Raw genomic sequence first — 119164 nt, 5'->3', positions numbered from 1 at the left:
ATTTCTTGTGGATACACTGCAGGGTGGAAAGCAGAAAGCAAGATGGCATAGTTATGCTTGCGCCTGGCCTATAACAGGGTTGGGGGAAGGGGACCAAACTTATCTTTTTGTAAGGATCCCACTCCTGCATTAATTAGTGATAACTAACCACATCTGTGACAACAGCTTTAATCCATCTGAGGCTGGGCCCTCATGGTATAACTGCCTCTCAACACCATTGCATTAAAGATGAACTTTCCAACACATGAACTTTGGGGGATGCTTTCAAACTACAGCACATGTAATGTCTGTTTTCAATATTAACATCATGGTAGTTATGGAGACATTACTAAATATCAGTTTTTATACAGGTCTGTCTCTTTACCAGGAGTTGTTTCCTAAAGCAGTAATTTTCTCAGTGTTTTAAAACATCACTCTAATTTTGAAGAGAAAGATAATGGTGATTACTTTTTCAAATATACCACTTAGATAGCAAAATACTGACAATCTTATGTGCTCAAATTTAAAACACTTTCTGCAGAATAAAACAAAACTTGCCATGAGATAAACTCTAAAAACTAAGTGGGACTAAATATTTTTGTCATCATTCTCTGCTATGGTCTGGCTGTTTGTCCCCTTCTAAACACATGTTGAAACTAAATCCCCTAAATCTTATATTAATGGTATGTGGAGATGGGAACTTTGGGAGATAATTAGGATTAGATGAGATCAAGAGAATGGGACCCCCATCATTAGTGGCTTTCTTGGAAGAGGAAGAGCAACCCAAGCCAACTCATTGGCTAAGTCTCAGCCTGTGGTATCTTCTGCCATGTTATGGTGCACCAAGAAGCCCCTCACCAGATGACATTTCCATTCTGTTGGATTTCCCAGGTTTCTGAATCATGATTTAATCTTTATATATTTCCAGTCTCAGGTATTCAATTATAGCAACAGAAAATAGAACAACATGCTCTTTATCCCATACAAAATATTGCAAACTTTCTAGTGTGTTATTTTTTAATTAAATTAACAACTTGGATGTACTGTGACATATGTATAGGGTAAGTTCACCTCAGCTAGTTTGGATTGATCATAGCCTGAAGTACCACAGTGACTCTAAGCCAACACTATAGAATCCATTAACTAAAGACAAAATGTGCTGTCCTGTAACTATGGGACTCAACTCTTTGGAGTTTTTTAGAGGGATATCTCACTTAAGATTGATGAATGGATCTAGAGTTTCTACCACCTGGTTTTGCTGGTGGCAGGGATGAAGAGGAAGAGAGGGATTAATAGTCAAGGCTAGCACATAGCTAGGATGTGCCTGTGTGACCAGCTTTCTATAAGAGATGTCCAACAGATTTTGACTTCCTGGTACCGTTACACATACATAGTGGTTGAAGAGCTAGAGACTAAGTTGTCTGTGTCCCAGAAATTGGAGGACAAAGAGGTCATTGAGAAATCACTGATAATGAATATAAAGAAACATTAAGAAGATCATCTTTCTCATGTTTCTGATAAGCATATAAACAAAATTAGAACTATTTAATTTGTTCTTCCTGTAACTTCACAGATTAATTTTCATACCCAGGAAAACTGTGGATAATACACTGGAGCATACTGGATATAAAATTGAATATTCAGGAAATATCTGGAGTAAAGGTAGAGATTTGCATGTAATTGGCATATAAGGAAAATAGCAGTAAAGGATATGGCCAAGGAAAGTGTGTAGTTTGAAACAGTAGTGTCCAGGAGGAAATATAAGGAACACTGATATTCAGGAGCAGATAGAGGAAGTGAAGCTCATGAAGGAAATGAGAAGGAATGACCAAAAAGAAAAAAAAAAATCATTAGGCTGAAGATATAACTCAGTTGGTAGAGTGCTTGCCTTGCAAGCACAAAGCCCTGGGTTCAACCCCCAGAACCCAGAACCTCAAAAAAAAAAAAAAAATCAGAAGAACCAAGGAAGATGATGTCATAGAAATCAAAGAATGAGGTGATGTTTGTTAAGGCAGCAATAGTCAATAATTATCCAGTGCTACAGAGTGGCCAAGTGAAACAAGGTGTGAACATGTAAAATGTGGTTTATGTGAACTTAGCAGCAAAGATGTCATTGTTGATGTCATCAGTGTTTTCAGTGGTGTGGTCCTGGAAAGTCTCTTGAGGAGAGAATGTAGAGACAGGAAGTGGAGATGTAGAGAATCAACAGCTCTCCCTTGAAACTTAAGGGAGAAGAACTGTAGAAAAGGACATATGGTTGCCACAGGGATGTGGGTAATGGAGAGTTGGTCTATCTTTTTCTTTAACAAGGGTGGAAGAAGTTTGACTATGCTGCATTTGACCAATGATTTAACAATCAGGAGAACAAGGTTAAAGAAATAGGAGATGGGAGGGTGGGTAGAGGGGAGGGCATGGGAAGAGGGGATGGCCTCGGAGGTGAGGAGGAGTGCTTATAAACAGTGCCAGATAAAAATGGTATCTCCAATCATTTCAAACTTCAATGGAAATAAATCTACACATTTCTTCTCTATTTAGAACCCTGACCTTTCAAGTTCCTTTGTATTTTATAATGTTTATATATGACATATCTTCATATATTTTACATCATATATGATATAATGATATATACACACATATATATATATATTTATCAGAGTTGACTTCACTAGTTTTATATTTATATCATTTCAATAGGAACACAATGTCATTAGTAGAAAGAGATCATCTGGCCTTGATTCAAGTAAGAGTTCAGATTTCTACATTTTTTTCTTCTTTAGTGTATAGGAGAAAATCTTAGAAAATTGGTCTACTTACTTTTTCATTCATTTACTTATCACTAAATATTTATCAGTTCACAAGGCATTATTCTAGAATTTGAAGACATAGAAAGAAATATCATTTAGCTTCCATGATATCTCTCTCTTTCTCTTTCTCTCTCTCTCTCTCCATAGCTTTTGCAATAGATAAATAGGAGTAATTAATTACTTCTTTGACCCCCTACAAGGTTTGGAGGTTAGAGTAGAAGGTGATAAGATAGAACTCAGCCTGATGCATAGACTAAGGAAGTTGGAGACAAAGGAAGTGCCAGGAGAAAGGGACTTGAAGCATCTAGAATGTGCTCAAAGAAACACTAGGGGGGAAAAACAGTATGTGCAATGTCATGGAAGGATAGAGGAGCCTGACATGTAGGGGACCCTAGGACCCATGAGAACGATGATGTGAAGGACCTCCGTGAGGTCATGTCAGTCTGGAAAGGCAAGCTAGGGCTGCAGCCCAGGGGCCACCTACATGTGATAATGAACTTGGACTTTATATGGAAATATTTGAAGTTTCTCAAAGTTTGAAGTGGATGATTTATGACAGATGGATGACATAAAAAGGTTTCGATTCTAGAAAAGTCAGTGACATCAATGTGGCAATTGAAATAAATGTGACTGGGCAAGTGGAACAATAGGAAAAGAGATAGGGGTACACTGTAGCAATCCAAAAGCGCTGGGCCAAAAGAGTAACCGGAGGCAGAGGCTATAGAAAAGGAGAAAAAGAGACAGACTTGTGAGACATTTAGGGGTTTATATCAGCAGGACTTGAGGAAATGACTGTTTGTAGGTATGAACAAGCAGGAAAAAAATATACAGAAAACCCCTAAGTTTTAGGTTTCAGAGAATTAAATGATTTTCACATTGACAAAGACTCTCATTGAATAAAACCTTAATCAGTTTTCTCCAACTCTTCTGCTCAGTTAACACTTACTTGGGGCTTCCTTCTCTGTCTTTGTAGAATCCAATATGATCAAGATCCAGCTAAGTCACTTCAATCAAAATCTCCAATTTTTGTTTGTTTGTTTGTTTTGTACTGGGACTGAACTTGGGAGCCCTCAACCACTAAGTTACATCGCCAACCCTATTTTGTATTTTATTTAGAGACAGGGTATCACTGAGTTGCTTAGGGCCTCACTGTTGCTGAGGCTGACTTTGAACTCTCCATCCTCCTGCCTTGGCCTCCACAGCCACTGGGATTACAGGTATGCACCACCACACCCAACTAAAATTTTCCATTCTCGTTGTCTGACCATGCTTGATGTCTTATCGTCCTGGACAACCTTCAGCAAGAACTCTGTTACATCAGTATAGCAGAAATCCCCCTTGCCCTTGACATTTCCTCATAGCGATTTTCCAATGCCTGCCAGCCCAAATCTGCCTGGGCTAAAAATTCCCACTCGTTCTTGCTGGAGTTGGACCCAATCTCTCTCCCTGCAACTATAGCAATAGTTCCCCTTGAGTAGTCTTCTTTATCATCTTTAACAAGTGTCATTGAATAACTGTTTTCATTAATGTCATGAATAAGACATGTAAAAGGAGGATCCAGATCTGGAGGGAAGATCATGAGTTCAATAGTTTTAGGATGGCAAAACAGAAGGAGAAAAGTTATCACTGTGATTGACAGTTAAATCTGGATTATTATAACACACAGTATGACTCCCAGGCGAACAAATAAAATGGAAAAAAATCCTTTTCCATTATGAGGTTTGAATTGACATTTATCTATATGATCAGTAATCTGTGAATAAAGTTTATTCAAGGATTTTTCTAGTTAATCTGCCCCTGACACATTCTCAATGAATAGTTATGCTGTTGTGACCTCGGGAAAGTTTCCTAACCTTCCAGAACTCTAAAGTGTTTGCTGGAGATTATAAGAAAACTTGACGACCTATGCGAAGATTCACTGATTTACATTATGTAAAAGGCTTAGAGAAAGCTCCAGGTTATTTGCTATTTATTGTCACACATAGATATTATTTTTAAATAATTTTTATTTATGATCATGCAGATATATTATGTTAAATATTTTCATTAGTATTTCTGTGTGGAATATGTATTCTACCTAAACCTTGCAGAAGTATCTTTTCACAAAAATTTGTATCACTGTCAAATAAGAACAGAATAGAAGTGGGGAAGAAAGAATTCTGGGGAGACAGGTGTAGGCATGGGGAAGGGACAAGAATTGCACAGTTAAAATTTTTTCAAATGATGGATGCAGATATCGACTTATACTGATGATTCATTGATTGATTACTAAGCGAGCAAAACAGAATATGATTACAGCATCTGTATTTAGGTCATCTTAACATCATTATGTCATCTGAAACAAATTGCTCAGTCCACAGAATAAGAAAAGTCATGGATACTTATGGTATGCTGTTGTATATTTAAATTCTTATACTTCTGGCCAAGATATAGTAACAGGACTAGATTCACTCTCCTACCTGAAACAATTAAAAAAAAAAAAAAGACAAAATACAAGTGACAATAGTTTTCAAGATATTGAGTGAACATCAAGTGAAGGAGGACAGTGATAACAAGAGAAAGTAACCAGATGGGACAAAAGCTGCCTTGTGAAAGTTTCCAATTTGCAAACTAAGGAAAGGAAATCCAGACAGAACCAGAAAGAACTGTTCCTGGAGAAGGTCAAGGTGAACATCTAGACAGCTAAAATTTGAAGAGCAGACTAACAAAGAACAGAATGGAGAGAGAAGAGCAGAGAACTACAGGCATTTACTCAGCCCCCAACCTCCTCCCTGCAATTCAAGAGTTTAGCTGAGTACTGATCAATCTGGGAAAAGAAGAATATGAGAGGATTAATAAGAATTGGCTGAGCATTCTAAAAGGTTTGCCAATAGTACATGTTCCCACTAGAGAGATTAAAGAACTTAATCAATAGGGTATTGGGTGTAGTGTTCAAGACAATTTTGACTGAATATTGAAGAATAAATATCCTCATGCTGGACACTGCATGCCATACCTAAGAAATCTTAAAGATAACACTTAAAATCATCAAAATACATTCCATGAGAACGCATAATAATATTTATAAAGATATAAAATACCCAATATACAGCCAGGTAAAATTTATGAATAGCATCCAATTAAAAATTGACAGTTATGTGAGAGAATAGGAAAGTATGACTCATTTAGAGAAAAAATATCAACCAATAAAAGTGGATACAGAAGTGACATAGACACAAGAATAACAAGGAAGGATATTTCTTATAGTTTGGATCTTAAATATCCCCTCAGGGTTCATGTGCTAAAAGCTTTACTTCTAAACCATGGTGTGATACCTAGGTATAGTCCTGAAAAAATTGAAAATAAGGACTCTATGTTAAAAACAACATTTTGCAAGTGATAGATTTATGCAGTTTTTATTTTTCAATTAAAGATAAATTTTTAAAAGACAGTGACTCAGATACTTGTACACAGATGCTCACTATAGCATTATTCATCAGAGTAAAAGATGGAAATAACCCAAGTGTTCATCAAGAGTTGATTGAATAAATGTGTGGTATGTTTATACAATGCAATATTCAGTCATGAGAAGGAATAAAGTTTTGATAAACCTCGAGAGCAGATACAAAAGGACAATGTTATGTGATTCCACTTATAGGAATTATCTAGAATAGATTTCATGGAGATAGAAAGTAAATTAAAGCATATCAGAGGCTATGGCTGGGGGGGAATTGGGAGTTACTGTTTAATGTTTGTAGTTTTAGACAGGGGTGTTGAAAAAATTTTTGAAATAGATAGTGGTGATGGTTAGACTACAATGTGAATGCAATAAATGCCACTGAGATGCATATGCAAAAATCATTAAAATGGTCAAGCACAGTGGTGCATGCCTGTGATCTCAGCAACTCGAGAGGCTGAGGCAAGAGTTCAAGGCCAGCCTCAGCAACTTAGCAAGGACACCAGCAATTTAATGAGACCCTGTCTCAAAATAAAAAAAATAAAAATGACTGGGAATGTAACTCAGTGGTACAGTGTCCTTGAGTTTAATCCCCAGTACCTCCCCCCACCAAAAAATCACTAAAATGGCACATTTTATGCTATACATGTATTTACTATGATTTAAACAAAGCAAAAGAAAACATATCAGTGACCTGAAGAACTTCAATGAGCCTAGTGTACATGTAATTCAAGTCTTCAAAAAAGGGTTAAAATTCAGAAAAATTTTTCTAAACATAATGAATTTTTTATTTCTACACATCCACACAGCTCCATGAACCCCAAACACAGAAGATGTGAAGAAAATAACACCAAGGCATACCTTGATCAAATTTCTCGACTCCAGAGACAAAGGTAAAATCTTCAGAGTAGCAAAAGAAAACAAGAAATATCATACACAGAGGATGAAGATAAGAATGTCAATAGATTTCTCATCCAAAATAACGTAAGTGTTGGCACAGCGCTTACCCAAAACACAAGTTCCAAGTTTCAATCCCCAGCACTCCAAAAACACACAACAGACAACAACAAAAACAAAAGGAAAGAAAAAAATATATAATAAATAATATAAGTGAGAGAAAATAATGTAGCAACACCTTCAAAGTACTAGATTAAAAGAAGTGTCAACCTAGAAATATTTTTATTTTCCTCCTCTTTTATTAACATAAATTTTATTTTGTGTATTTGCAGTTTAGAACATGCTCTGATACACAAGTAGATAGTAAAATAGTTAGTATAGTGGAGAATATTTTTCTATTATCTTGCATGGTTACTTATTCTTGGTGCAAGAGCAGCTAAAATCTACTTAGTTAACAAAAATCCCTAATGCAATGCAAGTTTTTAACTATAATTCTCATGTAACAACTTAAATAACAAATTTTTAGAGAATATCAGTATGCATGTTGGATCTCCTCATTTCCTTGCTAATTCTTTTTGTTTATTTTCATGTAATTATGTTTGTCTTTATTTTATCCTGATCTCCACATCTTGGATATGTTTTCAGAAATTTCATTGCTTCCTTTATGAAGTTTTCAATATGGTCTTGATCTCTGAAAAACAAAATTTGGGATGCTTAATCTTTGAGATGGGTCAGCTTATATTCCATTGCCATCTGTTTCTATGCTATGAATAACCATCAAGTTTTGACTTTCTTTATGTTCTTGTCTTAGAAGCAATTACTTCAGTCAAGAACTTTCTAAACATGAAGGTTTACCAATAGTTTTCTCTGGGTTTCTCTGCCCAGAAAAGTTGACCTGTTCAACTTCGTCTAGAAATCAAACAGAACACATCAATAGACTCACTTGCCTTCCGGCTTCTAATAAATTCTGCACAACACCGAAAGATTAGAGGAATGAATGAGGGTATGATTGTGGTGTTGATCTCACTGGTTTATATTCTGCAATTGCCTAGAATGGCTGTCCTTTTCAGTCACAGGTCATAGCATCTTTCAAAGCAGCCCTTTTCATATTACTACCTTTTCCCAACTTCTGGAACCTCTCTCTCTTTTGTCATTTTAGGTCTCCGGATAGTGGTAGTGCTGCAGTTGGTAGTCATGGAGTGTTTCACTGCTGTTTGTGCCTTCCCTCCATTGTCCCCATCCCTTTGCAACTAGTATCTTATCATTGCATTAGACTCATGTGTGTGGTCCATTCTTCTCCTAATGGGACCTTGACTGTAGAGAAGCTGGATTTGCTTGAACCAGTTGGTGCCCCCTTCCTAAGCCTAAAGCATTAAAGAATCCAGATAGAGTATTGATAAAAGTGGGTAAATAGTTCATCCTCCTTATAATTTCCTTCCTTATAATTTCTTACAATTGGACCATCTAAGAATGACCTTAAATGTACAGAATTTACTTAAAAGTTATGCTTGTTTTCAAATGACAAAGTAAATGTTTGAAAGGAAAAGAAAATTATCAGGGATCAGTAAATCAAAAGATTGTCCTTGATCTGAATAATGTCTGAGATCTATTCTTCTCTCCAGTTTGATAATATTCACTCTGAAATATCAATTTTTAACATCATTTATAGTGAAAGATACTCACTCAAGCCACCATCTGCCCAGGGTATGGTGCCATTGGCCATTCTCTGCTATATGCAGATTCCTTCCCAGGCAAAGGGTTCTTGAACAGACAACTGATACTTGAGGGCAGAATTCCAGATTTCACAATCTCAAACCCAAGTCAGTATTTGGTTTTATTTCTTGCTAGCTTAATGAATATCTTGATTTCTAAACAGAATTAAACATATAGATCAGGTAAGACCCATTCCTTATTCTCAAGTATCTTGTATCATTGGGATTGGGATGTATAAGAAGGAATTATGCACAGAAAAGTAAGTATAAGCCAGTTTGACAAGGGCAACAATAGAGGTTGCCTCTGTCTATAAATAAGTATGTCAGGTATCTGACAACAATGTCTGACATGTTTTCCTATACTTTCTTGATGGTCATTTTTTTTAAAAAATTTCTTTATTTACTAAGGTTTTAAAATTTTTTAAAAATCAAAGAGAAATACTGAAAGGATTCCATGCAAAGATGAAATGGAGCCACAGATAGTACATGGGCATGGGAATGGACGTCCTGACAGAAGAAGTTAAGTGAGCTAAGAAGCCTAAATATGCTGAAGAGCTGAAAAGTAGTAAATATTCAGGGACTAAAACAACTCATATTTTGCACCTCATCTCAACTGAACTGATAAATTTTCACCAAATACAGTGCCGGTTGTTCTCTGGGCTTGAGACCCTTGCTGAATGTGAACACCCCATTTGCACCACTTTTAGTAGTTGATACCCTGAATCTGGATTTTTAAGAATAGCTGCTAATATGCCAGCATTTAGTAATCTGGAGCTTGAATCTGGAGGGGTTAAAAAATAACAGGAGAAAAAGAAATTGGCAGTGAGAAAACCTTTGATAAAAATAAGAAACTAATGAAGGAAAATCTTCAAGAAAAAGTAATAAGATCCAAGTACAGGAGACTGGACAAAGTATTTCCAGCTTTGATGAAAAAGAAAAGCTATAGAACACATTCTTGCAAGATTCCAAACCAATATATATATATTTTTTCTTTTTGGGTAGTGTCATCACCAGTGCCATCATTGTTACCATCTCTCGTTCAATATTTATTCTGGTAATATCCAAATGTTCTGGCATACTGAGGTCATGCTTTTATACTCAAATTGTTTATTCTATAGACAGCTTCAGTGATTCTGTATCATCTCATATTTCCAAAAGGTCTCCAAAATTTAGAATTTTCTGGACACCTTGTGCTCTGAGCTCCAGTCAGCAGAATAACTGTTATGTTGTCCTATGACCCCTGTTATCTTTGCTCCTACTCTCCTCTATTGCATTCATTCACCCAAAGTACCGATAACCCAAGTGTTTTGTAATGTTGAGATGATTCCAAACACTTACATAATTTGCTCTGTGAGTGATGCATGTTTTGTTGTAAGCAGAACACGGAGTGTAATCCTTCTTCTTGCAAAAATATTAATCACATATTATCCAAACACATGTGTGAATTATTTTCCTCATATACTGAACTTCAAAGCACATAAGCTGAATACTGACAGACACATCGAGAACTCGGGCTGAAGCAGAGCTACTCTCTGTCAGCCTTTGACCTGTTCTCTGAAGCCCTGTGTCAACACAGGCACCACTGGGGAGGGTGGAGGGACCTTCTCTGTGTCTCTTGGGTCTCCTCTTGTTGGTCAAACTGACTCTCTCAGCAACCTCTTCTTCCGCACTTCAGTTAGTCTCCATGTCAACTGGGGCCTGCTTCTATCCAAATTATACAACTAGCCTTTGATCATTGCGCTCTAGAAGAAATGGGAACTCACTCACTAACTGGCTAATGTACTTTGTCTATCGTCTACTGTCTATCCAGTAAGTATTCCCTGTGAGATTTGCTCTCATTCTGCTCTACTTTGATCAAGATGGAGAAAAACACAAACTAATCTTTTTGTATGGCAATAAACCCTGTAATTCATGAAACAATAGTTTCATCAGTGTCTTATTTAAACCATACAAAACACCAAAAAATGCTATGCCAAAATTTTAATATTAACAAAGGGTAAAACACAACACAGCACATAACAGAAGACGGATCAAATAAAATGTCTGAGGACTTCAAATTTCAGGTTTCACAGATAAGGAGCTTAGAAGTTGCCACACTGTCCTAAAACGAAAGAAGCTAAACAAAACAAAATAACAATTGTTTTTAGATCTGTAAAAGAATTAAGGTCACAGGTTGTCATGAGCAGCGAGTAAGAGAGGAATCGAGTTTGGTTCCAACTCTTTTATTCATGCAATACACACTCAACCTAACATTCCTAATAATAGCAAGTCAACTTAATGTTTTCTAATAATAGCAAGTAACAAATACATTAAAGATTCACCCTCTTATTCACCTAGACTTCAATCCCCATGGACTTACTCAATGCAACTTCTCTTAACCAAGAAGTCAGTCAATAAGACAGAAGGAATTCTTTTCAGTCGTAGACTTTTTCAGCTCCTTTGATGTCCTTGGATGTCCTCAGATGTCCGATGAGTTGGAGGCTGGATGTTGGGGATGGCAGTCTTCATCGCTGGAGTGGTGGTTAGTCTCCAGGATTGGTGACAAGGGTTGATTTGCAATCAGAGATGATGTGAACAGCAGCCAGGGCAGTCAAGTGACAGAGCGATGTGGAGTCCTTTGGTTGCAGTGTTGCTGACACTCTGCTCTTGAGGTCCAGGGGTTTAAGTAGTGATTTTTAGTCTAGGCATGTTCTGGTCTCATAGATAAAGGTTCATATTGCCATTGGTCAGGCATATGTCTTGCCTATGTCTTATCAACCTGCCACACACTTGCCCTACTTGCTCCACACAGCAAGTATGTAACAAGCGGACAAGGTACCTGCTACTTTTGTGATTTTAATTTTACAAGTCCAGGCAAATACCAAATACAACTTATTATTACTACGTAACACACAAGTATAGCAATTCCTATTATTTTTCTTTTCTAGTTACATAGGTCAAACTACTGCCCACCAAATTAAAAATGCAGACAGGCAGATACAGAAAAATCACAACTTAACTCAAGCAGAAACTCAGAAACCACTGTAGGAAATCACAGGAAGCCAGTAGAAAATTCTGACCTGCCATTGACAAACATGGAGGTGTAGTGTAGACAAATTCAAGCATTTAGGAAGACCTTTGTGTTTCTGTGAGGTTTACCCGCGGAAGTTTGGTCAGTTCTCACTGTATATATCAGAGAAAAATCCCCTCGGGCTTCCCCCAAGGGAAGGAGAAAAGAAACCATTTTGAAATACATTAGAGGATTCTGTTCTTCTAAATAAAGTCAGTTCTCAGGAGAAACTATTTAACCAGAGCCTTGTCTTTGCTGGTCTCCTCTTGTTAATCAAGATGGTTTATGGAACTGAGTCTAACAGAACCATACTAACTTCAGGGAAGGGAAATAATTTCAACCCACTCAGGCTATAATAAGCTTCAGTAAGTTATCCTCATCCTGTCACATGTGGGGGGGTGGGAGATAAACTGAGAACCATGTGTGCAGTTCACAGTGAAAGGCACAGGCTCACTAATAGACTGACACCTAATTGTAGAACTAGAGCATGCTTCCCCTCCCCCACACATTACCACTGCATTACTAAAGGCCTATCTGTACTCCTTTCTGTTACCCACTGTATCATGTTCAACTATGGAGACAAAATTGCAAGACATGCTCAATGGTAAAATACACAGTTCGAAGACACAAAGCAAGCATTACAATCAGATACAGGTATGGCAAGGTTGGTGGAATGATCCGACCAGGATTTTAAACAATTGTGAATAGTACGCTACTTTCTAATGAAGAAAGTAAATAATGTGCAAGAACAGATGGCAGTATAAGCAGACACAGAGAAATCCTAAGGAAGATCCCAAAATGAAACAAACAATAACAAAATGCTAGAGATTAAAAACAAAAACAACAACAACAACAAACACAGGCCATGGTGGCACACACCTGTTTAATTCCAGCGACTGGGGAGGCTGAGGCAGGAGGATCGAAAGTTCAAAGCCAACCTCAGCAAATTAGCGAGGCCCTAAGCAACTCAGCAAGACCATGTCTTTAAGTAAGATACCAAAAAGGGCTAGGGATGTGGTTCAGTGGTTGAGTGCCCCTGAGTTCAATCCCCAATATGAAAAAAAGAAAAAAAAAAAAAAAAAGTAACAGAAATAAAAACTGCTTTTGATGGGTTTATTACCAGATTGGACTTGACGTAGCTGAGTAAACAATCTATGAGCCTGCAAATATTTCAATTGATTTTTATGGAACAAAGGACATCCACATGCAAAATAAGTAAATAAATAAATTAAATAAACTCAAATCTTACACCATTCACAAAATTTACCTTCAAATTTATCACAGAACTAAATGTAAAGCATAAAAATATAAACCTCCTAAAATGTGCACAAAAAAAATCCAGATGGCCTTGGGTTTGGTGATGACTATTCAAAGACAATAGGAAAGGAACATGATTCATAAAATAATCAATAAACTAGACTCTATTAAAATTAGGAATTTCTGCACTGAGAAACATACTATGAAGAGAATAAATAAACAAAGACTGAGAGAAAATATTTATAAAAGAGATATCTGATACAGGACCATTTTCCAAAATTTTCACAAAATATTTAAAACTCAACAATAAGAAAATATATAACCCAATTTAAGAACTGGGTCAAAGATGTTAACGGACACCTCACCAAAAAAGACATACAGGTGGCAAATAAGTTTGTGAAAAGATGTTCCACATCACATGTTATCAGAGAAACCAAAATTCAAAGTACAGGAAATATCACTACTGGGCTTGTAACAAGTGGCCAAATATTCAGAAGACTAACCACAGGACGTCCCATTCAGTGCCTGTAGAAATGTAATACAGGCACTTTGAAGACAGTATGACAATTTCTTACAAAATAATACATAGTTTTACCCTGTGATTCAGCAACACCACTATTGGTATTTACCCATATTAGTTGAACACTTATGTCCACAAATGCTACAAAAACCTGTAGAGTAGGTTTATTCAAAATTGCCAGAAATTGGAAGCAAGTTCTTCAGTGGGTGAACAGATGAACTCTGGTACTCGACAGTGGAATATATTCAATACTAAAAAGAAATAATATCAGGCCATGAAAATTTATGGAGGAAATTCAAATATATATTACTAAGGGAAAGAAGCCAATCTGACAAGGCTTCCTACTGCATGATTTTAACTATGTAATATTCTGGAAAAGGCAAAACTATGGGGACTATAAAAAGATTAGTAGTTGTGATAATGGAGAGAAGATGGTACCTGTGTTCTTAGCTTTGTGTTTTCACATGAGATGATTTCAAGTGAGACATGAAACTTAGGAAAAATACAGCAAAGTTATTAAAAGGGGAAGAAGATGAGGGGGAGGCAGTCTCAAGGGAGAGAGTGGGTCTTCTCAGAGAGGATGGTGACAATTCACTTCATATTTATTGCGGTAGGAGGGAAATTGCTAGAAGGTCCAACCCAAGTATCACCTCTTAGTTCTGGATTGATAGATTACATTAGCCTGACTGACAAGTCCTAATTGGAACTGGTTTTACAGAGTTTATGGTGGGTGAACTCCAGTCTCAATCCTGCTATTTGCCTAGGCCTGGGAGTCTCTGGTCTGTGTTGTCTGGCCAGAGTCTTGCTTAAGATTTCTTAGCGATGATGCCCTTTTGAGCAAACATAACTGAATTTATCTTCCCCCTCTTGTAAGAGGAATAGTTTACAGGGCTGAATCAGCCAAAAGGCGCCTGAAATAACTGTCTTGTCAGGTCTTGAGGTGCCACTGAGGCAGAGCTGTTCATTAACTGATTTGCTTAAACTCCAGACCCATTTGCTCACGTCTAGATGTATCTAAGCATGGAGAGAAGGTTCATGGAGAGAAGGATGGGAGGTGGAGCACAGAAGACTTTTGGAGCAGTGAAACTATTCTGTCTGAGGCCATAGTAGTGAATACCTGTCCCTATACATTTGTTAAAATGCATAGAACGTACAACACCAAGAGTGAATTCTAATGCAAACTATGGACTTTGGGGAATAATGATGTGCCAACATGGGTCCCTTGATGGTAAAATAAATGTATCACTGCTAGGGAGATTGATAGCAGGGGAGGCTGTGAAGGTACTAATTTTTCTGTGAACCTAAAACTGTTCTCAAAAACTGTCAGTAAATAAATAAATACAATATATGACATAAAATAAATATTTGACCTCCCATGAGTCATTGATCCTTTCTGTCTTATAGATGTCATTTCCCCCAGGTCTATCTTTAAAAATTTTTGCAGTTCCTCTTTCCCTATTAAACTCTACCAGCTCTTCTTCTCTCTGAGTCCCTGAATCCCATCTGAAATTACCAGAAACAATACCTAAGTTACTACAATTTCCAACTCCTCCATGTAGACCAACTGAGAAATTAAATCTGCTTTCTAAATCATAACATTTTATCAAGATACTTTCCTAAACCAAGAACAGTTTTATCCCTACGAGAAAAACCTTGAGAAAGAATATCATCATTGCTGGAATGGTGTCCTAGAACAGTGGGTTTCAGATCATGTGATCATTTCTCCTTATCATTTAAAAATTAGTGTACATTCCCATTAAATGTATGCTTATTCATAGTTTATATCCATGCACTTCTGATCATCTACTTATGTAATTCTGATGACAATCTAGTTTATTTTTATAAAACAGAAATAGAAATAAATTTCTTCTTCTACTCTTTATGCATCCCAATAAATTATTGTTTTTCACACCCTCATTCTCCATGCAACAGATGCATGATATTGATCATATGGTACAGTGTGCTTTAGGTCCTATATCTTTTCTCTTATTAGTTTTCCTTCCTTTCACATAATCTATGTGACAGTTTTTCCTAATAGGCTCAGTGGAGAATCATATGGAAGTGGAAGCTCTAAAGTCAGTTTCTGGACATGTGCTCATTTGTAATTATTGATGGATTTTCTCTGCCCTCCCCAAATCCAAAATGTATTGAAAGCATTTTTATAAGATTGCACTTTAATGGGACTTTATGTAAAAATAATTTTAAAGAGGAAAATCTTACCCATTACATAAACTAAGCTATGTAGAAATGCTAGTATTCAAAACAGAGAACTTTGGGGTTTGAGAAAGAGTTTAAGTAGAGTTAAGAAAGAGTTTAAGTAGTTGTTATCTTTTTGCAACAAAGTATTGGCAAAGAGAAACTTGCCACTGCTATTTGTTAGTATCTGAGATGGGAATAAGGAGGTGCTAGAATCAAAAACCTCCTACCAGATTCTTTGGTGCTCTGACATGATATTCTTTTGGGTGAAACTGAAGCCTTGCGGTCTTTCACCCAGGGGAATGGGAATGAGCTGGGGAGTCCTCTTTAAGTTCTGTACAAAAGCCTGTGTTTACCTTCATCTAGCACTAAATTGATATTATGGTAGACATCTCCCCGTCCCATTATTTCTTTGAATATATCAGTGTTCAAGAAAGCTTTGTGAAAAGGAGAAGAGGAAGCTTGAGTTAAGTAGGGTAAGCAAATGGAGAGGATGAGACTGGTTCTCTTCCCCTGCTTGTCTCAAGGAATGGGATTGAATGGATTTGAGCTCCTGTGAAGGACCAGTTAGTTTCTTTGCAGGAAATGGTGTTACCAACTGTTACTATTACTACTCAATGGGGGAGTGGGAGGAATAGGCTCTACTGCTCAGTGCTGCACAAGTATTCAGGGCAGATTGGTAGGGAAATAGGTGTTATTCAGCTCTGAAGGAAGACAGAAGAAAACTTTGTTTCAAAATTTCCAGTTTTGGAGACTCAGAGAGCTAGGAAAACTTAGGAGAAACAGCAAACTGGGACAAAAAGCAGGAAATATACATATACAGATTTAGTCAGCCTTTGCTAGACAGACCAGGAGAGGGCAATCTGCTTCCTTGGTGTCCTCCAGGCCAGGGTGGGCAGCCCTTCAGCCTTTATTCTCCACATGAGGAAGTTGTCCTCAATTTCAGAGGGGCTCTTAATTTCATTCTGTTTCAATAGAATCCCATCAGATGGACAAACTGAAGCCCAAAGTGTAACTCAGATGGATAAACTTAATGAAGATGCTCTTTCAGACGTGTGGACAGGGATGGGGAAGTCATCAAGGGACATGATGTATCCAGAGACTAACACATCAAGATCTGAAGAGATAGAGGGAAGAAACCATGTTGATGTTAATAGGACCTAGTGAGATCTGCCAGGTGTTGTCATTCGGAGGGATACGGGTCACACCTGAACTGTAACAACAAAGCAGGAGAAGAGAATATCACCTTGGTATTTCCTGAGAATAATTCCCAGTAACAAAATCAACAAGAAGCCAAGGGGCAAGAAAGTCCATCACAGTTGTTATGGTTTAGATGAGGTGTCTTCCCAAAGCTCATGTGTGAGGCAATGCAAGAAATTTATAAGTAAAATGACTGGGTTATGAGAGTTTAGCCCAATCAGCGCATTAATCCCCTGATGGGGATTGACTGGGAGGTGACTGTAGTCAGGTAGACTGTGGCTGGAGGAGGTGGGTCACTGCGGGTGTGCCTTTGGGGTTTGGGAGCTCCAGGGCATAGGAGCTCTCTCTCCTCTCTGTACTTCCTGGTGTGGTGTCCTGAGTTGTCTTCCTCTGCCATACTTTTCTGCCATGATGTTCTGCCTCACTTCTCACCCTAAAGAATAGAGTCGGTCACACATGAACTAAGACCTCTGAAAACTGTGAGCTCCCAAATAAATTTTTCCTCCTCTAAACTTTTTTTTTTGTCAGTCTTTTGGTCACAGCATTGAAAAAGCTGATTGAAACAACAGTACTACAGGCCAGTCTCCTGCTCAGAGCAGGGCAGAGCAAAGTGGAGAACAGATGTGGTGGGGCAAATGGAGCAACACAAATGGTTAGAAAGAGTGTAATCAGAAACATTCGAAACCATTTGTCAAGAGACTTGATGACATTCTACACACAGAATGGAGTCCAAAAGCTAATAGAACTCTGTGAGTCTCTTGGCCCAAGAAGAACTGCTTTGGGGCTTATCCAATGAAGTATTGCTTCAATTTGGAAAGGAGATCATTTATTCAGTCTCTTCTTGGAACCCTACTCTACTGTCACAAGGACCACAAACACTGGAAGGATAAGAGACATCTAGGGTATGGACATCAGAGATCTTGTGTCATTTTCTGGAACAAGAAATTACTAACTATGAGTTTGAGCCAAAGAGGCAGGACAGGGCAAATATACAGGACAGCTACAGCTGTCCACCTGGGGTGCAGACTCACAGAAGGAAGCATTTCTGGCCCTCAGATCTATGGGCCTGGAGCAATTATAAATTGGTTAATAAAAACATTCATGACAGTTTTTTTTAATCAAAGCCTCATAATATCTGAGATATTCATCTACAATATTTTTAAAGTGTTTGTTTTTATTTAACTGAGTAACATGTGTTGATGGCTGGGAATCAAATACACATGTAGGTAAGAGAGAATACATGATATGGAAGAAACACAGATTGGGTCAAAGGAAATTAAAGATAGGATTCCTCAGGGAGATGCAGTCTGAGCAATTTCTCCAAGGAAGGACCACCTTTTAGGTCAAGGCTTATTTGTAATACAGAAGTGGTCAACAACTGAGATCCAGGATGTTAGTAGGATGCAGAGTCAAGTAGGCAGGAAGTAGGAACAAAGCTTTGCTGGAAAGTCCAAACTAAACCATCCCAGGAACACTAAAGACACCTGATTATACAGTTTTCTATCTCAGTATCTCCAACAAAGACAGTAATAATGATAAAAATTCACTTCTAGAGTCTTTGATACACACTGGGACATTGTCATTTTGTACTTTATGTAACCAAATATAATTTTCATGTCAACATTCTAAGTAGGTTTTACTCCCATTGCACACTAGGGAAAACTGAACGTCAGAAAGATTACAAGGCCAGCCTCCTATAAGGAAAGGATCCTGAATCCTACCTCTAAATAAACTCTGGATGATCTGTACCCATATTGTCCATTATAGTGACACAAGCTACAGATGGCTATTGAAATACAGCTTCTGAGAATTGGAATGTGCTATAAGCATTAAATACACACTGGAATTTGAAAATCTTTGCATGAATAAAATAATGCAAAGTATCCCACCAATAAATTTTATATTGAGTATTCTTTAAATGCTAATAATTTTTTATAGAATGGATTAAATAAATTATGTTATTAAATTTAATTTTAACAGTTTCTAATTTTTTAATATGGCAACTAGAAAATTTTAAATTATATGTGTGGTAATTTGTTGGGAGAAATCCTAAGTCTTGACTAGCAACTGTGAATGTCTCAAGTGTGTAAAAGGAAAACCTTCACACATTCACGCCCATCAGGGATACCTATGGAGAGGAGCATTCTGCTCTGGCCACTCAGGAAAGTAAACAACTGCTCCCAAATTTACTTAGTGTTACCAAGGGAACCTGTATAGGGGCCTGGTGGTCTGATCCCCTATGGCACATTGTGATTGGGTTAAAAGTCTATAAAATGTATGGTTTTTCCTGCAATAAACGAGTTTGCAGTTTGCTTGCCACAAGCCTGCTTTTACCCAAGTCCCGGGGTCTGGGTTCTGACTCCGCAGCTCTTACTTGTGCCTGAGCTAGCCTGGCACCCCTTACAGTAATTATCAATTGCTACATAAAAATTATCCCTAGAACAAACCATTTCATTATATCTCATAATATTATGGGTCAGGAATTTAGGCAGGGTGAATTTAGGCAATTTTTCTGCACCATGCTATGTGGGCTGAGGTCACTTGGTGATGTTCTCATGGCAGCAAGTTTGGTCTGGAGGGTTCAAGACAGCTTCATTCATGTATCTGGTGCTTTGGCTGGAAGAACTGTTACCTGGCTCTTCCTTTCCTCTGCATGTAGTCTAGTCATCTCCAGGTATTGTCTCCAACAGACTACCTCTTTGGTAGTTCAGACTCCAAAAGCCAGTGTTCACAAGACAGAATATGAAAGTTGACAATCTCTTAAAGCCTGTACCTGGAAGTGACACAGATTTTTAGCCTGCATCAAAAATCACTGAAAGAACTTGTTAAAAAACATGTCATGGATCTCACACCTGAAATTTCTGAATCAGTGGGTCTCAGGTGGGACTTAAGAATTTGCATTTCAATAAGGTGCTATGGTATAAACATTTTCCCTCAAATTGATAGAGATTTATTTTCTAATGCAATAGTTGGAAGTTGAGGCCTAATAATAAATGATTAGATCATGAGGGTTCTATCCTGAAAATGGATTAATGCTATTATCATAAAAGTGGGTTATTTAGTTATCTTGAGGGTGGGCTTATTGTAAAAGCAAGTATGGCTCTCTCCTGCTCTTTCTCTTACATTCTCTGTTGCCCTTTTGCCTTCTGCCATCGGATGATGGAGCAAGAAGACCTCACCAGATGCTGATAACTTGATGTTGTATTTCCCAACATCCATAATTATGATAAACAAATTTCTTTTCTCTGTAAATTAGTCTGTGGTACTCCATTACAACAACACAAAACCTAGTAATACACAAGACCACAGGTGATGCTCATAGTCAGACACCACATTTGGAGATCCAATGGCCTATATTTCAGCAAAACTAACAATTCTATCTTACTCCCTGTCTCTGTTGCAATCTTTACCCTTATGTACCCCAAGGTATTCCCATGTACTCTCATGTATCATACTGCTCCTCATCAAGGATCAAAATAAAGATTCAAATACAATTGCAGACACAGTTCTTAGTGCATCAGAGAATAGGCAAGCATGTGTTCATTATTACCAGCAACAGAAGCAGAGAAAGACTAGCAAGTGGGTTGTAAATGTCAGGCACAGGCCTTTACATAGCAGCATTCTACAAACATAAATAATTGGTTTATCATATTAGTTTTCTATTTCTGCATAACATAGCACATTGTCCCAAAACATAAAGGCTCAAAACAAGAAAACAAGCATTCAGTATCTCATAGTTTCACGTCATCAGTCTAGAATCAACTTAGCCAAGTAGTGGGGTTCAGGATCTCTCATGAGGCAGTAAACAATATGCTAACCAGGGCTGCTGTCATCTGCAGGTCAACAAGAGAGGATTCATTTCTATGCCACTCCATGTCCACTCAGAAGATCCATTTCTAAGCTCATTCTCATGACTGCTAAAAGGCCTCAATTCTTTGCCCATGTGCATCTCCATAGGCCTGATTTATGGCATGGCTTCCTCCAGAATGAAGCAATTCAAGAGAGAAAGAGAAAGAGAAACAGAGTGTCCAAGATGGAAGCCACAGCCTTTTTATAACCTGACATTGGAAATGACATTCACTTCTCTGACCTATTCTATTCATAGGTCATTGAAGGGGAAGAAGAATATATAAGGATATGATCATTGAAAGTTGTTTAAGGGACTGCCTATGACATTAAAAACAAACTCATGGACTTCGGTATATTAGGAATTTGAGTACTGACTAAATCAATTACAGTTCATCTTGAGGAGATAAGTACTTAAGGTATACTATGTCCCTTAAAAACATTGATTAAATGTAATTCAAGTACACTGCTATTTATCTTGTTTTATGACAACAGAATTATGAAATAGCTCCATTATAGTATGTGCAGTATAATAATTACATTAATAGTAATGGCAAGTTCTTATAGGCAAGAATAGTAATAGGCATTCATTTAATTATTGATTTAATAATAAAGTATAAGATCAACATTGTCCAATAACATTTCAAGACTTCAAAATATATTGCTATATGGATCAACATTTTGTGGGATTTGGAGACCTATATTAAAATTTTCTTGCTAAAAAATGTCATGGAATTGGGAAAGAGAAGTAATATCATTCTGAGACCCACATGCCAGGCATTCTGCCAATATTTAAATGTATTGTTCCATTGTTCAGCTCCATCAGAACCCTATAACACAGAAAACAATACAGAGATTATAAATATCTCACCCAAAGGTCCATGGTTACTAAACACAGTTTCGTCCCATATCTCCAGATGACTATGAAATTCCTTTGTATAAACTATGCTGTTTTGTTACCCACTAGGATTTTGTTTAGCTATATAGTTCATTAAATATAGTCTCAAAGGTAGCATCATTAGTAGTGCATGTCAATTTCTATATCATAAAAGTTGGTTGTCTTGGTTGTTTTTATTGAGTTTCTCTGATACCAGTGTTAATTTTAATTATGTAATGCTACTTTGTTGTATAGGGTGCCTTGAAAAATCATACAAGACGACCCACTCTCTCAAAGATTTGAACTGGTCTGTGGGAATTCTTGGACTAAGTCCAGTTTCTTCTTACCTTTTCAGATTTCTTTCCCTTCTTAATGGATTCATGTTTGGGAAGGTAGATCTAGGAGTAGCCTCAACTTTCAGAGTTCCTACTATGTCTCCATCTGCATTGACCCACATCTATCCTAGTCATTCAGGAAGAGTTTCCTCTATATCTCTTGACTACTTTTTTTGAGCTAATGCTTTCTTTCAAATACCAAAGCCAGTAGCTTTGCTGGCAATCAGTAGTTCTCAAGAGGCAGCTTTCACAAGGTGAATAAATTAAGGCTTTTCTAAAGCCCAATTTAACTATTGAGTTCCTACCTTCAAGTTCTCTGGATCTTAAAGAACAGAAATGGAGGGAAAGAGCATTCTAGCAAAAGCAAATAAATATCTGGAGAGTACAGGGGAAAACCACTTCCTGTGCTTAGCTGAAGTAAGTATTACATTGGGGGAAAAAGGGATAATGTGATCAATTTGCGTAGTGCTAAAAGATTGAGCACACACTATGGTAAATGTGGGACTGGTAATTGTTCTTTTAAGAAAGGAGAATAATCAATCCTTATTATCTTTTTGTAGAAAACCAATGTTGATGAAGAGCAATCTAAATTTGATGCTTAAGAGCAAGGAGCTTGAAAAATCTTGAAACTACCAGTCAATTAAAACAATTTTGTCACACATATGGGGATACTGGTTCCAAAGCAGGTGACATAGAAAAGTTTAATGGATAACTCCACCTATAAAACACAGCATGTCCAGGCAACAGACAGTTGTTAAGGCAATACAAATTTCATTGTAAAGAACTAACTTAGAATTTTCTCTCCCTGAATAATTCTGAATAAAGTATACTCGGAATGTGTGGTGGGGTATGAAACAGATGACTATTACTAGGAGAAAGAAGAAACTCTTAATTTGGGCTCTATATTCTTGATGGGCCCACATGTCAGGCCAAAGAGACTTTATCAGCTGAAGTATGACAGCCATCTGTATCAAAAAGAGGATGACAACAATTGTCATCATAATGACAATCATAGAGTAGTTCATAATAATGATTTCCCTGCAGCTGAGATCTCTGTAGAACTCAAAGCATCTCTGTTTTTCTGAGTAACTTGGATCTGTGCCATATTGTAAAAAAAATATTGGCAAAAAAATAAGACTTCCCACCATCCAAATAACAATGCTTAAGACTACCGCATGGTACTTTTGTAATTGTTGTGTCTGGAGTTTCTTAAAATAGATGAGTAATCGGAGTATGACAATGGCTATATAGAAAACAAAGGAGAAGTACATATGCCAGTATATGATGCTGCTAACCACCCGGCAGGTAAAGGTTCCCAGCTCCCAGATGACTGACAGGTAATAACTGAGGCGGAATGGAAGGCTGACCAGGAGGACAGAGTGCAGCACCATAATATTAAAGACGATGGTGGCAATCACTGACTGACTACTCCTCTTGAACATCATGCATGACATTAAAACTGTTCCAATAGTGCCTCCCAGTAAAACCACGCTGTAGAGTGTTGTCAGAATCGTCCTGCAATACGCATCACAGTGGTCGAGGTCCATGTTTGAGACATTTGGCAAGGCAGTTGTATTGATTGTCTCCATGTTTTGACACGATGAACTCAGATCATAATTGCCTAGATCAAAGTTTAACAAAATTATGATGCTCATATGAAAATTGTTCAACAGCTGAGCATTAATAGTATTGAATTTTGCAATCTCAGACAACTATTTAAAAACCCAAAAATTCATACCAAAAAATATTGTCAGAGATTCTGCCTAATAATTCAAACATATTGAAGGAACATAATTGAGTGAAATAAAATAACAAAATTAAGTTTGTCGGAATGTGAACTTCAGAGCTGTGCATCTAGGTATTCTACAAACAGCTATGGGTATGCACACATATCAGGAAAGGAGGGTAGCATAAACTTCAGGTGCAAAATTTATGGAAGGGTCAAAGATTTCAGTAATCAAAATAAAATTACATGTGTGTGTGTGAATATTTTTTTGTACCAGCAATGAAACCCAGGGTCGGCGGTGCTTTATCACTGAGCCACATCTCCAGCCCTTTTTATTTTTATTTTTTTTATTTTGAGACAGAGTCTTGCTATGTTGCTTAGGGTTTTGCTAAGTTGCTGAGACTGGCTTTGAACTTGTGATCCTCCTGCCTCAGCCTCTGAAGCCACTGAGATTACAGGTATGCATCACTATGCCTAGCTCAAAATAAAAAATATTTTAAAAATTGAAACTAATACTAAAATTCATGGTGGACAAAATAACAAAATTTTAAAGCAAGGGAGTATCAGTGTACACCCAGTATACATTCAGGTCAGATTTATAAAGGTCACCCCTCCTGTTGTCAAACTAATTTGGTATGATGTGGAGACAAACTAATTTGGGATAAAGTAGGGGGGAAAAACACATAAATCATGTGTAATTATTGTAAGAAAATGTATCAGAGAACATATTAGAGTGTATCCTGTGAACAACTTTTGATCAGGGAGAAGCCTCTAATATATATTATATATTTCCTGCATCCCTTTCTTTTTCTGTTTTCTTTTTAAAAATTACTATCCATATTATGAAGCTCTCTTTTTTAATACCTTTATTTTAATTATTTATTTTTATGTGGTGCTGAGGATGGAACCCAGAGGCTCACGCTGCGAGGCAAGCGCTCCACCAATGAACCACAGCCCCCTTCCATAGGCTTAAAGCTGATTCTTTTCTTGAATGATGTTTTGGTGAAATGCTGGAGTTTGAAGATGGATCTTATTAATTTTTATTTAAGTTTTGCTGGTGTAAGGGATTAAGGAGCGATGATCTTGCAGTAAGCAGTACGGAGCACTGATAATGTGCCATCCTGCACATCAGGGCCAATTCTGCCATTAGGGGCTAAGGGACTGATCATGATGAGTCACTGTGGCTTCATGAAGCTGTGAAATGAGAAGGTTCTATGCCCTGCATTAAAGTGTTCTTCAGAAATCCAATGAGTTAGTGTGTTTGAATTGTGTTTGAATTTGTTTTTAAATTGAAAAAAATTGTTATGATTCTGAAGGTGAAATAAGATGAAGGCATTTTTTACCTCTTTCTCCTTTCTCCAAGTAGAGCCAGGTACAGTGAGGTTACATAAAATCATTACTGCATCCATAAGATATTTAATAAATATCTGACTATTTAAATTTTGTCTTTTCATGATATCCCAAAATTCTTGGAGATTCCATATATCTGACTTAAAAAAAAAAATAAAAAATAAAATAAAAATTTTCCAGACCTTTGTTCTGACAGTATGAGTTCCAGACATCCACAGCTCAAACTTTTCTCTCTGGAAGGTCCATGTCATTTCCTCATGTATCTTCAGCACCCCTGGCCAGAGGCAAAGTTTAATCATTTGTGTTTGAGTGAAAAGTTATTCCACAGAGCAAATCTAAACATAGTGAAACTTGAAGTGAATAATTAAATTTTTGTTTGTAAAAAAACATTAGACATTAGATCTAGTAAATGTCTTACCTACAAGGAGATTTTATTGTACTTTAAAACATAATGACAACTTACTTAACAATCTCAATTTCACATGTTGAAATATGCATTATAATGAAGTGCATACAGATAAAATGTGATGTTTATAGTATTTTTATGTAAAACAAGAGTTCTAAATGACTTTCAGAAAAACAAGTATACTGATTTACTTTATTAAATTTTGGTCATCTGAAAGTCTAAACAAACAAGATATAAGCCTGAAATTATTTTAAAACAATGAGAGCCGAGATTATTGATCAGTTCTATAGTTTAAATGGACACATCTGCTAAGGCAGTGTGCTATTTGAAAACAGGTAACACTGTCGCTTATCAACTGGCTCATAATGGGACAGATATTTAAAAGGAAGGCTGGCTCTTCAGCTATGAAAATGGAAATGACAGTACTTAGTTTGTAAGATTTTTATGAAAAGTTAGATTGCATCTGTAAAGAAACTAACAAACTTTCTGAAATATTACATGTTGTCAAAATGTCAATGTCATCTGTCCCTTTATAATATATACAGGGATATTTCATAAATGTAATGCAGAAGGAACATTATTTTTTTTGGTGTCTCTAAATGATCCTACAGATATTTAATTCATGGAGACAAGTTCACAGGAAAGGGAAAAGTTAGATGGTTACTTTTCCTTTCCTTCAAGATCTTACCCTTGTAATCACACTGACACTCTTAATCTTACCCTTCAAAAGTCTATAATTCTAGGGATTTTTCTTCTCACTAAACCCAAATATGGAAATTTCTAGATAGGCAATTTATCCAGAAATAAATGGCTACCCAAAGTACTTACTTGCTCTTTTCCTTTTATGGTTTGCTTTTGGTGGAAGGCTCAAGGCACTGTGGCATGTTCTGATGTACAGCAGGACTGTTAAGAGCAGTTTGCTAGAACGAAGTCACTGGTAACCACAGCAGTCCAGGGATGAATGATGAGGGAATAGCTCAAGCTTCAGACTGAGGATGCACAAAGTTGAACAGCCAAAATGGAAAGCCCAGATGAACCATCTGAGCCACAAACGGATGTTTATCTCTACAGCTAAGGGTGAAGCAGATTCAGAATTACTCCTATCAGTAAAGACTTTCATTTTCACTACCACAGAGATATTTGCAAAAATTTCCTTCATTAAAATGAACAACTTAAAGGGATTTTTTCCAATGCTGTTTCTCATCCTACTTTTATGTACTACCCCAAATGTTCATATTCAGAATAAGAACAATTTTGAGGAAGTACTTTCTGGGTGACTTTCATTTTCTTAGGGAAAGTTCAAAATATTTATACCTCTCACTTCCAATTTACAAAAGTTCCTTCTTCTCCTTATACGGGCTGTTTGGAGAAATGGTTCTTTTGAAGTTTGGTGCTCCGGTTCAACAAGATGGCTCATTTTTCTCAAATGTCTTTCATTTGCTTACATGAATCTTCTCACTTTCTGTCCTAACTTCATGGTCATTTTTAACAGTCCTAAGACATCAAAGCATAATTTTGAGGAAACACTGGTTTTAGTACAATGTAAAGATACAGGTACCAATATGCCTTCAACAGTTATAGCAAAACCCAGCCCTGAATAACATTATTGTTCATCCGAGGAAATTAAAAAGGACTGAAACTTGATCACCTATAATGCAAGTTCATTATGGCCTGCATTTAGGTACCAACTGATAAAATTCTCATTTACTTTGGAAAAGAGTAAGTATCCTCCCCACCTGTGCCATCTGCTACATGATCATCCAACAGTGCTTGTGGCCACAAAGACATAAAACAACAGAATCTAAATGTAATGGAGCCATATGCTTAATTATTTCAAGAAGAACTCTCAATGAAAGGTAGAATTTCAACTCTTATTATGAAAGGCAAATTTGTACCGATTCAACTCAGCTGGAAAAATTTCATATGGGACCAATTTTTCAACCAATTTTAAACATCTCTCCTTAAATCAAATTAATTCAAAAATATAAAATCTGAGTTATAGGCTTGGATTTGGACATATTATCTGACAGTCCTTATTTTTCAGATAAAATGTGTTCCTGGAATCTGCAGGATAAAGTACGTTCCCATAGAAACCATGCTATATTTAGGGGTTGCTTGTCTGATGAAGGACAAACTGAGAAATAAGTTAGATGTGACCAAAAATGGAGCAGAAAAATGAAATTCAACTACAATTCAGAACTATGAGCAGCACACAAATTAATTGTTCACATTGATGACACGAGGATTTCTGCTAAAATGTGTCTACGTTGCATTTACAACATAGCTAGGGAATGCATGAATTCCATACTTTTTCCAACTACAGTCAAAATTCAACTTCTTCCTAGGGTCAGACAAGGATTTTTAAAGATGGAAGCATTTTGCTTATTTATATGATAAAAGTTAAAAATGCCTGTCTTGGGCTGCAAGGGATGCTTGCCATGGGAATATATTGATTTTGAATGCTCCCGTCAAAAAGGGCCCAGTGGTGGCCTAGTTTGTGCTTCGACAGTTCAAAGAACTCAAATAAATACCATTAGCCATCAAAGATTCCAGAGTCTCCAACCTAAAGCACCGATCTCAGGCCGCCAAAGGAACCTCCCAATTCCTTCTGGCTCTGTAGGAAAATAATTACTTTGTCTTTTTTACACCAATGACTACAGAACTCTTGGCTTTTTTGCAGGATCTAGCTAGGATGAAGAGCAATTTTACTAATCAATTTTTACTCAAAATCTCACCAAACCCTTAAAAATAAGCCCTGTTTTTGAGGAGAGGCCAAGCCCTAAGGCAATTTTGCCTATCAAAATCTGACACCCTGTCCGAAGCTTGAAAAGCAGTTTTAATTAGGTGCACAGGCCAGCCAGCCTCCTTTTAATGGAAATAAAATTCTTTAAATTATATTGATTGCCTTATTAGCAGTAAATAAAAAAAGAACGCAAAAGCTTACAAAAAAAAAAAAAAAAGAAGAAGGAATAAAAGCTTACAGAGCTCAGTGATAAGTAAGGCTGATTATGTTTTACTGCTACTTCAGCACAAAGGCTCACTCAAGGAAAATGGCATGTGTCATATGCCAGGGTAGAATAGGGTTCGACTTCCCCAAGGACATGTGGTACATTGGTCACTCTCAGAATATTACCTTCTGGATTGCTCCAAATTGCTGCCCAACTCTTGCATAATTGTCCTGTGCAGTGGCAAAGGATAGCAGACAAGTTACTTTAATTGGATTCTTGAGACAAGTGGGACAACTGGAATTCCATCTGATGGGTAAATAGGGAAAGTTATGGAATCTTTGAACCCTTTTATTTTAAAAATGGACACCAGATAATTTTTTTCCTGTCCTGAGAAGATCCCGATATTCTTTCTCCTCTCTCTCTCTCTCTCTCTCTCTCTCTCTCTCTCTCTCTCTCTCTCTCCTTTTCTCTCCCTCTCTCTCGGAACAAAATGTGAACCTGACTGGTTCATCAAACACGTCTTGGTTTGCTAAGAAAGCTGTGTGTTCTAGCTTATGCTGCAAGCCTTTGCTAACTGTATGACCATAGTCTTCTTTTTAGATAGTCATAGACTGAGAGCCTTAGGACTACCTCATGGCTCAGTGGGGACTTGAGAATGGCACAGCTAGCTGAGTTGGGCTCACTTACAGGCGCTGGGGGGAGAGATTGAGACAGGAAGGACAGCACTGAGAAAAGATCTCCACCCAAGGGGCTTTCCCCAGAGGGACAGTTGGGCTGTTCGACGGAGGCTCAGAGAAAGTGACAGAATTAGGCAGGCTCCAGCTAGTGAGAAGGGCAAGGAGGCAGGAAGAAACTGGGATGGTGGGTGTAGCTAGGTCATGGCAGCTAGAGGCAATGGTCCTGTTAGTGCATTCACTCATGCACAAGCCCAGGGAAGAAGTAGTCAGAGGGTAAGGCAGAGCTTTCAGCTTTAACCCACATCAGTCACCTGTGTGGCTTACTGGCATGACACTTCCTAATGGTCTGTGGAGGAGACCAGGCATCCACTTCTTTTTTTAATTTTTTTTTATTTTACAGACTGCATTTTGATTCATTGTACACAAATGGGGTACATCTTTTCGTTTCTATGGTTGTTCACATTGTAGATTCATACCATTCGTGTAATCATACGTGTACATAGGGTAATACTGTCTGTCTCATTCCACCATCTTTCATACCTCTGCCCCCTCCTCCCTCTCATTTCCTCTATGTAATCTAAAGTTCCTCCATTCTTCTCTCACCCCCACCCCCATTATGTATCATCATTCACTTATCAGGGAAAGCATTCGGCCTTTGGTTTTTTGGGATTGGCTAATTTCACTTAGCATGATATTGTCCAATTCCATCCATTTATCTGCAAATGCCATAATATTATTCTTCTTTGTGGTTGAATAATATTCCATTGTGTATAAATGCCACAGTTTCTTTATCCATTAATCTGTTGAAGGGCATCTAGGTTGATTCCACAATCTACCTATTATGAATTGTGCTGCTATAAGCATTGATGTGGCTGTGTTATTGTAGTATGCTAATTTTAAGTCCTTTGGGTATAAACAGAGGAGTGGGATAACTGGGTCAAAAGACGGGTACCATTGAAAACTTGGAGTTTTCTGAAGAATCTCCATACTGCTTTCAGAGTGACTGCACCAATTTGCAACTCCACCAGCAATGTAAAAAGGCACCCACTTTTGGTTAGCTCCCAGGTCATTCTGATGTCGTTGGTCAGGTGATCACATTTAAAGAGGGTAAAACCAGGTCTCATCTTTCAGGCATCAGGGTAGCACATAAAAGGACTAGAGTTTACTGCAGAGATACCTAAAAGGGAAGCTGAAGTTCTCAAGAAGAAAAGGAAGCAGTCACAGTATGTTTGGTAAAAGTCATGAACTCAGAAGCTAGCCAGGTGTGTTCACTTCATGCAAGTCCTGCCACACTTCTTGCTTGATTGTGGTCTGAGAGCAATGGCCCTAGAAGCAGGACTTAAAGGCAGATCCAACCACTCAGAAGTCCAGGATATAGAGAAACAGCATATCTATAGAAGCCTCGGTAGGTGTTTATAGCCAAGAGATGACTCCAAGTAACAGAAAACCAATATAAATGTCTTGAATGAGATGACATATTTCTTGCCAAACTTAGAACAGGTTCAGGGTGAATGGCTCCTAGGACAGGTCATTCTGGAAAACTCAAGGGTGACAGAAGTCTGGCCAGGTTTCCCTGTGCTTCTTGTGACATTTCTCTCATGGCTACAAAATGGAGACTGTTAACCTCCCTTTCCAAGCCCTCACACAAGCTTTTGAAGAGGCAGAAAAAGGAACTGTATTTTCCATAGTGTTTACATTTCCCAGGGAGAAAACACTCCCTAAAGCCCTCTCTAGGCCTTCCTTTATATCTGGCCAGAACAGGAAGTTTACTGATTCCTCAATCCATGTGAGAACCATGGTGGTTCATCCACAGTGACTGGAGATGGGTCTCCCTTCCTTGGGTCCTCTGTCCAGTACAGAAAAGTATTGTGATGCAGTGAGCAAGAAGGAAATGGGCAGATCTCTTTCAAGGCAACTGACTGACTCTGTGCTTTCTCACCCCATGTAGGAATTGTATATGCTGGGAATTGATCCATGTTGAATTTGTTGCATAAAATCCCTTATGGTTGGCTCATTATCAAATGATGGCAAGGAAATTATGGTCAGGGAGTTAGGCTCTGAATATAATTTAGAGCACTGCCAGTCCTTCCTCCATTCATCCTCCTCCAAATCCCAGCACACATCCCTGTGCTGGCCCTGGGGGTCTTCTCTATGTCCTCTCTACCCTAGAGTTGAGAGACATTACTTTTTTTAACTTGGATGTTTTCTCATTTTTCTTTCTTGAGAGCAGATTCCTTCTTCCATCCTTTTCCACTTCATTTTTATCAAGGGTCATCTCAGATGCTGCACCTCTACTGTCTTCCCTTCTTCCAGGGAAAACATCTTAGAAATTGCTGTGCAAAAGTAGTCTTGTTTCTTTTTTTTTGAGATGACACGATGTCATGTTTTCCTATATGCCTACAAGAACATTTATGCTTAATGATTCTGCAAATCATGTACCTTACAACCATATGTATTTCTTCCTTGGTTCCATAATTTTATTGTCTAGCTACTAATTTTAAAGTTATTTCCAGAGAATAAATACTATCAGTAAGACTATTTCAGTGAACTTCTGTATTCTTTCTTTCCCTTTTCTTTGACGAATTAAAATATTAAACAATGAAATGTGATCTCCATATAGAAACAAGCTTAAATTTGAATACTCAACAGAGGTTCTTTCTTTTTTTAAACTAGAAAATGATTTTGCAAAACAGTTAACCACTGTATCTATAATTCATGAAGAAATCCTGGTAGCTGGATAATAAACAAAAAAATCCAGAAGTCTGAGTGTTGAGCAAAAACATAGAATCATAAACTTATCAGAATTGAAATGAAACCTGTTGGTAATCTAGTGAAGCCACTTTACTCCAAGGCATCTAAACCTGAAAGATGACAAACTTGGCCAGAGTCTCACCTGCAGGAGAGTGCAGAGATAACCCTGGACCCGCTGTAGCTTGTAACTTGGAACTGCTCAGCTCAATGCAGCAGCCACATGCTAATATGTCTCCTGTCAGTGACTTGGAGTTAAAAACATGGTCATACTCTTATCTTACACCATAATAAAAATCGATTCAAAATGTATGAAATACATGAACATAAGACCTGAAACCAAAACTCCTTTGCAGGAATACAGGGGAAAAGCTCTTGATATTGGCCTTGGTAATGATTGTTTTGGGTAGCATACCAGAAACTCAGGTGACAGAAACAAAATTAAACAGCTAGGACAACATCAAACTCAAAAGCTTTTGCACAGCAAGGGAAACAGACAATAAAATCAAAAGCCAACCATGGATTGGGGGAAAATATTTCCAAACCCTATATCTGATCAGGGATTAATATCTAAAATGCATAAGGAACTTATAATAAAGAAACTAATAATTCAAAAATAGGCAAAGGGTATGAATACATACACATTAAAAAAAAAGACACACAAATGGACAACAGGTGTCTGAAAAGTTGTTTAACATCACTAATCACCAGAAATGCAAATCAAAACACAGTGAGATTTCACCTCATGCCTCTTGAGATGATAATTACCAGAAAGATAAGTTATATTATAGCACGTGTTGGTGCAGGTGTGGAAGAAAAGTAAACCTGCGTCACTCTTGGTGGGAATTTAAAATAGTGCAGCCATTTCAGTATAGAGGGTTCTCAAAAAATTAAAAATAAATCTATCACTCCTCTACTGGGTATATATCCAAAGGGAATGATACTTCTCCACATTGTAGAGATGATTGCAGTATTATTCACAATAATCATAGGAACAACATAAGTACCCAGATGGATAAAGAAGTTATTGTATGTATCTATGTGATGGAATATTATTCAGCCTTTAAAAAGGAGATGCTGCCATTGCGGGTGGTGGTACCAGGGATTGAACTCAGGGGCACTCAACCACTGAGCCACATCCTTAGCCTTATTTTGTATTTTATTTAGAAACAGGGTCTCACTGAGTTGCTTAATGCCTTGCCCTTGCTAAGGCTGGCTCTGAACTTGAGATTCTCCTGTCTGAGCCTCCCGAGCCACTGGGACTACAGGTGTGCGCCACTGCACCTGGCTAATACTGCCATTTTTTACAACAGGGATGAACCTAGAGGACATCATGCCAAGTGAAATAAGTTAAAAACAGAAAGAAAAATACTGCCAAATCTCACTCACATGTGCAATCTTAAAAAAAATTATTGAACTTGGAGAAATAGGATTGGAGAGGTGTTTGAAATGGAAAAATGGGTCAAATGTTGGGGAAGTGGGTCAAAGGACACAAAGCCGTAGTTACATAGAAGTATAGATATCTAATGTACATTAAGAGGACTATAGGCACTACTACATTGTATACTAAACATTTTCTAAGAGAATAATTTTAGGTGCCCTCACTACAAAAGAAGACAGAGAAGGGGGAAGAGGAGAGATACCTTGATTTCTTGACTGATAATCATTTTCCTATGTTCATTTATATCAAAATATCATGCTGGATATTTCCAATATATAATGGAATATATTATTATTAATATATTATTTTCTAAAATAACAAAAGTAGGTAAGGGTCACATGATGAAGTTATGCATGACATAATGAAGAAGGTGGGATGAATTCTGCATGTCAGCGCTTCCTGAACCTCCTTTGGGTTGCTGACCACTTTGAAAACCCAAGGAAAACTATAAACTTTCTCTGAAAACACATGTGCACAAGGTATAAATAGTAATTTCCAATTTCAGGAGACTCATAGGCCTCTGAGGTAAAAGGCAGTGAAGCATTTTTGGCAGGAGAGTGACAAGGTTAGATTCCCCCCTGCGTGGCTGCTAGTAATTATGCTTGGCTGAGTTCTCCACAATCCCATGCACAAACGTTTCTCTTAGAAAAATTTTGTCACCCAAAAGAGAAGAGTAATCATATCATGTGTGCTCTAATGACACTTAATCCAGCAATAATTCATTTAGGACATGATTTTACTAAATAGAAATTCACATACACTCTGAGATATCTTTCTCTAACACTTAACAGACACATTAACTCTAACCCAGTGTTTTAATTCTACCATGTAGCTTCTGAAAAAAATGTCTTTAATTATTACCACCCTCTATAAATATCCATAGATCTAGCAAAGCAGGCTTCTAATCATGTAGATACAGGGAAAGAGGGGTTTGGTTTCTGCTTCTGAGAGAAGTAAAATCTTGGAGGGTCTACAGTGTTCCATATCTGAATACTTCATCCAATCTTAGCTTGTAATTATCTCAATTAGCTTGTACCTCTGCAATGTTCAGGTCGCACTAAGAAAGAGATTTGATTTATGTTTTATTTTCTTGTCATTTGTCTTTTGTCTTTTTTTTTTTTTTTTTTTTTTTTTTTTGTCTTCTACATGTCTTGCATAGAGACTGAACACTAACTTTCAACCACAGATACCAGGGTACAATCACATCTCTGTGATGTTCTAGCTGCATATCCTTAGGCCAGTCACTTAAACTCTCTGACTAGCAGTACCTGTAAATGAATAGCTATTAAGACCTTTGCTTCTTGGTATATTTGCTGTGAATTTGTATAAAAGCAGTACATAACTGCTCTTTAATAAAACTCCTGCCAGGCAAAGTGGCACACACCTGTAATCCCAGTGGCTCCGGAGGCTGAGGCAGGAGGATAGTGAGTTCAAAGCCAGACTCAGCAACTTAGCAAGACCCTGAGCAACTCAGCAAGACCCCATCTCTAAATAAAATACTTTAAAAGGGTATGGGATGTGACTCAGGGGTTAAGCGCCCCTGGGTTCAATCCTTGGTAACAAACAAACAAACAAACAAAAACCTTCCAATCATGGATGAGCTAGGAGACAACAAAAACAGTAACAGAAACAACAATCCACAAACATAAAGCTTGCAGAGACGACTAATGTCTATCAGTCACCCCAATCCCCACTTCCTGCGTTTGCAGCTTCCTCTGCAGTGAGGTACGGTCCTGTGACCGAGTTCTATATGCTAGAGTTGTGAGCACCAATTTTCAGCTTAGACCAGCTAGGGGTTTATATTTCTCATAATCAACTCATGTTTTCTTTCTTTTCTTCGCTTTCCTTTCTTTCTTTCATTTTACTGGGGATTGAACCCAGCAACACAAAAACACTGAGCTACAGCCCCAATTCTTTTTTTTTTTTTTTTGTATTTTAATTTTACTTTTGATACAGGGTCTTATTGAGTTGCAGAGAGTCTTGTTGAATTGTCCAGGCTGACCTTAAACTTGCAATCCTCCTGCCTCATCCTCCTGAGTCCCTGGGATTACAGGAAGCATCTGACTTAGATCATATTTTCTTGAAGTTTGCCAGTTGAATTCCAAGGAAGATGGAGCTTCAGGAAAAACTAACCTGATTCCTATTTTCATGTTCTGCAGGTTCACCTTTACCCCTCTTAGGGTAGCTGACTAGTGTGGTAGCAGTCATTGTCAAAAAAAATATAATGACAGAAATTATGACTTCAAGAACTTTGCTAAAATTCTGAAATGTGAGGGGTCAAATGCACCCAGAATATGGAATATTCCAGAAGGTCACAAAGTCAAAGTGACAAACCTAAACAGTCAAGCCAGCAAGAGTCCAGGCCTACTCCCTGACCAGGGGAATCAGAACTAAGACAGCCCTCTGTTCCAAACCAGTCCCACGTTTCTCTTTAGCAAACAGATGGCCCCATTTAAAGATAAGTAAGATATGAGAAAGCAGAATTAGGCTTTAGCATAAATATCAAACAAGCAGGGAGGAGGAAAGGCATTTAAGAAAGGCAAAGGAAGAACATCAGCACAAAAAGAAATTTCCAAAGACAAACGGAGGAAAGATTCAGATAAATAATTACTCATGAGTTTCAGAGAAACGTTAGACAAAAAAGAACTCTAAATTTAAAAGTTCTAAAATGCCGTTATAAAGTAGAAGGAGAAAAAATGAGTTGTCAGATCTTAGAAAAAGAGTGAAAGGCAAAAATTTTAAATAGGAGAAGAAAGGTATGTGTCAATTTTAAAAAATGGAATGAATAAATTAGTCAGGTATAAGATAAGCTTAAGGAGATTGAATTCAGTGGATTAGAAAAGAATAAGGATCTAATAAGATTAAGAGACTGTAAAGTTATGGAAAACAAAGATAATCCAATGGTGATATAATTAGTGTTCCTGAAGGTGTGAAATAAATGAAGAGAAAAATAATAATCAAGGCCTGGGGATTAGCTCAGTGGTAGAGTGCTTGTCAGGCACACATCAGGCCCTAGGTTCAATACCCAGCACCACAAAAAAAAAAAAAGAAAAAATTAAATACATAAGAAAGAAAACTCTGAAATAAAACATGAACCTGAAAACTGAAGATTATCTGTCTCAAAGAAAAAAAATGAAGTCCTGAGCTATAAACATTAAAAATTATCCCAGTAAACTTATTGAAATCCATGTTTTTAAAAATGAATATGGTGTCTCAGTAGACAACATCTCTTGCCCCCTTCCCTACATGGACACACACATAGCACATAGAAATTTTCAGGAAAGTTTAGATTGGTGTAACTCTTATCCACAGCACTATTCAAGGGGAATATTCAAAATTCAAGGGGAAAAATGGAACGTTACCTTCAAAACTCTAAGATGCAAAAGGAGAGTTATCCACAGATTTTATGTCCATTCATATCATTCTTCACGTATAAAAACAATCAGTGTACCTAAGGGGCATGAGAGGATGGCCCAGTAACATTTAAATAATCTATATAATTTCCCCTAAGCACCCCAAACTCAGGAAATAGTAGAAGAGTGAATCAGTGATCAGAATTTTATTTTAAGCCCCTTGGTCCCTTCTCCTAACAGATTGCTGACTCTAAATTTCTCACAGATCAAAATTCTCAAAGCCTCACCTTTAAATGCAAGAGTCAAATAGTCTCTCATATTGGAGGAAATCAAGGAATCATGATGAACAATGAAACTGCATAAACAAAAGTGTAATCAAAATGGGGAAACTGGGCAAATGAATAGTCATGTTGAATCCATTTATAAATCTAAAACTAAATAAATGTGTGGCATTATAAGAAACAATATAATATAGTGTCTCTGGAAATGCACTGCCTGAGTTTGAATGCTCAGATCTATTGGTTTCAAATTTCTGCTCCTAGCTCTGTGTCTAAGGGAAAGCTATTTAATCCCCAATTTCTTCATCTGTAAAAAGGGGGTCGTATTAGCCCCTGAACTGAAATGTCTTTGGAATAATCAAATTAGTTCCTTTCTGTAATGCTTAGTACATAGTGAGTACCTAGAAAGTGTCAGCTGTTTCTGGTTATCCATTAAATCACTGGGGAAGACCCCATTCCAAATTGCATGAGGAAGTTTCTGCATTGCATGATGAGAAGTGATACAAGAGAAATTGCCATTGCTTTGGAGTCAGATAAAGGCCAATATTTGAATGCCACTTCCTCCTTGTTCCTACACAACACCCCCCCCTTATTAATACACCTGTGTCCAATATGCAGCATAACATAGATGAAGGACCCACCCAAGTCTATAAATGTTAAGTGTCCAACTGAGATTCTGCAATTAGCCAATGGCAGAGATAATGTTTTGACCCCAGATATTTTTTATTATTTTTTAAAAATGTTTTAGAGACTGCATTTTGATTCATTGTACACAAATGGAGTACATCATTTCATTTCTATGGTTGTACATAATGTAGATTTATACCATTTGTGTAATCATACATGTACATAGGGTAATGGTGTCTGTCTCATTACACCATTTTTCATACCCCCTCCCTCTCATTTCCTTCTACATAATCTGAAGTTCCCCCATTCTTCTCTCACTCCCACATCCCCCCACCCGCATTATATATCATTCACCACTTATCAAGAAAAACATTCGGCCTTTGGGTTTTGGGGAGAATATCATGCTAAGTGAAATAAGCCGATCCCAGATTTTTGAAAACTAGAAAAACATTTTCCAATGAACAATAGTGGCATTTATAAGTCAACTTCTTAATTTTTCTGTGGCTTAATTTTCTTCTTCATCTTTAAGGCTGAGGATGTATCAATATTATGAACTCATTTGCATTCCCTCAATTTAATTGACTTCCCTCTAATATGAATTCCTTTTTCTGAAAACCACCAGTAAAAGGAGAAAATTTTAACTTAAGATGAATAAACACGCCACCCACATTCCTTAACTCTCTTTCCCACTCAAACTCAGAGAAACATTATAATCCTTCAAAACACAGCAGTCTGGGCAGACAATGTCCATCTGAATTAACAGGTCCTCCAGATGAAAATGTTTGATACCCTGAGTAGCTGATGTGATCACACAACCTCATAACACAGGGTGAGCATCAACTCATTTCCTAACAGGCAGGCCTAGCCAAGGATGAGCTCTCCTCTCTGCTTTATTAGATTTACTTTTCATTTACCTGGAGATATTATTAATTTTAAAATTTAATCAAATTCGCTGAGAGACTGTCTAATTAAAACGCCCTCAACAATTTTGTCAAAATTATTAAAGGTAGAACACAGTCTATTAAGGCCTGGAGCACATTTCAGATTTATGCTCTACTGGGCCAACTCAGAAAGTCAAAAAGAGTCATTATAAACCCATCAGAATTATAGGATTTCTCCAAGAAAACAACTTATCATCTCTGAAAGAATAATCTTAAAATTCTTCAGAAGAGACCAAAGAACATTTTATTAATGGAGAAAGTTTTCCAAAGAAATCTAAGCATAATGGTTTTATCTAAATCTATGCCAAGCTGTGTTATGGGGCGCAACTTAAGAACAGACCCAATCACCACTGAGAAGTCCAAATTTGAGAGTCTTTATTAAGCCAGTCAGTTGACTGTCTCACACAATGCTCCCAAAAATGGTTCTTGGGAGAACAGCCCTGACCACATGGTTGCAGGGGTTTTTATACCATAAATCAGTACATCAATCATAAGTGTCTGTTGCTATGATTCAACTAACATCATGGGATCTGAAATCACTAGCAGAGAGGGATGTGGGTCAAAATGACCTTACTTAGGTACAAACTAAAGAATGGTTACTAACATCTAAACAATCACTGTTGACATCACCGTTAACATGGTACATTGTTTAGGAAACTAGGAATCAAAATGAGAACAATTTTTCATTACACAAGAATTGTCATCTGTCATTTTGTACTGCCAAACAAGTCATGCTAAGCAACTGTTGATGGGTACAGAGTTGGGGTGTTCCCATGGGAGAAGCATTTCCTACATAACATGGAGTCTCAAGGTAAAATGGAGTCTGTTTAGTCATTGCCCACATAGTCTGGCCTATTACATTTCCATGGAGCCAAATATGTCAACCTGTCACAAATCGTCCATTCAAGGTGATTCACATCTATACCCATACTGATTCACGTGATTCCCATAGTGGCCAGCATGGTCTTTACACTTCATACATATCATCTCCCTTGAGATCTGCAACCAAAATAATCCTCAGTCCCTCAGCAGGCTTTCCTGCTCCTGTCCTAACCAAATCTAAGGCAAAATCTTATTCCTGCTTCTTTCTAACCAATGCTGAGAACAAGCAGAAATATCTCAGCAGCTTGCTCAACATTGAAATACTTGCTCTTGGAGTACAACTGATCCTTGGTATCTGTGGGATACCTTTGAGGACCTCCCTCCATTTTCCTAACCTGAGGATACTAAAGTCTTCTATTAAATGATACTATGTTTACATATAATCCATATACCTCCTCCCAGATACTTTAAATCATGTCTAGATTACTTATAATACTTAATACAATGCAAATACTATGTAAATGTCTTTATATTGTATGCCTTAGGGAACTATGACAAGATAAAAAATAGTGTGTATGTGTTCTGTAGAGATGTAATCTCCTTTCCTGAACAGTTTCAATTTGCAGTTGGTTGAACCCCTCGATGAGGATGGGGCTACTGTGTGAGACTGTGAAGCAACCCAGTCGTTTATTTAACAGAGCTAACAGAACCCTCATTTAAACTAGATTCAACATCTCTGACTTTCTATGTCCACTGAAGCAAAGTTATTTTATAACACTGAGCAATCCCAATCAGCTCCCCACCTTACCTGGTCATTTAAAACCACCCAGCCCAGGCTTTAAGACTCTATAAACATTGTGCCCAAATTTCCCCTTTTGAAATCCTACTGAGACTCCTCCAAGAGCTGACTTTGCTTGATCAGCAAGTATTTCTGATGGTGTTTTGAAGAGCTATCATTTGACACAGTGAATTCCCACAGTAAGCCTCTGAGAGTTGAATGTTTTCAACTGCCATTTTAGAGAAGAGGAATTTGAGGTTAGGAGAAATTCAGAAACTGGCTCAAATTTCATATGCTAATAAATAACAGATCAAGGATATAAATCAGAGTGGATCTGCTGAAAAATAGGAATTCATTCCCCCACCAATCCACACATTCTTTCAATATATATTTATTGAATGCCATTAAGCCCTAGCTCATAGTAACAAACAAGGTTTGTGAGGGCAGAAAGGGAAGCTTCCTTTGTGATATTTGTGATATAAATTGTGATATAAATTCCTTTGTGATATAAATTGTAGAGGAGAGAGAAAATATATGTCTGAAAACGAGGAATAAATGCTATAACTTTGGGTAATGATGAATGCTTCAAAGACTATGAAATAGTCTAAGGGGTAGGCAATGAGAAGCTTTAGTTTTAGAGAGCATGGTCAGACTGGTCTTTTCTGAGACAACTTTGGCAAATGTGGATAATCAGAAGGAACCAGCCTTCTGAGGCAATGCTGAGGAATTTCCCAGTCTGAGGGAACAGCACATACAAAACTGCAGAGGCAAAAACAAAGGCACAGAAAGAAGTTGAGAGGGAGGCCAGGGTCTGATCACAGAGTTTACATTTTAACTGAGTGGTTGGAAAGCCACTGGGAAATTTTCGGTGGACACTGTTGAGATCTAATTTGTACTTTGAAGTGGCAAACAGCTCATGTGTTAGGAATTGACTGTGATGCAGCAAAAATTGAAACAGGGAGAGGAAAGCTATTGTGGTTGCCCAAGAAGGTAGTAGTAGCAAACATGGAGAGAAGTGGTCAGATAAGAGGCATGTTTCAAAAGTAGAGTTGTCAGTGCTGGACGGTTGAGCGCAAGCGGGTGTGAAATAAAGACAGATCTTCCGAGTGTTGTCTCTTAGCTCCAAATGCACTGCTGTGAAACTAGCATTTCTCCCTTGGCAGTAGGCATGAGGTTAAACTAAACTTCTTCATTAGAAGGTGCTGAAGAGACCCTGGGGAGGAGCAGGCTATTCTCCCTGGTTATATAATATTTCTGAGGTCACCATATATGCCATCTCCCTGTAGGCAACTTCTCCTGTACTTCAGAAACAGCCTCTGAGAGCACGAAATTCCTTGGGCAAATTTCCAGCGTGGTCTGAGATGCGATTTCTACCCTGGGGAAGATTGTTCTAGCATCTTTATGTGGAGTTTTCCAGAGAGACCCATCAGTACAGATGCTTTGTGAGTTATTCCATCATCCAATGGGTCCCCCTTGCACCCTTTCCAACAAGGTGTGCATTTCAGCCATAGGTGGTGGCAGGTGGTGAGGGGCACCTTCATTCACATTTGTTTTCTTTGTCTGTTCTTCCTCACACTTGAAAACAGTGACTGTTCCCTGTATCTCCTATTCCTGTATTCTTTGGAGTTCTCTTTACCTCTTCGTGGGTAATTTCTTATTGCTCTGATCTCCTGTTACAGCTAGTGATTTATGATACTAAACTTTCCCTGCTCAAGTTACCATGTGATTTCTGTCTCCTGATTGGACACTGATGGATACAAAAGAGCATCAAGAATAATTTCTTGGTATTTGGTCTGAGCAAGTGGGTAAAAAATGTGGTGTCATCACTGGAACGAGCAAGGCTCCTGAATGAAAGAAATCAAGAGTTCTGCTCTAGGTAAGTTAAATTGAAGTTGCTTATGAATATAAGTGGAAATTTCAAGTTAAAAGTTTTGTATTCGTGGTCAGAATCCAGGAGAGAAGATAAAGGAAAGAGATATAAATTGGGAACATCAGCATATAGATGAATTTAAAACCACAGGACTGTCTAGGATCTTTTCAGAAAGTGTGTAGAGAGGTAAGAACTGGGAACTGAATCCTATGACACACCATTTAGACACTAGGGTGGAGAGAATGAAAGAAATATAAAGAAATCAAAATGGAATGACTCATGAGTTAGGAGAAAACCGAAAAGCAAGAGGTATTCTAATAAATGAAGTGTTTCAATCAAAAGATTGCTCTACTGTAGGATATCTTTCTTTGAGACTAAGCAAGATGAAGACTCACAGTTAACCATTGGATGTGTAGATTGATATCATTAATGACTTGACAACATTGGCGTGGTGGAGTGGGCTGCAAAAGAAACCATGGGAATGGACCCAGGAAATAACAGATGAGGAACTGCAAAGATGACAGACAACACTTTTGAAAAGTCTTCTTAAGCAAATCTTGAAGAGAAAGTGAAGCACAGCCACAGCCTTTGCTGGTGAGGATGGCGGACCGGGAGAGGCATTGTGCCTTGACTCCAGCCTCTCTTACACAGTTGTGAAAGTTCATGGAAAAGAGAAAATGACTCTACAAAGAGTCATTTGAGACAAAGGCAAAGTCCTGAGGGGATGAGGGCATGAGGGGATGGGACCCAGGAAATGACCAGAATTGTCACAACACCCACTGTTTTATCATTTTGGAGTATTTTTACTTTAAAAGATGATCCATGTTGATCTTTTAGCGCAGTGTCTTATATTTAGATGCCCTCAAAGGTTTTGTGGCTTCAAAACAGCATGGTAGAGAAAAGCCATTTACATCATGTATTATAGTTGCTTTGATCATTTTCATTTAGCTCAGTAAATTTGAATCAAATATGCGAACTCTCATATTTCCTAGTCACTCTATATGATTTTGCTTGGCAGGCCGGATATTATTCTTGTCATGCCATTCTGTGAACTTACTCACAATACAATTCAGGGCTTGCAGTTTTACCCTGTCAGGTCTTTTTAAGAACATTCAAACAGACCAGCTGGAACGAACTTCACTTTGACATGTTTAGCGTTCTTAATCTTTTAACATCCATAAAAGGCAGATTTTATCTTATGAGTTAAATATGTCACAAGTCAGTGCTTTTGGAGCAGTTCAATGTGTGTTCACTTCTTGAATGTTTACAACTAACTTCAATCTCAAATAAAAAAAAATTTAAACTTTGGCAGATCTTTATGAAATAGTGTGTCATCCGGGAACAGAACCCAGGAACCCAGGAACGGAAAACTGAATGTCAATTAAATCATCCTTGTGTGGTTCTTATCACGTCATCTTGAAGGAACTATGACTCTAGCCTTATGATTATTGTTTTTATATTTCTATTATGATACAATGCAAATAAAATTAATCTTAAAAATATGTCATAATATAGAATTGGATATATTTCACTTTAAGAAAAACTCACTACATTATTGTTGTTATTCTTATTACCCTGAATAAATAAAGATTTCATTATGGATCTGTGCCTCTTATTTGTATACTGATAAGGTTACCCAGAGGTTCATTACCATTGGCTAGAGGAGGTTTATACACAAGAATAGGGCAGTTCCCCCGCCCGCAAGAGGCATGCTGAGTACACAGGCTGGTGACTTAATGCAACAGCATTAGTAACCACAAGCAAGAAGCTGGGGCTCTGGTTTTCTGTAATCACTGCAGCCTCTCACCTGCCCTGGGGCTGCTGACTCCAGAAGCTGGCAATCAACTTCCCACCTTGATAAGCAGTTGCTAGGAAGAAGTCACTAACACAGGCAAGAGAAGACCTGAGTGATCTCTTATCACAGAGGAATATGTGAACAGGGACAAAAGACAATGTGGAACCAAGTAACAGAAAAAAGTGCTTTTGAAAAGAAGTCCGAACAAGACAGAAAGAAACTGTGGACAGTATTGGTCAATTTTGAAGTGTTCATAAAGTTAGCAACATGTTTCCTAAACAACAAGAGGTTAGATATAAACGTATAGGTCAATGGGTTAGGATAAAAATGGAAACAATGAAAGAGGTAGAAATTTAATTTTAAGAAATTTTAGGTCATAATGTTGTGAAAGTAAACATGCAATAAAACTTTAAATGCAAACCAAAATGTTGAAGACGATTTAAAAAGGGAGGAGGGACGATACTTCTTTCAGAACAGATAGTTGGCTCTCTCCCAGTTCTGACTGAAAGTACCAGGGAAATATTAATGTGGGAGCTGGGATGGCACAAAACATAAGCATAGGAAGCTGGGAGCTGGAGCAGACTACCTTCCTTCAGGGAAGGAACTTCCTCCTAGACTTAGTGCTTAATGGAGCCTGTTCTAAAAGGAAGCAGGATTCACCAGCAACTCACCTCCTAAAAAGATGTCTTGGACACAAGATGATAAAGCAGAGTTGCTCTTCTACCTGGGGAAGACCCTGGTGTTAGAGAAGCAATGACTCTGGGTCAGTAAGAAAATCCCCTGAAGTCCTCTTATTTACACAGATGCCTACACAATAATTTGCCTGCTTATTAAGTTCACAGGCACAATATTTTCCATCAAAATTTAATAGGTATTGACCTCCCCTGGTTCCACCCCCATGCTTCATCTTCTGGCATTTCTACAGTGAAAGAAAATACTTAATATCTTTCAAATTGTTTTTAATTATTTTCCTTTTAGTGGCAAACATTTTCCTGGCCTCCCTTTTGTGAAATTTGGTTTTTGTCCTTAAGATTCAAAACTTTGTCTAGGATATGTAAGTTCTTTCCATTTGTTTGCCCTGTACTCAGTAGGTACCCTGAGGTTCTGAACAGGGCTAAATAAGAGGACTGCCTAAAATTCTCTACATCTTAGAGTATCTTTTGTATTTCTATACTTTTTCTCCATCAGCTCATTGCCTATTTTTTTAAATTTTTTTTTATTTTTTATAGACTGCATTTTGATTCGTTGTACACAAAGGGGGTACATCTTTTCATTTCTATGGTTGTACACACTATAGATTCATACCATTTGTGTAATCATACATGTACATAGGTAATGATGTCTGTGTCATTCTACCATTTTTCATACCCCTCCTCCCTCTCATTTCCTTCCACATAATCTAAAGTTCCTCCATTCTTCTCTTACCCCCATCCCCTCACCCCCATTATATATCATCATCCACTTATCAAGGAAAAACATTCAGTCTTTGGTTTTGGGGGATTAGCTTATTTCACTTAGCATGATATGCTCCACTTCCATCCATTTATCTGCATATTCCTGTTACAAATATTGAATCTTATAATTAAAAGATATTGAATCTTCTAAAAAAAGTTTGACTGTGGTAAACACACATAAAATCCACCACCTTAGCCATTTTTAGGTGTACAGTTTAGTAGTGTGTCTCATTGCCAAGCAGAATGCAATTAAAGTCATGAAATTCTGAAAGCCTGAGGACAGATCAGAGAGAGTGGCAGCCAGCTGGACTGTAGTTAAAAGTGTCTTGTGTGTAGAACTGAGCATCATGCAGGAGCTAGCCTAGAGTCTTTCCACACCTGTCTGAACTTGAGACTCTATGAACCTGCTAGAAGGTGAGGAGACTTGAAGAAGAGATGCAGAAGGCTGCTGTAGACTTTGATGATTGTCTACACTTGACATTTAAGATGACACTCTCCTTATAACAAATGGGAAAACATTTTCTTTTTAAATTCCAGGTTTTTTTTTTTTTTTATTTCTTACTTGATTTAGAGGTGAGCTTATCCAAAATCACTGTTCAGACAACCAACAATCACATCTTTGCTTCTACATCCTGCTCTCTGTGAGGTCTGTGACCCAAACTAGCAAAAAAAGTTAGGAGAAAGTTGAAATAGAAAGGATGAACTTTAGAATCTTCTTACCTCCTATTCAAAACTGTCATTTTTGTATTCTGCCTCTATTGCCCCATGTGTCTGCCAAGAACTGATTTCTGCTTGCTGGAAATTCCCAAATGAAACTCAGTGAAGCTCTCCTGCTCTCAGCTAAGGCTCCTCAGATCTGGGTCTCATTTCCTCAATGGTTCCTGCTGGTTCTCCGGATTTCCCTCATCTCTGATAGCTGTAGGTGCCCTTGCATGCTGAGTTCTTGTGGCATTATCCAAGCATAACCTCCATCACTGAGCCTCTTTGCCATTGAAATCTCACTACCAACTACTTTAAGAATGCCCCTATCACAAGAAGAATGTCCTGTTCCCACTGGTTCCAAGAGGTAGGATAATCCTTGTCTTGGTCCTCATTTTATTAGAAGTAAATGGGCAAAGTCTACCCGACCTAAGATATGACAGCATCACAGATGTGCATCTCACTGATCTCACACCCCTCAACTGATGACCAAGGATGGATTAGCTTGATGCCTTCCTTCAGAAAGACATCTTCCCCAGGAATACCATTTCAATGGCAGCTCCACAGAGGACAATTTGGAAGCCAGAGGGATTCACTAGCACCCCTTGAATTACTCCACACAAAGCTCACTTCACAATTTTTACAGCTGAATAGAGTTCCTTTATCTGTAATTTATATGATGTTGAAGAGGAAAGCATGGTGGGGGTGAGAGGGACTCATTGACCCTGTCACAAGGAAATTAAGAAATGAAACTGCTTGAGTAGCGAAACTTGTAATGAGTGCTGGGAGCAATTTTTCTACCTGGACCTCAAAAACTGTCATTATCCCTAGGTTCAGAATCTGATTGATGCTGACCGGAAACCAATATAAGAATTATGAGGTTCAGAGAACATTTAGTTGCTTCAGAAACAAAACAAATAATTTAGAATTGAATCAAGTTGAGGTAAGTATTCTCAGAACATAAGAATGTTTTCCCTGTTCATCATGTTAAGAATTGGTAAATTTCCATTTTAAATTGACCCTGCTTGTGGTGGTTCAGCTGTTTTCAAAATTCTCAGATGACTTGCTATTTACCACAGATATGAGATAAGTCTTGAGCCATTCTCAAACGAAATTCATAGACAATTTTTCCATTTTAAAATGAATTTTGTGATCTTCCTATAGTAATAAGGTAAACCATATATATTTATATATACTGTATATACAATGTTCTAACTATAAATGAGTAATGAAAGGAAAAAATATTTATAACAAAATAATATATATGTCAGTGTGCACTCAGGCATAATCACAAGGGGAGAAAAGGCAAAGCAGCTTGATGTTGTCATCCATATTGTAATACCCACCTGAATGCAACTGAAATTAATGCTTGCAGGTGTGTTGCATTGTATTTTGATGTCATACATGGTGTTCTTGCTATCAATTGTGTAAATTTCCAGAGGAATGAACAACTCTTGGTGAAGTTCTCGGGGAATCAGAATAAAATCTTTCCTCAACATTCGTGATAGTTGTACCAGGCATGGTGGGGTACACCTGTAATCCCAGTGGCTCAGGAGGCTGGGGTAGAAAGATCAGGAGTTCAAAACCAGCCTTAGCAACTTAGCAAGGCCCAAAGCAGCTTAGCAAGACCTAGTCTGAAAATAAAAATTAAGAGGGTTAGGGATGTGGCTCAATGGTTAAGTGCCCCTGGGTTCAATCCCTGGTACAAAAAAAAAAAAAAATTCCATGGTAGTTGCATTTCCATTTTCAAAAAGTTCAAAACATTTCAACCATACAAAAAAAATACTATGCATTTATAAAACTGAATAAAAATTAATTACTCTGATTATTTTCAGTGCATGCTTCAGTTTATGAATATCTGACAACTCATTCAAATAGAGTGCAAGTACAAACAGGCTCTAATAAAAAAGAGAGAAAGACCTGATAATACTTTTTTGTGCAGACAACTGTATCCAAGTCAAGATACCTGTCCTTGGCTCCACCTCCAAATATTAGTAATCCTCTCTTAAAATGGTAATATTCAAAAATGGTCCTTGAGGTCAATCTCATCCCCATTCCTATGTTATATCAGGTCTCATACCAATTAAAGACAAATAACAAGTGAACTGAAATTATTCTATTTATTTCATTAATACTGATGAATAAGATATCTTTTTTATAGAATGCTGCATTTTCATATTTGGATAATTTTTCTTTTATAGGCCACAGAAGTAAGCCTTTTATTATAACACAGTATTATACAGAGAAAAGCATAATTGCCTGGCCTCAACATATCTGATATCTGGAAAAGATCATAATACAACCTGTAAGGTAGAAGATATTATGATAATAATAATATAAGGAGAGAAACCTTTCGAAATTCTCACAAGTAGTTTTTTAAACTTAAGTATTTTACTATATTTCTTTATTTTCTCATACATTTTTTGGATATTACAAATTTCTGTAAAGTGTTCATATCTTCGTAATTGTCTTACAAATTTTAGGGATCAAAGAGAGAAATAAAAAACTAAGAAACAGCAATGGGAAGAGAAAACAAATAATAAATAAATGTGATATAATTTAAAAGAGAAAAAATGACAAATTTAAAATGGGAAAAAATTTGGGAACCAGTCATGTTCCCAGTATGTTGTTATTTTTTCTTCCTTAGAATTAATTTCTATGAATTGGCAATTTTAATGCTAGAAACTCTCAGGGCTACTTCCTGTTCCCTTGATGTATTTGTGGATCCATAAGATGATAGCCAATTACAGAGAATCATTAAATTGTGAACATATACTTTGCTGGGGAAAAAAAAAGTTCTCGATTCACTCAGTTGTTCTATTCTTACCATTAGTTAGTACAGGTTTTCTGAGGCATTAAAAATATGAAACTGGATTTGTTTCTTGGCAAGTTTAGATTATGAAATTTTGAAGGCATAGAAATATCAGCAGGAAGGACATAAAATCCACAACCCTAATATCAACTTAGCCATTAATAGACATTCTTGAAATAGAATCTGGCACATATCACAAGTTACAAATCAATGGCAAAATGCTACTCAGAATTTGGCAAAAACTCCAAATTATTTAATGTTTTAAAGGTTGCAATTTTATTATTTTTAAGTCCATTTGTTCATTCATTCCTCAAATATTCAGAAAACTTTCTTGATGCAGTCTAAACTCATACAGTCTAAATTAGTGGTTACTCCATACATTTCTCAAAAGATTTTGAGAATGTAGTTTTCATTTAAAAAAAAAAAAAGTAACTTTAAGAGTGAAATGGAACTCCAAAGATTTCAAGAGAACTTTCTGTATCAAAACAAAATCTAAATTAACTGTAGCCCAAGACATCTAAAAATTCTTCCAAAACACAGAAAGGGAAAAAAATGTCAATCATCTCTCTTGGGAACTCATTTTAATGTCTAGCAGCACACTGATCAGGAATATTCTCTAATTTACAGTTTCACCATTGTTTAGATATGTTCAGTAAACATATAAATGATTTTTGGAGGAACAGCACAATTGCTGTTACTGAGAAGATCCCATAACCTTAAACCTGACCTTTCAAAAGACAAATCTAGAAATCCTTGTTCCAGCAGTAGTCTACGAGTTCTGTTTCTCTTCATGTCTAGATACTGGACTTCTCACCAGTTATGATTACCTAGAAAAGTTTCATACTGTTCTTCCCCTTTACTCTTTTTGCCAGTATGAGTTGAATGGGCCATCTTAGCTGGTGAACCACACAGAGTGTGTGTCTTTAGAACTAAAGTATAACCAAGATTAACCTGCCTATAGTGAAGGGGAGTGAAAAGAACTAGACAACTGAGTCCAGTCCAAAGCCCATGAAGAGACCATGCTTCTAGCCAAGAAAATTAGAATGAGCTAACTAGCACCTGTTAGACTCATGTTGCCTAGATGGACCAAGCATAAATTCCATACCAGAAAATAATGCAATATTGCAACTCCAGGTGGAGTCATCATCACTGGTCTTTGTATAGGCATCTTTCAGAGACCATAGGGATAAAGTAAAGACTGAGATGAGTGCTCTGATATTTTATAGTCCTTTGTTTGGCTGGACCAAATAATGAAATGTCATTCTTACTTCGCTGGCCCATTTTCACTCCCAATAAGAAGAAATGAATATTGTAGTTCGTGGCTAACGGCACAAAAGGCAATTCCATAGGTCAATTATCTTCTGCTTAAACCAATGGCTTCCCCCCAGAACAAAGAGCAGCAAGTCACAGCAGCTAATTGCTGTGACACTCAAGAAGATTTCATTATAAAATGCAACATTGTCGTTGCAGTTCTTGGAGTGTGCCACAACATGCAAGTAATAGATCCGGAAGCACTGGTAGGGGAGAAAACAAGTAAGGATGATGCCTATAAAAAATAGGTTCTTCAGCTGAGCCCAGAACTCCTGGTGGGACAGTAAGGAGTGGCTTAGCTTCTGCACCATGGACATAATGATGAAGATCTGGAAGACCAAGAGAATCACGGCGAGGGTTATGACAATAATGACTATCATGTAGTTGATGACTTGAACATACTCAAGAGCAAGTTCCTTATGGAATTTAAAACAGTGCTGTTCATTGTACTCCTCATTATTTCCATACTGAGAAATGACCAGGGGTACCACGATGACAATCACCAAAAGCCACATGCCCATACTGGCAGCAACCGCGTGCAGTTTTCTGTAGAATTCCACTTTGTCCTTGTGCTTGAAAAAAATGAGGTACCTGATAACCAGGATCACCATGTAGAAGAGGAATGTGAGGTACATGTGGATGTGCAGCATGGCACTCACGAATTTGCAGAAGGGCAATCCAAACATCCAGGTCTCCTTGATGAGGTAGGACAAGCGGAAAGGTACCGTCAGCAGGAAAACACTGTGGACCACCACCAGGTTAACGACTGCTGTGGTGGTCACAGAGCGGGTATTCATTTTCACCAGTTGGAACGAAATGGAGATAACACCTGCCAGTCCTCCAATGAGCACTACGAAGTAGAGCCTGGTTAAATGAGGAGTCAGTATAGGATCACAAGAGGAATTCCCGGAGATATTGTGGTCAGTCATTCTTCTGACATTGCCTGGAAGAGAAAAAGCATCAGCTTACCTGGCAAACCTTCAGAGCTTCATTCAGATCACCTTTAAGGCACTGACAAAGTGGCTTTGCAATTTATCTATGCAATTTATCTATTTATATGACAAACTTTATGTGCCTTAAGAATGAAGATTGTGTCATATGCATGTTTATCTTAAACCTAAAACACAGTAAGTCATTGTATCAGTCCATTTTCTGTTCCTCTTAATGCAATACCACAGACTAGGTGACTTTATAAAGAAATTAGGCTTATTTTGGCTCATGGTTCTGACCAAGGTCTGGCGTCACCCTTGGTGATGGCCTTCTTGTTGCAGACTTGTAGGGTGTCACAAAGCTTCACATGTCAAGAGACAGGGAGCATGCATGTGTGTCTGTGCCTCTTCTGGTCTCTCTCCCTCTTTTTATAAAGATTCAGTCATAGGGCCACCACCCTGATGAATTTATCTAATCTTGATCCCCCCAAAGTTGCCACCTTAAACTCCATAGTTGGATTAAGTTTCTACCCTCTTAATGCCTCACAAAGGGGATTCAATTTCAGCACATGAAACCTAGGGGATGCACACTAATCATATCTAAACCATAATAGTCATTGATTCTTAATTTTAATAGGAATAAAAATCTAATCTTAATCTTTAAGATGCTATCAGAAAAAAATACACACACATACACATGTATGGACAAAGTAATTCACATAAATCTTCCAAGAGAATTACAGACCATGTGGAACTGATACATGGATACTAGTACTATAAGAACCACTAGGAAATATTTCTATACAAGATATTTATTAAGCATGTGTCTAGTTCTCCAAATCCTTCCACCAGGGAGATTCAAATATACTCACATTGAATTGTTCACTCAGTATCTGACCTTCATAATACATTTGCAATTATTCTTATTCATTTCTTGAATATCTCTTCATACAATGGAGATGGATTGAAAGATGAATGGATGGATAAAATGATGCAAGATATTTTTAAAGCATGATTCTAGTTCTCAAAAATCCTTCTAACTCACTTGCAAATGACCCAAGAAGATTCATACTTAATTCATTTAGGATACTGATTAATTTGACAAAAATTTAGATAAGTCAAGGCAGTGACAAGCAATAGGAAGGTTTATCTGAATTTTTCATTATAATTTTATTTTTATGTAACTGTGAGGCTTTACTGTTAGTTTAACAGAGTCCCTAACAAAAACGTGCATGCCTTCCAATTCTCTTATCCCCTGCCCTCAAATTCATAAGAGGGCAACTGACATTCCTCCTTCAAACTCCTGAAAAAATCCTCTCTCCAAATTATTCAATCCCTCATACTCCATATTCAACTTAATTATTATGAAAGATTTAGAAGTCTTTCAATTTCATTAAGAAGTTATGTCACATTTCCTATTTAAATGCCTTCAATAGTTTCCCATGTAAGATAAAGATCTATATATTTACATGTGTAGAATGTTTTGGGTTACAGTGACAAAGTCTGATCCTTTGAGACTAGATTCAAGAAATAATCAAACTCTGATGGATTGAACATAGGGACATGATGAATAGAGAAGAGTCATAATCATGACCAGATTTCTGACTTGAACAATTGTCTTTGTAGAGGTCTGCTTACTGATACCAGGGAGACTCAAATAAATTCAAAGTGAATTGTTCACTCAGTACCTGACCTTTATAACATATTTGCAATTATTTTTATTCATTCCTTAAATGTCTTTTCACACAATGGAGTATTACCCAGCAATACAAATGAACCTACTTTTGATATACGTGACACTGATGAATCACAAAAACATACTAAGTCAAATATATTCTCAAGGAGGTGACAGTGCCTTAAGGTACAAAAAATATTGTCCTTTATGTGTATTATGGCTTAGATATGAGGTGTCCCCAAAAGCTCATGAGTAAGAATACTAGATTATTCAGAGGTGAAGTGATTGATCATCAGGACATTAACCTCATCAGTTCATTGATTCCCTGAAAGGCATTAACTGGCTCATAACTGTAGGCAGGTAGGTTGTAAATAGAGGAGGTGGGTCTCTGGGGGATGTGCCTTTGGGATATATATATATTGTCCTTGGTGAGCAGAACTTAGTCTCTCTCTGCTTCCTGATTGTCATGTCCTGAGCTGCTTTCCTCCCTCACAGCCCTGCCTTGATGTTCTACCTTGTCCCCAGCATAGAGCAATGGAGTCAGCCATCTATGGACTGAGACCTCTGAAACCGTGAGCCTTAAATAAACTTTTCTTCCTCTAAATTGTTCTTGTCGAGTCTTTTGGTCACACCAGTGAAAAAGTTGACTAAAACTATGTGTGATAAAATATTATTCTGTGTATATAAAGCATGGAAATATGTATGTATATATATATATATATATATATATGTGTGTGTGTGTGTGTGTACACACACACACACACACACACACACACAGTATGTAACCACACAGATATATCTGTGGTATTAAAAATTCAGAAGGAGGGAAGAGATAATTAGGGAAAAAAAGAAAACCTAAAAATGCTTTCTAGGGGAACAGTAATTTTTAACAAATTGAGAAACACTGTGCTCAATGAAAGATACCAGTCACAAAAAGTACATACTATTTGATTTTTTTTTTCTAGAAAAGGCATAACTAATGTGAGAGAAAGCAAATCAGTATAGGCTCTGGCCCAGGCTGTGGGGAAAGGGATCGGCTTCCAAGTAGGGTGTAGAGATTATAGGGTTATGGAAATGTTTTAAGTCGTGTTGATTACTACCATGGTTATTTGACAACATTCATTGAATTATACTTAAAATTGAGAAATTTGCTTGCATATACTTATACCTCAATAGATTTTTTTAAGTAATAATAACCTAACTCCAGGAAGCCTCTGATTTTGTGAGCATGGAATTCAACTTCAAAGAATCATGACTGGGTATTTCCTTAGGGGCTCTGAGAGGGGTTGCCTCATGGTAGACTTGATCTATGTGATGTGTCATCTCTATTTGCCTCTTATTTTTCTCGGTGGAAAAGTAATTTCTCAAGTAGGAATTACCCTGCATTCAGCTCTGAGTCAGGAATGGCTGTGCCGCCATGACTTCTGTTCCCCATTTCCTTTGACCATTGGCCTACTCAGACTGACTTCTGAAAGAAGGGAGTAAAATCAATAGCACATCACTTGACTTAGGTCCTCTTTCTTTATTATAAACTTTCGTGATATCGCTCTTTCAGATATCAGAAACACATGTTAAACAATTGTCTCTGTGCCAGGACTATACTACATTGCTATATTTAATTTAACCCTCAGGATATGTCTGTGAGTTGTGTAATGTATTATTATACTGAAATCTAGGTGATAAAACTGAGTCCTGGGTAGGATTTGACTAAGGTTTTCAGAATCTGTCTGTCTCTCTCTTTCTCTCTCTCTCTCTCTCTCTCCCCCACCACACATACACACACACATACATACGCATACATACACAATACACACATTCCAAAACATTACTGTATGTCATAGAGAAGCATTGTAAATCGGCCAAGTTCAAGTTTCTAAATGTTAACATAAGCAGGAGAGAAGGCCATCAGGAAACTTTGTTCCACTTGCAAGACTCTCTGACAATATATCAACAAAACAGCTCTTTCTGCTTCTTGGAGTCCTAACTCTCCTAACCCCTTTACTTGGTTTTCAGCAGATCCCACAGGCTAGCCCACTCCCACTCAATATATATTCTCTTTCTTGCCTACTTTTTATAGATTTTTTCTTGCTAACTTTTGTTATAGATTTTTTTTTTTTTTGCAGCATTAGTATTTGCATATGACTTCATTTGCTGGTCTGTTGTTATACTGCAGATCTTGGAGGCAGATGTCAGCCAAATGAGAATGTCAACATGCAGAGAGATTAGATCATTTGGCGAGATAGTAGTGAAATTTGTTACTGTGGGACAGCTATGGCCTAATTCTGGTACTCATTAGTATATACCCTAGATTTCAAATATTAAGATGACATAACAAATGTAACTTCAATCAGAAATTATATCAAATGTAAATGGAGTAAACAGTCCAATTAAAATATAAAGTTTGTTAGATTGAATTAAAGAAACAGGATCCAGCTATATAGTGTTTACAAAAGACACATTTAGAATGCAAGAATCACAATATAAGTGATATATTCATTCTAAAATGTCACTTTTATTTCTAATAGTGGTTCTTCTTTAGGAACTACTTTTACTCACACTTAAACCTTTTTTTGTTTAGTTTTCATACTTTACATATTTTCCATCCTTCTACCTGCTGTCTTTATAATTCTTACACTTTAAATGTGCCACTTGTAAAGAAAAATTGCTATGTCTCTTCCCTTAAAATCCTACGAATTCAGGTCATTTAACTCCATTTATCCCACCCCTCCATTTTATTGTTTTCATGCATATTAATCTACATGTCTTTTAAACCCCTGATGTTTAAACGATAGTCATGTATTTTTCCTCACTTAGTGTCCTTATCCATTGCTCTTTATTTCTCCCTGCATTTCTGTGTTTCCATCCAGGATATTGTTGAAGAATTACATTTACTATTTCTTCTAGTATAAGTTAAATCTTTTAGGGTTTACATGTTTGTGAAAATGTTTTCATTTCATCTTCATAATTAGGATATATTTGCAAGGCATAGAAACCTAGATTGGCACTTCCTTTCAATACTTTAAAGATGTTATACATTATCCTCTAGTTCTCATTATTGAGACTTCAGTTGTCAACATGGCTACTGCTTATTCTGTTACAATTCTCTGTCTCTTTCTTTTTACTTTAACTTATATTGTGTTTGATGTTGTTTTGTACATGTAGTGTTTTTCTCTGTTTATGCTGCTTGCAGGTTCTCATGTTTTCTTAAATTTATGGATTGGTGTCTTGGTCACTTTGGGGAAACTTTTAGTATTGTATTTGCAAATATTCTTTTGCCCCAATCTCTTCTCTCCTGTCAGAGTTCATTTATATTTATACAAGGCATTTTCACTGTTTCTCTAACCTCTACATTTTTGTTAAATTCTGATGCATTTTTCCATCCCTATATCATTGAGTATTTTCAATTATTCTTGTTCAGTACTCCTATCTTTGGTTGTGTTTAATCTGCTGTGAAACCAACTTGTGGGTTCATAATATAAGATATAATTATTTTCAGTTCTAGAATGTGTAATTATTACTTTTATAAATTCTATTATGCTTATGGGATTTGCTCATAATGTTTCATTTTCTTTCTTTTCCTCTAATTTCTTAAATTTATTAACCATATTTATTTAAAAGCCTGTTAGTTGCATTTGTAGATATATTTCTATTTTTTTTTCCTCTTGGTTTTCTGTTACATGATCTTAGCTTTTGGTATGTCTAGTAATTTTGCATATTTTGTTATTTAAAAAGGTCAAGTTTCCAAATAGCATTTTCTTCCTCGTAGGAAGCATTAGGCTTTCCTCCAATATATTCAGGTGATTTTAAATCAAGGTTTATTTGTAGGCCTACTAAGGTTTAATCTACCTCCAGGTCTCTCTGGCCCTCCTTTATTTTCAACTACCATTAAAACTATTGTCCTTGATCCCTGTTTTCTGATACATATGGACCGGCATCTAATCATTGTCTTATAAAACTTATGATATCTCTGCTATGCTTTCCAAAAGTTTTCAGATTGAAGATCTTACTCTCCCACTCCAAAAAGCTCCAGAATTCACCAAAATGTCCACACAAATTGATGAACAACTTCAATTCTCAATTCTCGGCCTTGAATTTAAAAATTTCACTCTTGTGAAAAGGAGCTGCTCAATGAAGCTCACCTGTTTGAGCTTTTCTTTGTTCTGGAATCTCAACCTCTTCATTCATTGCCTCAGCTGCACTCTGCCATCTTCAAGCAAATAACTTCTCTATTTTATTTAGTTTTTTAAATTATTCTTGTATGAAGCTTTCATCAGTCAATAGCCATTCTTTCCCATGAAGATACAGAAGCTGATATAATTTTTAATGTTTTAAATCCTTATAGTCTTGAACTCAAGAATTCAACAAAAAAGTTAATTTCCTTGCAAACTTGCAAAGATTATCTCTCAAAGTTTCATAAAATATATATTATGAAATGAATAGATTATAGTAATATGCTTTGGAAATTTTGGAGTGCACTAACTCATGCATACAGTAGGCATGATCTATAATATCCCCATTTCACTCTCTGAGCTTTGGTCACAATGGCCTTGTTCCAGGTGCTCCATCTAATACCTCGTTTCCTTCTTTCTTTCTTCTTTTTTCTTCTTCTTCTTCTTCCCCTCCTCCTCCTCCTCCTTCCTCCTCCTCTCCTCCCTCTTCCTCCCTCTTCCTCCTTCTTCTCTTCCTCTTCCTCCTCCTCCTCCTTCTTCTTCTCTTCTTGCCTTAGCACTACTACATCTTCTCTCAAACCCCATTATCTAGCTTTCTAATCCTTTAGCCTCTAAAGCTATAGTCAGATCCTTAGGAATGCTGTGTCCGATTCCCATACCAAGTCAGGTCTGCCTGACTTTCTCTTTCAGAATTCTCCCTATAAGTATGACTAAGTAATTACATGAGTACATGAGTACTGGTTGCTGGCATCTCTCAACCCCTACCCTCAGATTATAAGTTCCATGGAGACAAGAACTGTATGTATTTTTATTTTTTCCTATTCTTGTTTCTATAGCAGTAGCCAACACACAAAAAATGGTCCTTAAATCTTATGTGGAGGAATAACTAAAGGTCCACCTAAGCGCACAGTGCACTGCTTCAATTCTTACATTTGCTACTGTTTGTACTGTTACTATGGGAAAATTACTTAATCTGTATGAGGCTTATTTTGCTCACCAAAATGTAATCTCTGCCTATCTCAAATAGCATTATGAGGCAAATTTGATAATTTATGCAAAAAGTTAAAATAATGTATAATACAATCATTGATTAATATCAATTACTGTATGAAATAAGAATAAACCCAAAGAATAAAATGGAACATCTTTCAGCCTAACTATCCTTTTGGGGCTGCTAAAACCCTGCAACCTTTTTCTCTCCTGAAAGGAATAGCAAACTGATTTCACAACAGCTGAAACAACAACAATCAGGGATACCGATCATGACAATATCTTTCTGTGACTTTCCCCACCAATGTCCCTAATTCATGTGCTAGAATAAATGCCATGTGTTATGTGACATCACAATTATTCTCAGGATCTGAGGTATCTTCCTTTCCAAAAATCTGGGACTTTTCTTGCCTGGCAGCATGAAAATAAAAGCAGGTACAGCCACATTTTCAAACCATTCAGTTATCCAATTACATGGAGTCAACCCCACATCTTCCCATCCCAGACCCATCCACATCATCTATGCTACCCGTTGTTCACTTGCCACCCAACATCTGGTTTTGATTCTCTGACCTGACACACTCTGGTTCACTCCCCACCAAACCCCTGACTCAGATTCAGCAATCCTGACCTCATTATTGAGTGTTTCCCAAGCAAACCCATTGCCAGTACTTTCCCTCAGCTTGATTTTGCAGTCTGAATTCTCTTCTAGATAATTCTCTTCTAGATACTCTCTTCAAAGCTCAGCTTAGCCCAAGGATTGTTTTAGCTATGATCCATGGGGGCACACTCTTACTTCACATCACTCCTAAGAAACCAGGCTTTGACTCTCCTAGGTAACACAGTGCAAGAGAGGAGAGGTTAAAAAGTTCTTTCTGCCTAGAACATGTTCCTTTAAAAAAAAAAAAAGAAGAAAGAAAAAGAAAAGTCTCTTTTTCTTTGCCTCTTTCTACAAGGAACTTGCTCTTTTATTATTCTCTTGGAGACGACTTCATCCTATATAATGAGCACCCCACATCCAAGATGACTCACAAGCTTTTGAAAGCCAAGGAGGATGTAGAATATGGCCAAAGGAGGAAGACCATGCAGCAATAAAAGCTTTTGAGATCACAGGTAGTTCAGGAGGCCAGATAGGGATTGGAGCCAATTTCTTCCACAGGAGAAAAACAAAAATGTATATGTGCAAGAAGTATTCCTCTGCATCTAGGGATTGATGGGACTTTTTAATTACTTGACTCAAAATTTCTCTTTCTCCTTTCATTCTCAGAGAGACAATTCAATCTCCTGTGTGCATGACTAGCTTGTAGTCATGACTGAGCATGTCTAAGGACATACCAACAGAGTTGGATGGTGATCTCCCTAGATATAAGCATATTGCTACATTTTCACAATAGCCTCTTCTCTGATCCACAAGAAGATATAGGCATGTGGGACCAGTAACATTATCAATATTGACTTGAAGAATTGTATTTTCCACATTGAAGTTGAAACATTGAAATATGCAGATAATTTTAATCTGAGTTTTTATTTTAGTTGTGTTATATTGATCTTGCAGGTCAAATTTCTCTGTACAGTGATACCAAGATATTTTCAATAGCAATTGATAACAACAGCAATTCAACCAAAATAAATGTGTTTGTTTTAACCTCAGCTATTAAAGATTACCTAATCTGTTACTTTATGTGTCTGATAGATTTGGATGGAGGACACTTCAAGCATCTGCACATAAAAGAAAGTTCAAAGCTTAAAAACCTTGGAAGGAAATGTCTTCATTGCAAAAAAAAAAATGAGCACACACAAAAACAATAAATGCTATTGAGAAATGTTTTCAATGTCTCACTTCAGAATAATAGCTTGCAAATGAGAACAGACACTGAGACTATGGGAAAGCCACAATGTCTGAGAGATGAAGTGGGCTGTGAAGCAGTGACTGACTGGGTACATGATAGACAGGCCTGAGAGATGAATATCACATCCAGGACCTGGGTACCCAGAACAACTGAGCCAGCACCCATGGTTGCCATGCTCAAAGACCAGCACTGTTTCTGGATTTGAAGTGTGCTACATGCAGAACTTGCCAACTGTGGTGAAACAAACCCTCTCTTATTAAATGAGAGGTAGCTTCTTCTCCCGAGTGTTAAGTTTGGATTATATGTATTTGAATTTTTCAATATTTAGGTTCAAGTTTTGTAATTTTCCTTGAGCTTTGGGACAATTTGAAGGTGAAAAAATAAAGGAATTAAAAGAAAACCTAGAAGTCATATAGAATAGAATGTTTTAGACACACTTTTATTTCTTAAAAACTCCATACCCAATTTTTGTAGAAAAAAAATAATAATATATGCACTAGCAGTATTTGACATAAGATGAGTGGTTAGTGTTTCTGTAATGATTCAACAAACTCATGAAAGAAGAAAATAGGATATCAACAAGATGATGGAAGGAAAGAGGAGGAAGACGAGAAAAAAGGAGAAAGTGGGGGAAAACAAAGGAAAGGTACAGGAAGGAGAAGAAAGAGGAAAAAGAGGAAGATAGACTCTGAAGGTCCCAGCCAGCAATGCTGTTGTTATTCTTAGGCTCTGAGCCAGCTGTGTTATTTTCCTGGGTTTGGGTCTTTACACCAAGAAGTGATGCAAACGTCTTGCCTATTTACCCAGTTGGCTGTCTAATACAATATGAACCATTTACCAACAAAGGCAGCCAATCCAAGATTTGAAAGAAGGAAACAGATATCATGGATACAATCCATTACCAATACAAGGAACTAGGGATTTTTTAAAAACAATATTTACATCTACTTGGTCATTCAGTTTTGATATCTCACCCATGTATCTTCACTTTATTTCCTCTTTCCAAAATATTCTACCCTATTCTAATGCTCTTATGCATCCTTGAGGTGCAAACTCAGATTCCAAACTCTCAGGAGCCCTTGCCTAGCCCTATAGACATTCTCAATTGCTTTCTCAACGTGATTTACATAGAACTCTCATTCCTTCCTTCATTAATTCATAATTCCATGTTTAATTATTTGTGGACCCCTTAATTTTGAATTTGTTCCAATGTTAGCATAATTTTCTAAAATAGTAGACACAGGTTATTAGTTGGATGGATAAAATAATGGGGAAAAATTTATTGACCTCATTACATCTTTCTTTGATAGAGCTGCATTCAGGTCTACACCAGTAACTAATGTCAGGATCCCGGAAATAAACTGTAGATCCTGAGAAAACTCTCCCAAGGAAGCATGGCTGCCTCCCTGGCAGTGCATGGGCCACTTCATCCTAGGCATGAACCTCTCATCGTAGGTGAGGATCCCTTCTTTTACTCTGCAATTGATTTTAGAAGTCTAGCATGAAGTCTTACCTTAAACTCCAGTTTGTTCTTTTCCATTCTCATTCTCCTACTTAAAACACTTTGTTTTCTTTTAGTGAACAGATTTTTAGGTAGATAGATAGATAGATCTATGGATAGATCAATCTTCTAGTATACCTATTAGCACAATATGTTGAACCAGGGCCCATTGATTATTGTAGCTCTGAACCAACCTTCTCCCCACCCTGGTAGAACACTAGTGTTCTGCCATCTTGCCTGCATGATTTTTTTTTTCTTGTTTGGCTCTAACCTCAACCCACAGGAGAGTTCCTTGGATTCACCTAAGACTTGGCTAGTGTCAATTTCCTTATGTCTTGCCAGTTCCCTTCCCAGTGTCTTGCCCACAAACTTTCTTGGGTCTCAGTGGTCATTGCCTGTGGTGAAGAGATTACCCCAGTGCCAGAAGTGAGACATGGAAGTGGTATCTGTGGTTGTTTTACAAAGAATCTATGATAGAACCAACATCAGAGACCATCCCATTAAATTAGAGTCCTACAAATTTTTCAGAATCCTCCAAAATAATGTTAAGCAATCCACATCCTTATGAGTGTATGGACCTCAGTTACCAGGACCTCTACTCTTTTCAAAATACAAAAGCATCTATAATCTTGGATTTCTAACTTCACTTATTGAACAAATAATATAATTTTTAAATGTTTATTGTAGAGTAGGTAGGAAAGATTCAGAAATGGAAAAAAATCAGTGCATTTAAGTCTCCTTCTGTTTGGCAAGAGAGAAAGAGATACATAGATTATTAACAGGAACCCCCAGAGGGAAGAAAAAAGTGCTATAAAATTTCAAAAAAGAGGGTAGTTATTTTAAGATATAGTCAAGAGTGGTATCAAAATGGGTACAGGTATTTGATAGATACTCGATCTTAAAGGATGAGTTGAAGTTCTGGATGTAAAGATGAGATAAAGCACTCAAGCAAGGAGTCTGAGTAAAGAGTGGATACATATTTAGGGAATTACCCACAATCTGAGGTGCCTGAAACATAAAATAAATCAGTAGAACAGATGAGTATTTGCAATGAGGCTTACACAGTATGTTGCCAAACTCAAGATTACCTATTTTTTACTGAAAACTATGAGATGCAGGGTATTTTATAATATCAAATAACACTTAATATTTCAACTTCAAAAACATTTTGACAACAATGAAGAGTTAGAGAAGGGCAAGACAGAAGCTTGCTATCATTAGCTGGCTATCATGTCAGTCAAGTTTAAATAGTATAAGGGTTAGCATCAGTCAGCACCACTTAGGAGAAAATGTCACCAACTAAACAAAAATTGAAGACTTGGGTGGAAAGAATAGTTTGTGCTTGAGGCTCTTCATGGCAAGTGATGAAATCATTAGATCAATTACAAACTTACAAAGACAAGAAATAATCACTGGAAATGTTAGGAAAATAAATGACACATTAGATAGAGATCAAATTCCTCAGGCAAAAGAGCCAAGACTAATTAGTAAGCTAAAAGGACAAAGAGGCAACAAAGCATCTATCAGTGCCCTCAGAGGAAAGTGAATGATGTAAATAAAAAAAAATACTCAGTTGTTATTGAAATTTAAAAATACCCTACTTCACAATCACTGAGCTTATAGGAATATTCAAAGAGACATTCACAGATGGAACAATCACAAAGGGTCAAGAGATGGAAGATTTATAAGAAAAGTTAAGAAACTCCTAAGGCAAAACTAGAAGTGCCAACATAACCAGGAGACAGAAAAATAAAGTGTAATCCTTAAATGACTAAGAATATTTACTACACATAAAAAAATGAAAATTTTATGTTGAAAGATCCTGTCAATTGATAAAATACAGCACCCCTCCATGTTCAAAACACTGGAAAATATAGGGATAGTAGTAACATACCTCAACATTGTAAAGGTCATCTATGCTAACCCCATGGCCAACATCATTCTAAATGGAGAAAAATGGAACAAGATGGGGATGCCTTCTTTCACCACTTCTATTCAATGTAATTCCTTGAAACTCTAGCCAGAGCAATTAGACAGAAGAAAGAAATTAACGGGATACAAATAGGAAAAGAAGAACTCAAAATATCACTATTTGTCCATGACATGATTCTATATTTAGAGGATCCAAAAGATTCCACCAGAAATCTTCTAGAACTAATAAATGAATTCAGCAAAATAGCAGGATATAAAATCAACACTCATAAATCTAATGCATTTCTATACATCAGTGATGAATCCTCTGAAAGAGAAATTAGGAAAACTACCCATTCACAATAGCATCAAAAAAAAAAAATAAAATAAAATAAAATACTTGGGAATCAATCTAACAAAAGAGGTGAAAGACCTCTACGATGAGAACTACAGGAAACTAAAGAGAGAAATTAAAGAAAACCTTAGAAGATGGAAAGATCTCCCATGTTCTTGGATAGGCAGAATTAATATTGTCAAAATGGTCATACTACCAAAAACATTATACAGATTCAATGCAACTCCAATTAAAATCCCATTGTCTTTCCTCATGGAAATAGAGAAAACAATCATGAAATTCATTTGGAAAAATAAGAGACCCAGAATAGCCAAAGTAATCCTTAGCAAGAAGAATGAAGCAGAAGGCATTACAACACAAGAACTTAAACTATACTACAGAACAATAGTAACAAAACCAGCATGGTATTGGCATCAAAATAGGCAGGTAGATCAATGGTGCAGAATAGAAGACACAGAGACGAACCACATATATAGAGTTAACTCATATTAAACAAAGGTACCTAAAACAAACAATAGAAAAAAGATATCCTCTACAACAAATGATACTGGGAAAACTGGAAATCCATATGCAGTAAAATGAAATAAAACCCTTATCTCTCACCCTGCACAAAACTCAACTCAAAATGAATCAAGGACCTAAGAGTTAGACCAGCAACCCCCTACACCAAATAGAAGAAAAAGTAGGCCCAAATTTTCATCATGTTGGCTTAGGACCAGACTTCCTTAACAAGACTCCCAAAGTGCAAGAAATAAAATCAAGAGTCAATAAATGGGATGGATTAAAACTAATAAGTTTTCTCTCAACAAAGGAAACAACCAGTATCACGAAGAAAGCCTAACACACACACATCAGATAGAGCACTAATCTCCAGGATGTATAATGAACTCAAAAAACTCAACACCTAAAAGACAAATAACCCAATTAATAAATGGGCTAAGGAACTGAGCAGACACTTCATAGAAGAAGATAAACAATTGATCAACAAGTATATAAAAAAAAGTTCAATTTCTCTAGTAATTAGAGAAATGTAAATCAAAACTACACTAAGATTTCATCTCACTCCAATTAGAATGGCAATAATGAAGATTACAAGCAACAAGAAGTGTTGACGAGGATGTGGGGGAATAGGTACACTCATACATTTGCTGGTGGGACTGCAAATTGGTGCAACCACTCTGCAAAGTGGTATGGAGATTCCTTAGAGAACTTGGAATGAACCCACCATTTGACCTAGCATTCCCACTCCTGGGTTATACCCCAAAGACTTAAAATCAGCATACTACAGTGACGCAGTCACATCAATGTTTATAGCAGCTCAAATCACAATAGCTAAACTATGGAACCAAACTAGGTGCCCTTCAACAGATGAATGTATAAAGAAAATGAAGTACATATACACAATGGAATTTCACTCAATCTTGAAGAATAAAATTATGGCATTTGCAGGTAAATGGATGGAGTTGAAGAATATCATGCTAAAATAGATAAGCCAATCCCCAAAACCAAAGGTCAAATGTTTTCTCTGATAAGTGGATGCTGATACGTAATGGGGGCGGGTGGTAAGGGAAGAATGGAGGAACTTTGAATTGTGCAGAGGGGAATAAAGGGAGGGGAGAGGGGATGGGAAAGTTGGTGGAATGAGACAGATATCATTACCCTATATACATGTATGATCACAAAAACGGTGTGACTCTACATTGTGTACAACCAGAGAAATTAAAAGTTGTACTCCTTTTGTGTACAATGAGTTGAAATGCATTCTGTTGTCATGTGTAACAAAAACTAACAAATAAAAAAATATCCTGCCAATACTGTGCTAAACTAATAGAAAAGTCTCATATGTAGACAAATGAAGATGGAATATCAAATCACAGAGAACACATTTGCATATTCACATTGATGTCCAATAAGCATCTCAGACTTCACAGCTGGACACCATCCCCATACCCATAGATAGACACAAAAAGTTGTTCCTTCAAAGTCCTCCCAGCCTCTGGTAGCAGCAACTACACTTCCCAGTTGCCTGATTAAAAACCTGGCATTCCTCCCTTATTTTTGTTTTCTCCCCAAATTCACCAACATTCCTATCCCCTGTCATACATAATAGTCCACATGGGATCCCTGTCTAGGATGTTTTTCCATAGAAGATACTACTGGTACAATTGTAAAATATTAACAAAACCTGGAGATTAAGTAATAGTATTTCTATCAATGTTACTCTCCTAAACTTGATCATTGTATGTGGTTATATAAAAGCATATCTTGTCTTTAGAAAATATGTGCTGCATACCATAGGGATGAAAGCATCATGTTCTCAGTTTATTTTCAGATCGATCCAAGAAATTAGAATATATATATATATTATAATTTATATATATATATATACATACAAAAGTGAAAAGTCAAGGTTACAAAAGCTAAAATTGGGGATTTGGGTAAAGCAGAAATTGAAGTTCTTTTTATCATTCTTACAACATTTCTGTAAATGGTCTGTGTAAAATTATTTCTAAATTATAATATTATAAAAAATTAAATAAAATAAATCTGGGGTTGGTCTACTACTCACCATGTACATTGCTATGCCTGTGGTTCAAGTAACATTATCTCTCAGGGGATTATAACAACAAACTCAGGAATCCTACCTTATTCTACTGCTGTCTCTCCTACAGTGTATTCCCAACTCAATAACCAGAGTAATCTTTCTAAAGGTAAACTAGAAGATGCCATTCTTCTTATCGCAATCCTACAATAGCTTCTCATCTTACTCAGAGTCAAATTAAGATTTGGAAGTGGTCTGTACAGCCTTTTTGAATATAAGTGATCCTCCTCACTCTCTGTCTTTGATCTTACCCCCTATAAGTTTTCCTTTCATTAACATATGCCAGGTAAACATGATGGTTGCTTGCTTTTCCTCAAACACCACTGGCATGCCCTGCCTCAGGACATTTTCACATGAAGTTCTTCCTTTGCGGTTCCTCTTTCCCCAGATATCACACTGCTTGCTTGCTCACGTACTTCATGCCTTTGGTCACAGGTCACTTTTTCCGTAATTTCTTTGCCTTGTCACTTAAAATGTTGATACTTAGCCACTCCTAACCACCACACCTGCTATGATATGGATATGAAGTGTTCCTCAGAAGCTGCTGGGTTAAGGCAGGAATGTTTGGAAGTAAAATGATTGGATTTTGAGAGCTATAATCTAATCCACTCATCCCAGTTTGAATGGACTAACTGGGTGGTAACTATAGGCAGGTGGGTATGACTGCAGGAAGTGAGTCAATGGGAGCATGCACAGAAAGACTTATCTTCCCTGTGGCCCTCCCTTCCTGTGCGCTCTCTCTCTCTCTCTCTCTTTCCCTCTCTCTCTCTCCCCTACTCTTTCTCTCTCTCTCCTTCCCTGCAGTCATGAGGTGATTGGAACTCCAGCACCACACCCTTCCGCCATGATGTTCTGCCTCACTTTGGACCCTGAGTTACGAACTCAGCTAACCATGTATTAACCTCTGAAACCAGGAACCAAAATAAACTTTCCCTCCTTTAAGTTGTTCTTTTCAAATATTTTGGTCACAGCATCACAAAGCTTACCCAGCACCTTCTCTTCTCTACATTATTCTCTGTAGCATGTGCTAATGCCATACCACATGGTTTCCTCATGTGTTGTTGCTCCTTCCACTGAAATTCAAGCAACATGAGGACAAAGCATATGCTCTGTTCACATTTTTACCTTTAGAATCTGGAACAGTGCCTTTGTGTAACAGCCTCTTGATAAATACTTGCTGAATCAATGAAACCAAACTTCTTCCATGTTCCCAGAGAGCACAGAAACATCAGAAAGTCTTTGAAAAAAATACAGTCATCAGAATTTGCCACATTGAACACTGGAAAAATATCTGAATGATTTTGAAATACTATTTTTGAATTGGAAATTCTGCTTTCTACTAAACTAGCATTCAAGAGAGTGAAGAGGAAAAGCATATTCTGATACATGAACACTCAGAATATTTACCTCTCTGGGATCTTCCCTGAATTATGCTTGTATATTCCAGCTAAATGAAAAAGGAATCTATAAAGAAAATATACAGGATGCCAAAAATATCATAGTAAACTAAAGTATAAGTGAAACACAACTGAATCTAAAATGTTAATGACAACACAAATTTAAAATTCCTATGGGATTCAACATAGTGATAGTGGGGAACATTAAAGAAACAGTGTATGCTAACATTTTTTGTTTTACCAGAGGAGGTTGATATTGCCATTTAACTTGTAGAGAAATCAGAAGTGTGAGTTTAAACTCTTGATGAAAATTTCAGGGCAATTGCTTGGTGAATAAAAGTTGATAACTGGCTTACAAATTACTCAAAAGGAAAAATGAAGCACAGCAAACCCAATCAATCCAATCAGAGGCAGAAAAGAAAAAAGAAAACAGAAAACAAGCAATCATAGTGCATAAACAAATTTAAAAAGAAAATAATAAAAAGTCAACATCTGAAATCATGCTCAATATGAATGATTTATAATTTGTTCCTTCTTCTACTTGTAAAAAGGAGAAATTACGTCCACAGCTTTGTGAATATTCTAAATCCCAACTGAATTGTATGCTTTAAAAGGGTGAATTTTCTTTCCCCCATGCATGTAGGAATGTGTAACAAATCTCAATATTACGTATAATACACCAATAAAAAATAAATTAAAAATAAATAAAAGATGAATATTATAGTTGGTGAGTCATCTCAGTGAAGTCATCATTTAAAAAGAAAGAGAGAGACTGTATCTAACCTAAGCCTTGGTGATGAGGAAGGAGAGGAAAAAAATATAAGAACTAAGACAGAAGGTGGAGGGGTAGGGCATATGTTTGTCATGCATAAAGCCCTGGGTTCAATCCTGGCCCCCAATCCCCCAAAAGAACTAAGACAGAGACTGCACAGTGCTGGTGACTACCTTCATGTCTGGGGCAGAGCAGGAGAGTGCATGGCTTTACAGCCTCCCTGCTCAGACAGCTCAGTGGCAGTACTCAAGAGCTCTGAGAGACCCAGATAAAAGCCCTGGTCCTTCTGATCTTATCACTAATTCCTCTTTGCATCTGACTCTGTCCTTGGATTCCCTTCCTCCTGCTGCATGCTGAACAGATGGGTCCATGGATTCTACCTCCTGATCACTGCATACAAGGGAACCAACCCTACTCATTGTATTCACAGTGCTTCCCACTGTTATCTTGTTTTTTTCCAAACTCATCCCTGCCCTTACTGTGTCTCCAGAGCAGGAGGGACACTTGTACCATAGATCAGAAGACCAAAATCACAGAAGATTAGTGTTAGAGTGAAGTGTGGTGATTACAGCCTCCGTTAAATGAGGAAGACACTGAGTCCATGCAGGGACCTTAAAACAACTGGTCGCTGGCTAAATCTTGGGTCCTGGGTTCCATTCTGGAACTGTTCCCATGACATGGCATTGCTACAGGTGGACTGCAGAGACCCAGGGAGTGGAAGGCAGCACCTGTATGACAGAGCCTTGCTTTAAGTCCACCCCCATACTCCCGTTCCAGGACAGAGCCAGGATGAATATCCAGCACAGCTAGAAGAGACAGAACAGATTTCCTAACATGAGATTGTTGGTGGACAAATGGCTACCCTGCCTTCTAAATAGCCTTACAACCAATTACATTTTGTTATGTTTGCTGAAAAAGAATAGCCGCAGTCACTTTAATCACTCGCTTTGGGAAAATCAAGCAGCAGTTTATCCAAAATGTATTGAGAAAAGACTCTGGGATGACAGCTCCCACATTAAGGACCATCTCAGGGTAGCTGAAAAAAAAGGAAAGAAAGAAATGAAGCTGTCTAAAAATATCAGGAACAGGTGAAAAACAACAATAAAAATCAACCACAGAAATCCATTTGAGAGAATTATATGCCTAAGTAGCATACAAAAAAGTTCCCCCACACGTATCTTTTTTCTTATTTGCACTCTGTCACAGTCATCTTCCTGTACACAGACTGTTGTAGAAGTTTGAGGGAAATCTCCTGGATCTTCGACTACAGTGGCAAACAAGTGCTTAGTTAGGTACCTTTGAGTGAAGTCAGACCTGCTGCTGATAAAAAATACCTTTTTCCACCAAAGAGCATAGCTCAAACATTCTGGTTTGAGCTATTATTTCTCCTATCACTGGGGGAGTTAAACATGGTGCTGACTTTGTAACTCGTAGTGATGCCTTTTGATTAACTAGAAGAGAAGCAGAAACTGAGGTCAAAACTCCATGAGGTTGAAACTCACAGGCTTTGTGTTTGTTTCTACAGGCAGAAGCCTACATGGCTCTGCAAGACACATCTGACACCTGTTTCACCACCTGCTTCTTCACAAGGAACAGTTCTTTCCATTCCTAAGGAGAGCTTTGCACAGATCTCTAGGTCTAGAAGTACTGAGATGTACTGTGACTTCTGATATTCCCAGATGTCCCTCAGCCCATTACAGTTTAGATATGAGGTAGCCCCCAAAAGTTCATATGTGAGACAGTGCAATAAGGTTCAATGGTGAAATGATTTGATTATGAGAGCTATAACCTAGTCAGTGGATTAACTCACTAATAGGAATTAAATGAAAGCAGGTAGTGTGTGGCTGGAGGAGAAAGACCACTGGAGATATATATTTGAGATTTATATTTTGTCCCTAGGGAGTGGAATTCTTTCTGTGGTTTCTAAATTTCATGTTCTGAGCTACTTCCCTCTGCCATGCCCTTCTGCCATGATGTTCTGCGTCACCTCAGGTGCAAAGCAATGGAGTTGGCCATTTATGAACTGAGACCTCTGAAACTGTGAGCCCCAAATAATCTTTTCCTCCTCTAATTGTTTCTGTCTGTTCTTTTGTTCACAGTGCCAAAAAATCTAACTGAAACAGACCCCTACTGAAAATTTTGCCTTAAAGAAATTTCTTGATTTCCAGTGAATTGTTCTTAGGAAATAAGTCTGTGGGGTGGTGCCTGGAATTCTTGAGTGACCTGTGATACTGTGGCAGATTTACCACCCTTGTCATACCTTTGGGTCCACTTAATCCCCAACTTCAAAAGATAGAGAAAAAATAAACGAGATAAACATGTTTATATAAACATTTAAGGGAGCAGGGCTTCATACAGACAGATGTGGGTATAGTACTCCTTACTTCTCTGTGGTTTCACTTTCCACAGTTTTGGTTATCCATAGTCAACCATGGTCCAGAAACATTATATGGAAAATTCCAAACCTGAACAATTCATTTTAAATTACGTGCCATTCTAGGTAGCATGATGAAATCTTACACCATCCCACTCCATCCTTCCCAAGACATGAATCATTTCTTTGTCCAGTGTGTCCATACGGTTTACACTACCCACTCCTTAGTCACTGAGAAGCCATCTACACTTTCAAATCAACTGTCATAGTATCAGTGATCATGTTCACATAATCCTTATTTTTACTTAACTGTTCCAAAGCACAAGAGCAATGCTGGTAATTTGGATATGCCAAAGAGGTCATAAAGTGCTTCCTTGAAGTAAAAAGGAGAAAGTTCTTGACTGAAGAAGGATAGAAAGAAAAGATTATGCCGAGGTTGAGGTTGCTGACATCTAAGGTTAGAAAGCATTTTCTGACTATGAAACTGTGAAGAAGAACAAAAATTGTACTAGTTTTGCTGCTACATCTCAAACTACAAAATATATTGCAACAGTGAGTGATGAGTACTTAGTTAAGATGGAAAAGGCATTAAGTTAAAGGGTTGACTGTACCCGCAATTTCAGCCAGCCAGTAGGATCCTCGGAATATATCCCCTAAGGAGAAGAGGGGACTATTGTATTCAGCAATAAACTTCCTCACCTCCAAGTTTCCCTATGGCCTATGAGGCACCAAAACATAATTAAGCAAGAACAGGAAATCACTAAAGAATGTGTTTTCACATGAGCATCCACAGAATCACAGTAGACTATTTTATTAGACTATTTCACTAGACTCATCACTAGACTATTTCAGGCATTTACCTGTCTACCTGCTCATCTGCTTCAACAGCAGTTTCATCTCCTCTTAGTAAGTCCCAGGATTTTATTTCCTTTTCTTTTCAGTGTTTCTGTCTTTTTATCTTATTATGAAAAGAGGCAGCACAATTAAGTAAACTAAAGAAAAATTAAATGAGCAGAATTTTTCCACTCTTTCAAATATTTAAGTATATTCCCTGCTAGTATCTTTATAAGCATGTTAGTCTGATAGTTATAATCACATTGTACCTCAATTTTCAACCAGTATTTTTCACTCACAATATATCAAACTACTGAGAATTGATGTCCCTGTACTTTCAAATGACTGCACAATATCTCATCAAGTAGATGCCTCCAAAGTTATTTAATCAAATGGACAGTGATGGTATGTTTCCAACTTACTATTGTTGTAAGTAAGTATGATAAATGCTTTTGCAATTTAAGCATTTTACATATTTTGGATGATTTCCAGAAGGTAATGTCCAAGAAAATGAAGTCATCCGACATGGAAATATTTATGGATATAGATTTATAGTGCCAAACAGATTTACATTGAAAATCCAAAATATGGCTTAAAGTCAAAAGTTTATTCCTGCTTTCTAATTTAAGATATTCCTATTAATTAGTTTCAAAATATTTAATTCATATGACTTCAATCAGCCAACAATCTTTACTCCCTGTTCTTGTAGGCAAAATTCTGAAATGAGCAAGGCAAGAGATGATGGGGAAAATGCCAGACTCAAGTTTGAGTTCATCAGCCCTTGAGACTAAACCCTCAGCCCTCAGTGAGCTAAGCCAAGGGTAAAAGAAAGTTCTGCAGGTATTCTCAGATTCAAATGGTGTCTCCCCTTCACACCCAGAGAACACCCAAGCAGAATCACTGACTTCCATCTTGGAGCCCAATAGAAGCTGCCAGTAAGTTCAGATACCATGAAAACAGAAATGCTGAGGAGGTCCAGGAATGGAAAGTGATTTTACAAAATATGGGCCCCTTTATTAAGGGAAAGAGGGCATTTCATTTGGAGAATTAACCAAAATCTATGGTAGGAAAGCACTACACTTCCAAAGTGAGCCTGATAGATCAGCTCATTCAGATCAAAGCTACTGAGGAAGTAGTCAGGCAAATCTGTTGAGAATCATCTTTATTTCATCTTTAATCCCAGGTACGACTGGGTTTATGATTCCTCACCAATAATGAGTATCTGTGGCAGTGCAAGTGATTGATAATTACATAGAACGGCAAGTCCTGAGTACCTCGTCGATTCCTGGCACTCTGATGGAATTTCATGTCACCTGGAATCCTCCCAAAGCATTTTTTCATCCAAAATATTAGACAAAGAAATTGAGGCTCAGAAAAGTTAAGCAACTCTCCCAGATTTTCTCAGCTAACAATTGGCAGCCCTAAGATGAAATCATCAGGATATTTGACTCAGAAACCCATGTTCTTCACCATGTGACAGGGTCACAGAGTCACAGAAGTCCCCATACTGTGTGGAAAGAAGAAAAAAAAAAAAAAAAAAAAAAAAAGAAGTGGGAATTCCTTCCCAGCTTCATCCTTGCTCTTCTGAACTGAGAATTCTCCTAGACTATCAGTCCTAATAATTCTCACTACACTATTTATATCTCTATGACCAGTTAACAGGGTCTTTAAAGGCAATTAATTTGAATATTAGCAGGAGTCTTGGAGAAATAATTAGAATGGGTCCCCTCAATATTCTTTAAAGCCAATAAATGTTTGAAAAGTAGTTCATCAGCTTGCAAAGTGAGAGAAAAACAAACTGCATTAAAATTTTGATTACCAAAATTAAATTTGTCCTAGAGAGTAGTGAACCTTTCTTAATTTCTCTTTACTTTTTGAATGCTAGGTCCTTATCTCCCCTTGTCTGAGATTGGAAATCCTTCTGGAAGAGTGTTATAATAGGCCCTCCTCACCTGATCAGCCCCAGATGGCTGAGTCCAAGGAGGACTCATGGAGCTATACCTGTGCCCAGTCACCCACAAATGAGTGACCAGACATGACCTCCTTCTGGAAGTTCCAGTCCTGAGATCTGTCATCTTTCCTCTCCCTGCCTTCTGCCTGGTTTCTGATTCACCTCCCAGTCCTTTTTGTATCACCAGCTTCCTTGAAACTCACCCAGCTGCCCTTGCGCCATAGTCCTTTCTCTTATCTAGCTGTAGCTTAGATATTCCTCTCTGACCAAGGAACCTCCCAAAACCTGCCACCCCTCAGATACTGGTTCTAACCTGGATCTGATGCCTTCAGGAGTTGACTTCCTCTGCCATTCCTGCTGGATCCTATGTTCAGAGACTGCTTCTGTTTCTCTTCATCCTTCCCTTACATCTGATAGAACCCTGGTCAAGATTTTGAGCCCTGTTTTACACTTTCATTTCCTCACCTCTTCCCTCCATACACAGGAGTTGGAGTCATTTCTGGCAAAAATCTTGGGAGACAGGGAGGATTGTGTCATTACTTTTTTTTTTTTTTTCAGTTTCCCATTGATTTTTCAACCCCAGCTGCCTCTGAACTGCACATTCTAAACATATCCAAAATGAACTTAGTTTAGACAGTTTGGTCCCTCTGACAACAGTGACTCATGATTGACAGATGTGTGCAGCAAAAGATGAGTGTCAATATTTTTGCAGAAAGAAATTTAGCTGCTAGGAACATGGTGACCCTCTGTACAAGAAGGTCAGGACCTATTTTCCATTATTAAACACAGTGAGATCTATGTTAGATGATAGAATGGTTAGAAGAGGTAACAACCATCAATTCTCAACACAGATATTCAAACATGGATTGGAAAATTTCTTGATAGATTTTTGTACAGAAAACTTATCACTAAATCTGATGATTAGCCAATATGATAAGGTAGCCAATCCTGAGATTCTATGACTTGATAAAGACCTGGATTTTGTAGCCCTGTTTTCCTCTTTTTCTTAGCTCATACCAACTTCCATCTAATACTCAAATTATAGAATTATCCTCTGAGAATGCTAGTTACCAAGAAGCCAAAGACATTTCTTTCAGGGTTCCACCTCTGATTCCGAAACATCGAAATGGACCAGATATATGTGGACATTTTGAAGTACAAATTGGTGATGCTGTATATCACAGCTTTTCCAGAGTACAGAAGATAATTCAGAAGATGCAGTGAAACTCCTCATATACAAACTGTAAAGTTTACTCTTTTTGCCTCCAAAATACTCCCTCCCCACACTCTGATCAGGGAAGCCTAAGATAGAATAGTATGGTGAATCTGAGTCCTGTTTAAGATATTTCCAAATTCTGTGCTACTGCTCTGCATCTAAAGCTTAACAAAATCCCTTAGCTACAATTCAGTGATCCAGAGAGATCTTCATACTCTCTCTCACCCTTGTGATCTCAGAAGAGTCAAGACTTAAACGGATGTTGATGGGATTCTAATACAGGTTCATCTATCTTTCCACTCAGGAACGTTTCCTTTGCCAACTAGCCACTTTTTTCAGGAAGCTGCATGAATGGGAGTTGCTCTATTTGTCTTAAATCAAGCTCACCAGCACAAACAATTTTCTAACTCGTATTTTCCTTAAAGTTTCTATTTTATCTTGAATCACTGTTTACTTTCTTCATGGCATTTAATATGATGTTGAGTGATAAATGTACTTGTAGATTTGCATATTAATTGGAAATTCTCATCATTAAACTAGAATATCCATGAAGTACCTCTGGGTACATAGTAAATACTAATTATTTTATTGACTATTTGCTGAATTTAAGGCTTCTAATATCCCTTACTATTTATAAACTTTTCAGTGATGAAAACTTTTGATATAATTGATTTATTTCAGCTGAGAAAGAGAAAGAGAAATAAGTATTTTCTCAGACTATGAGACCAGAGCTTTCACTTCCTGGTGCATTCATTACAAATTATGTTTATGAAAAAAAAAAAAGAATAATTTTTCTTAATTTAAGATACATGCCTTTGCCTAAGAGATGTATAAAGGTTGTATGGTAAATGAATGAAGGACACAAAGTAAAGCAAGATCAACTACCCGCAAGCAGCTTATCATTTAGCAGAGGAGACAGACACACGGGGTAGAAATTCATGGAGGTAACGTAAGACTGTGCCATGAGAGCAGAATGGTGGGAGAATAAGCCAACCTGGGGGAAGGAGGAACCCAGGAAAGCCTCATAAGAGAAGCTGATGTTGAAGTAGAGAAGGAGTGTGGAAAGGATTTGGCAGGCAGAGAAAGGATGAGACAGAAGGTGGAGACAGGAAATAACAGGAGACGGAACCAAATTAGCCCGTGGGGCAAATCCAAATGCTGAAATTCATGTTAACAATCGATGGTCTTCTCTGTTACAGTCTGAAGTTCATGAGTCAGCAAATATACAATCTCCATGTAGACTTCAATGACCTCATCCTAGATTTTCAGAGATGGCCTCAATCCAATTAACTTTTGTAGGGGAAGGGAAGTTTTGGTGAGAAATATATTTGCAATTCCCCTTTTCAGTTCTGTTTTAGACCATATGCATTAACCTCAAAGTATAGGTTTCCTTTTCATGTATTTGAAAACAGTTTTTTACTCTTCTCAGAAAGACTCATCCATGTTTTCTGAACCACATTCCCTCATGATATCTACTCTATGTTCAAGATATGAAGTAAATTTGAACCTTAGTTACAGATATGTATAATTAGCAAGGCCCATCTGTCATCAGACATAGCCATGGGCTGAACATGACCTTCTTCCCCTTTGATCTTATCCATCATGGAAATCTGAGGCTCTCTGACTAAGGAATTCTCCTATATCTTCCTGAGAACTTCATACAAATCTAGACCCTAGTCAGTGCTCACAATACTCTCAGTATCATGGCAGGCATGTTATCCATCTCCAATATATGAAGGAAAACCTTCCCTCAATATTTAGAAACAAAAAATGTCAGGTGAAAACTTAGCTGTCAAGTTCTCTTTTAGAACAAAAGAGAAATAAAGTAGTTGAAACTTCATTCAGAAATAGAAATTCTTAAAAGGAAACCATATAAACTGGAAAAAAAAAAAAACACAAAACTTTGCAGTGCACTGGTTTCCTCAACAAATGGTGTTAAGTCACTGAAGAATACAGAAGTTACCACTTTCAGCCAACAAGAAATTGAGCAAATTATATTATGTGCATGTATGAGTACGTGACAATGAACCCTCCTATTGTAATCATAACTTTCCTATAAAAACATTTTTAAAAAGAAATCATACTTTTGTTCTGCATTCTCTTAACTTTTTTTTACCATCCCTACAAGGTGAACTGATTCCAAATAAAAGGGTCATTTCAACTCTTTGCAGTCCTTTATTTTCTACTAAAGCTTTGAGCAATATTTATTTTTCTAATCTCTCTGTCTATCCTGTTCCCTAACAAGATTTATTTTTTTCTGTGTCCCAATGTCTCTCAGCAACTTAATACACGTGGCCAAAAAAATCTTAACTAGCTTTTCATGCTCTATATTATTTTACCCCTTCAAGAATGTTTCATTATTTCTCCCAAAACATAATTCTTCTACCTACTCTAAAAGTTAGTCATACCACTTTTTTATATCACATTATTTCAAGTTTTGAGTACAGTTATTAATTTAGCTCTTCTCCATAATAAAAACAGATATCCAAAGTAAAAACTATGTCTAATTTTTTTCCATTTCCCCCCCCCCACCTCTTAGCAGAGCTGATGTCTCTTCAGTTTATTGGAATAATGGATGATATTGTAGACAGTTGTGTTTGCTGGTCTCCTCAGACTCCTTGTATGCATTCTTCAAAACCCATTTCCATTTCAAAGTCCCTGTCATTCTGAAGAAGTTGACTCCATTTCTCAGGCCCATGAATGGGTACTGAACTTGGAGTAGACTAAATTGAGCACTACATTTTATCTCCCACCTCACCACTAATCATAATTCACTAACCATAATGGATATATGGCCTAAGGTGGTCCAATCAGAATGATTTTAGGACTCTCTGGAAATGCTACACAAAGACACATCCTCTAGTTTTAAATGGTGGGATGTGTATATTTGAAGCCTAAACAGACTGCAGTCATGTTATCACTATAATAGAAGTCAAGATACTAAACTAATCCTTGCTTCATGATGCTACTTCATGGTTGCAGATATGTAGGTATCTGATATAAGAACTGTGTTTTAATATGGGAGAAAATGAGAAGAAAAATCCCTTACCAAATTTTGAACCCATCAAAATCTGATAAAAAAAACAAAGTTAAAATAAAGTCTATTCAGCTTGAATTAATCAAAATGGTATGAATTAACAAAATCCCTTAGCTGCAATTCAGTGATCCAGAAAGATCTTCATACTCTCTCATTCTTGTGATCTCAGAAAGCCAAGACTTAAATGGATGTGGATGGGGTTCTAATACCAGTTCATCTATCATTCCTGCTCAGGAGTATTTGAATATGGAACCAGTAATGAGAAAAATTATGTAGAGCACCCAGCAAAGGTAAGCAGCCACTCCATAAATATAAATAGTTTCCCTGTCATTTCCTTCACATCTAGAGGTCTTTGTCCAAAAACAAAACAAAAATAAATAAATAAATAAATAAACAAAAGAAAATAAAAAGAAAATGTATCAATAATCAACAATTCTAATAATAACATGTTTTGAAGAATTCAGGATAGAAAACTTCTAACTTTCATTAAGATAACACTAACTCAAATGAGGACTCACTGGGTTCTCTGAAACCTTTAATGCTTGAGACACAGATTAATGGGAAGCCATTACAAAAACCTAACAGTTTACATCCTGTTTCTACACATCAGACTAACAAATCATGGTGTAACACTGCTTGCTACATTAGTGGAAGATCAAAACAACACAAAGGAAAATAAATTTGTGGTTTCTGGGACTTTACACTGAAAGTATTCATTGGAAAATGAAGATAAAATAAGGGAAGAAGCTGCAATTTTCTTTATTCAAGTTTACTTAGATACATTTAAGTTAGCCAGACTGTTGGTTAACTTAAATTGTTCAGGAATTTATGTACCAGCAACAAGTTACCAAGAGTGCTAATGTAATCTATCATTCCTGTTCAGGAATATTTGAATATGGAACCAGTAATGAGATAAATATGTAAAGTACCCAGCATAGGTAAGCATCCACTCCATAAATATAGTTTCCCTGTCATTTCCTTCACATCTAGAGGTCTTTGTCCAAAAAAAAAAAGGAAAGAAAAGAAAATGTATCAAAACCAACAATTGATAATAACATGTTTTGAAGAATTCAGGACAAAAAACTTCCTATAATAAAAAAAACTTCCTATAATAAATCTAATGCTTTAGAACCTAGTAGACTATATGACTGTATGGTAACTCTCCTTTACTAATTTATCTTTACATTGTTGAAATGTGAGGAACAATCACTTTTTCATTATTCCCAAGTTCTTCTAGAGCATTATAAGAAAATGTAGTCCTTTAGTATCCAAATCAACTAACTAGTTCCATTAACAAAATTGTGGACTCTCATACTTTCAATTTTCATGATTAAATGCAGTAATTTAAATAATAAAGTAGAAAAACATACTGAGCCTGCATCCTAGCCTCACCACTTAATGGCTGTGTAAATCTCTTCATTTCAAAATATTAGTACACTCAGTTTCAGAGGGAATAATAATAATGTGTGCCTTGCCAAACCCATAGGCTCTTAAGAGAGTAAAACGGATCTGCTACCAAAATATCTGGCATAAAACCTGTCTAGCACTCTGTTTCAGATTGTGTTTGGGATTGGGGGATGATGAAACAAAAAAAACATGGAAAAATAGTAGAAAAACCATTGACTTTGCAGCTGACAAAAGCTGTCTTTGAATTCTAATGCTATTACCTCTGGTCTTAGCAGTTCATTTAATCTCCCTGAGTATAGTTTGTGCAAAGGAAAATTCGTTATCAATATCGCAGGATTGTTGTGATCATTAAAGGAGATAATAAAGAGATGTAAGGGATCCAGTTTGCATTAGGAGATTCATTAATAAATGCTAACACATTATACAGAATAGTCAAGGAGAGAAATAAGGTGTCAGTTATATAAATATATAATTGACAGGTATTTTACAGAGTAGATTGAAGGCTCTTTAGCAGCAAATCTGAAGACAGTGTATATTTAATGTGATGAAGCAATGGCAAATGCAGTGTCTGAGAATTTTAATTGACTAACACTCAAGGCAGACAAGTACAGCATTGAATCCATGTGAAACAGAAAAAATAATTAGAACAATCTAAACGGCAAAAGAAGAAATCTGAACAAAGATCAAACAGATATAAACACATGGGCTAAAGTTACTTCTTTTTTTTAAACAGTTTATTCATAATGAAGCATTATAAATTAGCTTCAGAATTCAGAGCTATTCTATCTATATTTCCTCAAACGTAACAAAGTTAAACTTAATTGATAAACCCTGGATATATTCATGCTGAGGGCCTTTTTTACCCAATGCTTGATCCATCCCTGATTGCACAAATTCACCACCACCACCACATGTGACTCAGCAGTTCCTCCCACAGCAGGAGTAGCATGTGCTTCTGGCCCTTGGCTTCCTGTTTGCAGAGTGACTTGCTCTGGCCAATAGGCAAAGATGGAAGTTATGAGCCTTAAGTGTTAGTGATTGTGCGCATGCCCCTGGGTCTCCATCATTACCATGAAGAAAGCATGGTGAACTAGCCATGCTCCCAGGAAGAATACAAAAGACTCAGGAAGTGAGGTTACACCACCCAGGAGAGCTCAGCCTCAGTCTGCTAACATCACACATGGGAGCAGGCTGAGATCAGCAAAGCCATCCTGCTGAGCCAGACCAAATGACTGACTCTCAGCCAAGGCATAGGTCCATGAAGATAAATAATTGCTCTTTTATGCTATTGAGGCTTGGGATCACTTATTACACAGCATTTTGGTGGCAGTAGCTAACTGAACATAATGTTCTTAGGAGGCGTCTTGATTTTTAAATTATCGTCCCCATCTGCTCATGAATTATTCCCAGAAGGGCATCTACTCTTTGTCATCTTTCAGATATCAGCTTTGCTTTTAAAAGAACCGAAAAAAAAAGTCTTTGATTCATAACCTGACACACTGATATATTATCTAGAGAAAGAGAGATGGAATGTGTACTGAATGGCATTCTAACTTCTGTGGTCCAAACAAAAGCAATATTAAGTAGGCAAAAGAGAGTCTTTTGTTACCCTTCTGATCTTTGCTCCTTCCATACTCTGGAGTACCTGTCCCACCTGTTCCCCATGCACACACCTCCTAAGTCCCTTAACCACCCTTGGTCCTCTGGTCTTTCTACAGCAGCATACATCACCTGTTAGGGCAAGCCCAGGGAGAATGTAGGTAGGTAAGCCTCTGTTACTAAGAGGACCACAGGCAGGACTTCAGTCACTGATATCTCACTTGTGACTCACCGTCAGTCAGTGTCTTACCCACTCTTTGCCTTAGGACTTCTCTCTAGGGCAGAGCCCGCCTGCCTGAGACCTGCCCATGGGTTTTCAGATTTTACCACTAATTAACTAATGGACAAGAGATGTGAAAGATTTCTGGGAAGAGTTACAAAATATTTAGAAACTTCGAAGTCCTAAAGGTGATTCTTAAGTGGGATTCTTCAATGAATTGAAGGTATCCACTGACTTTGAGAGCACCTGTAATCTATTTTAACCATATAGAGGGGACTGAGTTTCTTAAACCTCCAGCACTTCTGACTGCATTTAATCAAACACTTGGGCTGTTGTTCAGATAAATCACTGTTGTTCACATAAATCAGTGTAGTCTTTTGTCTGCAGTTAAAAATTTGCATTTCTGAGGCACGTAGTTTGCTAGATCACTTCCTGTTCAGTAACATTCAATAAATCCTCTCAGAAATATTTCTGGCAAAAACCAGGAGACAGGCAGAGGCTGTGGGATTTCAGAGAAAAAGTGCCTGAAACCAGGAGACTTGTAGGAAGCTCCCTGGTGGTGTTTGAAACAGGCAGAAGTTGAGATCAATGACTACCAGGAAAGGTAGATTTTTTTCTAAGGGACTTGATTTTTAAGAGGAGTTATTCCAAAGGAATAAATCTGGGATGGAAAATTGAAGATCCCAAGTAGATTAAGATTCAGAGAGGCAGTCAGATCTTCTCTCTGTGTCACTCCACATAGGTCATCACTGGGTCAACCCACAGTTTATCTGTTCCTGACCCCACCACTTGATTTTTCCACCATCTGCTCTCAGGTAGCTCAAATTGAGTTCATCAATACTTTAACATGACTACAGCCCAGGGGAAACTAACTGTGGCTGTTCATTAGACAACACGTAGACAGTGGTGCTCAGTCAATGTGCTGGTAGCATCAGCGTCACTAGGGTCCCATCCAGACCTGCTGATCAGGACCTCTGGGGGAAGTTACAGTGGTCTGGCATTATTAACACATGGGGCAGTTAAGTCCTGGTCATGTTAAAATTTGAGAACCAATGGTTTAGGTCACCCTGAGCTAATCATCTCTCTGGCCATGATGCATCTGCCTACCAAGTGAAGAAGCCAACTTGGATGATTTCAATAGATTCTTGTGGCTCCATCATTCCTCAGAGTTAATCCAAATAATATCAGTCTCTTCCCTTGCTTCTTTTTTTTTCTTTTTAATTCATTGGTGTCACAGAATGTAAAGGAAGATTTTAAGATTCATATCACACAGTGATTCGTTCTCACTCTCACACTTAAAGGACCTGGAAGCCCTTAGTTACAACAATCCCACTATTTTACTAAGCAAGTACAGAATCCTAATGCCCAACAGGAGAATAAAAGACTTATATAAATAATAAATAAATAGCAATTAAAACTGCATAAGCAAAACAAAAATATCCTTCTATTACTCACTTCCGAGTTCTGTCCAGAAATAATAACTGCACAGAGAAAATAAGCACTCTTGGCTCTCACACTGTAGGCATTTATTAAAAACTATTTCCCACTAAACGCAATCAGTGCTGCCTACCAGAAAGAAGGGGATTTGGGACTATACTTTTTAAAAATATGTATGTTCTTGACAAATCACCATGTGTAAGGTATAAATTTTCTGTTGATTCCAACTCAAGAAAAAATGGGATGAAATGAGATAATCAGAAAAATTTGAGCAGTAACTATTGGAGGAGTTTAAAGAATTATTTCGGGTAAGATAATATTACAGTTTTTTGAAGTCATCTTTTAGAAATGTATACCAAAATATGTATGGATAAATGATATTATATAAGATTTTTCTAGGGTTTCTTCAAAATGATGTAGTTGTGGGAGTTGGAGAGGAGATAGAATAAATCAAACCAGAGCATCCTTGAGTGGCATCTGTGTAGCTTCATATAGCTGAATAATGGGTACAAGGAGTTCATTACTCTCTACTGTATACTTAAAATTTTCCATAATAACATTTTAAAATTACTAATCTGAAAATTTAAGAATAAGGGCAGAAAACAGTCAAATTTTAAAAAGCAAACAATGATGAAAGTTAGTCACACTTTGATTTTCTAATGTCAAGAGTGGAATATGACTGAAGTCAGTGCCTCCAAAGACATACTGGCCATGACACTGCCTCCGGGTCACCAATTGTTCTCAGTTTCTCTACTGGGAACACATCCTGTTTTACTCTCTGAAGAGAAGGTTTCTGGAACAGAGAATCCATACTGTGAAACAAATGCTGAGAGAATGCTGGGTGCAGGCATGCAGGACACACAGCAGGCATCTAAAACTGCTAACTCAATAAAAACACTCAAAGTCGAAGAAAGAGACGCAAGCTGACAAAGGACAGTCACGCATTGGCCCCTGCCATGATCCCTGCCCTTGTACTCAATACCTAAACCTCCCTCGCTTTGAGGTACTTACCTTGGCCCATAGGGAGTTACTTGTGATTGTTGGATCTTTGCCCTCCAAGGGAAACTTCTAGTGCTGACTGTCTGTGACAGATACTTCTCTCATCCAAGTTTTCAATGAGCTATCTTGACAAGGTAAAGTGACCAGGTTATCAGTGGTTTTCAAATAAATGAACATTAAAACAGTAATAAGATCTTCTTCATCTATCAAATCAGTGAATTAAACTATTGCGACAATCTTCAGTGTTCACAAAGATGAAATGACACTGCTCATTAGAGTTGAGATTGGTGCCACATTGCTGGAAATCAATTTGGCAATGCATGGCAAATTCACTAATAGTAATTATGCTCTTTGATATAGGCATTCCTCCTCTAGAAATTAAAAAGAATATTACCAGTCATATATACAAAAGGTATATACTTTATGCAAGGAGATTTGCCCATAATAAATTTGGTATATTATACTGTATTCATATGCTCTAGTCTTTTATTAAAATGATGCTTACCCAGTATATTAAATAAAATAGAAAATTTCCATGAAATATAAGGAAGACAACACTGTGTATATTATGATCTCAGCTATATAATCTGAATGAATGGGTTTATTGAAAGTAACTATACCACAAATTTAAGCATGATTTCTTTGGTTGAATCATAAATGGTTTTTATTTATTTATGTGTGTTTTTTCAGTTTGTACCACATTTCCCACAATAATCAGAATACTATTTTCATAATCATAAAAATATTTTTAAACGATTTGTTCTCCAAATATTTCTCTACCATACAAAATTGCCCTGTATCTCTCAATTGATTATAATGACTTCGATGACAAAAACACTTGGCATAGATGCTTTGGCCTGTGCAAGTACATATAGTTTTTCTGAGCTCAGTTAAAAATGTAATTTAATAACATCCCCATTGCAGGTTCATTTAGAAGATACATGAGACACTATCTATGAGAAAACCTTCATAAACCTTTAAATTCAGTTTCCTTTGTGTGTTAAATGTTGAGAAGGCTTTGATGGGACACCATCCTAAACATGCATTGTACTCTATGCAATGTTGTAAAATGGGAGCCATTATTAATACTTAGTTGAAGGTGTTCTTTGAGAAAGGCATTTATTTGCTCTTTGACATCTTCTTGTTGCCGTGCCATTCTGGAGAACTCTGGCATAATGAAGCTAAGGAAAGGGCTGATCTGTATGGGGTCAGTACCTTGCAGACCCTCCTTGCTCTCCCTTACTAGTACCCTAAAGCAATCAGCTTTCTCTGAGGAGGAATCCAGGTTTTTCTGCATGCACAGTGCACTATTACAGCTCTCAAACATGACACAATTGTTCATTTTTCCAGGTCTTACAAGGTCAGCTTTAGTGTTTGCTACTGCCTGAAAATGGTATCTTGCTTTGCTGCCACCTCACCAATACTTCTGTTAAGCCGCAGAGGAAGAATGTGTCTTCCAAGTACAAAAATAAATTCAAGAACAACAACTCTCTACTTAATTAGAATGTAGGCTGCTCTCGGTTAGCTTTTTCTCTAAGAAATTTTTCTGGAGACAGTTTGAAAGAAATGCAGACAGCACCAGAGACTAACTTCCAGAGCTCAGTTCAATGACTAAATTAGTTCTTTACCTGCGTCCAACCATTTGTCTTCGTTATGCTTCAACATGAGCACTTCAAAATTATATCCTTAAATCTCTTAGGCTGCTGTCATAGTTCAAAAGAGCCAACTTGTACACCCAAAGAATCTGGGAGATCACCTATTAGCTTAGAGGTCATACATACTTCAATGTTCTCTTTAATTTAGGAAATTTCTTTATTATCGAAAAACTTTCAGGGTCAAAGAATTCACACTATGTTTTGAGAGGATGTCTGTGGTATTGTTAGATAAAAATAATGCTGGAAAGGTCTGTAGCACATTTTATAGACATTTATCTCTATAATGTCGGCCCTACTATCATAATCCTGTTCTTAGGAGCATTACAATGTGAAGGTTGTTTCTTTCCATCTAATATTTCCTCCTCAACTGAATACTCCAATCTTCTCTCTTAGCTCTCAGCCACTGTCTTCTTCTTCTGGACACTGCCATCTTTTCTTATTCAGGCAAGTAACTAAGGTTTCCAGCGTAGTTGATTACAGTAAGTTTTGGCTCTGGAACTTGCCTTTATCATTTAATAACTGGATCATCTTGAGCAAGTTACTTAATGTTTTCATAGTTAACATTTTCCTTATATTGAAGTACTTATAGCAGTACCTATTTCATAGTTGTTGTATTATCTTATATACATATGAATAACTATATAAAACAAAATAGAACTTGGCAAAGACATTACACTCAGTGGATTTTTATGAGAGTGATAAAGATGACATGAGTATCACATCACTTCCCTTATATGACCAGGCTATTTGGACACTTGAGTTTTCTAATGACCATCATAAATTATAATTCCAAAACTAGAAGCAAAAAATGTTATAATTAGGGGGCTGGAGATACAGTAAGTGGTGGAGCACTTGCCTAGTAGGCACAAGGCACAAGGTCCTGGGTTCCAACAAACATCAAAAGATATTATAATTAGGAAATCTCAGAATATAGTGGGACATTTATCATTTGATTGAGTATCCACATGCTGAAACTGAGCAAGATATTTGACCTCTCTAGCTTATGGTTTCCTTATGTGTAGAATGAGGATGACAAGTTAACTCCCCATTAGGTAAGGTAGCAAAAATGTGAGACTCCAGGTACCAAGTATGAAATTTTAAAATTATTTGTATTTTAAAACATTAGATATCATTATGATATGAGAGGTTCTGGGAGGTACAGGGTACAGCTGGCTGCCTGTAGGGTAATATTTTCTCCATGGGCACAGTGTCTGAGGTTGTGTTGGCCCTGAGAAATCCCACACTAGTCTGACCACATCTCTGCCTGGCTTGACCATCAGAAGACGGGAACAGGAAGAGGAAGAGGCAGTGAAAGAGAAGTGGGGAACACACCAGGTGGGCGAATTATTACCCTCAGTTGGGAGCAGGTGGAGAGCTAAACCCACACAGAGGGGCATCTCTTACTCACCTTCACACATGCCCTGACCCTTAGCAAGGGTATGGTCTTTATATGAAAAGGAGAAAAAAATTCCACAAAATTCATGCTGTCACTTGCTTATAGAGATACAACGGTGTGGAGAACAAAGAACGTGAACTTTGGTATCAGATATACTTTCCTATTTTTACAATTACTTTTCATGACACCCATTATTAAACTTTTCCCTTTGGGTACCAGATTCAACATTAAGTGTAGTCTTTAATTCATTTGACTAGGATCTTTGTAGAGATTCTTTTGCCATTGATTTGTGAAATTTTGAGAAAGTTCACTGCCAGAAAACATAAAGGAACTACAGGAGGTTAAAAAAAAAAATGTTCCCACTTCTTCCTGGTACTTACAGAAATCTAGAAAGTTAAACAACATTCTTTCCACTGGGAGTTTAACCTGAAGCCTTCTTGAATCTGGATAAATGCTTTTACAAACATTTCAATATTCTGAGATTACTGATAGGTCCAAGTCCATGATACTCTGAATTTTGTTAGTTCACCTATCCCAAAGCTGTGGTCCTCGATCTGTAGACAGATTCACACCATTTCTCCCCTTCTATGCATCCCCTAGAATTCCTAGCCACAGAACTTACTATTGATGCCACCAATAATAAGAGGTGACACAATGACGATCTGAGGAAGGAACTGAAGTCGTTATTTTTCCTGTGTTAATAGCATGCAGGCTCTGGGATTTGGGAGAAAGAGGCCTTGCAGTTCTGCTGGTGGGTTTCAGGTTTCCTCCAAACCACCTGGTTGAAGCATAAGCAGCTACAGTCTTCAGTGGTGGTTTCCTAGATTCCTATACTTCCAGGACAGAGGGGCAACTTTCCCTAATCTTCCCTCTCCTTGTCCTCCCAATACTATTGCAGTTGCTGACTCTCAATGTTAGAGTCCTTCTTGTGTGAAATACCTGGAGTAGATTCTGTTTTCTCAGGACCTCCTGGATGATGCATTAATGCTGGTTCCATTGTAGAATTGCCTAGGAAACTTTTTAATTCCTATGTAGCGTTCTCACCTGTGAGAATGTGGCCTCATTATCCATAGTTTTTAAAAGCACTCCAATTACTTTCAATGGACATCCAAGGATGAAAACCATCTTCTCAATCTCAAATTCTAATTTTCAGTCCCAGACTTTGATCTCCTTCTGTAAAACCCTCATCTCATAAAACAGGTTTATGAATCAGAAAATTCTCTTTACTTCTTTCCCTCAATATGTTTTCCTAACACATTGAGGAAAGGTCAGAACAAGCAATTTCTAATGTAAGAACCCTAGATTCAGGGATATACCTTCCCTAAGATGACCAACACAAACCAGAATCCACCTTCTATGTCACACTTCCAAGAGTTTCCTTTCTCTACTGAGGTCATATAAATAATATTATAATTGGATATAGTACATTTCCTAGGTGTATTAATGCTGCAGTTTAATTTATCAGTGATGTAAGTTTGCTGATCAAAAACAAAATGCAGAATATGGTCCTCCATTGTTATCCACAGGGAACTGGATCCAGGATCTCCTGAGGATATCCAAATCTGTGACTATTGAGCTCTTATATAAAATACAACAGTATTTGCATATGACCTATGCACATACTCCCAAATACAATCATTTCTAGATAACTTATCATACCTAAAACAATGTATATGCTATGTAAATAGTTTTATATTGTATTTTTAACTAATAACAAGAAAAAAGTCTGTACCCCATTCAGTACAAAGGTTTTTCCCTTGTAGTTTTCCCTGAAATTTTCAACCTGCAGCTAATTTAATCAAAGGATGTGGAACCTGCAGATTTGAATGACTAACTGTACCCTTTTCCATGTAAAATACCCTTTGAAAGGGCAAACCTTTCAAAATTCAGGCAAATTTGGGGAATTTATTCTATTCCAAATTTGTGGACTACCTATCTGAAATCAATAAACATTCCTAAAGTTGTAGAGCGAGGTCATGGTTCTGTTCAGCGCTTTGACAGATTGTCCCATTCCTCAGTCTTTTAGAGTAGTATCTAAATAATATCCAAGTTATAGTCAACTATACATATATTTATTCATTTATGTAGCAAATATCATCAAAGTAACTATTCCTACCAAGTATTGGGTTTGTCTGTCACTAAGAACAAAATGAAAATTCAGCTATGGAATTTGTAGTGCAGGATTTTAAGAGTAGACATTAGCTCACAGGAGAAAGTAACTTAAAGCGCCAAATATAATTTTAAACTTGTGAGGTATTTGGGATTGAACCCAGGGCCTTGAGCATGCTAAGCCACTGAGCTATATTCCTAATCCATAAACCTTTTTTTTTTTTTTTTATTTCATGGATGAGTTAAAAATAGATTGAAAAAAAAATAACCTTAGTGGGGAAAAATAATTTCCTAAAGCATAAATCCAGAAAGGCAAGCTGGTAAATGAATACTGAAGGCAGTGATACTCTGTATTAACTCAGTGATCTTGGGGACCTTGAGCTCTCATGTTGTTAGACCAGTGTACACAGGGCACAGCAGAGAGAGCCAGGGTTCCATATGAGGTAAAAATCAGATTACACTCAACCACACAAAGCCATGACCTAAATAAAGAAAAACACTTGGAGAAAATCCCACCCCAGAGTAAGACAAAGTATACCTGCATGTCTCAAATTTAGGTTTGGGTGGAAGAGAAATGAATTCTCCTCAAACAATAACTACCAACGAAAGCACCATCATCATTTGGAGAAAGGAATCTATACTATGAGCAGGACCCCAAAACTTCATGTTGAAAATTCATTTTGACATGGTCCAGGGTTTCCAGGTACCTGGCAGAAGCGCACGCGTGTGTGTACACACACACACACACACACACACACACACACACACTCACATGCATTTGTGTATATATTAAAGAATAAATTTAAAGTAAATTATATTTAAGTGATCAGGCATTTAAAAAATAACCAAAAATTACTTTCAGAAATTTGTACTTCTGAAAATGAAAAATAGGCCAATAGAACTAGAATTTCGAAGTACATACTAGAGTAATAAAGCAAAAATTAGTGAACTATACAATAAAGATGAAAAGTTGCTCGGAACACACACAGAAAGAAAGTAGGGCAAACACACTGTACGAGATCCTCAGCACTTGACACATGCCGCATTTTCTCTCTCAACCCTTACAGTACTACTGTGAAGGAAACCTGTTTCATCCCCATTTTAGAAAGGAGGATGCTGAGGCCCAGTAAGGTTAAGTAACTTGTCCAAATTCATACACTTACTAAGAGTTGAAACTTTAATTTCAGCCCAGAGAGTTGGCTTCAGTTTTGTCTTTTAACGAGTGTGTTATGTTCCTGTAGAGAAAATGGATATCACAAAAGGAGAGTTGCATAGAGGTTAAATTTGTCCCAGAGTAAATCTTAGAGCAAAATAAAGACAATTTCTTTTTGAGAAATGATGGCTGAGAATTTTCCAGAATTGATGAAAAGCATCAATCATCAGATTCAGTAAGGTCAAAAATGCATAAGAAGAATGAATAAAATGAAATCATACCCAGACTCAGCATAATGAAGCTGCAGACTCCTAAAGAAGAGATGCTAATAGTAAAGGCAGTCCATTACAGAAAACAGATCACTAAAAAGAAATCCTTTATAGAGAGGTGACTTCTCGAAAGGTGCATGGAGGCCAGGAGACAGTGGGATAGTATCTTTAAAGCAAGGAAAATACCATCCACCTACAGTGTGTACCCAGCAGGATGGTCCCCCAACAATGTGGGCAAAATCAACACCTTTTATGCAAATTAAAAAAATGGAAGGATAATAATACCATTCTGCCCTTATTAGAGGAACATGTAGAGGTTGCATTTAAGAAAGAAGGGAACTTATATACAAAGGAAAATTTAAGTTAAAAAAGATATAAGTTAAATAAACTACAAATATATGGGTAAATCTAAATAAACAATAACATCTACCTCATAGAATTAAAATATAAGACAATATTAAAATATCAGGCCGTAGTGTTATATAATAACTTGGTACAGGGTTTCATGTCAGCATTTTCTAAGTTCTGTGTATTATTGGGGAAGAAACTAAGAGAGTGTTTAACTTCAGTTTCCTTTAAATTTATATAATAATTTGTACTTATTTGGTAGCACTAAAAGAATAAAAATAAAATACATACCTTATATAATTATACAAATATATAAAACATACAATGAAGAAAACTAGAATAAGTTAATTCAAAAGCAAAGAAAATGAAGGATAGAAAGAAGAAAGAGAAGGAAAGAGTGAGGAGGAAAGAAGGAAGGGAAGGAAAATGAAACATACAAAAATGTATAAAATAACCAAGAATTAAACGTTAGAAATAAAGGCACATTTTATTAATACATAATTTGTAGACAAAATTCTACAATTTTTAAAAAATATTATCAGACTTTTATGTCTAAAACTCAATTAGAAGTCCACAATTAAGAATTATCTTACATAAAAGACCTAGAAACTTAAAAGGCAAAAAAAAAAAAAAATATATATATATATATATATACATACATACACATATATAAAGCTATGCTTGGCAAGTACTAATGAAATAAATAAATAAAGTAACTGATGTGTCTACATTGTCATTATTACAGAACAGGTCTTAAAACCATGTCTGACAACAGCAGATATAGAAATAGGTACAATCTGTTGTCAGGGAAACAGGAATGGCAACTAGTTCTTCCTGAGAAGGTCAAGAAAGAATTGGAAGACACTGCAGGAAAAAAAAACAAAAAAACAAAAATATAAACGTTTGACCAATGTTTCCTTAGCATTTGCCTATTCCTGGACCTATAATCTATGGGATTTATTTACATTCTCTCCTTTTAATCCTCCTGATGACACTAAGATATGAATGGCTAACTCCAGGTTATACCAGTAGTCAAAAGCTTCATATGTGACTAAGCAGGAGATTGAGTGCAATTTTTTCAAACCAGAAAATTTGCAACATAAAAACTCAGAGCCTCAAAAATCTGTTTATAGGTTTAACAGATAAAATTCAGAATACTCAGTGAAATTTGAAATATAGAGAAGCAACAAATAATTATTTTTGTGTAAATATCCCATGCAATGTTTGGAACATACTCATTTTTAAAATTATTTAACATTTATCTGAAATTCAAATTTCACTGGAAGTCCTTTTGTTTTATTTTCTAAATCTGGCAATTCTGAGTAGGAGGTGAAATAAAAGGGAGGACATAGCTGAGCCGAGATACAATGATGTTTCTCAAAGTTCTCCCCTTGGGTCAAAAGCAAGTCCCTCCTCCATCCCTCTCTCAACAAAACACTCAAATAGAAATAAATACACACATATACATGTATATACATGTATATCATTTATGTATGAAATTTATGTATGTACAACCATTTTCCAATCATTGTTTAATTATTTTTATTATTATTTGATATTACTATTACATCATAGATTTATGTACATTAAAATGTTAGAGGAGGAAAGATACATAGGAATATATTCAGACATTCTTTCTTCCATATTCCATTTGTAGCATTGGAAAACTTGTTTTTCCTTTCTAAACCACCATGAATCAGGAGATTTACTGCCCCTAAGTTTGCAAACAAGACTCCTAGGAGTATATTCACTATAACAATGTCCCACCATAATGACAGTTCCATGTACCATGGGGTCTTTATTTGCTTTGCAGCATAAACCAAGGACACAAATCCTGGTTGAACTGGAAGTGCAAAGCAATCCAGGTTGAGGTTAGTCAGAGATTTGCTGGGGTGGGAGAGTCTTGAACTAAGCTTAAAGATAAAAGAAAAAGATGAGTTGAATTCCAAATGAGAGAATTCTATCTTAATGTCAATATCAAATATTTGAAGATCTGGCTTCAAAACCCATCTTCTGTATATAATGTAAGATTGTTGGAGTAGCTTCTGCATCGAATATGTTTCATTTGCATTTAATTTAATTTGTTTAATTTCTGCATCATTTTGTTTAATTTGCATGAAAATATCATTGGGAAACATTCAACACCAAATCCAAAAAATACACACATTCCAGTGTATTTGTTTCATACACACTTGTACCAGTTTTCCATGTCTGAAGAATGGGGAGATTCTAACTGAAAATTCCTTTTGACTGAGAGAAATGGCAAAGCATGTGATCAGAGAGGTTTAGTGAACCTCTCCCCTGACATACCTCACATGCTCTCTCCACCCTCAGGTCGAAGGAGAGATAGTCTGTCCTGGTGGTGGTAGATACTCTCTGCATTCAGTTGGGTCATTATGTTTTGCTTGGTGAACGTGGAATCTGTGTAAAGCGCTGACAGATGATGTGCCTCCAGAGCTACAGTACTGAATTTCAACCTCAACAGTACCGTCTCATCCTAATTTATCAAAAAGTTAAGATGTAACAAAACATGTTCTGTACTAAACTTATTCTGAGCACATAATCTTACTTTGATGGTTCAGAAGGCAACCCAAGGATCTTATGCCCTTAGACCATCCACAGTTCTATCATTTATTAAAATTGAGGAGACCTAGGGAGTAGTGGAAACAATGTGGGGCCGAACTCACAATATCTGAAAAACTGAGAGCAAGTTGCTCAACCTCTAATAGCCTCGGTTTCACTAATAAGATTTGTCCTTTAAGGAATAATGAAAGAAGGGGTCTAGAGTAGCGTCTGGTACAGAAACAGGATAACCATTAGATGGGCATTTCAGCTCCTCTGACCACTGGTTAGAGCCAAAGAAGCAAATGACATGAGGCATCATCCTGATTTTCTGCCGCCCTTAGAAACCTGAGGTTTATCTAAAATAAATAAATTGACCCTTGAATAAATAAAAGCCTGTAAGATTCATATTTATTCACATTTATTATTCATATTCATAATTTACACATATTTAATTATTCAAAGCATCTCTTAAATATGTAAAATACATTTCTAAAAACATCCTTTTTGATTTGGAATTTCTGGTTACTTAAAATTTAGATCAAGAGTTTGCAAACCACAGCCCAAGGCCACATTCCATCTGCCAACTGATTTTATAAATAAGGTTTTGTTGGAACACAACCATACCCTTTCCTTTACATATGATCTTTGACTGCTTTCTTGCTACACTGGCAGTTGAGTAGTTGTGACTCTTCACAAAATACAATTCTGAGTCCTTGACCCCAGATCTAACTAATTTTTCTGGATGAGAAGTAAAGTCAAAGGCAACCTATTGCTAGTGAAAGGCAGAAATTCATTCATGTGCCCAAATGGTGCTAAAGTACAGCTCCACAAGGCAGTGGCATCCAAGACGGAAAATTTTGTTACTAAAGTCAGCTAGATCTGGCTTCAAATCCCACCTTATGTAGATTATATACTTGTGAGACTGTTGGGAGGATCAAAGTTTAGCTTGATGGATGCAGTAAGGGTTCAATAAATGTTTAATCTCTCTACCTTCTTTGCCTCTAAAATTTTAAGTAAATAGCTGCTTTTCCCCCACACTCTGTTCCAATCCAGATGTATGGAAAGCTCAGGTTAAGGTCAGTCTGAATCCATTATAAAATGAGATCAAACAAGGCCATTTTATACTTTTGTCTTAAGCATAGACAAAAATACCATTGCTGAGATGTCCATAAAATACCAAATATCCCCTTTCTTGGTCAAAATCAGTGGTTGCTATTTCTTTACCTAGTCATAAAAATGTCTCTGCATTCTGACAGCATCCAATACAGAGTGAACTCTTATTCTCCTTACTCACCCAGCTGAAAACCCAATTCTAGAGTAGATTGTTTCTATCCTGCTGAGACCCCCGACCCCTCGCCACCATGGTTCCCCATAGTGCATGTTCTCCCTTCTTGCATTGAATAATAAACCCTACCTGTTCAGTTACTGGTGTCCCTGTGGTCTTTAACTGAAAATTGTTGATGGACAGAAGAGTGAGGATTGTTTCAGTTTGATTATATTTGCAGTTGTCAAAACAACTACATGTGCAATGGTGGTAGGAGAGAAGGGAAATAATGATTCATAATACCATATTCTAGGCATGTTTCACACATTATTCCTTTTGGTTATCACAAGTCTCACAAGTTGTATGTCATGGTGTCCCTTGTACTTACTCAGGAAACTGAGGCTCTATGAAACTGGCCAAGCCACATTATCTGGGATGTGGCAGATGTTTTTGTTTCTTTGAAGTCTACAAGAGCAGAGAGAGTCACCACTGGCTTTCATTGTTGTTTTGTTTTAATTAAGAAAGGATAGACAGTGCAGAGTATAGTCACTGGCCTTGTCTCCTGTGAAATCTGTATCTTTTGTGTATACTGCACGCTCTTGGGCACTAGGACCAGGATGTGAAGATTGTTTCTCTGAACATCTTAGAAACTTGTCTGATCCTCCTTCTCCTAAACATAAACCTTCAGAACAGCTGTTAATTACATCTTTGGTAATAGCACTTACTATGCAGAGTTGAAAATGGAATGAGAGAGAGCCATCCACCTAACAACTAGCCTTGGCAACTCCCCAGGGAGACTGTCAAACCACTGATGCCCAGAGGCTCATTTCAGATCTCTGGGTGGTGATCCCTGGAAAGACTATGAAATGGGTGCTGATAACAAGAAGTTCAGGTGATTTTGATACAAATGTATCTTCAGAATAACTGCCATAACACATCCGACTGTCTGATTCCTTGTTGTTTACCCAGAGTTCATTAATACTTCCAGACTCAGTCGTAATCTTCTGGCTACTCCATCTTTGCTGACTTTCCCAACCCCAGAACTACAATAGCACTCAGGCCTACATTGGGCTACTCATGCCTGAGTGTGGGGCAGCTGGGGGAAATTCAAGACTTGGAGTCAAAATTCATTCTCCTGATCTGCAAGACTAGACAAGGTGACCTTGAGTCTTTATTTCCTCATTTGCAATGTAAAGGAAGAATGGTCTCAAAGCTGGTCTGGATCAGAGCTATTCTGTGTAATTCAACTCAGCACCACTTTCTTGTAGAAAGTGATCTGCATTCTTGATAAGAGGCCTTTCATTTCTTTCCCATAAACCTTTATGGTATTAAGACCCATTCTAGAAAACTAGCTACAAACTAGCTACCCACTCAGACTTTGACTAATGGTATTTACTCTGTATTCTTCATATTTATGCTAATCAAATTTATGCTAACAAATATCAGTCTGGCAAAGATAATCTAACCACTTTGCTTTTCTGTAAATGTCTTTGCCAAGGGCAAAGATATGAATTGGTCTGTTTCAGATCTTTTCCAATGAAGAAAATTTAACACTACACTTGAAAGTTCTCTTATTTAAATTTTCTGGGGAACAAAGTTTAACAAGAATTACTATACCCACTTGCTCTTTATAAACCATAAAACATTTGACAATATATGATTTTCATGATGACACATGACCAATGCATTTGTTTTAAAGGCATAAATCCTGTCCTTCCAATAAGATTACAGTCTCCTAGGACACATGGATTATGAATTTTTGAATCACTCTCTTCCCACCCCATGTGTGTGTGTGTGTGTATTCATCTTAAAGAGCAAAATAGATATAATAATCCTTATTTTACTGTTAAACATTCTTTTCCCTGACAACTCAACTAGAGGAAAATAAATATGTTTTTGTACAATTTGCTTCTTGGGAAGAGATCTGAAATTACCAGTTCAACAATTTCTCTTAATAGAGATCTTTTTTGATACATTATACATACATGGATTATAGATATGGGGAGGGAAGAAACAGAAAGACAGGAGAGTAAAGGGAATGTGACCATTTTTTTTTTCTACTTTGCATCTCACATCTAAATGTCTTCATGAAGTCACTGCGTAGGATAAAGGCTGTACCTCTGCAGAGAGCACCCCTCCTCTGCAAGATTACAACAAGAAAATAAGATCTGCACTACAGTTATCTTTTGTGCAAGGCAGTGTAGATGCATCATGTGAGTGTCATTGTACTGAATGACACAGAGAGATGTCAGCAAGTCCATCTGCTCATATCAGTGGTTTTTGTGCTGAGCTGATGACTAAGAGCTCCACAGAGGAAAACAAGGTAGCTGCATTCTAAGCATCGATCATGACATTCTAAAGGACAGAACATGCAGCGTGTTTTCAGAGGCAGCAGGTTGGAGAACAGTAGTAGATAATGCATGAAAGGTACATGGAGGGATGTTCTCAGACTAGTTCCCAATTTTTCCAAACCAAAGGTGGCTGGAAGCCCAGATGTATGGGTAATTTATTTTTTCATGTGACTCCAAGAATAGAAGCAAGAAATTTGTCTTTACACAAACCAGCAATTTATTCCACGAACTCATTTACACAAAGGACCTAAAATAGTCAAGTTCGTAGAAACTGAAAGTAAAAAAGAGATAACCAGGAGCTTGGGAAGGAGAGTGATAGCTCAACACATGCATTTTCATTTGGGGATGCTAAAAAAGTTCTGGAAATGGATGATGACTGTGTTGCATAACAAAGTGAATGTCCTCAAGCTCCTGGACTGTATCCAAAATGTTTAAAATGGTAAACTTCGTGCACTTTCCCACAGCAATAATAGAAACTTACAGAGAAATAACTTTCTTCAGGGCAGATCCTCTCTAGCAAAGAAAGGATGATTTGGGTGAGACTTTTAGAAGTGCAAATGGAAGGTGAGTGCCACTTGTAATACTGGAGGGACTTCAGACCCAGAGTGGGCACATTTCTGTTTAATGGGTCAGAGATGATTATGATATGAGCTTTTGTTTGTTTGTTTGTTTGTTTTGTTGCATCCTCCAGCTGGGGCGTCTCAGGTCTGAGTATGGGCATGAAGGCAAGGAGGAGAGAGGACTTCTGACCAGGAATGGTGAGTAGGTCCCAGCCTAAAGTCAAAGTGAGAGGTGGGGAGACTCCAGGAAAATGAAGTGCTGATATCTCTGGAAGGTATTCTCTAACTCTGTGTTTTACTTCCCTCTACTACATTGTAAATTTTTACCGCAGTCATCAATCTTCAATATAGTTCAGAGGCCTGGAAATGGCAGCCCACAGAGTTGTTTTTGTAAGTAAAGTTTCTATCTGATCACAGCCATGCCTATTAATTTATGTATTTACTGTGGGTAGTTGTTTTTGATTTCTGCACTATGACTGTGGAGCTAACTAGTTGCAGCAGACATTGTGTGGTTCGTGAAACTTAAAGCGTACACTCTATGTTCCTCTAAGAAGAGTTTGAAAAAAAGCGTGTCACAGATTTAATTAGTTGTGTTCGTGAAGAAATACAAGGACTTTGTCACCATTTGGAGGAAAGAATTGGTAGAGGGGCAGAGGTCATCTGGAAGGAGATAGTAGTCGGGGAAGCAGTCAGCAATGAACACTTACTACCCATTTTGGATCTGGAGAACCCACAAGCACTGCCCAGGAAGTTTCTGAAATCCTTTAGTAGTGGACTTAGCTTCTTGTCATCAACTAAGGGAGACCCTGGACCATGACATACATTTGTGTTATTTATTTGAGATCTCATCAATGAAGATTTTGGGGTTTTTGACTATATCTGAGACTGTCTCATTTCCTAATAAGACCCATAAATATGTCCTCAGTACAATTGCTAAACAGGTGAACAAAGGGTGTTATTGATCACAGTGATTCTGCATGGACTCACAGGACAATTCCACCCACAGTAAGCAGTACATTGTTTTTTCCCCACAGCTTCTGAAGTGGTGAGGGATTGAAGGGGTGAGGAAGTGATAAGGACTCTTTTGTGCAAGGAGGTGACAGGCATTATACCAGATATACACAAAGCTGTGCCTGCTTTTCATTAACATTTCCTAAAGATTTTAAATCATAAAATTTAAATTGCCCCTGAGAAGAAAATGAACCACAAACTAGCTACTATAGATTGAATTCCTTTTTATTTTTTAATGGGATTATTCCTAGAGAGAAAAGGGACACCCATCACAAATTCTTTCCCTGCCCCACGAAACTGAAGGACATCCCTGACCAACAGCACTATGACTTTGGCATCATTAAAGGAGCAGATAACAGAGCGCAGTCTGAACTTCTGTATCAGGGACCATAGTGGCACCCTCAATTCTATTTGGTCTGACCTTGGATTGTCCATAATAATAATAATAATAATAATAATAATTCTTCAGCTGGCATTACTTTCTACCAGAGCTCAAGGTGGAAAGTGCTCAGATGCTGAGGGACTGAGAGCAAATAACAAAACTTCAGTCTCCCGTCAGTCCATCCCAGAAAGTAGGTTACCTTTGACTTGTAGGAAAGATTTCTTTTTCTTATGTGAGTTAAATTCAACAGATGTCACTCTTCAAAAAAAAAAGCAACTTAATCCCCAGGAACTGCAATCTTTAGTCAACCAAGTATTTTGAAATCATAGTTACATCCAACCTTGAAAAGAGAAGCAATCTTTGGACTTAGCAACTATTATTTTTAGAGAACACTTAAGGGTTCCAGGCCTTCACTAATCATGGCACAGAATCTCCATTATGATGTCTTTTCATTCATTCATTCACACATCTATTTCAAGGATGTTTGGAGCTTACTGTGCACCAAACACTATTTGAGAACACAAAGGTAGGAAAGGCGTAGTCCCTGCCTGTAAGCAAATCATATTTTTATGAAAAAAAGACTGTTTATATTAAATTTGATTATTATGATCATCATGGATAATACCAATGACATCCAAAATAAGAGGGGAGACAAGAAAATGTGGCAAGAAATTTGGTCTACTTTATGAACTACCTTTGAAGATATTTGCAAAATAATATTTCACAAATATTTGCCCAATGGTGCAATTTTTCTCAAGATTATTTGAAGGAAATCACCTATTTGCACACATTCTAATCCTCTTTAACATATTTCTGACACATTAGTTATAACGTGCTACATTGCTTATAGTGCTTGCACAATAGCTTATACAAAGTAGATACCAATAAACATTTCACAAGTTCATTGAATTTTAGATTTGAAAAATTATTTAGAATAATATTTAGAATCAGCTGGCCCTGTGACCCTTTATCTAAATTAGATTTTTTACTATTTTGAAAATATGGTAAAAACTGTAATTTTTCCCCATTTAAAAAAAAAAACACATATTTACATATGTTCACACTTTTGTATGCAGCCTGAGGGGACTCCTCCTTGACATCCATGAACTTCCTTGGCATCTCATGAACTCAAGCTGAGCATATCAGATCTAGCCTGTCTTTTTCTTATAATTGTTGGAAATCATTTCTGAAAACATGGTTGGAAAATAATGGCCCATATGCCATATCTGGCTCACTGCACCATTTTTGCACAGTCAGCGAACTAAGAACAGTTTTCATGTTTTAAATGATTGCATTTTAAATTGCTATGCAAATACTTATATATCATTATCCTCAATTTTATCTCTTGGCCTATAAAGCCTAAAGTACTATCTGGCCCTTTATTGAAAAAGTTTGCCAAACTTTTGACCTAGAATGGTTAAATATTTCCCAAATTACTAGAAATTACTAGAAAACATTACTAGAATTCATACTGCCTGATTCCTCCTTCACTGGTCTCTTTACTCCCTTTGGTTAACTAACATATCGATGATTAATGGATTGATTGATTTAAACCCACTGAAAAAGAAAAACAAGGAGTAGTAAAACTGGAGTGTTTAATAAATAATTTCTCAGGTAAACAATTATGCAGTTGTGTAGGAAGCTGAAGTCCAGTGAATTTAGTGACTCATCAAAAATCATACTACAAAGAAGCAAGACTAAACTCTTTAAGTTCAGGTTGTATGTTGCTGACTTCATTTTTAAAACTTAATTTCATTCCACATATTTGAAACACACTACTTTCTATAAGTAGGAAATAATGTCATGGAAGGAGTTTTACTTAAAGTAAAATTATTTGAAAGGATATTGTTCTTAATTTTTATTTATGTGATTTCTAAAGTTATTTTTCAGATTCTTTCTGCCATGTAATAACAAGAATCAAATGAGAAGGATTATAATAACTATTCACAAGCTCTTTTAAAAATACTTATTTAGAATTTCCTGAAGACCTGATTGCTATTATTTCTTTCTATTGATTCAGGTTCTCAGAATGGCTTCAGACTACATGGGACAATATTACCAGTAATAGAACTAAAATATTTTGATAATGAAAACAAAAATGAACACACCATTTAAAAGATAAACATCTGAATAATTGTATGAATACCAGGTCTTCTGTGATGTTTTCTAGCCATAATCTTTTTTTTTTTTTTTTCGACAAATTCTGAAATCATTTTTGTCCTAATTTAAACCAGATTGGAAGAACAGAAAATTCTTTCTTTAATGGAGTCATGGTCACAGTAAATAAGCTTGCTTTTTACAGCAGGTGCTTCTGAAGATTCTGAATTAAATCAGATCCATGGCTCAGCGTGCCTTCCTGAGGCACCACCATCATTCATGTGCTCCCTATCCCAAGTCTCCTGCACTTACCTGGAAAAGCCAGCTTTCTCAGGGTGGGGTGCATAGATGGGCTACTTGTCTGACTTTCAAATAGGAATTCTTTGCTAACAGCAGGGCCACTGCAATGCTCCCACGCTCTGCTGTATTCACCAAGGCCCTGGATAGCTCACCCGACAAAAGGAAGCTGAAGTGTTCCAAGTTCCTCAGGATGTCAACAGACAGCAAAACCTCAAAACCATTTCAAGCAAACTAATATTGAAAAACCGAGCTCTTAAAGATGAATGGTCCAAGTTGCAAAATGACAGGAAGACTGACTGTCCAGAAATATTTATTAAGGGTTGGGGTGTTTTCGATTTTGAGTCAGTTATTTCATAATAACTACGAAGCTAAGCTTTGTAGAGAATGAAGGGAAAAGAAAATAGTAATATTAGCAAACACAAAAGTAGGAGATAACTGAGTATTGTGTTTAGGGTAAAAGAATATGTATACATATATATATATATGCACATATATGATATGTTTATACATATGCTACATATGTTTGTGGGTATCTATGTACCTTGATATCTATCTATGTATAGATCATTCTATATAGATAGGATAGATACACACAGAAATACATATATACATATATGAAATATACATATATGAAATTTACAGAATCATTCTGTATCCCAAGGGTGCCCTATGGCTTCTCCTTTTATAACTTTGGTGGTTATCTCCTGCACCAATTTTGTTAATATATAGCCCTAAGATATGACACTGTAATCATTTCATTTAATTATAATTAAGAGAGGGGACATTTAAAACCAGCATACATTAGAGTGTCAGGGGAGGGGCGTGAATTTGTCCACAGTCTCACTATTTTTAAAATTTTTCTTAGTTGTCAGCAGACCTTTATTTATTTACATGTGGTGCTGAGAATTGAACCCAGCACCTCAAAAATGGCAAGTACTCTACCACTGAACTACATATAATCCCAGCCTCCACAGCCTCACTCTTTATATTTGACATAATCTCCAAAAAGAAAGAAAACTGCACACCCAGACATAAATATACACTGAAAGTATTAAAAGAAAATTCGTTCCTCAAATAGCACTAATTTATCTTCCATTCTATGTCAATGACATAAATTAATACTTATGTTATAATTATCTTGTAAATTACATAATAATATCATGTAGAAATGTGTGAGCTGAAAATTCTAATTTATTTATTATCAATATTTTAGACATACCCCCATTTTTAAACTCTATTTGAACATTTCCACATTTTTAAAAAGAAAATATGGAGTCAAAAAATTGGCACTAGCCTTGGGTTCTCTCTACTTTAAGGGCTCCAATTAGAATGATAATTTTGGTAATTTCTGATGGTTTCTGAACTCCTTAACAGTGCTGGGACATAATATTTTTGGCCAACATTGTGCAATTCATTTTTGGTCAACTTTCACATTTTTCATTCAGCGGATATGCGCTCTTACTATTATGTGAGTGAAAGTCTTACATGCTTCAAAAATAAGTCATGCTTGAGGGATTTCAAATTTCAGTAATTGTAGAAAAGATTCTTGCAGATAAACTCTCCTACTGAGAGCAGCTAAAAGAAATTGAATGAAATAAAAAATCTATTGGTTTGAAGACTTTAGAAAGCTCCCAAGGCAGTTAGACCTTGAAGAAACAAAATCCTCAGGACAAAGGAAGTTCAAAAAGGTGAATCTGATTGTCAACCCTGCTTTTTTACCCAAAGTCCAGCTAATTTGCAACTGGGTATGGAAATGGAGCAGAAAGGAATGACTGAGATGCTCAAAAGTGAGGAATATCTAGTTTAAAGGGCAGAATGAGAGAAAACCAAGGAAATGGTGCCCTTATAATTTTCTAGTTTTTTATTGTAATCTGAAAGGTCTATACCTTAGAAGAAGGTAAGAACTAAAACTATTTCATTATAAAATGGAAACCCAATCTCTAGTGAATTAAATGTTAGGTAAGTAAGTGATCACTGAATAGATCAAAGAATTTTTTCACCATCATAACAGCCCCACCTTTCCTATCATGCAAAAATTCTCTGGAGCATGATACCACTACACAAATTAGTTAATTGGCTCTCAAACTCTTTATACACAATGTTCAAAATTCAGCAGCTATTAGCAGGCATGTCAGAAGATAAGACCAAATTACCAAAACTATGAAAATAAACAGAAAATAGAAATAGAATGCACAAGGAGGTATAGAATTATTAGACTATAAATTAACTGTAATTACTAGCTTGAGGAAAGAAGATAAAAACATAATTTTATGCTGGAATATATTTTTTAAAAATCAAATGAAAATTCTGAAACTGAAAAATAAAACAAATTAGATAACTGCTGGGGACTAATAGAAGGTTAGGTAAAGAATATGAGAGAATTGTAATACAAATCAATAGAAAATAGTATATTGAAGAGCAAAGATGAAATAAAAAGGACAAAAATTACAAAAAATCATATGAAAGACATAAAAGACGCAAGAAAAAGCTTAATGTATGTATAATTGCTTCTCTAGAAGAAGAGAAACTGGAAGAAGCAGTAAAGAGGAAATAAATGAAAAATTCCATCACTAAAAAGTGGCACAGACCCAAGAAACACTATGAACCTCAAACAGTATAGAAGCAAAGAACATCTACACCTGTTTACATCATATCAAAGTTGCCAAAAAACAAAAATGAAAAAAAAAAAATCACAAATGAACTTGAAGGGGCAGAAAACTTTTAAATGAGTAACAGTAAGAGTGAAGAGTGGTGTTATGGTTTGGTCGTGAGGTGTCCCCCAGAATCTCACATGTGAGACAATGCAAGAAGGTTCAGAGGAGAAATGATTGGGTTGTAAGAGTCTTAACCCATCAGTGAATTAATCCCTGATGGGATTAATTGAGGTGGTAGGGTGTGGCTGGAGGAGACTAGAATTGGGACCTGGCTTTGGGGTATATATTTTGTATCTGGAGAGTGGAGTCTCTCTCTCTCTCTCTCTCTCTCTCTCTCTCTCTCTCTCTCTCTCTCTCTCTCTCTCTCTTTCTCCTTCCCTCTCTCTTCTATGGACTAGGACATCTGAAACCCCTCTGAACCCTCAAATAACCTTTTCTTCTCTACAGTTGTGCTGGTCAGATCCTTTTAGTAACAGCAGCAAAAAAGCTGACTAAAATAGTGGAAACAGACTTCTTAACAAATAGCAATGAAAACTGAACGGAATTGAATGGCATCTTCAAAATTATGAAAAAAAAATGTAACGACCAACTTACAGGTACTTTATCCAGTGAAAATATCCAGTATCTTGAAACCAAAATAATAAATCTTTTCAAACTAGTCAAAACAATTATAATTTATATCCTTAGACATGAACTATGACAAATGCTAAAAGGAGCAGTTCAGAAAGAGCAAGTGCCATCCCAGATGGAAGCCAGAAATACATGAAGAACTGAAGAGCAACCAGGGTATGGGTAAACCAAAATAAGTACTGAATATGTAAGACAGTAATAGCAATAATGCCTGACAGGATTTCAAATATAGGTAGACCAATGACTCTAATAGCATGAAGCATGAGAGAAGTAAATTTAATTCAGGTATTCTAAAATCCCTGCATCTTCTAGGAGGTGTTAAAACTACAAATTTATATTGGATTTTAGTTTTCACAAATACTGAAACAAAAGAATGAAAAATATATATAATGAAAAATTTATTTTAAAAAAGTCATGTACAAATGCATGTTCCTTTTAGTATATGTGTATGTTTGGGTACACATGTGCACATGTGGGTTTATCAGATAAATTAGACTTAAGGACAAAAAATTAATTCTCTAAATGGTTATATAGGGGATATGCAGAGGGAGAAGAGAGAGAGAAGGGAAGGGGAAAGAAAAGGAGAGTGCTATGGTTTGGATCTAGAATATCCACTAAAGTGTCATGTTAAAAGCATGTTCTCCAATGCAGCATGGGACTCTGATCTCATCAGTGGACGGATCCATTTGATACATTAGCCCATTGGTAACTGAATGGACTACTGGGAGGTAGGACCTAGTTGGAGGAATAGGTCACTGGGGGCATGTCCTGGAAGAAGAGATTTATCTTCTGGCCCCCTCCCCCTCCTTCTCCGTCTCCCCCTTCCCCGCTCCCTCTCTGGAGCTGAGTAGTCTCTCCTCCAACACACTCTCCCACCACTATGATGTGCTGCCTCACCTTAGTTCACCTCAGTTTCAAGCAATGGAACCAGTGGATTATGTACTGAAGCCTCTGTAACCATGATCCAAAAGAAATATTTTCTCCTCCAAATTGTTTTTCTTATGTATTTGTCCCAGTGATCAAAGGAAAGGAATTAAAGAAAGGAAAAGAACATAAGAAAAATGGTGGCACTTCGCTGTCAAAAACGAGGTAATTGAAAAACAGAAAATAACAAGTGTTGGCAAGGATGTGTGGAAGCCAGTACCTCTGTGCACCGGGTGTGACTATGAAACAAAGAGGTCCCTGTGGAAAACAATTGGAGGTTGTCAGGGACCCAAAATGGGATTACCCTGTGGCCTTGCAATCCCACTTTGGGCTACACCTCCAAAAGAAATGAAAGCAGAGTCTCAAAAACTATTTGCAAACCTCCATTCATTGCAGCATTGTTCACAGTAGCCCAGAGATGGAAGGGGCCCAAGTACCATTTACATCTGAAAAAGAAATGTGTTGTATTCATGTAGTAGAATATTATGACACCTTGAAACAGAAGGAAGTCTTACCACATGCTACAACGCGAGTGAGCCTTATGCTGAGTGAAAGAAGCTTGTCACCAAGGACTGTGTGATTCTGCTTATATTTATTTAGTTAGTTGTTTTGGTACTGTAGATCTAACCCATGGATGTTTACCACTGAGCTACATCCTCAGCCCTTTTTTTATTTTGCTAAAATAATAACTAAATAAATAACTAAAGTAACTAAGTTAAAATAACTAAGTTGCTGAGGGCCTCTCTAAGTGGCTGAGTCTGGCCTTGAACTTGTTATCCTCCTGCCTCAGCCTCCTGAGTTGTGGAAATTACAGGTGGTTGCCACCACACCCAGCATGCTTCTATTTTGAGCAGTCAAAATTACAAAACAGGAAGTAGAATCGTGGTTGCCAGTGGTGGGAGAGGGGAGAGGGAATGTTTGATAGGTATAGAGTTGCAATTTTGCAAGATGAAAACTTCTAGAGATCTGCCTTTTCTGAGCCAGGGTCTCACTATGTTGCCCATACTGGCCCTGAATACATGGACTCAATTGACCCTTCTTGCCACAGCCTCTCTAGTAGCTGGGATGACAGGCGTGCACCACCACATCTGGCAAAAGATCTATTATACAACAGTGTGAATACAGTCAATGCTACTGAACTCAAAAAAAAAAAAAAAAAAAATGGTGGCATTGGGTCAATAAATGGTATTAGGTCAGATAGACATTCTGAGAGTGCAGTTCAATAAGCTTCATTAACCCAAATCTGGAAACATCCCTGATATTGCTTAAATGTTGGTATGGGATTTTCTATAACACTGAAAATAAGTGAAATGAGGCTACACAGAAGAACACTTATAAACTCCACCTTGAGAAAAAAGAAGCCAGACACCAAAGAATTCACTTGTAGTGACATTTATATGAAGTTTGGCTGCAGACAAAATTGAGCTATGATGTTGCAAGTCAGGCTCGTGATGGGCCTGGGTAGGGGGCGGAGGGAGGCTGATGGGAGGAGTAGGGATCAGTGGCTGGAAGATGGGAAAACTCTGTGCCATCTCTTAATCTGAGTGGTGGTTACTTAATGAGCTCCCTTATGATTTGTGCATTTTTCTCTATATACATTATATTTCGATAATAAGAGTTTATTTTTTTTAAATGATCTACACGGAAAAGTCAGTGCAATAAGCAATTGAACAATGATAATTTTCACAGTTTCATTTTTTCTAAAATAATAGTCCAGCCAACATTCTCCTTTATCCCTTGGAACTTCAGATTGATTGTCCTCCTTTTCCAAATTATTTGCATGTCACTGCTCATTTACCTGGGTAGGAGACTAACACATCTTCTTCCTCGTTTTGAAATATATTTGGCTGATGCTCCATCTCCACTGAAATAAGTGCCAGAACAATTAGCTCCAAATCCATATTTAAAGCTCATTTGGAACAAATTTACATATGGCATTTGTGAGCTTCCAGTTCTCACCTGTTATGTCAGAATGCAAAATAAACTCTGGTTGAACTCTGCTGCAGATATCCAAAATCATCTTAATCACTTAAAAGGAATGGTTTCTAATATTGAGGCCCCATACAAAAATGACGATTACATGCTGAAAATCTAAAAATTAAGGGAGGGATCTGTGAAGTGCAACATCTCAGGGTTGGAAGACACTCCTTGATACTGAGAATACCAATGCCAAATCATCCAGTTTCCATTTCCTCATCTGACAGGCCCGGCATTTAAGTTATTCATTATTATAATCTGAAATGTCTCCTTTACTATCTACCCCCATCTTTAACTCCACCTTATAGCCACAGAGAAAAATTTTAATCTCTTTTCTGCAAGACAGGTCTGTAATTCTTGATAGCATTTGCCTGGTCTGGCCTGAGTCTTTTATCCATGTCAGTAACTGTGATCTTTTAAAAATAACATGATCTGGTTTTCAGTTCCTCTATCTTCTAGTCATTTTGTGTGCTTCTGCTTATTTAAGTTCCTTCTTCTTAAGGTTCATCCAGAACTGCACCAAATGCCTTCAGTGTGCCCTGAGCTGTGAAGTGAAGTTCTGTTATGTGCGCTTTCTTTAAACACCACCTGAAGTACATCTTCCAGCATCCTGGGTTTTGGGACCTAAAAGAAGACTTTTGCATTGCTCTTCACTAAATGTTATTTTGCTCCAGACTTTCTCAGGACTTTTTGGATCCAAAGTCTGACCACTACACTTTCATTCAATGTGAAAAATGATCCAACAGAAGAGAATCCAGGTTCAAGGCTTTCATCAGCCTCCAAAAGCTTCCAATCGGGCACAAGCCCATTCATTAGTGACCTTTTCCTAGAGCTATTCTGCAAATACCATACAGCCTGTTTCCATAAGATCAACACAGCCACCCGTCACCTTGCCAAATGCCTGGCTGAAAATCATGTAACCTCTGTCTAAAGAATTTGTTCTTCTGCATTATTGTTCACAATATCCCTCTTTTTATCTGATTTTTCCAGCCTTATGAATTAAGGCATGAGCTCTTCAGTCACAGTAGGACTCAAAGATTTGGAAGTTCATCTGTCTTCAAGTGCCTCCCCACCAAGTAAGCTGGGTGTACCATAAGCTGGGTAGACCATATAGACTCTTTACACACACTTAATTTATTTAATTTATCTGTTTTACAATTTGTGTGGTCTTTGTCTAAAGCAGAACTTTCTCTTTAAGGTGTTCTATGAATTTCAAATTCCACATACAGGGGATCTTAAACAGAGGCTATCGAATAACCCAACAAGTACAGAGACACAGGATTTTTACCAATTAATGTATTCAGACACTATATTTAAAAACCTTTGTCACCTGTAAAGAAATATCACTAGGGATGGTGGTGGTAATGATGATGATGGTAATGGTGATGATGCCCAAAGAAACAAGTCTGAAGTCTACACCCAGAATGCTTCTGCTTTTGGAATAACTGATGTCACTCACCTGGTTCCTCAGAGTATGAGAAATTCTATTTATATTCATGTAAGGATATCATAAGGCTTTTGGGGGCAGTTGCTAAGGTGACAAATGAATTTTGTGGGCAATATGAATGCACCTCAAATCTAAACTTCCTTTCTGCAAAGACTAGGTTCAAGGCTCATGTAATTCTCAGCAAATAAAGTTTCATGGGGTCATTTAAAAAAAAAAATCATCATGGACTTATTTAGAATGGTAGGAGATCTGAGCAATGGCCTTGGAGTAGAAATACTTCCCTTAATTGCGTACGATTTCATTGTTTGTTTGTTTGCAGGACTGGGGATGGAACCTCCGTCTTCTTGCATGTGCATGTGAGGCAAGCTCTATCACTGAGCTGCATTCCCAGCCCCTGGCTGTCATTTTTTAAAGAACTTATTTTTTGAGCTGGGTGAGGTGGCACATGCCTGTAATTCCAGTGACTTGGGAGGCTGAGGCAAGAGAACTGTGAGTTCAAAGCCCGTCTCAGCAACTGCAAGTGAAACTCTGTCTTAAAAAATAAAAAAAATAATAAAAAGGACTGGGGATGTGGCTCAGTGTTTAAGTGCCCTTGGGTTCAATCTCTTGTAAAACTTCTTTTTCTAGAAGCAGTGCAGCAGCCCTTGCATTGTAGGAGACAGTAATCCAGTATCTTTAGAGAAGAAACCTAATAATATTTTAATTTGACCTGGATGTGTTAAAATATAGGGGGTTAATTTTTATTTTAAAAACCTTTTTTTAATCAATAAGTTTCAAACATATCCATACGTATGTACATAAATTAAATAAATCTAGTAACAGAATCAACAAATAAGAATCTGTATTCCAGGCTAAGCCAGGCTAGCACTGAATCATGAACTTCAGGTATCCCAGTCCTGATTACTGAAATAGTCTTGGACCTTTTCTCCTGACCCTGACCTTAACTTCCTGCCTCATCTCCGGTTCTACATCCTCCAAGTTCTTGATTAGTTTCATCTCCCTTGAGTGGCCCTGTGCTTGCCCCTTGGGCTGGAAGGTAGATTAGTTTTCTTCAGTTCCCTGCAAGCTCCCAGCCACCTGATTGAGCCCTAGCCTGTAATTCATCGTGAATGATAATTTCTTTGGTTATATAATGCACCTTTCAACTGAGAGGTTCAGAGAATTTCCCAGAGAGTTATCAGCTCTTGCCAAAGAGACGAGATAGTTATATGGGCCTTTACTTCAGTAGTCTCTAAAGAGCTTTATTCTTCTTTTTTTAATTCCTTGGTTTCGTGTTTACTCAACATCTTTGTCTCACTCTCCTCTTCTGATGGCTACAGAGTACATTTCTTCCAATGATGAATTTATTAATTCATTCAAGGAATGCTTATTCCACTCATTATTGTACTTAACAGCTTGGGTCCAGAGCTTCCTGAGTTGGATTCTGCCTCTACTGGGGAAATTGTCACCTGTTTCTCAGCATCTCTGATAGGCCTCATTGTATAGGTCAGCACTCTGCTAGGCAGTCTCTTTGTCTTCAAATTCCCTCATTTTGTATAGCAGTTTTCCCTTTCACACCCTTTGTCTCATTTTCTATCTTCCCCAACTTGCACATCAAAGTGTAATTTATCTACCATAATGAATTCATTTACTTAGATTCAATCTCCATGTTGTATTTAGTCTTCAAGAGAAAAGGGGGTCTATGAAATTAAGGACTATGATTTATCTACAAACTAATTCACCAATAATTAGCATAATAGCATAAAACACATTGCAAATGCTCAATAAATGTTTGCCTAATGGATGGATGAATGGGTAGATAGATGCTAATTTTGTGTCAGGGAGATATAAAGAATTTCATAATTTTTTATATTACCCCACACTAATTTTAAAGGTAGGAACTATTAGTTTTATTTTATATATGGGAACCAAACTAGAAATATTGTAGTAATTTATCCAACTCATTTTTAACAAAATTATTATTATTTGGTATTATTTTAGTAAGATTGCATTAATGATATTTATAGTCCTACTGCCTAGTAATATTGAGTACTTATGCCTTCATGAGTATTTTCTTTACATTGGCTTATGTAGTCTTCAGGCAATCCTGTAAGATAGCAATTTCACTGTGTCACACTCAAAAGTGTCCTTTAAGTGCATGACGATGTAAATGAGAGACATTAAATGTTATATTTTCACTTATTCACACTTCTTTGTCCATAGCCAACTGAGGAAGTAAAATATACAAAGGAAGCTTCTGTTTTCCTGGAAACTGTACTACCCAAATACAATCTGTTTATATCTACAGTTGCTCCTCTACCTAGTTCCCCATTACCAGAAAAAGAGTCCTACAAATCACTAAATTGTTATCACTAAATCAAAAAAAATTTTTTTTTTTTTTTGTGGTTCTAGGGATCAAACCCAGGGCCCTGTGCTTGCAAGGCAAGCACTCTAACGGCTGAACTATCTCCCCAGCCCTAAATCAATTTTTAAAAAATATATTTTAGTTGCAGGTGACACAATACCTTTATTTTCTATTTTTATGTTGTGCTAAGGATCGAACCCAGGGCCTCACCTGTGCTAGGAAAGCACTCTACCACCGAGCCATAACCCCAGCCCCCACTAAATAAATTTGAACCTTTTTATTTAGTAAGGGGATCAGGATAGAATCACAAAGTTGGACAACCATGATATAGTATTAAATATATATGCATATGTACACTGCCATTATATATACATAATATGTATGCGTGTGTGTGTATATATATATATATATATATATATATATGTATGTTTCTCTTTTACATGTCATCATCAGACCAATAAATAGTTAAACTAGAGTACTGTTATGATAGAAGAACTCAATTATGAATCAAGTTCATCTAATTTCATCATTCCCAATTTAAAAGTACACTACCATCCAGATCAGTATGTTTATCAATTGTTTTCAGGTGTTGAAATTTAGACTTCGATTTTATTCTTCTTTAAATACTAAAATTTGCACCAATCACCATGCACTGAAAGTTGACCTGAGAACAACTAGACTCTGCTATTGTCTAACCAGGAATTTCTCTACTTCCTTTCAAAAGGATTGTCATTTTTTTTCTTGGTTGGCAAGGTGCCCAGTCCTGGTGAATACATTCTTAGCCAGGTTCAGTGATGCCCATCCTCTTTGCTAGTGACTGATTGGTCTAAAGAGACTGATTGGTCTAAAGATGGGAAAATGAGCAGGCATAGTCACAGGCATGTCCCAAGAAAGACTTTGTTCTCTCTTTGGGAAAAACAACAACAACAACAACAAAGAGAACTGTCCTTTCTCCTTGAAAACTCAGTTGAATAAAAATAAGTACTCATAGCAAGTCTAAGAACCAACATGCTGAGTTTGGCAGATCAGATCATTAAAGAACTGATCTTTGACATCAATGCAACTATACAAAACCCTATTCACTATTCCACTATAACACCTGCCTCAAGATTTCTTCCAATGTGAGATAATTTAATGCCCGTATCATTAAGTCACATTTAGTTATGCTTTCTGTTGCTCTAAATCTAAATAATCCATGACTCAATCAATACAGATGACTAGGTGCAACTGAAGGAAAATTGGCAGACCTTGCATCCTTCAGAGGCAGCTTAAGTTAAGGTCCTGCCCACAGTCAGAGTGAACCCAAACCAGAGTCTGCCTCTGTCCACTTGGTTTAGTTACTGAAACTCCCTGGGTCACAAGATCTTCCTGTAAAAAAACAAGATAATACTTTACTTTTTTGGGGGGGAGTGGGGGTGCTGAGGATTGAGTCACGCACTCTACCGACTGAGTTATATCCCCAGCTCTTCACTCATCTTCACAAGATAACTGTGAATAGCAGATGTGCATAATACACAGTTGATTAATATATTAATTGGTGTCAGGTAACTGGTAAGTGCTATTTTCCTTAATTTCCTCAGAATTATCTTCAACAGGGGATGAATAAAGTATTTGCTCAGTAATTAATTGCTCTGAATTGTCATTGTATGACAAAGGCTATATGAAAGACAGGAAAATCTTATTTCTTCACTTGCAGAAATTTCTATGAAGAACTTCTATCATATATCCACAATGCCTTTTTCATTGATGTCACACACCATTTCAACCTTTACTTTCTTAATTCCTACCACCTGTGAAGAAAACACACACAAAAAGTTTTCATAGCTTCTATAATCAGACTAATTCTACTGGAAAACTAAAATATATCAATAGGTGTGTGAGGTAGACATTGGTGACATTTCCTGTTTGTCGTTTTCTTTCTTTCAGCATTTCTTTCTAGAGAACATAGGGTTTCAGGAATTCATCATCTGGGGATCATTGGAAAATTCATTCTGATGGTATTTCTCTGACTGTGCAACTTTAAATCTGCCCAATTTCCAATACAGGTAAGTAACAGACACATATATACTGTGACTAAAAATGCCCTGCAAATATGTAAGTGAAATGTCTCCATTCTTCTCTACTTGGATCTCACTTTGGTCATACTTCCTAGGAACTATTTTGACTGAGATAAAGTTTGGAGTGGCTAGGAGTTCATTAATTTCCTAAATGTCATGTGTGTGGGTCTAACATTATGAAATACTTGAAAAATGTAAGTACTCAATGATTTGGCCATGAACTACTAAATTTGAGGTAAGTATATTCTTCCAGGTGTAAGACACTTCAGGAATTAAAAACAAACAAACAAACAAAAAACCCCATTAATTCAGCTGGTATTAAAACCTCACAGAGCTAACATGGAATGGATTGAGATCTGGGTAAAATAAATTTGGAACTTTAGTTTCTTTCAACTTTAACTTTCAAAGTCAAGTGAATTGAATTTCACATCATACTTCATTTGGTCTTTAATTATGTTTGGATTTAACTTGCTAGAGAACTTTACCTTTGAATTAAATTTTGTCCTGTGGGATATCATAATGGAAGAGACTTATATTCCAAATGGGGACGTCTCTTCTAAGTCAGCATCTTAATGTTACCATTTTGTCCCAATTCAGAGGTTTATATTGAATAAACTAGCTGGGTATAATATGGGACAGGGAATGACATAGAAAAAATGTAGCTTTGGGAACAGATTAATCGTGGAGTTAAGTTTATTTAATATGCTGATCTGACATTTTCTGTAACCTTCTAGAAGAAAAAAAAATATTATAGTGAAAGTCCTAAAATGATCCTCAAAGAAACAGTGGTTCATCTCAGAGAAGCAGACTCACAGAAGTAGAAGTAGAACTATACTGATAGGTCCCTAATGTCCCCCCTCAAGGGGGTAACCACATAGTTTATTTAGCACAAACTCAATGTTAAAACTCATTGAACTAAGCGAGGCAGCAGCTGAGTATTAGAGGGTTTACAGTGGAGAAGTTTTTTTCTGTTATTTTGCTCACCTCTTAATCTTCCTCAACAGATGTGAAACTGATTACTTTGATGTTGGGCAGGAGTAGTTGTCCTACATTTCCATATTGGGTAGAGCTATATCCATGTGATATAAAACCATGACCATGGGAGATGTGGTTTCTTTCTTCTCTCTTTTCTTCCACCATGACATATAGAAATCTATGACTCAAAGTTTCCTTCCTGCAGGCTATGTCCAATGGGCATAAAATTGGAAAGCCCACTTGGCTCTCATACAATATTCAGTATCAACTTTATATTAGAGATCATCTTCATGCCATCTTCCTTGATCATTTTTTATTATCTTTGTATATGGCAGTAGAATATATTTTGAAATATTATAAATATGAAGAATAAGTATAACTTGTTCCAATTAGAATTCCATTATTGTGGTTGTACATGCTGTAGAGTTACACTTCTCATGTATTTATACATGGGCATAGGGAAGATATGTCTGATTGATTCTTCTGTCTTTCCTATTATCATCACCCCTCCGTTCCCTTCATTCCCCTTTGTCTAACCCAATGAACTTCTAATCTTCCCCTCCCTTGTTGTGGGTTAGCATCCACATATCAGAGAGAACATTCTGACTTTGGTATTTTGGGATTGGCTTATTTTACTTGACATGAAGTTCTCCTGTCCCATCCATTTACTGGCAAATGCCATAATTTCATTCTTCTTTATGACTGAGTAATATTCCATTGTGTATATATACCACATATGCTATATCCATTTATCTTTTGTAGGGTCCCTAGGTTGATTCCACAGCTTGGCTATTGCGAATTAAGCTATTATAAACATTGATGTGGCCACATCACGATAGCATACTGATTTTAAGTCCTTTGGGTATTAACCAAGGAGTGGGATAACATGGTGAAAGGGTGGTTCCATTTCAAGTGTTCTGAGGAATCTCCATACTGCTTTCTAGAGTGGTTGCATTACTGTGCAATGCCACAAGCAATGTATAAGTGAACTTCTTTTCCCACATCCTCTCCAATTTTAACTGTTGCTTGTATTCTTGATAACTGCCATTCTGACTGGGGTGAGATAGAATCTCAGAGTAGTTTTGATTTGCATTTCTCTAAGTGCTAGAGATAGTGAACATTTTTTCATATATTTCTCACCATTTGTATTTCTTCTGTGAAGTGCCTGTTCAGTTCCTTAGTCCATTTATTGATTTTTTGTTTTGTTTTGTTTTGTTTTTGGTGTTAAGTTTTTGGAGTTCTTTGTATATCCTGGAGATTAATGCTCTGTCTGAGGTGCTGGGGGTAAAGATTTCCCTCATTCTATAGGCTTTTCTCTTCACATTATTGATTGTTCTCTTTGGTGTGAAGAAGCTTTTTAGTTTGAGCCCATACCATTCATTGATTCTTGATTTTATTTCTTGTACTTTAGGAGTCTTGAGAAATTTGGTTCCTAAAACAACATGGTGAAGAGTTGGCCTAGTTTTTCTTCTAGAAGGCACACAGTCTCTGGTTTAATGCCTACATCCTTGATTCACTTTGAGTTGAATTTTGTTGCAGAGACAGAGGTTCGGTTTCATTCTACTACTTATGAATTTCCAGTTTTCCCAACACAATTTATCGAAGAGGCTATCCAATGTATGTTTATGGCAACTTTGTCTAGTATGAGATATCTGTATTTATGTGAGTTTATCTCTGTGTCTTCTATTCTTTTCCATTGGTCTTCACATGTTTTGGTGCCAATACCATGTCACTTTTGCTACTACAACTCTGTAGTATAATTTAAGGTCTGGTTTTATGATGCCTCCTGCATCACTTTCCTTACTGAGGATTGCTTTTGCTATTCTGGGTCTCTTAGTTTTCCAAATGAATTTCATGACTGCTTTTTCTATTTCTGTGAAGAACATCATTGGAATTTTAATGAGAATTGCATTAAATCTGTATAGTACTTTTGGTAGAATGGCCATTTTGACAATATTAATTCTGCCTCTCCAAGAGCATGTGAGATTTTTCCATCTTTTTAAGGTCTTCTTCAATTGCTTTCTTTCATGTTCTGTAGTTTTCATTGTAGAGGTCTTTCACCTTTTTTGTTAGATTGAGTCCCAAGTGTTTTTGCTTTTGTTTTGTTTTTTGAGGTTATTGTGAATGGGATAGTTTTCCTGATTTCTCTTTCAGAAGATTTCCCATTGGTATATAGGAGAACAACTGATTTATGGGTGTTAATCATATATCCTGCTATTTTGTTAAATTCATTTATGAGTTCTAGAAGTTTTCTGGTGGAGATTTTTCAGTCCTCTAAATATAGAAATTGTATCATTAGCAAATAGGCGTAATTGGAACTCTTCTTTTCCTATTTATATCTCTTTAATTTGTTTCTTTTGTGTAATTGCTCTGGCTATGGTTTCCAGGACTATGTTGAATAGGAGTGGTAAAAGAGGGTATCCCTGTCTTATTTCAGTTTTTAGAGGGAATACATTCAATTTCTTTCCATTTAGAATGATGTTGGCCTTGGGTTTAGCATTTATGGCTTTTACAATGTTAAGACCTATCCCCACTATCCCTAGTATTCTAGTGTTTTGAGCATGAATGGATACTGAATTTTGTCAAATGCTTTTTCTGCATCTATTGAGATAATCATGTGATTCCTTCCCTTAAGTCTATTGATGTGTTGAATTATATTTATTACTTTCAATATGTTGAACCAGTCTTGCATCCCTGGAATGAGCCCCACTTGATCATGGTGTACTATCTTTTTAATGTTTTCTTATATGATTTGCCAGTATTTTATTAAGAATTTTTGCATCTATGTTCATCAGGGATATTGGTCTAAGGTTTTCTTTCCTTAATGTGTCTGTCTGTTTTTGGTATCAGGGTGATACTAGCTTAATAAAATGGGTTTGGAAGGGTTTCCTCCTTTTCTATTTCATGGAATAATTGGAGGAGTATTAATGTAAGTTCTTCTTTGATGTTCTTGTATAACTCAGCTGAGAAGTCATCTTGTCCTGGGCTTCTCTTTGTTGGTAGGCTTTTGATGATGTCTTCAATTTAATTGCTTGAGATTGATCTGTTTAAATTTTCTATGTCAACCAACTTGCAGAATGGATTAAAAAGCAAGACCCAAATATATGCTGCCTCCAAGAGACTCACCTCACAGGCAAAGATATCCACAGACTGAAGGTAAACAGTTGGGGAAAAACTTATCATTCACATGGATCTCATAAACAGGCAGGGGTCTCTCCTCATATCAAATAAAGTGAACATCAAGCCAAAGTTAATCGGAAGGGACCAAGAAGGCTATTTTATACTGCTTAAGGGAACAATACATCAACAAGACAAAACAATCTTAAATATTTATGCCCCAAATAAAGGAACACCTACATACATCAAATGAAACTGTCACAATTTCAAGAATCAAATAGACCACAACACGATAATACCGGGTGACTTTAACATGCCTCTCCCACCACTTGATAGATCTTCCAAACAAAAATTAAATAAAGAGGTTACAGAACTAAAAAAATACAATTAATAATTTAGACTTAACAGACATATATAGAGTATTTCATCCATCAATAACTGAATACACTTTCTTCTCAGTGGCACACAGATCCTTCTCTAAAACAGATCATATCCTAGGCCACAAAGCAACTCTTAGAAAATACACAAAAATAGAGATAATACCTTGCATTTTATCAGCAATAAAATAAAAAATAGAAGTGTCTCTTACACCTGGAGACTAAACAATACACTATTGAATGACCAATGCATAGCTGAAGAAATCAGGGATGTAATAAAAAAAAAATTTAGAATTAAATGAGAATAGCATCACAATTCATCAAAATCCCTGGGACACAATGAAGGCAGTTCTAAGAGGAAAGTTCAATGCATTGAGCTTACTCTTTAAAAGAACAGAAAGTCACCAATTAAATAACCTAACTTTACCTCTTAAAGCCCTAGAAAAAGAAGAACAAATCAACATCAAAAGCAGTAGAAGACAGGAAATAATTAAAATCAGAGCTGAAATTAATGAAATTGAAACCAAAAAAAAATTCAAAAAATTAATGAAACAAAAACTTTGTTCTTTGAAAACATAAATAAATTGACAAACCCTTCGCCAAAAGAGAAAAAGAGAAATGTGAAATCATTAAAATTCGACATGAAAAAGGAAATATCACCATGGACACCACTGAAATACAGAAGATAATCAAAAACTACTTTGAAAATCTATGCCTTGATCTTCTGTCCCATAACTCCAGTAATGGAGATCTTGTGCAAAGAAAGGAAAACTGTTAGCCTTCCCTCCAATTGCAGCATTTTGCAAGCTGACCAGTTTCTACTTTCTGTCTTTATCTTATAGTCTTATGATATCATTCTTCATCTAATTTCAGTGTCCATATTTTCTTGTTTGTTCTTGAGAACACACAGTAGATGCTTCCAAAATCATTACTTCCTGCTATGAATCATTGTCAAAAGGAGCTTATCCTAGGAATTTGGACTTAGAACCTCCTAGGTTTCTGTCATCTGTATTGTTGCTTCCTACTCTAAGCAAACTACACTCTAAATGGGGATGGGGAAAGAAAGGAGATCAGAGAAGAGCTGCATTAGAAGGAGGAGATGGAGGGAGACAAGAGGGGCAGGGAATTCTTGATACCTCACAAAGGAGGTCCAAACAGAAAGCCAGGAGTTCCCTAGTCCTTTCACTGGAATCTACAAAGGATTCCTTTGTCCTGTCTGGCTCGACGGTTCAATTTCAAAATCATAATCTGTGTTGGCCAACAGAGTGAGACTACTCATGCTGTATGTACACAGAGGTATTTCCTCATACAGTTGACAAATCATTGAACAATAATTGAGACTCTTTCAGATGCAGTTTTTAAAGAAGAATGCTCAAGAAAGGATAGGGTCAGAATAATGGGCATGGCTCTCAGTTCATAAACTTGGATGCAATAAATGTCCAGAGTTCTATTTAAGTGAGGTTCTGCCTTAAAGACCCCATTCTACCTGGCAGGTTAATAAAAAAGCAGCACAGCTCTTTACTGAGAACCCTTCTCTGTTCTGAGCAATGTCTCATTTCCACAGACTAAATGCTTCCAAGACTCAGTATGGCCAGAGGAAGCAGTCATTAGGTCCTAGATTGCTTGTCTACAGTTGCCCTAGCAAGTAACTTTAGTAGAATATTCAGATTTCTGCCACTCCAGTACCTGACTTGGAACACAGAGAAGATCAATGGGGCTCCCACAGTCCCATCTGCCCCAAATTACCAGCGGCCATCTTTTTTTTAACCCTGTGCCTCTGTAGTAGAGCTGCCATCAGACAACACAGGATCCCTCTTCTCTCCTAATCTATAA

The 119164-nt window shown here is 37.0% G+C and overlaps 2 protein-coding genes across 5 annotated transcripts; both read right to left on the bottom strand.

Annotated features, from left to right (window-relative positions):
* Positions 1-21560: 21560 nt before the first annotated feature.
* LOC124990209 (probable G-protein coupled receptor 141) lies at positions 21561-44605 on the bottom strand. Its single transcript, XM_047559944.1, has 5 exons — positions 44540-44605; positions 26905-27084; positions 26419-26661; positions 25367-25458; positions 21561-23729 (listed from the first exon to the last, which is right to left on the bottom strand). Exon 5 carries the CDS (start codon positions 23695-23697, stop codon positions 22810-22812), a length of 888 nt encoding a protein of 295 aa, XP_047415900.1. The 5' UTR covers positions 23698-23729; positions 25367-25458; positions 26419-26661; positions 26905-27084; positions 44540-44605; the 3' UTR covers positions 21561-22809.
* A 3528-nt stretch (positions 44606-48133) lies between these two features.
* LOC124990208 (probable G-protein coupled receptor 141) lies at positions 48134-101008 on the bottom strand. Of its 4 annotated transcripts, none has more exons than XM_047559940.1 (3): positions 100842-100967; positions 83382-83494; positions 48134-51087 (listed from the first exon to the last, which is right to left on the bottom strand). In XM_047559940.1, the coding sequence occupies exons 2-3, from the start codon at positions 83389-83391 to the stop codon at positions 50156-50158; spliced, it is 942 nt and encodes a 313-aa protein (XP_047415896.1). In that variant the 5' UTR covers positions 83392-83494; positions 100842-100967; the 3' UTR covers positions 48134-50155. The 4 variants fall into 4 exon arrangements, with proteins under 4 accessions (XP_047415896.1, XP_047415897.1, XP_047415895.1 ...); XM_047559941.1 differs by having other exon boundaries at positions 83382-83490; positions 100842-100957; XM_047559939.1 differs by lacking the exon at positions 83382-83494 and having other exon boundaries at positions 100842-101008.
* Positions 101009-119164: the final 18156 nt, after the last annotated feature.

Source organism: Sciurus carolinensis, chromosome 8 (assembly GCF_902686445.1).
Source record: "Sciurus carolinensis chromosome 8, mSciCar1.2, whole genome shotgun sequence".
NCBI lineage: Eukaryota > Metazoa > Chordata > Mammalia > Rodentia > Sciuridae > Sciurus > Sciurus carolinensis.
Note: the sequence above shows the minus strand (reverse complement) of the source record. Positions and strands in the feature narration are given on the sequence as shown.

Bases quoted from the DNA above. Each gene is read 5' to 3' on its own strand.
- LOC124990208 (XM_047559939.1), bottom strand. From the start codon at position 100,875: ATGCACCCCACCCTGAGAAAGCTGGCTTTTCCAG. The intron at 51,088-100,841 runs GTAAGTGCAGGA...TTTCTCTTCCAG, and splicing joins GAGAAAGCTGGCTTTTCCAG to GCAATGTCAGAAGAATGACT.
- LOC124990209 (XM_047559944.1), bottom strand. From the start codon at position 23,697: ATGGAGACAATCAATACAACTGCCTTGCCAAATGTCTCAAACATGGAC.